Raw genomic sequence first — 143365 nt, 5'->3', positions numbered from 1 at the left:
CTTTCAAATAAATAAATCTTTAAAATAGAAAATAAAAAATAAAAATAAAACCTACAATATCTAGGCTCTAGAGAAAATCAACAGACTGCATATCCTTCAAATCCTCATCAATCAATCAACTGGACTTCTGATAAAAGCTGGGTGGCAGAGTTCAAGAGTGTTTTCTGGCAATCACAGGCTTAGATTGGGAATTATGTATTACAAACGGGTTAAAGGAGAAAACCATCTAATGCCCATCAGAAAACCTGGCTAGAGTGAAACACTAAACCAATGTTTGTTGATGGCATCCAATTCCACGACTGCCAAGTAGGTATCAAATATAAAAAAAAAAAAAAGTCGGTCTCTGACCTTCAGGAACTCAATCTATAATATGGTGTCCATAAAGTCTGGAAACATAAGAGGCAAAGGGATTAAAAAAAAAAATCTGGAAACATATAAATATTTTATAGATTAAAAGTGACCTTGATGACATTATGTATACTCGCCTATGTTTTCAGAGTTTATGAATATACTGTAGTATTAGTTCTACAAATCAATTTTGAGGGGTTTCGGTCAATATCAAAATAAACTCGTAATATTATAACCTATCTTCTTTATCTAACTTGCAAAAAATGCACAGGTTTGTTAGTACCACTTAAGACTCATGCTAGTATTCTTTCTACAAAAATCATGCCAAAAAATAACAATTTCAAAAATGAATTCTCAACATGACAAAATTGCACAGAATACTGTATACGTACACACACACATGCATGCAAATCCTGGTAAATTATGAATAAGGTCTGTAGATTGTACCAAAGTCAATTTTCTGGATTCGAGATTGTACTATACTTATGTAGATGATACCACTGGGGCGACGCCTGGGTGGCTCAATCAGTTGGGTGTCTGACTCTGGATCTTGGCTCAGGTCTTGATCTCAGGGTCGTGAGTTCGAGCCCAGCTCTGGGTTCCACAATGGGCATGGAGCCTACTTAAAAAAAAAAAAAAAAAATGATGACGCTACCACTGGGGGAAGCTGGGTGATGGGTACCAGGGACTGCTCTGTACTATTTTTGCAACTTCTTACAGGTCTATGATTAGTTCAAAATTAAATGCTTTTTTAAAATGATGTATACTGGATCAACAAAGATGACACTTCAGACTTGAGCAAAGTTGTCCAGACACCAGCTTTAAGCTGACCTACTTCTGTAAAGCATGAAATTATAAAGGAAGACTCAGAAACGTGAGCTGGATGAGAAATGTGAACTTGAAGAGGTCGTCTTTCTCTTTTCCTTCCAGTTTATAAGGGTTTTGTTTTTGGTAATCGAATGTAATTATCTATCTATATCCAGGCCAGAGGATCTCCATCCTCTTGGTTCGCATGGACAAACATACACAAAGCCAAGAAAGCAGGAATGAAACACATGTACATTTAACCTATATTATTATATATATGATTTCTGGCTTGCTTCCCAATTTCCCCAGGACAGAGCAAAAAGTCCAACTCTCAAAATCTCAGGGACAGGAGGCTTCAAGAGCACCTCATCTACTCACTTTTAATACTGCAGTCCATGCTTTTTAACTTTTAAAAGAGTGAATTCATTTTGCCTTCTAGAGACAGGAATTTCCTATCTTAAAACTGCCGATTCAGAAAAGTAATTCCTGATAACCCAAGGCAGTACAGTGCACGTGGTTGGTGTAACCTGTCATGTCAGAGAAACCTGGGCTCCAGATTCCCCTGCTCCTCTGTCTGGCCCTGCTCAGCTTACTGAGCTCCCAGGAGTCTTCTTTCCCTATTTTACAGATGTGGGTAACAGTACTACTGGCAGGAAGGCCTGCTGTGAAGAGAGAGAAAAAAATAATACAAAGTCTATCAGAGTCCAGGACTTTATAGGTAGGTATATGCAAATAGTTTGTTCTTGGATGCACAATTAGTACAACCAGAGTGAATACACCTTCAGTTCTCATAGTAGACCCATAGGTCTAATACATCTGCCTCCTCCTCCAACGTTTTTCAGCAAAGCTGAATAATTTTGCATAGCCAGAAAAACTTGCTTTCCTCTAATCACACTATTATGACTTCTTAACTCTTCCTTGCAATGGTGTCTCTACAATTTTAGCATTTGTGTACAGAAATGTCCATGTTTATCTGTGATTTTTTTCCTGCTTAGTCACTGATTTCTGTTCATGAATTCTCCAAAATTCAATTTATTTCTGGTTAATTGTAATTCTGTTCTCAGCACATTCTGAAAAAAAAACAATCCCAATTATTTTACTACATACATTTAATAATGTACATGAGACTTCACCTGAACACGTAATATCTTATTTAACAGAAACAGACAAATCTGCATTGAATTTCAGCAAATCCGGACAACCACTTAGATCAACTTTAGGAAGGCACACTAAAAAAATAGTAAATTTGCACCCTGTAAAGCATAAAACTTTATTCTCAATAAGGGTCTATTTAGGAAAAAGAAGATCCTTAAAACAAATGGAGGCTTATATTATTGTTTTTAAGTTTATTAACTTTAAATTTTTATATTTTATCAAGTCTATTTTTTTTCTTAAGAAATATTGGTCTGGGGCACCTGGCTGCTCAGTCAGTAGAGCATGCAACTCTTGATCACAGGGTCATGAGTTCAAGCTCCATGCTGGGCGCAGTGCTTACGTTAAAAAAAACATGTATTTTGGTCTATGGTTTTCTTTTCTTGTGAAGTCTTTGTCTGGTCTTGGTGTTTGAGGAATACTGACCTTACTAAATGGGTTGAGAAGTACTCTCTCTCTTCTATTTTTCAGAAGAGTTTGTGGAAGGATTGGTATTAATTCTTCCCTAGGTTTCTGAATGAATTCACCAATGAAGCCATGTGGTTCTCAGCTTTTATTTGTGGGACTTTGTTTCTTAAAAGAAGTTAGGAAATTTCAACTCTAAGTCCTGTAATCCATCTGAAATTAGAAAGAGGAACAGAAGAAATCCCCAGGAAGGGATTATTTGTCTCTTCATCAGGTTGAGGAAGTTCTTTCTATTCCCAGTTTGTTGAGTATTTTTATCATGAAAGGGAGCTGCATTTTGTCAAATGCTTTTTTCTGTGTCTACTGAGATGTGGTTTTTGTCCTTTATTAATGTAGTGTGTTACATTCATTATTGTATGTTCAACCAACCTTGCATTCCTGGGATAAATCCCAGTTGGCATGGTGTATAGTCCTTTTTATATGGTGCTGGATTCCATTTGCTAGCATTTTGAGGGTTTTTGCACCTATTTTCATCAAAGAGAGAGGTCTACAGTTTTCTTGTGAAGTCTCTGGTTTTGGTATCAGGGTAATATTGGCCTCATAGAATGAGTGGGAAGTGTGCTCTCTTCTATTTTTGGAAGAGTTTGTGAATGACTGATGTTAATTCTTGTTTTAAGTATTTGGTAGATTTAACCAGTAAAGCCATTTGGTTCCTGGCTTTTCTTTGTGGGACTTGTCTCTTAAAAGAAGTTAAGATATTTCAAATAATTCCTTTAATCCATGAGAAATTAGAAAGAGGAAAAGAAGAAATAACCTAGCTAATGTTCTTGGTTGTTAAAAAAAAAAAAAAAAAGTGATTTTTTTTTTTTTTTTTTAAAGGCAGCATATAATAGGAAATGAGGCAGTCTTTCTTTCATGCAGGTTATCCACTCATCTATTAATATACCCTTTTCAAAATGTTGGTCTTATGGAGTTTAAGTATCTTGGGTTGTCTAACTTAATCCTCACAAGAACCCCAGGAGGTTTGATCACCCTCAGCTGACACAGGAGAAAACTAAAGCTAAGAGAAATTACAGAAACTGTCCGAGGTCACAGTTAGACATACAGCGGTACATATGAGCAGGAGCTCAGAAGTCACAATCCCTCCTGGACTATCCAGTAACTTGGCCCACTGAGTGAACTACTAACTTCAGGGCCCTCAGTTTCTTCAGCTCTTAGATGAGAACAACAACACTATATACTTCTTAGGGTCACTGTATAAACAAAATGCACGTGCCTGGCTTACAGGACATACGAGCAACGCTAGCAGTGATTTCTACTATTACTAGTTATTGCCCAGTGATACCATGTAAGTCTTAATGGTTCTAATACTCGAAGTTTTAAGGCAAGTAAGAAATTTTAAGCCTTAGATTGGAAAGGAACCAGTTAAAAGGGATTTGATTCCAGTCACAGATGAACCATTTTACTACTCTTTATACCTTACCTTCTCACTGTATTACACATGCATCTAGTCAAAAAGTAAAAGCATTTAAGAAGGGGGAACTACATAAAACATGTTCTTTATTGGGAATGCTCATCCATTCAAAAATATATCTCTACTACCTTGTTTACAGTTTTGAATTTTGTTTTTCGTTGACTGGAACATAATTGGTTTTTCCATAGCACTTTCTTTTTTCCTATAACCTAAGTAGGTTTAACATGTGAATACTCAGAGTACATTGCTGAAGATCCTCTAAATTCTTAAAAAAAAAAAAAAAAAAATCTCCAAATAGGTTTCACAGCTCACAGTTAAGCTTAATTTAAAAGCACATCTGCTGCAGTCAGGGGCGCCTGGGTGGCTCGGTCGTTAAGCATCTGCCTTTGGCTCAGGTCATGGTCCCAGGGTCCTGGGATCGAGCCCCATGTCAGGCTCCCTGCTCAGTGGAGAGTCTGCTTCTCCCTCTGTCCCCTCATCCCCCGCTCATGCTCTCTCTCGCTATCTCTCTCTCTCTCAAATAAATTAAATCTTTAAAAAGAAAAAAAAATAAAATAAAAAATAAAAGTACATTTGCTGCAGTTAAAAAAGCGCCCAACTAGCAGCTCTTTCCCGATGCAATTCTACAGCGAGCTATATAGGTTACAACTATGTTTGGGCCCTTTTGTTTTCCCCACGAGTTGTTACGGACTGCCAGTTCTGTCTGCACAGTGCAGCACACTATTCAAACTAGTTCCCTGTTCCCCATCTTATTTGTCCCTCCCAGTGGCCCCCGAAAGTTGAGGCAGCCAGGAGACTTCCCATTTCCATTTTAAAGATGGGGAAACCAAGGTGGTTCATAAGCTAGTTAATTACCATGCTGGGCCTGGAATTCAAGACTCTGCGTTCTGCTTACCAACGGTCATTTTGTCCCTGAAGCTATCTCACAGGGCAAAGTGAACTCTCATGAAAGGATGCAAGAGCATGATTGCCAAAACGGCAGCAACAGCTTCTGCCTAAACGTTTACCTCTCATGGTTCTTGGGAGATAATGTGTTAGCTGAACTGTCTGTCTGGTTAATACAGTTAGGTGGAGCGGGATGCTAACACCCATTTTCAGATAGGTCAGAAAGTCTGTCGTTGTAGGACTCGTTCACTCCAATACATAGTTCAATTCACTCTAGCCTCCTCATGATCCAGTTACCAGGTTTGTTGGCTTTGCACTCTGGACGGTGCAAAGAACTCCCACACAGTGCTTTACCTCTGTTCCGAGTCTGCTCTAAGTATAATTACAGCAAGTGTACAACATGGCAGTGGTTCTATTCATGACCCTCGAACAATGCCGGAAAAGCTAAAGCTACAGAATGATTTCAAAACTCAACACCATTCTTCTCTTAAAAACAAAAGAAGTCTACTCGTTAAAAAATTAAACAAAATGTTCCATTTCTTAAATTAGAGGTAAAGAGACTTAACTGTGGCTCACCTTTGTCCTCACAAGCTTTTAATATTCAGCTCAGTTTAACTTCCCTCAACCAGCATTCACGTGTGCCAAGCCCAGCAGTTGACCCACTAGATCCATTTCTCCCTCCCATTACTGTAAATGTAGTTTCAGCCAGAAACCAATATTGCACTGTATGTTAACTAAAATTTGAATTAAAAATAAGTAAGTAAATGTGACTTCAGATACTGGTAAACAGGAGCTGGTTCAAAGCGCAGGATGTGAGTGTAGTGGACCAAGAGCATTTGGATTATAGTAACTTAATGCGATCAATATTTATACAACAGTTACGATGTGTCAGACTTCCCTATCTTATTGTACACCCAATTTAATTCTAACAACAACTCCATCAGGTATTATTATGTCCATTATTTGGGGAGAACTAGGACACAGAGGGTAAGTAAATTGCCTAAGTTCACACAACAACAAATGGGCCATGAAGGGCTTGAACCAGGGCGGTAACCTTATCCCCTACACCAAAACTGCCCTGCCCTCAACTATTATCCCAAACGTGATCGTAAAATTAATGGCATGACCTTGGGCCCGTCATTTCATAGCTCTGGGTCTCAGTTTCCTCCACCATAAAACGCCATGCCCTTAGCGGGCTTTTGGGTGCTATCCTGCTTTTAAAAACGTCCACTGAATTCCCGACTGCATTACTCCCCACCCCCGAATAGGTGTAAATGTTAAGGCTGAAGTTCCTCAACCCAGGCGTGTTCTGGCACATTCTCTACCCTCTTCGGGGTGCTAGGCTTCGGTCTTCGCTTTGCGGTTTTATTTTCCAGTTCTGAACCTGTAATGCTGCTAATCCCAGACACTCGCTCCCGGTCTGGTACCACCTTCTCCCGCTGCTAGGAGTACGGACTAGGCCCTGCCCCACTGCAGACCTTCCCGGTTCACTCCGACCCACCTCGCGGCTTCCCGGGCAGCCAGTAAAAGGCCTCCGAAAGCCCTAGAAGCAAAGCCATAGGAAGAACTTAGCTACCCAGAGGTCAAGGGAGCCTCCAGGGCACCTGCCACGCCTCCCGACCCCGGCGGCGCGGCCTGGGCCTGGCTCCCCACACCAAGCTGCCCGCTTCGGGCCTCGTCCCTCGCGGCCGGCGCGCTGGGGCCTGGGCCCTCAAACCCAGCCCGACCCCCTCGGCCCCGGCCACGCCCGGCCCTGGGGCCGCCGCGCCGCGCACCCAGGCCCCCCGAGGTCCTCACAGGCCCGAGGACACGCGCGGGCCTCCTGCCTCACCTCGAGTTGTACGGGGTCCGCCGGCGGTGCCCGCGCCTCCACCCGCCCGCACACCCGGCCCCGCGCTGCAGTGGAGACAGCGGCAGAGGCGGCCCGACCGTCACGTGCCGCAGAACCAAGAGGCCTCGGCTACCGCTGCTGCCGCGCGAGCGAGCCCCACCGCGCGGAGCCCGGCCCTGCGTCCGCCCCTCGCTCCTGAGTAGCTAGGGCCAGCGCCAAGTCCCGCCCCCTCACGCGAGCTCCGGAATTTGGTTGGCCGGTGTGGCCATCGCTCTCTGCACCTTCCCATACGCCCCCTAGGGCTATTCTTCGTGGAGTGTGGGGATTGGCTGGGAGTGAGGCAGGAAGTCGCTGTTGGTTGGGCGGGAGGGAAGGGGGCGGGCCGCCGCGGAATCGGGAACCGGGGGCGCGCGCGCCCTGGGGCGGGGCTGGCCGGGCAGTTGTTCCGGCGCCCGGTTGCCCTGATGCCTTAGTGGGCCCGCTGCCCGGCGTTTCGTCCCCACCTCTTCGGTGCCTGCGCCGCCGGTGCCTGGAGCTGGTCCCCGGGATGGGCGTCCGGTTCCCTTTGCTCAAGGGGCAAATGGCAGGGGCAGAAGGGGTGGGAGATCCTCTGGGCCACTGGGAAAGGCCTGTTCCCGGAGGCGGCATGTGCGGGGCCCGGAGGAAACCCGGCGCGGGCTCCCCTGGCCCGGCCTGGAGTTGACTGCACAGCGCTGTGTAACCAGGCGCCACCGTTCTTGCAGAGTCATCTCTCTGGGCGCAGCAGCCTGCCGCCTCCTTATCCAACACAGAGTCCAGAATACGATATAACCCAAGGTTATTTCCATTTTCAGTTTGCGATGTTTCCTTAAATAAGATTAAACGTAAGGGCACAGAGACGGACTGACGGCTGGGTTGGGAGAAAGGAATGGGAAGATTTCAGACCCATCACAACTTGTGTAACCCACTTTTAACACATCTTCAGGTTTAATATGCTGAGAACCTCAGAAAATGGAAATGGCCTATGGTTTTTCTAGACGTTTATGGGTCCTGGTCTTGGTCTTCCGTTTGTTTGGAGGCCCAAAGGCTGAATCTTAGGATGGAAAAAACTAGAATCAGCAGGTGTATCGCTTATCCCAGGAACCAGCATTATTCCCTCCTGCCACTTGGAAGGAGAAAAGAGGAGTCAGAGTTTGGTGTTTGCCCGAGTTTAGTATTCTCCAGTCCTTCGACCCCCAGATCTATGTAAGAGAATTTTACTTAGGATATTTCGAAGGCCACATGTTGCAAACAATGAGCTTAAAATGTAGTTATAGGAACGATATGTGAGCAAAAGAGCTACTCCAGTAAAGGTGCTAAAAGGTAAAGAGAAGGGGCGCCTGGGTGGCTCAGTTGGTTAAACGTCTGCCTTCCGCTCAGGTCAGGATCCCGGGGTCCTGGGATGGAGCCCCACCTCAGGCTCCCTGCTCAGCGAAGAGTCTGCTTCTCCCTCTCCTTCGACCCTGCTTGTCCTCTCTCTCAATTATAGATAGATAGATGATAGATAGATAGATAGTAAAGAGAAGGTAATGGAGGGGCGCCTGGGTGGTTCAGTCCCTGGAGCGTCTGCCTTTGGCTCAGGTCATGATCTCAGGGGTCCTGGGATCAGCCCCACATCGGGCTCCCAGCTCAGCAGCGAGTCTGCTTCTCCCTCTCCCTGTGATCTCTCTCTCAAATAAATAAAAATCTTTTTAAAAAGAGAGAGCGAAGGTAATGGAGCTTTGAGTTAGGAGGAACTGCTTTCATCTAGAATGGACAGGGAAAGAGGTAAGACTTGGCTGGACCTAGATACGCAGGACTTCTATAGCTGGAGAGTTGGCGGAGGGTGGAAGGCTTCATTAGCTGAGGGAACAGCATAGGCAAAGACAGGAAAATGGGTAGGGTGTGTTTAGGCTGGAGTGTTTTTAAAGATTTTATTTCTTTGGCTGGAGAAAGGTGTCTAAGAAAGAGTGTTTTGGCCAGAGAAAGGTATCTAAGAAAGTGATGGGAGTCAGTTCCAGGGTTGGGTTAGGGGCAGGCCTTGAAGGCCAAGTCAAGGAGTCTGCAAGGGAGATGGTTTAGATTTTAGATTTGGATTTTAGATCATTTTAGTATTATTCCAGGGAGGTCTGAAAGACAGAGACACTATGAGGCCAGTTAGGAAGTCACTTCTTGGAGGTGATTTAAGGGCAGGGTTAGGGAATGGCCTCATGTATAGAAAAAACACATTAAATGTTGACGCTGAAGAATGGTCCGTTGGACTCAGGAGGCTAGGGAAAGAGAGGAGTCAAAGCCAACACTGGGAGTGTGAGCCTGGGTGACTGGAGGTGAACTGTATAGCCCCCCAAAAAAGAGGGAATTCAAACTTGGCTGATCCTGGGGATCCTGTCTGGGCCCAAGACAGAGCAGGACTCGAGATCCTGCTAAGAGTCCTGTTGGGGATTTTTTTTTCTAAAGCATAATGTTCTTCAGAGGAGGAAGCAAGGGGCACCTGGGTGGCTCAGTCAGTTAAGATCATGATCCCAGGACCCTGGGATAGAGCCCCAAGCAGAGCTCCCTGCTCACTGGGGAGCCTGCTTCTGCCTCTCCCTCTGGCGCTCCCCCTGCTTGTGCTCTCTCTCTCTCTCAAAGAAATAAATAAACTCTTAAAAAAAAAAAAAGGAAGCAAAGGACAAACCCCAAGGAGTATCTTTCTTTCCTCCAATTTAAAAGCAGTCACTGTTGATTAACTGACCAGATTACAAAAATAATCACTGTAGAGACCTCAGGTCATCCTTCTAATAAGCCCACCAATCTGGTCTTCCCTGTGGCCAACATCTCTACCTTCTACAAAATGGGTGGCCTTTTTCTTCATTCCACTCCTGGAAATGATCATCTGAAGGGCCCCAGGAAGTTGTTTGCTTCTCTGAAGTATTTTCCAGCACTTCCAAGTGAAGATCTCATGAATTAGATCCTCCATGCAGATAATGCCATATTTACCAAGAGATGGAGAAACCCAAGTGTTATCTGTCAGGGCAATTGGCTGCTTTTTGATTCGGTCATAACCACACTTGTGGATTTGTTCATTTTCTGACTTAAGTTTCAGGTACCTCCGGGGCAACATACGGTTCCACAAGTGAAAAGTGAAAAGGAGGCTTTTTAATAACGTGCGTATGTTATTTTTTCAATAAAGAATCACCTAAATGGGGGTACCTGGCTGGCTCAGTTGGTAGAGCATGTGACTCTTGATCTCGGGCTTATGAGTTCAAGCCCCACATTGGGAATAGAGCTTACTTAAAATTACGTAAATGTCCACTTTTGTATTTAGCTTTAAAATATGAAATGTTTAAAACTCAACATAGGGGCGCCTGGGAGGCTCAGTCATTAAGCAACTGCCTTCGGCTCAGGTCATGGTCCCAGGGTCCTGGGATCGAGCCCCACATCGGGCTCCCTGCTCCGCGGGAAGCCTGCTTCTCCCTCTCCCACTACCCCTGCTTGTGTTCCCTCTCTCGCCATGTCTCTATCTGTCAAATAAATAAATAAAATCTTTAAAAAATAAATAAAATAAAATAAATAAAACTCACCATAAACAAAACTGTTGACCAATCCGTCCTTCCTATCCAATTGCTGCTTCTAACTTAATTTGCCCCTCCCCCCTTTCTGCAAAGTCGCCCTCACTCTTGCTTATCCCCACCTTCCCTTGCTTGAAAGAGAAAGGGGGGGACACAGCCAGAAGGAGCACCCTACATTCCTATTCAGTTCTTTCTCTCTGGTTAGGCTAGTAACCAGCCTCCAACCTGAAGCTCTCTAGGGACCCACCAGTAATCACCTTATTAGCATAAACTCAGGTATGGCTGAAAGGGGCTCCTTTATGAATAGCAAAAGACACTCCTGGGGCACTTGGGTGGCACAGTTGGTTAAGCGTCTGATTCTTGATGTCGGCTCAGGTCATGATCTCAGGGTCCTGGGATCAAGCCCAGCGTCAGGCTCCGCGTTCGGTGTGGCGTGTACTTGAGATTCTCTCTCTCCCTCTGCCCCTGCCCCTGCTCTCGCTCTCTTCCTCTCTCAAAATAAATAAATAAAATATTTAGAAAAATAAAAAAGACGCTCCTATTGCTCAGGAAATTCCAAGGATTTTAGGAGCTGTGCACCAGGAACCCAGAACAAAGACCGATTTTTATTATACTACCATTCCCTCATAGCGATTCCCAGCCCATCCCTACCACCAGCCTCAGGCAAAAGCTGACTTTATTTCTGTTACTACAGATCTCTATTTTCTAGAGCTTCATATAAATAGAACCATATCGTATATATGTTTTGTGTCTGGCTTCTTTCTCTGAACAAATTTTTCTGAGATCCTCATTTATATGGTAACATTTATCACGAATTTGTTACTTTTACTTGCTGAGTAGTATTCCATTGTATGAGCATGCCAGTTTATCCATTCACCAAGTAACAGTTATCTGGGCTGTTTCCAATTTGGGACTGTATGGTATAAAACTGCTATAGACTCGGGCGCCTGGGTGGCTCAGTTGGTTAAGCGACTGCCTTCAGCTCAGGTCATGATCCTGGAGTCCCGGGATCGAGTCCCGCATCGGGCTCCCTGCTCGGCAGGGAGCCTGCTTCTCCCTCTGACCCTCCCCCCTCTCATGTGCTCTCTGTCTCTCTCATTCTCTCTGTCTCAAATAAATAAATAAAAAATCTTTAAAAAAAAAAAAAAACTGCTATAGACTCTTTGTACAGACATATCTTTTAATGTTCTCTTAATAACCCAACATCCTCCATTTTTCTTGGTTTACTGCCACGGTTGGTAATTTCGTCTTCCTGTTGCTGCCCAAGCTGTGGAATAAGGTTTTGTTGAAATCTTGCACATCAGAAAAATCTCTTGGGGCGCCCGGGTGGCTCAGTCAGTTAAGCGTCTGCCTTCGGCTCAGGTCAGGATCCCGGGGTCCTGGGATCGAGCCCTGCATCGGGCTCCCTGCTCAGTGGGGAGTCTGCTTCTCCCTCTCCCTCTCCCTCTCCCTCTGCTGCTGACCGCACTTGTGCTCACTCACTCTCTCTCAAGTAAATAAATAAACTCTTTTTTAAAAATCTATTTATGGGGCGCCTGGGTGGCTCAGTCAGTGAAGCATCTGCCTTTGGATCGGGTCATGATCCCGGGGTCCTGGGATCAAGCCCCACGTCTGGCTCCTTGCTCGGTGGGGAGCCTGCTTCTCCCTCTCCCCCCTGCTCATGCTCTCTCTCACAAATAAGTAAATAAAATCTATAAAAATAAAAATAATAAATAAATAAATTTAAAAATCTATTTAATCTACCCTCACGTAGGTTTTTTTTTTTTATTTGATTGACATATAATTTACATACCATAAAGTTAGCCCATTGTCAGTAAATGATTCCGTGATTTTGAGCCATTACCACAATCCAAGTTTAGGATATATCAGCCTTTGTACGTATTTGCAGTCAACTCCCAGCCAACCCCAGGTAATCACCGAACAGCTTTCTCCTTTTATTGATCTCCCTTTTCTAGAGAGGTCATATAAATGGAATCATACTGGAGGGGAATGGGGTAACGGTGGTGGGCATTAAGGAGGGCACATGACGTGATGAGCACTGGGTATTATAGGCAACTGATAAATTACTGAACACTACATCTGAAACTAATGATGTATTATATGTTGGCTAATTAAATTTAAATTAAAAAATTAAAATAATAAAAATTTAAAAAAATAAACGGAATCATACAATATGCAGTCTTGGAATCTGACTTCTTTCACAAAGATAATGTTCTTGCAGTTCATTCATGTAGCAGCATGTATAGGAATTCATTCCTGTTCATTGCTGAATAATATTCTATTGCAAGGATATGCCACAATTTATCTATCCATTGAACAGCTGATGGACCTTTCAATTGTTTCCAGTTTGGGGCTATCGTAGGTAATGCTGATAGGAACATCTGTATACGAGTATTTATACAAACCTTTCTATTTCTCTTGGATACTATGTAGGAGTAGGACCACCGGCTTATGTGGTAAATTTATGTTTAGCTTTAGAAGGAATTGCCCAGTTGTTTTCCAAAGTAGTTGTTCTATTTCACAGTCCCACGCTGCAAGGTTTCAGTTCTTCACAGCATCGCCAACACTTGCTATGGTCTGTCTTTTTTGTTGTAGCCATTCTAGCGGGTGTGTAGGAGCATCTGGCTGTGGTTTTTTCCAAATTCAGTGAGCCCCCTCTGGCAGCGAAACTGTTGGATGGTACGGCCTGCCCGGTCGTGGTCGGCTACCCTGCTGCCTAGGCTGGGGGACAGTGAGCAGCCCCAGGCAAGTATGCCACAGACTCTCTGTTCTCACCTAGAGTTCAGTGGTTTTCCATGGATAAATGCTTCTCAATTTCTCCTTTGCTTTTGGTCAATTTCCAGAACCCTAAATGGTTTTTTGGATTTCTTTTTTCCTCCAACTTTATCATCGTTTTCTGGAGAGAGAATTGTTGATCTCCTCACTTCACCAGGCTGCTACCCTCACATACTTTTAGTTGAAGATTTTTTTCCTCTACGTGTCTTCCCTAGACATTGCTTTTTTTTCTGTTTTCTTGCATTGGCCTCTATGTTTCACATTGCATGGGATATTTATTTGCCTTGTCTGCACATTAGAATCACTTGGAAAGCTTTTAAAAATCCTAGTGCCCAAGCTGTACCCCCAGAACATTACATCAGAATCTCTGGGGGGAGAGCACAGCCATTTGAAACTCAAAAGAATAATAAGTCAGTGAAAAATGAAAATGTCAACAAGTTTTTTTTTTTGAAAGATTTTATTTATTTGACAGAGAGAGACACAGTGAGAGAGGGAACACAAGCAGGGGGAGTGGGAGAGGGAGAAGCAGGCTTCCCGCTGAGCAGGGAACCCGATGCGGGGCTCGATCCCAGGACCCTGGGATCATGACCTGAGCCGAAGGCAGACGCTTAACGACTGAGCCACCCAGGCGCCCCTCAACAAGTTTTTAAAAAGAAAAAAATAGAAATTAAAGTGTAAAGAAAAAAGAAAAACTAGGGGCACCTGGCTGGCTCAGCTGGACAGCATGTAACTCTTGATCTCAGGGTCGTGAGTTCAAGTCCCACTTTGGGTGTAGAGATTACCTAAAAACTTAAAAAAACAAAACAAAAAACCAACCTACGCTCCTGTGTTTCCCCTTTACTCACACCAGTACCATACTCATAACCCTTCTGACACCAGATGTGTGGGAGTTTTTCCCACACCAAGCAATTCTATGACACCAGCTGGGTGCCCTACAATTTAACTCAGTCCTGACACCATCTACCTGGAGATAGCTAGCATCAGATCCCACCAGTGAAAGGCTCAGTCTATGAGACTGACCACACTTTAGATGCCAATCACAAGTAGTGGGTCCCCAGGTTACCCACAGTGTCTGTCCAACTTGGCTCCAGATCAGAGGCTCTTGCGACCTCCTCTTGGATTTGATTATTTGCTAGAACAGCTCGCAGAACTTGGGGGAAAAACTTATTTATGTTTACCAACTTATGAAAAGATATGACCAAGGATACAGATGAACAACCAGATAAAAGGATACATCGGGCGAGGTCTAGGAGGGTCCCGAGCAAAGACACTTCCATCCTGTGGTGTTGGGGGTATGTCATCCTTCCTGCACACAGATGTGTTCACCAACCTGGAAGCTCTCTGAACCCCATACTTTGGGGGTTTTTAGGGAGGCTTCATCAGAAAAGGCATGATTGATGGTTAACTCCATTTCCAGCCTGTCCTCCCTCTCGGGAGAATGGGGGGTGGGGCTGAAAGTTCCAAGCTTCTAATCATGGCTTTGTCCTTCTGGTGACCAACCCCCAGCCAGGAGCCCACCAACACCCACCCCGTTAGAACAAAAGACACTGCTATTACCCAGGAAATTGCAAGGGATTTGGAAGGTCTGTATCAAAAATAAGGGTCAAAGACCAAATATGACAGCAAAAGATGCACCTAGTACTGTTACCACTTAGGAAATTAGAAGGGTTTTAGAAGCCCTGTGTCCGGAATTGAGGGGGGGGGGCAGTACAGAGAGTATATAGATTTTCTTTTTTTTTTTTTTTTAAGATTTTATTTGAGAGAGAGACAGGGATAGCGACAGAGAGCACAAGCAGGGAGGAGAGAGAGAAGCAGGCTCCCCCCTGAGCAGGGAGGTGGACGTGGGGCTCGATCCCAGGACCCTGAGATCATGACCTGAGCCGAAGGCAGACACCCAACTGACTGAGCCACCCGGGTGACCCTAGAGTATATAGATTTTCTATTATCTCACGATACTGATAGAGAAGGGAGACCTCTTTTTTTTTAAGTGGTTCTTTTTTTTTTAAGATTTTATTTATTTATTTGGCGCCCCGAGAATGGAGACCTCTTGCTTATAGTAGAATGAGGAGAGCCAACTCACAAATACGAAGTTAGTGCTAGCATTGGAAAAGCACCACTTTGCAAACATGATGGTAAAGATTGGCTCAGGCAAGAATCACCACCAGAAGGGGCGCCTGGGTGGCTCAGTCATTAAGCGTCTGCCTTCGGCTCAGGTCATGATCCCAGGGTCCTGGGATCAAGCCCCGCAATCAGGCTCCCTGCTGGGCGGGAAGCCTGTTTCTCCCTCTCCCACTCCCCCTGCTTGTGTTCCCTCTCTTGCTCTGTCTCTGTCAAATAAATAAAATCTTAAAACAAAAAAAGAAGTAATTTGTAGCGAAATAAACTCATAAGGTTGATAACTGTACTCTGGTCATGTAAGATAATACACACTGAAGTATTTAGGGGCAAAGGGCCATGATATATGTAAATGGCTCAGAAATGATAAAGGAAATAGGGTAAAATGTTGACTGTAGGGGAAACTGGATAAGGGGTATAGAGGTTGGGCATTGGGGAGGGTATGTGCTATGGTGAGCACTGTGAATTGTATAAGACTGATGAATCACAGACCCGTACCTCTGAAACAAATAATACATTATATGTTAATAATAAAAAATAATAAATAAAATAAAGGGTATACAGGTGTTCCATGTACAAGTTTTATTTTATTTTATTTTATTACTTTGAGAGAGAGAGCACGCACGAACAGGGGTGAGGGAGGAAGGGCAGATGGAGAGGGAGAGAGAATCTTAAGCAGGCTCCACACTCAGCGAGGAGCCCAGCCCAGGGCTTGATCTCACAACCCTAAAATCAGGACCCAAGATGAAATCAAGAGTCAGTCGCTTAACTGACTGAGCCCCCCAGGTGCCCCTCCTTGGACAATTTCCAACTTTACAACTTAAAAAAAAAGTCAGGCTTTCACAATCCAACACAATTGTTCAGAGCCTATTTTGGAAGTTGAAAGTCCAGAAAGTTGTTCTGTTTTCTGCAGAAAGCCTCACTTTCATTTAGGTGATAACAGGTACCTGTGTAAAAGAGAACTATTTAGGACAAAAACTAAACAGGGGCTAAAATTCCAACATATTAACCCACCTCACCATCTTGTTCAAACGCCTAGAAACATAAACTTACCATACATTCATTGATTTCCAACTTCTAAATATAAAAGCATAAATTACCTATTAATCAAAAATATTCAAATTCACATTTAAGTAGGATAAAAAAAAATTTTTTTTTTCTGCTGAAAATAAGTGCTGTGTGCCCTGTGACCTGGTCCCAGTGCCCCAAGGCAAATGTGCTGGAGCTCAACTGGCACACACTTGGTCTACTTTCAACTCTTCAGAAGGACTTTGCAATCCTCCCCTCACCAGCGGAGCTTGGCGTTCTCATGCCTGCCTGTGCACCTTCCCCTCTCCTTAGCCTCCACCACTCAAGCCCAGATGTAGACTCTCGGGTTCCGTGGTGCTTCCTGGTTACAAGGTGGTTATCTAGGGCAGAGAGATTATGCATGAACATTTTTTTCCAGATCTTTTTTTATTAAAACAGAGAATTTTTTTTTTTTAATTTTGTTTATTTGACAGAGAGAGACACAGCGAGAGACGAAACACAAGCAGGGGGAGTGGGAGAGGAAGAAGCAGGCTTCCCGCAGAGCAGGGAGCCGGATGTGGGGCTCGATCCCAGGATCCTGTGATCATGACCTGAGCCGAAAGCAGACGCTTAGCGACTGAGCCACCCAGGCGCCCCTAAAACAGAGAATTTAAACATTTTTTTCATAGACTACTTACAGATCCCAAAGAACATGCATGGAACTAATTTTAAAGTACAATGGTTTTGGAGCAGCATGGGGAAGCAGGGCAAGAATCATAGCCACCTCTAGACCGCTACTGGGGCCAACATGCGTGCTGCCCCCCACCCCACCGCTGTCACCGCCAAGCCCAAGAGGAAGGCTGGAGGAGAAGCTAAAGAAGAAAAAAGCCCAAGGGAAGGATGAGCCACAGAGCAGGTGGACATCCTTTCCTGTTTAATTTGAGCTTCGTAAAAAGGCCGAGTGAAGCATGTGATTATTTATAACTATGTTCTATGTGTTCTGTACTATCCGAATGACTTTATTAAAAAAAATATTATTTATTTATTTACTTATTTATTTTAGAGCGAGAGAGCATGGTGGGGAGGGGCAGAGGCAGAGGGAGAGAGAGAATCTCAAGCAGACTCCCCACCCAGTGCGGAGCCCGACGTGGGGCTCAATCCCACGACCCTGAGATCATGACCTGAGCAGAAACCAAGAGTCAGACGCTCAACCGACTGAGCCACCCCAGGCACCCCTGTACTATCTAAATGACTTTTATCAAGTTTTATTATACCAAAGCAGGATTCTTTTTTTTTTTTTTTATTCACTATGTTAGCACAGAGAACGTCTCATTGTTCCAGGGAAGGGCAAATGTCACCAACAGTATCTCAGAAACCAAGTGAAATAGCCTTGGGGCAAAACAAGAGTTCGCTTCCTTGGTTTTGGGAGTATTCTTGGTTGCCAAGAGAAGGGATCCAATCCACTGACATTCACAGTTGCTATGGCATTTGCCTGTGGTGTGAGGAAGTGAAAATTCATTTTTAGGTCCTCTTCTCTTTTCCTCTGTGCCCTTAGAATGAACTTTATGTCCTGAAACTCGGACCTGTTGGTACCTGGTGCTCCTTTACTGAAGGGCTCCAGGTCTAGTCTTTTCAGTGAGGACATCGACACAGAGTTTCTTAATTCCTCAGAATCAAGGTCTGCTTGTGAAAGGAGTTAAGATGTTAATTGTTCATCATCTCTAAACTTTTCCCATTCATATCATCAAATAAAGACTTCCTTGGGTTTTATAGCTTTCTCCTTTTTTGTAAGGAAATAGGGGAAATTGAAAGTTACTGTAGACCATGGCCACCCATGACCTGCCTGAAATATTGAGATTGTTAATGAAAATTAGCTTTAATAACACGGACAAATTTGGAGAGACACAGAGAGAATGAATCACCGGCTCGATTAAAATATTCCTGGGCTCTGATTCCACGTCCATCAGACAACCTTCTGAGGGCTGATCTGAGCTCTCAAGTGTCTTCGTGATAGGAAGAGAGAGATTTGAACAGTGAGCATGAGGGTTTATTTGTGGAAACTGACATTCAAATTCTAAAATTAGGATGGAAATTCAATTATATGGAATTGCAAAGGACCTAGAAAACCAAAGCAATCTTTAAAGAATATTGCTGGAAGATGTACTTTATCAGATAATAAGACTTCTTGTAAGCTACAATAATTAAGAAAATACGATGTGGGGCAAGAATAGATAAAGAGATCAATGGAAAGGAACAGAAAGCCCAGAAACACTCGGGACAGTCACAGGACGAATGACAGGATTGAAACTAGGGAGAAGGCCTAATCTTTTCTATAATTGGTGTTAGGTCAAATTGACATCTATATGAAAAAAAATATTAACTCTCACCTCACACTAAAAACAAAAATTAACTCAGAAAAGGGGCACCTGGGTGGCACAGTCAGTTGAGTCCGACTCTTGGTTTCAGCTCAGGTCATGATCTCAGGGTTGTGAGATCAAGCCCCATGTCAGGCTCTGAGTTCAGTGCAGAGTCTGCTTGAGATTCCCTCTCCCTCTCCCCCTGCCCCTCCCACTTGCACTCTCTCTCTAAAATAAATAAATTAATCTTAAAAAAATTAACTCAAGGGGCGCTGGGGTGGCTCAGTTAGTTAAGTGTCTGCCTTCAGCTCAGGTCATGATCTCAGGGTCCTGGAACTGAGCCCCATGTCAGGTTCCCAGCTCAGCGGGGAGTTTGCCTCTCCTCTCCCTCTGCCCCACCCCTCACCCACTCATGCCCTCTCTCTCAAATAAATAAATAAAATATTTTTAAAAAATTAACTCAAAATGTAGCACAGACCTAAATGTAAAGCTAAAACCATAAAATTTCTAGAAGAAAACAGAGGAGAAAATCTTAGTGACCTTAGGTTTGGCAAAAAGTTCTTGAATATGATACAGAAAGCAGGAACTACGGGAGAGAAAATTGATAAGCTGGACTTTATCAAAATTAAAAACTTTCACTTTGAAAGGCAAAGCCACAGAATGGGAGAAAATATTTGCAAAGCATATCCACCATATCCACATATCCAGTTTTATCTAGCATTACAGAACTCCTTATACTCAGTAAGACAAACAATCCAGTTAAAAAAAAAAGAATGGCAAAAGACCTTAATTTACCAAAGAGGCTAACAAGCACATGAAGACATGGTCGACATCATTAGCCATTACGGAAATGATATTAAAACCACAATTTAGACATACCCACCAGAATGACGAAAATTAAAAAGGTTTACCATACAAGGTGTTGGCAAGTATGTGGAAGAACAGAAACTCTTTCACTGCTGTTGGGGGTGTGGTACAACCATTCTAGAAAAAGTCTGGTAGCTTCATAAAGAGGTAAACGTACACCTACCATATGACCCAGCCATTCCACTCCTAGGTATTTATTCAAGAGAAATGAAAGCATATGGCCACATGAAGACTTATACACACATATTCATAGTAGCTTTATTCGTAAAAGCCCCCAAACTGGAAACAACCCAAATTTCCATCAAATACACGCGAAAACAAACTGTGGTATTTCCATACAATGGGAAATATTCATCAATAAGAAGAAATTGTTGATGGATGCGACCACATGGATGAATCTCAAAATAATTATGCTGCAAGCAGCTAGTGTCCAAAAAGGACATTCTATTCTATTTATATAAAATTCTAGAAAATACAAATGACTATGTAGTAATGAGAGCAAACTTCTGAAGGTAATGGATGTCTTCATTATCTTGATTTGGGTGATGATTTCATACATCAAGTTATAAAAACATATCAAATTGTACATTATAAATATGTTGTTTATTTTTTTTAAGACTTTATTTATTTGACAGAGAGAAAGAGAGCACAAGTAGGCAGAGAGGCAGGCAGAGGGAGAGGGAGAAGCAGGCTCCCCGCTGAGCAGGGAGCCTGACGCGGGGCTCGATCCCAGGACCCTGGGATCATGACCTGAGCTGAAGCAGACACTTAACAACTGAGCCACCCAGGTGCCCCTAAATATGTTGTTTATGGAGCGCCTGGCTGGCTCAGTTGGTACACCCCTGACTCTTGAACTCAAGGTCATGAGTTCAAGCCCCACGTTGGATGAAAAAACTTTTTAAAAAATTTATTTATTTGACAGAGAGAGCACAAGTAGGCAGAGTGACAGGCAGAAGGAGAGGGAGAAGCAGGCTCCCCGCTGAGCAAGGAGCCCGAGACGCAGGGCTCGATACCCGGACCCCGAGATCATGACCTGAGCCGAAGGCAGACACTTAACCCACTGAGCCACCCAGGGGCCCCTTCTATTCATTCTTATTATTTATTCTCTTCCTCCCACCTCTATGCTGTTGGGGCACCACAGAGCCCTTTTCCTGGTGATGCACTCACCCCATATGTGCCTTAAGTGTTGGCTGGCAACTCACAGCTGCCCCTGCCAATAACTGATGGGAAATGAGGGCGTGGGAGAGAAGGGAGAGGGTACAAAAGACTGGCTTTCCTGTGGTAAGGAGGCCTAACTCTGTGGTGCAATTTATGCAGTTACCTTGGGATGGGGCTGAAGCTAGTTTCCACTTGAGGCCACTCTCCTGCTTCCCTTGTTTCCCTGCCCTGTCCTGTTTCTCTCACACCCTCCTCCTGAGAGCACTTCCCCAGTAAATCACTCAAGCAAGAATTCTCATCTCTGGCTCTGCTTCTGGGAACCTGGCCCATACCACCCTCAATAAGCCTCACGGGGACTACCTTGTTCGTTCCCTTACATCAAATCCCTATCTCCGGCTCTGCAGAGCTGTGCCTGGAACGCAGCAAACACTCTATACATGTGTTGCGTGGATACGGGGAGAGCGCAGAGTCTGCTTTATGGCTGGACTGTGGGCACCCCTCCTGTCCTGGGCTAGTCTGGCCTGGCGGCATTGTGAGTCACAGCTGGTGCAGAGCAGCTGAGCGGTTCAGACATGGGCCAGGCCTGGGGCAGCAGCTCAGCACCTCCAGCACGTCCTCCAGGTGAGGCCCAGCCTGCAGGGAGGTTTACTGGGAAAGGGCCTCTGGGCGGATGCAGCCTTGCAGCGGGCCGGCTGCACCCTCTGGGGCCCTCTTTGGGCTTTCAGAGATGGCACCCTCAGTCAGATCTAGGGAATAGTACCATCCCCTCAGCCCAGCCATGTGCAAGAGGAACACGTGTGTATTGGATCGATGCAGGCATGACAGACGGTTCCTTCCCTTTTCACCCTCCATGTGGGAGAAGAGGGAACATATACTCCTTTTCCCATAGACTAGAGTCAGCACTTCCAGGCTTTGGGGGAAGACAGAGAATGAGACTTGTTACCTGTACTTCAGCTTCCTTGAGGATGTAGTCTGCTTGGGAGAAAAGTCCCGTGTAGTCTGCATACCCCCTAAGCAATGGTCCTAGCCCACGGCACGTGCCCCCAGCACGTCACTGAGCATACTGAACTACTGTCATCCACACACACATCTGGGTTCCAAGCTGGACCAGGAGCATCTTGAGGGCGGCCACAGGCTCAGAACCCCTGCCCAGACCAGGTCTGGCCCAGGGCGCATTATGCCACTGGTTAGTTCAGATATCCTACCGAATACTTTTCTGAATCCAGAGCTAGCCCTGGCTTTGTAAACTGCCAGAATGCAGTTTAGGCCCTGGTCCCCCTTCCAGCTTCCTCTTGTATTCCCAGCCGAGTACCATACACCGACCCTACTCCAAGCTCTTCCTCACGTCCGGAACATGCAAGCCGTGCCCGGCTCTTCACTCTGCCTAGGGGCCCTCTCCCTTATCTACCCCCAATTCACCTAGCAAAGCCCTGCTTAACTTTTAAGTTAAACCTGTCTCTACCATTCCCAACTCCCGGGCCCCTAACCCCTTCCAGCAGCCCCGCCGAGGCTCAGAAAGCCAGGGTTGCGGTCCTTCGTCTGCACATACGTCCCCTGCGCCTGACGCAGAGTGGTCTTTGGGGAAGGTAGTTTCAGGAGACTTCTGTCGGCGCCAGTGTGTAGGGACGGGCTCCTCAGCGGCCAGCAGCTGGCTAGCCCCTGCTGCCGGCCTCAGAGCTAAGCTTTGTCCACCGGTGCTCGCGGCCCGACGGGCCAGCCCGTCCAAGCAGGCTGCTCACCCGGACTCTTGCTCCGCAGAGGTGCCCCTGGCTCGCCTTCATCATTCCGGACACCGGGGCTCCGGAGGCAAGGGCGCAGCCCCGGTCGTCCACGTCCTCGAGGCTCGGCACCCGGCACCCGCGCGCCGGACTAGGCCCACTCGGCCCTCACCCTGGAGGCCTTCCGGTGCCCGGCCTCGGGCCACGCCGGCCGCCTGTGGGAGCAGCTCCGGCAGTTCTGGGCCGACCACTTCTCGCGGCGCTTCTCGCCGCGGCGCCCGCCGCTGCGCCGCATCTCCTCCATGTCCACCTTCTACCTGCTGGACCACCGGACGCGCCAGGCCGAGCTGGGCCTCAGCTACGGCGCGCCGCGCACGCGCCTGAACGACGAGGCCTTCGTGTTCCGCGGCGGCCGCTGGACCGCCGAGGGGCTGCCGGTGCGGTCGCGGCCGCCGCTGTCCTCGCCGACCGTCTCGGGCTGGAAGCCGCCGGTGCCGCGGGTCAGGAGCCAGGTGCTCCTGGAGGAGAACAACTACCTGAAGCTGCAGCAGGAACTGCTCATGGACATGCTGACCGAGACCACGGCGCGCATGCACCTGCTGGAGAAGAAGCTCGACAGCCAGGCCAGCCCGGCGGCCGCGGCGCGCGCCTGGCAGAGGAAGATGCGCAAACGCGAGGGCGCGAGCGGCGTGCTCATGATCGAGCCGCGCGCTCTGGAGTCGCGCTGACGCAATAAAGCCCGTGCGGCGCACGCGCACTTCGCTGCTCGCCGCCGGCCGGGGCGCGTTCGTGGGCGGCGAAGCGGGCCTGGCGCGGGCTCCCGACTCGCGGGTAGGGACCGTCACCTAGTGCCCGGTGTGGACGGGTGACTCAGCCAGCAGCCGGTCCCGGGAGGGCGCGATAGGGCTGTGGAGGAAGGTGTGTGTGTGCGGCCCGCTGGGAACGCGCGCGGGACGGGGAGCCGGGCTTGCAGCGGGCAGTGCCCGCGGAGCGGGGCGGGGAGGGGGCGCGAGGACGGCAAAAAGGAGCAGGCAGGGGCATTCTTGGCCCAAGGGACCGAGGACCGAGTCTTGGGGGGCAGCGAAACCTTGGGCGCTCAGTGATGGAGGGTGCGGTGAGGTGGGCAGGCCGACGGGGTCGGGAACCTTGCTCCTGGCTCCCCCCGCCCTGGTTTAGAGGCGCGGAGCGGGCCAGAGGGATTTCAGCCTGGGTCCAGAGTAAGTGTATTTTACTCAGCTTTCTCGAACCTGGGCTCAGCCTCTCCCACCTGGCCGTGTGGCTTTGGGCGAGTCGCTTCGCTATTACAGGCCTCGCTTTTTCTCCTCCGTAGAATAAAGGGTTTGTCTGACCCAGGGTACAAACAGCACTCCGGGGCAAATCCTGTACACAGATAGGATTTGCTCCACCCACGTTGCTTAAAAATTTTGCATTCGTTGCCAACATTTAAGAATTTGGAGATTTCACATTAAAAATCCAGATTTCCTGTGTTCTCATGAAGAAGAGTCTTGGCCACCACCCTGGACCTTCATTCTGTCCAGCCAGCAGTTTCCTTGAGCTGAAGTGTGGCTGTCACCTCCTGGTCGCTTCACTCCTTCCTTGTTGTAGGTGTCTGATTTTGATCTCTTCCTAGATCCCTTCTGGGTCAATGTTCTTTCCCAGGACGTGGGGAGCCCATTTCCCCAACCCCCATACACACAAGGTACTATATAAGATGCTTTGGGGAGTGGACTGTACTTGTGGTGACACTGGTCCTTGCAATCTCTAACCTCTTCCCTGGAATATAGGCCGTGCATTTCTGCATCCACTGAAACTTGAGACTGGGGACACATTTCTCGAGGGCCATATGACAAGAGAGAGAAGTGGGTGTCCTGCCTCAGCCTTTGTTTCAGGCGCAGACTAGGGATTACTAAACATCTGCTTTGTATAAAGATGTGTCCTTATTCATTCAAGCAGCAAAACAATACAAAACAGGTCATTAGACACAAAATTGAAAAACATTTCTTTTGAGCAGTGCTTTTTTGTATTTTAATAATTCTATATTTACATTAACCTAGATTAAACAAAGTATTTAAAATAGTTATGATGGTGAAATGAATTTTCCTTTTAAAATAACTAAGAAACGGGAGGGCCTGGCTGGCTTAGTCGGAAGAGCAAAGTGACTCTTGATCTCAGGGTCGGGAGTTCGAGCCCTGCATTGGGAGTAGAGATTACTTAAAAAAAAAAAAAAAAAATCTTGGGGCACCTGAGTGGCTCAGTCGGTTAAGTGTCTGCCTTTAGCTCAGGTCATGATCTCAGGGTCCTGGGATGGAGCCTCCCCGCCACCCTCAGCAGGGAGTCTGCTTCTCCCTCTCCCTCTCCCCCCCCATGCTATCTCAACTAAATCTTAAAAAGAATAAGTAAAAATAAAAAGATAACTAAGAAAAAAATATATACAGAGAAGGAAATGAGAAGGGAATCAAAATGATACACTAGAAAAAAAATCAAACCCAAAAAAAGGGACTAATGGAGAAACCATACAAGTGAAAGACGCTAGACACAAAGGACCATGTATTTTGGGATTCTGTTTGCTTTTTTTTTTTAAGATTACACGAGCGGGGGTGGAGGGGGGTGGCGGGGAGGGGCAGAGGGAGAAGCAGACTCCCCGCCTAGCAGGGAGCCTGATGCAGGGCTCGATCCCAGGGCCCTGGGATCATGACCTGAGCCAAAGGCAGACGCTCAACCGACTGAGCCACGGCACCCTGACATGATTCTGTTTCTATAAAATATCCATAATAGGCAAATCCATAGAGACAGGAAGCAGATTGGTGGTTACCAAGGACTGGGGGGAGTGGGAAGGAGCGAGGTACTGCTTGGCAGGTGAAGGGTTCCCTTTTAGACTGAATAAAAAGGTTTGGAACTGTTTGGTAATGGTGGCACAACAATGTGAATGTTCTAAAAGCCACCGAATTGTATACACTTTAGTGAGTTTTAGGTTAGGCAAATTTTAGACAATAAAAAAAAATGTAAAGGAAAGTGCTTTATATAAAAACATGGAGTAAAAACTATATGCGGTATGGGAAAATAGCCAAAATCGTAACAGCGATCCAAGAATGCCTAAAGTTTAGGGAATATTGCTTTGGCCAGACTACTTGAAAATAAATAGTTCTTGAGTAAAGTATCTGTCCTGCTAGACCAGCAGCAGGCAGGCAGGGAGCCCCATGTTTAGGGAAAGGCATCCAAGTGGCTGAAGGGCCCAAAATAAATGGAGCAGGATGATATTTTGAGATATCTGACTTTGTTCTTTTTGCTGTGGAATTTCACCCCCTGACGAGGCAGCCAGGCTCATTGCCCCAGGGAAGGATGTGACAGAGCAGAAAGCAGGAACAAAGGACTCTTTGTGGCTTTCACCTCCTACAGCTCAGAACTCTCTGGGTATCTAGAGCTTTGCAAAAAATATTTTGGGGCTTGAAGAGGGAGGTCAAAAAGGTCACAGATTTGTCAACAGCAAGAGGGAAGATGAAGGGAAATGGAAGTAGAGAACCTGGTAGATCTTCCATCTTGGAAAACCTAGCCTTTCTTGACCCCACATGACTTTCCAGCTACTGCCCCATTTCTCTGCTTCCTTTTGTAACTAAACTCCAAAAAGTTGCTTGTATTCACTGTCCTCAATTCTTCCCCTCCCTCTTTGCTCTTAATCCCCCTCGAGTTTGGGTTTCTCACCCCCCACTCTCCCCAGCCTGCTCTCCTCACAGACGCCATCACCCTCCAATGTTATTGACTTTGGCCAATTCTCTGTCTTCGTCTTGGCCCATTAGCCGCATTTCTTGCAGTTGACCCCTCCTGCTCCTCCTGGAAACACTGTCTTCACCTGGCTTCCAAGGCACTACGAGCTCCTGGGCACTATTTCCCTCCTTGCTCCCCATTCCTCCTCCTCAGTATCTGGCTGGTCTTACTTTCACTTCCTTCAGATGTCTGCCTAAATATCACCTTTTCTGCGAGGTTTTCCCTGATGACTGTTTAAAGGAGTCCGTCTTCTTCCCAACCCAACCAAAGTGGGACAACGGATCCTCCTTGCCCGTTTTGTTTTCTAACGTCCATAACCACTTGGCATGCTATTTTACTGTTGGTCTCCTCTGCCCCCCCCCCCCCCACTAGGACATAAGCTCCTCAGGGCTTTTCATTCTGTTCTTTCCTGTATCTCGTTGTAGAAAAGTCCTTAACAACACTTAGTAGGCCCTTTCCACATACTTGTAGAATGCACAAAGGTCTACAGAGGCAGGCACCTGAGTCCCAGGGAGCCGATGGCGTGTGGCCTTTGGTATTGTCCCAGATTTCTGATCCCCGCGAAGGCAAGAAAGGTGTACTAGATGTTCTGGAACTTTTGGTTCCATCCAATCAGCCCACCTCTGACTTCAGCCACAGCAAGGGTAGATGGCTCCGTGGACACTGTCAGTGCCTCATTTCCAGCGTCTCCTGTCGCTTTCTCCTAAGCCTCAGGAGCTCTCTCAACCCCACAGGCCTAGCCTGGGAGTGCAGGTAAGTGAATGCCTTCAGCCCATAAGGGATGGGAGCCAAAATAGACTTTTTTTTTTTTAAAGATTTTATTTATTTATTTGAGAAAGAGAGATCATAAGCAGGGAAGAGGGGTAGAGGGAGAAGCAGACTCCCCGCTGAGCAGGGAGCCTGATGCGGACTCGATCCCAGGACCCCAGGACCATGACCTGAGCTGAAGGCAGACGCTTAACTGACTGAGCCACCCAGGCGCCCCCAAAATAGACTTTGTTGACTTTTCCTTCTGCCCTGTGTCACTCTCCTCACTCCCTCTCTCCCATTTCCTGGATTCATCTACCAAATCAACTGCACCCAAGTTCTAGGCTCAAGCTTTTATGGGGATGCAAGCTAAAACAGTAGGGAGTAGCCCTAGAAGGGACACTGTGGGGATAGGAATCTAGAACTATGGCTCATCCACCATTCAGAAGGCAACAGTGACTTCTCACCACTATTGGTCATTGGGTGGTGCTAACCCCTTGGGTCCTGGAGCATGAGACTCTTACCTTCTGTAGACTGGAGTAAGATAGAAGTGGAGGGGAGAGCTTGGCTTATGGAGTAGCTTTGGCACTTGAAAGATAGGAGGGCATCTGTAGCTACAAGGATTATGGAGGCGGCTAGTTTTTCTAAACCTGCTTTAGAAACTTTGCTGAAAGAACATAAGGCTCAAGTGAAACCCCTTGACAGGGCATGATATGAAAGCCACAAAGTCTCCTGAGGCAACGTAAGGAAATGCTCACTTTTGCAGCCAGGAAGCAGAGCATGCTGGCAGCGAGGCCCACGATGTGATCATAAGGGCTGCAGAGCTGCAGAGGAGACCCGTCATCCTCAGCAATTTTCCTGTGCTATAAAGTCAGGGCATCGAGGGGGGGTGCTGTGGAATGGGATCCTGAGGCCTGGCATGGGGATGTTTGGGTGGATATACCTAAGGATCTTGAGCCCCAGAGCCCCCGAATCCCCCTGGCCAGCAGCTGCTGCTTCCTTCCCCCACTTGATAGAGAAGAATAGCCTCGTTTTGCCCGGAGGCCATGCAGAGATCGCACCTGAGCCGATTGTCTTATGAAATGATGCTCATCACTGTCGAGATCACCTCTGCCCATTGCCTCCAGACCAACAACTAGAACTGGGCTCCGCTTAGCCTCAGCAGTGAAGCACAGTCCCTACTCTAGGAGGAAATAGCTCAATTGCCCAAAAAGTTGCAGGAACGGTCTAACCACAGGACCTAAGGGCAGCACATGCAGGAGTGGATCCTGAGGGTACTAGATGGGGGTGGGATATATAATACTGTGTAACGAGTTGATTGGTAATGGGAGCATTTCCCATGACTCAAGACCTAAAGTCCTGCCAAGAACACCCAGAGCTTATCCTAATGCCTCCAGAAGTTTGGACACATTGGTGGCCTCAGTCAATGAGCTGGAGATGCCAGAGTTGCCTTGAGCCGAGTTTGGAAGAAGGAGCCTGAAGGCTCAGGGCGAGTGGGGATCTTAGAGTGGGTTTATTACATAAAACCAGAAGATTCACCATTTGTTCCTTTTTTTTTTTTTTTACGATTTTAAAAATTTGGGGCACCTGGGTGGCTCAGTCATTAAGCGTCTGCCTTCGGTTCAGGTCATGATCCCAGGGTCCTGGGATCGAGCCCCGCATCAGGCTCCCTGCTTGGTGGGAAGTCTGCTTCTCCCTCTCCCACTCCCCCTGCTTGTGTTCCCTCTCTTGCTATATCTCTCTCTGTCAAATAAATAAATAAAATCTTAAAAAAAAAAGACTTTAAAAATTTATTTGAGAGAGAGAGCATGAGCAGGGGGGAGGGGCAGAGGGAGAAGCAGGCTCCCCGCTGAGCAGGGAGTCCCACGTGGGGCTCATCCCAGGACTCCCGGGATCATGACCTGAGCCAAAGTCAGACAATTAGCCGACTGAGCCACCCAGGCGCCCCTATTTGACTGTTCTTCGGCGGCTGCCCAGAGGATGTCCCTCTGCTGAGGCAGTAGGGGATGAGACAGTGAGGGGGGCATTGAGTCATCTGGAAGCGGTTGGTGGATGACCCCCATGGGCCAGAGTTGACAGCAGTTGATGCTGCCGTGGAGCTGGGTTTCCTAGTGTCATTGGAAATGAGGGGATTCTCGCATGGCATTTAACTGTTCGGATGAGGATGACGTGATACCTAACAGAAGATAGAAGGGCGTTCTTACCATGCCTTGCAGCAAGAAGGGGGGTCTTGCTCCCCAGAGCTCTCTGGCAATGCCATGGTGTCCATAGGGGCAAAATACACGGGCAGCCAAAGGAGGCAGAGAGTGAGCGCTAGATCGGGGTTGGGGAGCAAGGACGAGAGACGCACCTGCAGAGATCTGACTTGCTGTTAAAATGCCTTTGTATCAGGTCAGTATTTAGACGTGTCCTAGGAAAAGCTCCACCGTTGACGTGAAGTTTCTACCACTGCAGGAGAGCGGCAGGTGTGACATACAAAGTAAGTTACACAGAAACATTTTAAAACCACATCCCCTGCACCCCTGAAAATGTGGAGTGAGACGTGTCCTGCCTACAAAGCCTAACAAGGAGCCCGGGCAGTATGAGACGCTGAGAAGTGTGACCGTGACGGACCACCTTTGGCTGTGTCTCAGCTCAGGCTGCTATCAAAATTCCATAGACTGGGTGGCTTTTACTCAACAGAAGTTGGCGGGAATTTCAAGATCAGGGTGCCCCCGTGGCCGGGCGAGGGCTGTCTTGCAGATGACCCACATCCCCTTGTGTCCTCACAGGGGGGAGCAGGGAAGCATGCTCTCTCACCACTCCTAATCCCATCATGGGGGCTCCATGTCACGATCTCCTCGAACCCTGATCTCCGGAGGCCCCACCGCTCAATGCCATCACATGGGGAGGTAGGGTTTTGCCATATGAATTTGGGGGGGTGGGGGAGACACAGTCCCTAACAGGAGGCAAACGCCAGAATCAGAAGCAGGCTCAGCCGGCAGCAGTGAGGGGCCCCAGGACCTGCCGCTCAAGCCGCCCCACCGGCCCCGGGGACCGATGGCAGCTGGGCGGGGACGGGGTCAACAAAAGTGCCCAGTGGTTCTAGCTGAGCCAGGGTATGGATGGTGGCACAACAGTGTCAATGCAGTTACCACCACGTAACTGCACACTGAACAACGGTGGAGACGGTCCATTTCTCGTCCCGGGCATCTTCCCGCGAGAAAAAGGAAGAACACGTGGTTAGCGGCGACTGTGCGGAGCGGGGTCCAGAGTGGAAGCGCAGCACGGCCGCGAGGGGGGGGGCGGACCGTAGCCGAAAACCTGTCTGTGCGGAAGACAGCCTGCAATTGCCAGACAGCCGTGCTTTCGAGAACATGTGTAGCATCACAGGGAGAGGACCAGACGTGACGGCTGGGCGAGCGCAGACGCCGGTCCTGTGTCGGGGGGACTGTGCCTCCCGCTTCCGGAGGGGACCCAGCCGGCCCGGTGTCTGCCACACAACCAGCTGCTTGCCCGCTCTGCCTGGGAGCGAAGCCTCACACCAGCTTTGTCCTTGTCCCGCTTCCACGGGCTCCGTGCCACACAGCCGTCCCGGTCCCTCCACCCTCGCGCCTGCCGCCCCCGTCGTCAGTTCTGACGCAGGCGAGTCTCTGCTGCTCCCGGAGCGCTCCTAGCAGGTGGGCCCCCTCCCCGGAGCAGGCTGGGAGGCCCCCCGCGTGCAGCGCCTGGCCTGCCGCCCGTCCTCGGCGTGTCCAGAATCAGAACGAGCGCGCTCAGAAGCCTGTGCCCAGGATGTCCCATGTGCACCCGCACACACGGGGGACAGGATGCCACAGAAGCCTGTGCAGCCGCAGGGGACTGCGAGGGAGCGAAGGCCCACGGGACTCGCGCCGTGGGCAGGAACAGCACCGCGGGGAGAGAGGAGGCCTCGCGGGGGACTCTGGGGAGCAGGGTGGCCTAGGGCTGCCGCAGGCACCGCTGTCCCTGGAGCCACAGAGCAGGAGCCTTGGCCCCTGCCCCCTTGGGAGCCACCACCAGTGGCCTGTCTGTTGCTTTTGTCCCCTCCTAATATATTTAGCAATACTGTGATATCACCTACTCAGTCCGTTTTCAACTGGTCCGTGTCCTAGTTCTGATCAGCCAGGGCTGAATTGAAGTCAGGGGACGAAGCAACGTCTCGGGGACTCCGTGGGCTCACCGGGGGTGGGCTGGGTGTGGACCCTTGAGACCCATGTCCTGGGGTTATGCCAGCAGGTGCACAGCTCTCCTGGGGAAAGTGCAAGGCCGCTCAGTGGCTTGGGGGTGTGGATGACCGTGGAGGGGGGCCTGTGCAAGTGAAAACAAATGGGACTGGGGGGCATGAACCCTCATGCTGGGCAGGCCTCTGAAGACACACATCAACCGGTCACAACGTATGGGCATTAACTGGCTCCTGATTTTCAAACAAACTAACTGAAACAAACAAAACCACCAATCCCACCCCCCAACATATAAGACAACTGGGGAAAGATGGAAACAGACTATTTAATATTACAGAATTGTTAAATTTTGTAGGCATGATATAGAAGGGTTACATTTTGCGTTTTTAAAATCCTTATCTTTTGGGGCGCCTGGGTGGCTCAGTCGGTTAAATGCCTGCCTTTGGCTCAGGTCATGATTCCAGGGTCCTGGGATCAAGCCCCGCATCCGGCTCCCTGCTCAGTGGGGAGCCTGCCTCTCCCTCTTCCCCTCCCCCTTGCTTGTGCGCTCTCTCAAATGAATAAAATCTTTTAAAAAAAATAATAAAATCATTCTCTTTTGGAGAGAATTAGTAGAATCCTTACAGATGAAATGATAAGGTGTCTGGAATTTGTTTCCAGGTGGTCTAGGATGTGGGCAGGGGAAGTGGGTGGGGGTACAGATGAAAAGATGCGGTTATAAGCTGGTACATGAGGGCTCACTGCACCATCCTCTCTACTTTTGTGTGGTGGATATTTTCCATAATAAAATTTTTTTCAAAAGGAAAAAAGAGGGGGCGCGCCTTGGTGGCTCAGTCATGAAGCGTATGCCTTTGGCTCAGGTCACGGTCCCAGGGTCCTGGGATCGAGCCCCGCGTCGGGCTCCCTACTCGGCAGGAAGCCTGCTTCTCCCTCTGACGCTCCCCCTGCATGTGTCCCTTTCTCGCTGTGTCTCTGTCTGTCGAATAAATAAAATCTTTTAAAAAACAAACAAATGCTGACACTTAAAAAAAAAAAAGGAAAAAAGAGAAGCCTGAATTTTCCCTGGAACCATTAAAGAGATTTAATTAGTCATTACAAATCTCCCCTCAAAGAAAATACCGAGCGCAGCTGGCTTCATAAGGCAGGCTCCACCAAACTGGCAAGGAACGGATCATCTCAATCGGAAAAGAACAAACTCTTCCAGAGAACGGAAAGAGAGAACGTTCGTTCCTCAGCGCATGACCAGCATAGCCGAGAGCAAACCGTGTGCCAAAGAAAGCCACGGGCCATTCTCACCAGGACGATGGAAGCAATTAAATTAGCTAGTAATAAAAAGATGACTGCAAAAATCCCTGCAAAATATTAGCAAATCAATTTCAGCAGCGTATTAAAATGGCGATGTGTCATGATCAAGTTGTGTTTATTCCAGGGATACGGAGATGAATTAATGCTGGAGAATCTATAAACGTACCATACAAACAGATTAAAGAAGGAAAAACCATATAATAGATGCCAAAAAAGTATTTGATAGGTAGTCCACCTGAAAAAAAATTCTTCCTAAAACCTAGAAATAGAAAGGAATTTCCAACTAAATGGAAGATATCGGGACGCCTGGCTGGCTCAGCCATTGGAGCATGTGACTGTCCATCTTAGGGTTGTGAGTTTGAGGCCACGTTGGGTGTAGAGATTACTTAAAAATAAATCTTAAAAAAAAGATATCATCCAAAAACTTACATTCATTGTTTTAAAAATGTTAAGCATCGTTTATTATCCTATTTTGTGAACAACTAACTGCCGATACGCAAAGTGTATAATTTACGGGCGCCTGGGTGGCTCAGTTGGTTGAATGCCTGACTCTTGATTTCGTCTCAGGTCATGATCTCAGGGTCGTGCAATCGAGCCCGGCGTCGGGCTCCACACTCAGCAGGAAGTCTGCCTGAGAATCTCCCTCTCTCTCTCTCCCTCTGCCCTTCCTCCCGCACCTGTGCTCTCTCTAAAAATAAATAAATCTTAAACAAAACAAAAAATCAAAGTGTATAATGTGATGAGTTCCTATGTATCTACATACCCATGAGACCGTCACCACGATCAAGACAATGAACATATTCATCACACCCCAGAGTTTCCTCGTGCCGTAAGGGGCACCCCTGCCCTCCTCCCCCTGCCCCAGGGCACCACTGATCCGCTTTTTATTATTATAGATTAAGTTTCATTTTCCAGAATTTTCTGCAAACGGAATCATACAGTATGTACTTTTGAAAGCCTAATTTCTTTCACTCTGCAAAAGTACTTCAGGATTCATTTATGTTATTCGGCACATCAGCATGCCTTTCTACTGGTGAGTAGTAGTCCATCGTGTGGAAATACCGCAGTGTATCCATTCCTCTGCTGGTGGAAATCTGGGTTGTCCTCAGTTTGGGGTTATTATTTATTTTATTATTGTATTATTTGTTATAAATAAAGCTGCTATGAACATTTGTGTAAGAGCCTTTGTGTGGACATGTGTTTTCATTTCTCTTGGGTATGCTAACCCTGTTTCAATTTCTGAGGAAGCCAGACTATTTTCCGAGGCAGCCACACCATTTACATTACCACTAGCAATGTGTGAGGGTTCCATCTTTTTCATAGCCTCACCAATACTTGTTACGTTCTGGGGGGTTTTTGTTCATTTTGTTTGTTTTTTAATATACTCATCCTGTGGAAGAAATCTCAAAAATCACCAACCCTCTTAGGGGCTCCTGGCTGGCTCAGTAGACATGAAACTCCTGATCTCAGGGGTTGTGAGTTTGAGCCCCACGTTGGGTGTAGAGATTACTTAAAAATAAAATCTTAATGGGGCGCCTGGGTGGCACAGTTGGTTAACCGTCTGACTCTTGGTTTCGGCTCAGGTCATGATCTCACGAGATCTAGCCCTGCATCAGGCTCTGCAATCAGCGTGGAGTCTGCTTGAGATTCTTGCTCCCTCTGCCCCTCCCCCCCTGCACCCTCTCTCTCTCAAATAAATAAATAAATCTTTTAAAAAAAATCACTAGCCCTTCCAAGGCTATGCTTATGGAGATTGCAGAGAAATTAATCCAACAAACTCTATACTAATTAAAGTTTTCAAAAAATTGTGTACGCATTTACACATTTCTGAATGCAGAAGTATGAAACAAGATAGGTATGGAGATGGGGCTCAGTTGGTTAAGCGTCTGCTTTTGGCTCAGGTCATGATCTCAGGGTCCTGGGATCGAGCCCCGCATCAGGCTCCCTGCTCAGCTCCCTCCATCCAGTCTGCTTCTCCCTCTCCCTCTGCCCCTCCCCCCTGCTTGTGCTCTCTCTCTCTCTCTCTCAAATGAATAAATAAAATCTTAAAAAAAAAAAAGAAGGTAAGTATGGAGAGGTCCAGCTGCACCCTTGTCCCTTCTAGCCTGATCCTTACTCCCCGCTAGGTAAATGTTTGTATTGATTTATTTATCCTTCCATTGTTTCTATTTGAAAATATAAGCATCTATATCTGTATTTCCTCCTTTTCTTGGATGCTGTAGCATACTGTGAAATCTGTAAAACCTCTTGCTGTCTTCACTTAGTGACATATTCTGGAGGTCACAGAGATGCCCCTCGTTCTTTTTTTTTTTTTTCAGATTTTTTTTATTTTTGCAAGAGAAAGAGCTTGTGAACAAGCGGGGGTGGGGGGGGCAGGGAGGGACAGAGGGAGAAGCAGACTCCCCACTGAGTAGGGAGCCCTATGTGGGACTTAATCCCAGACCCCAGGATCATGACCTGAGCCGAAGGCAGACGCTTAACCGACTGAGCCACCCAGGTGCCCCTACACCACATTTTGTTTATCCACTTATCTGTCAATGGACATGTGAGTTGCTTCCACCTTTTGGCTGTTGTGAATGGTGTTGATGGGAACATGGGTGTACAATGATCTCTTTGAGACCCTGCTTCCAATTCTTTAGGGTATATACCCAATGGAATTGCTGGATCAGATGGTACTTCCATGTCACACTATTTTAGGAATCCAAACCAAACTTTTCCATAGTGGCGGCATCATTTTACATTCTCATCGACAGTGCACAAGGGTCCCAGTTTCTCTGCATACTTGCCAACACTTGTTATTTTCTGTTTGTTTTTTCTTTTAAGATTTTATTTATTTATTTGAGAGAATTCGAGAGAGAGCACGAGCAGGGGGTAGAGAGAGAAGCAGACTCCCCACTGAGCAGGGAGCCTGATGCAGGACTCGATCCCAGGACCCTGGGATCACGACCCGAGCCGAAGGCAGACGGTTAACCGACTGTGCCACCCAGGTGCCCTGTTTTATTGTTTTTTAACAGCCATTCTGATGGGCGTGAGGTGGTGATATCTCATTGTGCTTTTGTGTTTCCTGTCTTCTGCTCATATAATTAATACTGCAATAAAAAGCCTTGTGTATAAGGTGGGATGCTCAATCTTGCTCATGATAATAGAAATACAAAATAAAAACGCACTAAGATGTCATGTCTCACCTGTCAGATCAGCAAAACCCCAAAGTTTGCAACTTCTCTGCTGGCAAGGCTGTGGGGAAGTAGGCGCTCACTAAGTTGTTGGGAAATGCAAAATGGTACAACTGCTTCATACCAGGATCTTACAACATGTAGCAAAATTGCAGGTGCCTTGACCCTTGAGCCAAGCAATCCCACTTCCCAGAATCCATCTCAGACACACACCCTGGTGTAAACGTCCCTGAGATGAAGAGTTTGGGTAGTTACTGTGGATGACTGACTTCCTTAGGGTCCCCTTGTCCCCTCTGGGTCCCTTTCTCGGGTGGGGTTCTGAGATCACGTGCACCTCTTCAGCCTTCTCATCCTGAGTCGAGCGCCTGCAGGGAGAGCATCCTGAGGAGGCTTTGCACCCGCGCAACTGGACAGAAGCTCCTGCAAGCCTGTGCCGGAGGAGGGGGTCTCGGGAGGCAATGGATAAATCCTTCTCTCCTCCTCGGGAGGATGGTTCTGAGACACAGTCCGTAAAGTGGCCCGCAATGTCCTGGGAGACAGAGCCGGGAAGGACCACCTTGGTAATGCGGAGTGGTGTCAGCCTCTCTCTCCTCTCCTGGCCACACTCCTTACCCTGTCATCTCCTAAAGCCACTCCCCCACAGGCTCTGCCTTCTGGGGAACCCAGGCCAAATCAGCTGTAGAACATGCACTCTCAATCAAATTAATACAAGCTTGCAAATGCGTCCAGCAGTATGTTTAGTGTTTACAGAGCTGGGTTTAAAACGAAAAGCAAAAGTCCTTACCCCGCCCCAGTGCAATTCCGCAGAGGGAACCGGTGAAAATAGTTTCCAAGCACTTTTTCAACGCACAAGCCAGCAGAGGACCTCGGGCTGAATCACCTCCCCAGGCGGAATCACCTCCTCAGGCGCGGCCCGCCAGCCCGCGTTCTCCGGGTTTCGGGGGGGATCGGGCGCCCCCTGCTGGTCACGCGAAGCCGGAGCCGGTGGTGCCTCCCAGAAAGGCCGACACCTTCCTTGGCGAGGCCGGGGCGCGGGCGTGCTTCGCACGTTTCCCGCTCGCGAGGCTGCCTTGAGGTTCTCGGCAGCCCGCTCCCTGGAGTGGCTCACCAGCCAGGAGCCCAAGCCCTCTCCCCCAGGGGCGCCCGGCCCTGAAGTACGCCTTCCACCGCCGTCCCAGCAGCTTGCAACGTTAGCGTTCCGTTTGGCCAGGTGCCCTTGGCTCCCCGACCCGCTGGAGCGCTGGAAGCACTTGGCGCTGGATTTGGACGTGGCCCAGAGTCCAGTTCCGCTCTGCCCACTTGCTGGATCTCTGTGCATCTCTCTGCGCCTGTTCCTTGGAGATTTGGGACCCAGCGGGCAGAGATGGTGAAGCCCCCAGCAAGGGGAGGAAGGGGGGCTGACTCGGAAACCGTCCTTGAACCCGAGCTGCCTGAACTTGTGTGCGCTCCCCATTCTCCTCCCGGAACCCAGGCCCCCAGCTCCTGACCGTCTCTCCCCACTGTGGTTCTTTCTAATCAGCTGGAAAGTTCCCCCGCCGCCCTCCCTCCCACAGAGAGAGACTGTCCTGCCCTTGGTCTTGACCATGGCCCGCGTTTTATCTTCCCTACTAACCCAGGGCCACAGCGATGTCTTACGTTACTCAGACTCATTTGCTCAGTAATCACGCAACTCTGCAATAATTATCTGTCAAATGCTGGGACCCAACAACTACCTTTTTTTTTTTTTTTTTTTTGAGAGCAGTTGGGGGGAGGAGGGGCAGAGGGAGAGGGAGAAGCAGACTCCCCACTGAGCGTGGAGCACGGGGCTCCAACCCGGGACCCTGAGATCATGACCTGAGCTGAAATCAGGTGCTTAACAGACTGAGCCACCCAGGCGCCCCACCAACAAGGATGTCTTATCAGTTGGCAGAGTCAGCCCTGACTGGGGAAAACCCAGAGGAAGGGTGTGGAAGGCGAGAAGGAAAGGGCTTTGGTGCAGAGTAGGCATTGCCAATGGGGCCAGTCTTTCTGGGGCTGCTGCTGCCAGTCCCCTGGCTGACTGATTGATTGATTGATTGGGCAGGTCCTGACAGAGGTGAAGCCTTCAAAGGCTAAGTGGAAGGTAGCGATGCATCGGAGAGGCATTTCCTCTCGGATGTGTGTATATAAACACAAGACCCCTCCCCCCCAATCTAGGGTGGTCATTCCTATCGTTCATGGAAATTTCCAGTTCTTTTTCCAGGACGTTGGGAAAGTTTCATTTCCTGGCCTCTTGAAGAAAGGTTTCATTTCCTGGCCTCTTGACTTAACTTGGTGGATGAGCTATGTGGTCTGAGCAGTGAGAAATCAACTTTGTTAAACCCCTGAGATGTGGGGTTGTTACTGTAGCATCACCTAGCCCATCCTCACTAATGGCATCCTAACTCCTTTCTGGAACAAAACAGAATACCGGCAAACTAGCAAACAGGCGGGCAGGTTATTTCCTTTGAGACCATGAGCCCTGAGAATCTAGAATTTAGTCTTGAACAACGAATGGCAGGGCAAGGTGTCCTCAAACCGAGGCTGGCCCTCCATACATTCAGACGGAGCTGACCACGGTGTGAGCTTGTCTGCTCTGACCTGGAGGCCGAGGTCACAGGCCTGCAGTTAGGACTGGGCTGTTCATTGTGCACATCTGCTCGGCAGCCCTGGGAGTGGTCAGCTGGAAATGGACTCTCTGAGCCCTCAGGCCATCCCACACCACTCCGAGGAGAGCCTGCTCCTCCCTGATGGAGCCCTCCCTGCCTCCAGCCCCGTTAGTCAAGCCTCTTCCCTATCCTGTATGGTCTTGTCTCCTATTCCCAAGTATGGTCAAGGGTGGTTGCGGCCTTCACGACCACAGCACCATCTGCACCAACATGTGTGTAAGGGGAGAGGGGTGATGGGATGTGGGGTAATATGCACACACTTCATAGGGCTCGAAAGGGAAGAAAGTAACTTGTGTTTTCGACCCCCTGCTCTGAACCCTATTTCTATTTTTTTTTAAAGATTTTATTTATTTGACAGGAGAGAGAGAGCAGCAGAGGCAGAGGGAGAAGCAGACTCCCCACTGAGCAGGGAGCCCGACGCGGGGGGCTCGATCCCAGGACCCTGGATCATGACCTGAGCCGATGAAAGCAGATGCTTAATTGACTGAGCCACCCAGGCGCTCCCGAGCCCTATTTCTACTGATCGCAAATAGCAAACTTGCTCTGTAATAGTGATGATCTCTGGATTTATTTTAGTCTCTTCTGGGTCTTCCATCTTTCAAATGTCCCTCCTTTTCCCCTGCCTCATCCTGCATCATCCCTGTTCCCGGCTTCTCTGCCACGAGAACCCTGAGTGTTTGGGTCCCACCCTTGCAGAGGGAGCCCCTTGCCCAGGTTCAGGGATCAATCCCGACTTGTTTAAGCCAATCCCAGCAGAGCCATCTCCCTGCCCTTGGATGGCTGGGACGGAGCCCGGGACACACATTCTGACCTCCAGTCAGAGGGGCGGATATCTACCTAGCATTGTAGCATGCTGGAAAAAAGAAGCACAGGCAAAGAAACGGAATTTGTCATCCAAACCTTCCCCGAAAGACAAATCCAGGCCTAGACAATGTCTCATACGAACACAGAGAATAGAGGAGAGGGAGGAACACTGCCCGTTCAATTCCTTTTCTGAGGCCAGCATAACCCAGGACAGAAAGCTGGCAAAGAGCTTACAAAAGAAAGTCAGAGACCACTAGGCCAGGTGAATATGGACTTAAACATCCTTCTCAAGTATTATTAGCAAATCAAACCCAATGTTATATGAAAAGATAACACATCGTGACAAAGCAGGATTTAGTCCAGGAATGCAAGCTTGTTTTAATATTTGAAAATTGGCCAGGGCGCCTGGGTGGCTCAGTCGGTTAGGCGACTGCCTTCGGCTCGGGTCATGATCCTGGAGTCCCGGGGTCGGGTCCCGCATCGGGCTCCCTGCTCGGCGGGGAGTCTGCTTCTCCCTCTGACCCTCCTCCCTCTCATGCTCTCTGTCTCTCATTCTCTCTGTCTCAAATAAATAAATACAATCTTTAAAAAAAAAAAAGAAAATTGGCCAATGCATGCTTCTCTCACTCCGCATCTCTGCAGATTACAGAGCTGTAAGCACTTATTCAAAATCCTTACATGTATTTCACAATGCAGTACTTTTTGGATATTAGGAAATTATATGACACCCCCAGCAGGCTCTGAGGCAGCCCCTCCTAATCAAATGCATTAATTAATGCTTTGCAGCAGAATAATAAAAATATTGTCTCAAAAACTAATGATGTTGCTACCCAGAGCAATCTATACCTTCAATACCATCCCGATCAAAATTCCAATGACATTTTTTGAAGTGCTGGAACAAACAATCCTAAAATTTGTATGGAATCAGAAAAGACCCCGAATCGCCAAGGAGATGTTGAAAAAGACAAACAAAGCTGGGGGCATCACGTTGCCCGATTTCAAGCTATATTACAAAGCTGTGATCACCAAGACAGCATGGTACTGGCACAAAAACAGACAAAAAACCAATGGAACAGAATAGAGAACCCAGATATGGACCCTCAACTCTATGGTCAAATAATCTTCGACAAAAGCAGGAAAAAACATGCAATGGAGAAAAGACAGTCTCTTCAATAAATGGTCTTGGGAAAATTGGACAGCCACATGCAGAAGAATGAAACTCGACCATTCTCTAACACCATACACGAAGATAACCTCAAAATGGACGAAAGACCTCAATGTGAGACAGGAATCCATGCAAATCCTAGAGGAGAACGTAGGCAGGAACCTCTTTGACATCAGCCACAGCAACTTCTTTCAAGATACATCTCCAAAGGCTAGTGAAACAAAAGCGAAAATGAACTTCTGGGACCTCCTCAAGATAAAAAGCTTCTGCACAGCAAAGGGAACAGTCAACAAAACAAAGAGGCAACCCACAGAATGGGAGAAGATATTTGCAAACACTACAGATAAAGGGCTGGTATCCAAGATCTATACAGAACTTCTCAAACTCAACACCCAAAAAACAAATAATCAAGTCAACAGGTGGGCAGAAGATATGAAAAGACTTCCCTGAAGAAGACATACAAATGGCTAATAGACACATGAAAAAATGTTCATCATCATTAGCCATCAGGGAAATCCAAATCAAAACCACACTGAGATACCAACTTACACCAGTTAGAATGGCCAAAATGGACAGGGAAAGAAACAACAAATGTTGGAGAGGTTGTGGTGAGAGGGGAACCCTCTTACACTGTTGGTGGGAATGCAAGTTGGTAGAGCCACTTTGGAAAACAGTGTGGAGGTGCCTCAAAAAATTAAAAATAGAGCTACCCTATTAACCGGCAATTGCACTTCTGGGTATTTACCCCAAAGACACAGATGTAGTGAAAAGAAGGGCCATATGCACCCCAATGTTCATAGCAGCAATGTCCGCAATAGCCAAACTGTGGAAAGAGCCGAGATGCCCTTCAACAGATGAATGGATAAAGAAGATGTGGTCCATATGTACAATGGAATATTTCTCATCCATCAGAAAGGATGAATACCCAACTTTTACATCAACATGGCTGGGACTGGAGGAGATTATGCTAAGTGAAATAAGTCAAGCAGAGAAAGTCAATTATCATATGGTTTCACTTATTTGTGGAACATAAGGAATAGCATGGAGGACATTAGGAGAAGGAAGGGGAAAATGGGCGGGGGGGGAATCGGAGGGAGAGATGAACCATGAGAGACTGTGGACTCTGAGAAACAAACAGGGTTTTAGAGGGGAGGTGGGAGGGGGGATTGGTTAGCCCGGTGATGGGTATTAAGGAGGGCACATACAGCATGGAGCACTGGGTGTTACATGAAAACAATGGATCATGGATCACCACATCAAAAACCAAACTAACATAACATAATAAAATTAAAAAAACAACAACTAATGATGTAATGTATGGTGATTAACATAACATAATAATAAAAAAAATTTTGAAAAAAAAAATTCTCACCAAGCAAGATGAGCCAAGACTGCAAATAGCCTCGGGGCACCTGGGTGGCTCAGATGGTTGAGCATCTGCCTCCGGCTCAGGTCATGACCCCAGGTTCCTGGGATCGAGCCCTGCATCGGGCTCCCTCTCCCTCTACTGTTCTGCCTGCTTGTGCTCTCTCGCTTTCTCTGTCAAATAAATAAATAAAATCTTAAAAAAAAAAAAGACTGTAAATAGCCTCATATTAGCTCAGGTTAAAGTCCTGCTGCTGAATGAATTGGCCTCAGACTTAACAAAGCCAAAACATCTTTCTGGTTTTCAAAACTTCGTGAAGTTGGGGTTGAAGATCAGGGATTTTGGATATGAACTGCTCTTTAATTTTAGCCAACCCTTCTACTACTTTAATCTGCATTTCTCTGACTACTTGTGAGAGCTTTGGGCCATTTATGTGTCTTGTTTTCTTCCTGGTCTGTTAAAACTTACATGTTAGGGTTTTTGACTCTTTTTCTTTCACATTTTTTTTTTAAGTAGGCTCCACACCCAGCATGGAGCCCAACATGGGGCTTGAAGTTGTGACCCTGAGATCAAGACCTGAGCTGAAGGGGCACCTGGGTGGCTCAGTCAGTTAAGCATCTTCTTTTGGCTCAGGTCATGATCCCAGGGTCCTGGGATTGAGTCCCACATGGAGCCCCATATGGAACCCCACATTAGGCTCCCTGCTCAGCATGGAGTCCGCTTCTCCCTCTCCCTCTGCCCCTCCCCCTGCTTGTGTGCTGTCTCTCAGATAAATAAATAAAAGCTTTAAAAAAAAATCTTTCTTTTTTGTTCGTCTCTTTTTTTGTTTCTTCATTTGTTTCTTAAATTCCACATATGAGTGAAATCATATGGTGTTTGTCTTCCTCTGTCTGGTTTATTTCACTTGGCATTATGCCCTTTAGGTCCATCCATGTGTTTACAAGTGGCAAGATTTCATCACTTCGTATAGCTGAGTAATATTCCATTATATAGGTATATATCTATATATCATATAGATAGATAAATAGATAGGTAGGTCGGTATATCTATCTCTATATATATCACTCTTCTCTATCCATTTATCTATTGAGAGATGGTTGGGTTGCTTCCATATTTTGGCTATTGCAAATAAAGCTGCACTAAACATAGAGGTGCACATATCTTATTGAACTAGTGTTTTTGTTTTCTTTGGGATAATACCAAGTAGCAGAATTACTGGGTCATATGGCAGTTCTATTTTTAAGTTTTTGAGGCACCTCCATACTCTCTTCCAGAGTGGCTGTGCCAGTTTGCATTGAGGGCTCCTTTGTCTTCACATCCTCACCAACACTTATTTCTTGTCCTTTTTATTCTGATGGGTGTGAGGGGATAGCTCACTGTGGTTTTGATTTGTATTTCCCTGATGATGAGTGATATTGAGTTCATGTGTCTGTTGGCCATTTATATGTCCTCTTTGGAAAAATGTCTATTCAGGTCCTCTGCCCATTTTTTAATTGGATTATTATTATTATTACTGGTGTTGGGTTGTATAAATTCTTTATAAATTTTGGATATGGACCCTTTATTGGATATGTCATTTGCGAATATCTTCTTCCATTCAGTAGGTTGCCTTATCATTTTGTTGATGGTTTCTCTCACTGTGCAGAAGCTTTTTTTTTTAAGATCTTTATTTCTTTATTTTAAGATTTTATTGATTTTTTAAAAAGATTTTATTTATTTATTTGACAGAGAGAGGCAGACACAGAGAGAGCACAAGCAGGGGGAGTGGGAGAGGGAGAGGGAGAAGCAGACTCCCCGCGGAGCAGGGAGCCCGACGTGGGGCTCGATCCCAGGACCCTTAGATCATGACCTGAGCCGAAGGCAGACGCTCAACGACTGAGCCACCCACGCACCCCTATTTTTTTTTAAAGAAAACTCTACACCCAACATGGGGCTTGATCTCACAACCCCGAGATGAAGAGTTGCATGCGCCACCAACTGAGCCACCCAGGCACCCCTGCAAAAGCTTTTTATTTGGGTGTAGTTCCAATAATTTAATTTTGCTTTTGTTTCCCTTGCCTGAGGAGACATATCTAGAAAAATGTTTCTCTGGCCCATGTCAAAGAAATTATTGCCTATGTTTTCTTGTAAGAATTTTATGGTTTCAGGTCGTAATTGCATATTAGGGCTGTTGACTCTTGGTCTTTCACATATTTTATAAATATTTTCTAAGCTTATCATTTGCTTTATATATTTTCTCACATCTTTTTTTAGGAAAATTTAAAATTTGTGTGCAGTCAAATATATCTTTTCCTTTTGGCTTTCTGGTTTCCAGGCTTACTTAGCAGGTTTTTTCCCCACCCTGAAGTTAGGTAAATATTTTTTTTCTTCTAATATATTGTATAATGAAATATTTAATGCATCAGAAAAGTACTTTGGTATTTTGTGTTATTTTAAGAATTTTTATTTATGTATTTATTTTAGAGAGAGAGCACAAGCAGGGGGAGGAGCAGAGGGAGAGAGAGAATCTTAAGCAGACTCTGTGCTGAGCAGGGCTCAACGCGGGGCTCGATCTCACGACCCTGAGATCATGACCTGAGCCGAAATCAAGAGTTGGACGCTCAACTGACTGAGCCACCCAAGTGCCCCAGGTATTTCGTGTTATTTTAGAACAACGATTCCTCGGGCGCCTGGGTGGCTCAGTCGGTTGGGCGACTGCCTTCGGTTCAGGTCATGATCCTGGAGTCCCGGGATCGAGTCCCGCATCGGGCTCCCTGCTCGGCGGGGAGCCTGCTTCTCCCTCTGACCCCCCCGACCCTCCCCCCTCTCATGCTCTCTCTCTCTGTCTCTCTCAAATAAATAAATAAAATCTTTAAAAAAACAAACAAACAAACAAAAAGAACAACGATTCCTCAACCACGGCCCTATCGACATTGAGGGCCAGATAATTCTTTGCTGTGGGGGCTGTCTCGTGCACTGTTGGATGTTTAGGAGCGGTATCTCTGCCTCTACACACTAGAGGCCAATAGTACCAACCGCAGTTGTGACAACCAAAATGTCACCAGATATTGCCAAATGTCCAATGGGAGCAAAATCCCCTAAGTTGAGAACCACTGGGTTGGAGTCCAGCTTTTGGGTTTTTTTCCCCATAAGCATGGGGAATGCTTATGACATTATGGGAATGCCCCATAATGTCAGTACCACCCATCAAATTAATCATCAGGGCACCTGGGTGGCACAGTAGGTTAAGCATCTGAGTCTTGGTTTCGGCTCAGGTCATGATCTTGGGGTCGTGAGATCAAGTCCTGCATCCGGCTCCGAGCTTAGTGTGGAGTCTGCTTGAGTTTTTCTCTCCCTCTCCCTCTGCCCCTCCCACTCGTGCTCTCCCTAAAATAGATAAATCTTTAAAAAGAATTAATCACCTCTTTTTTTTCACTCAACAGATATGCCATCTTAGCCATATATTAATTTCCCATATATATTTGCAAGCTATTTCTGAGTTCTTCTTGTCTGTCTTGTGGCCTGTCCCACTCTACCACAATTCTTCCATTCTGAAAATTCTGGGATGTACTTAGGCATTTGTTCTTCCAGTTGAACTTTAAAATCATTTAAACCAGTTCTAGAGGTGCCTGGCCAGCTCAGACGGCAGAGCACGCAACTCTTGGTCTCAGGGTTGTGAGTTTGAGCCCCACACTGGGTGCAGAGACGACTTTAAAAAAAATCACTTAAGCCAGTTCTAATCCCATTGTCTAGCTACACCTTCCAACACAATCTTAAAGAGGAGTGGGAACTCCTGTCTTGATCTAGATTTCAGTAGAAACAGCTTGGATATATCCATTTAGTTTGCTTTATAATTTTGGGTTCTGGTAAATAGTCTTTATCATATTTAAGTATAGTCTTCTATTCCTTTTTAGCTTAGGACTTTATTAAGAAGAGATAGAGGATTCTATGAAGTGCTTTTCTTTCTTCCTTCCTTCCTTTCTTTCTTTCTTTCTTTCATCAAGTGCCTTTCTGCGTATCCATGGATATAATCACAAGATTTTTCTCCTTGATTTGCAAGAAAATGCATTATCCTTTTTATTTCCTGGAATACCACCCTGTATTGTTTTCCTGTTACTGCTATAACCAAAGCAGTAAAATTACCACACAGTGGCTCAAACCAACACACATTTATTATCTTGTGTTCGAAGGAGAGTGCGCCCTCCCTTACTCTCCTCTGCACCCCGCTCTGCTTTCCACCCCTTCTGCTCCACCTAACCTGCTCTTGCTAAAGGCACCAGTGACTTCCGTGTTGCCAAATTCCAGGGTCTCTGTTTCTCTATCTTCCGAGTCCTCTCAGTAGAATTTGATGCTGCGGACCACACGCTTCCACCTGAAACCCTGTGCTTCCCAGGCTTTGCCCGTCTCTCTGGCCACTCATTTTCAGCCTCCTTTGCTGTCTTCCTTCCTCCTTTCTTTTCCTTCCTCCTTCCTTCCCTCCTTTTTCTTTCTTTTCTTCTCATTGACACAACCTCCCAATCTTTAGCTTGTGCGATGCTGGGTGTTGGAATGGAATACCATTCTCAAGGGTAAGCCCCTTTATTCATGCCTAAGGTTTTAAATATCATCTATATCCAGTGACATCCAGATTTTTATATCCAGCCTAGACTACTCTTGTTGGCTTTAAGCTCCTAAAACTCCGGCTGTTCATATGATATCTCCCCTTGGATACCTTGGAGGCATCTCGAATTGAACGTGTTCAAAATGGAGCTCCTGACAGGCCCCCTCCTTTCTGCCTGCCTCCAGCCCTCCTCATCTCAGCGAATGGTGCCTTCATCCACTCCCGGGCACTGACCTTCACATGACCTTCTCCCTCTTCTCCTTAATCCGTCTCTCCTCCAACACTTACTTGTTGATGTCTATTACGTGCCAGGCACTCTGTCCCAGTGCTAGCGACGGAACCAACATTCTAGTGTGGGAGCTGGTGATGACGGTATCTGGGGGAGAGTGCTCTGGGCAGAGGAATCCCCATTTGCAAAGGCCTGCGATGGAAAAGAGCAGAAAGGAGGTCGGTGTGGCTGGAGGGTAGGGAAGTGGGTGAAGAGGTCATGTGAAGATGGGAGGTACGCAGGAGTCCCATCAAAGAAATGACTTAACTTGAAATGCGTGAGAACCCCTGAAGGATTCAAAGCAGGGGAAGTTATGTGATCTGATTTGCAGTTCTGAAAGATGACTCTGGACTGAAAATGGGTAAGGGGTTCCTTTTCGTGGGTGAGGACAATGTTCTAAACTTAGGTGGTGATGGGGGCAGAACTTTGTGACTACACTAAAAAAATTGTATGGTATGTGAATTATATCTCAGTAAAGCCGTTAGCAGGAAAAAAAAAATCACTCTGTGTTGAGAGTGACCATGCAAAGGACAAGAGGATAGCACAGGAGATCAACTGCCCTAATCAGATGACAGAGGGACGACAGGGACTGGGCCAGAGTGCCTGCCTGTGGGTGCAAGGCAGGATGTGGTGAATGTCGGTGGGGCGGGGGAGGAAGGAGGATTCCTTTATCAAACCATTGGCAGCCCAGCAGCAAGACAGATCTTTGAGGACATAAACTGCATCATGCCTGAGCCTTGAACCACGTCTGGCCTCAGGCCTCCCAGCCTCAAAGCTGCCAAATCACACCGCCCTTAAGCAGGCCCTCTCATCTGTCAAATCCCAATTTAAGTGCCACTCTCTCAGCAACTTTCTCTAACCCCAAATTACGTTGGGGACCCTTGCTGTCCTGCATAGCACATGTCAGAATCTATCATCATGGACTGACTTGTAGACTTATTTTTCGGTTCACCTCTGCCACTCAACTGCAAGCTCCTCCAGGGCAAGGATCTTTTCTCCTGTGATTATGCCTCCAGTGCTCACCCCGGAGCATGGTGTATGGAGTGCACTGGAACGTTTTTTGGGTGAATGCGTGTATGAAATGAATGCATATGTGAGAAGCCAGGGAGCAGTGGGTCAAAGAAACTTCTGAAAAGAGAATGAACTTTCAAAGACTCAAAAATGTAAGGGACTGGGGTGCCCAGGTGGCCCAGTGGTTAAGTGTCTGCCTTCAGTTCAGGTCATGATCTCGGGGTCCTGGGATTGAGCCCATGTCGGGCTCCCTGCTCAGCAGGGAGTCTGCTTCTCCCTCAACCCCTCTGCCCTCCTCACGCTCTCTCTCTCTCAAATAAATAAATAAATAAATAAATAAATAAATAAATAAATAAAATCTTTTTAAAAAAAATGTAAGAGGGGCGCCTGGGTGGCTCAGTTGTTAAGCGTCTGCCTTCGGCTCGGGTCATGGTCCCGGGTTCCTGGGATTGAGCCCCGCATTGGGCTCCCTGCTCTGCAGGAAGCCTGCTTCTCCCTCTCCCTTTGCTTGTGTTCCTGCTCTCGCTCTCTCTCTCTCTGTCAAATAAATAAATAAAATCTTTAAAAACAAACAAACAAACAAAAATGTAAGAGATGGGGGCGCCTGGGTGGCTCAGTTGTTAAGCGTCTGCCTTCAGCTCAGGTCATGATCCGAGGGTCCTGGGATTGAGCCCCGCATTGGGCTCCCTGCTCTGCAGGAAGCCTGCTTCTCCCTCTCCCTCTGCTTGTGTTCCTGCTCTCGCTATCTCTCTCTCTGTCAAATAAATAAATAAAATCTTTAAAAACAAAACAAAACAAAAAATGTAAGAGATGAGGGGCGCCTGGGTGGCTCAGTTGTTAAGTGTCTGCCTTCAGCTCAGGTCGTGATCCGAGGGTCCTGGGATCAAGGCCCACATCAGGCTCCCTGCTCTGCAGGAAGCCTGCTTCTCCCTCTCCCACCCCCCCGCTTATGTCTCTGTCAAATAAATAAATAAAATCTTTTTAAAAAATGTAAGAGAGGGCGCCTGGGTGGCTCAGTTGGTTAAGCGACTGCCTTCGGCTCAGGTCATGATCCTGGAGTCCCTGGATCGAGTCCCGCATCGGGCTCCCTGCTTGGCAGGGAGTCTGCTTCTCCCTCTGACCCTCCCGACCCTCCCCCCTCTCATGCTCTCTCTCTCTCAGTCTCTCTCTCAAATAAATAAATAAAATCTTAAAAAAAAAAGTAAGAGATGATCCACAGAATGAGAGAAAATATTTGCAAATCATATATTTGATAAGGGATTAATACACACAATATATAAAGAACCCCCAAAACTTATTGACCAAAAAAACCCAAAACGAAACAACCAAATTAAAAATGCACAAGGAACTTAGACATTTCTCCAAAGGAGACAGACACATGGCCAATAAGCACATGGAAAGATGCTCAGCACCACTATATATTAGGGAAATGTGAATGGAAACCATCGTGAGATACCACCTCACACTCGAGACAGCCACTGTAAAAACACAAAAACAAACACAAAACCCAGAAAATAACTAGTGGGGAAACTGGGAGTCTTGTGAGTTGCTGGTGGGAACATGAAGTGGCTCAGCCTCTACGGAAAACAGTGGTTCTTCGAAAAGATAAACATAGAGTTACATATGATCCAGCAATTCCACTCCTAGATAGATACCTAACAGAATGGAAAGCTGAGAATCTAACAGATACTTGTAGCGCAAGGTTCAAAGCAACATTATTCACAATAGCTAAAAGCTGGGACCCAACTCCAATGTCCACTTATGGATGAATGAATAAACCAAACGTGGTATATGCATATAACAATATTATTCAGTTTGAAAAAGAAAGGAAACTCTGACAAACGCTACTATGTGGATCCACCTTGAAAACATTGCATTGGGTGAAATGAACCATACACAAAGGACAAATATGCTACCATTCCACTTATATCAGGTACCTAGAATAGGCAAATTCCTAGAGCCAGGTAGAATAGAGGTCACCAGGGACGGAGGAGGGAGAATGGGGAGTCAGTGCTCAAAGGGTAGCCTTTCAGCTTGAGAAGATGAAAGCGTTCTGGAGATGGGTGGTGGTGATAGTTGCACAACACTGTGAATGTGTTTAATCCCACCGAATTGTCCACTTAAAAGTGGTTAACATGGCCACTTTTTTGTTATGTATATTTTACCCCGCTAAAGATTTTTTTTTAAAGATTTTATTTATTCATTTTGAGAGAGGAAGTGGGGGGGTCCGGGAGCAGAGGGAGAGGGACAAGCAGGCTCCTTGCGGAGCCTTTGCAGGGCTGGATCTCACACCCTGAGATCATGCCCTGAGCCGGAACCAAGAGTTGGAAGCTCAAGCCACTGAGCCACCCTGGCGCCCCCACAATAAAACATTTTTAAATGTAAAGAAGGACATTAGCCATCAGTGCATTTTGAACACCTGGCTTAAGGATTCAGCCACAGTGAGTGGCATTCGGCCTTAAAGGAGATGCGCCGAAGGGGGCGTGTTAGGATCCCCTTTCCTAGTCGGCGTCCGCGGGGCGCCCCCACTCCTCCGGGAGAGCCAGGCCCCGCCCCCGGGACGCTCCGCCTCCGCCTTTGTTTCTACGGCACCAAATACCCGAAGGCAGAGCAGCTGGAGAGGTTCCGGAGCCTTCACGGAGCGTGGAGGGGCGATCTCATTGAACACAACCTGATCCCGCGGCTGCGGGGCAGCGCCCGGCGGCGTGGAGCCGGGATGCGCTCGGGAGCCGAGGCCCGGGCTCTAAACATTGGGCCGCCGGGGCGTTCAGTCTCCAGCTCCAGAACGGGGTCCCCGCCCCGGAGCGCGTCCGGGAGGCTGCCGGTGCTGAGGTGCTCCGAGGATGGGGAGAAACTCCTGTCCTGACATTCTGCCTTACACTCAGAGGACTGTGAAGTTTTCCATCCACAGATAAGTGTTGAGCATTAAAACGATAGAAAATACCGAGAAACAAAACAAGACAAGACAATTCACCCATATGCTCGCACCATCTAAAGTCCCTGTGAGCATTTTGGATTATACCTTACACACACATTCTTTTTTTCTTTTTTTAAAGACTTTATTTGACAGAGAGAGACAGCGAAAGAGGGAACACAAGCAGGGGGAGCGGGAGAGGGAGAAGCAGGCTCCCCACGGAGCAGGGAACCCGATGCGGGACTCGATCCCAGGATCCCGGCATCATGACCTGAGCCGAAGGCAAACGTTTAACCGACTGAGCCACCCGGTCGCTCCCACCCACACACATTCTACACATGTGTGTAATTATACATATTTCAGAAAACTGAGCCATACTATTATTGTTTCATGAATTGGTTTTCACTCAACGAATATTGTAAACAGCTTTTCAAAACTATACCCCTAAATCACCATTTTTATTATTTTAAAAGAAGTTTTAAAGATGACGGGGCGCCATTTCATGCTGCGATGAACATTCTTGTAATTTTTTTTTTTTTTAAGGCAAGCTCTATGGGAATGCCTGGGTGACTCAGACGGTTGAGCATCTGCCTTGGGCTCAGGTCATGATCCCTGGGTCCTGGGATCGAGCCTGGAGTTGGGCTCCCTGCTCAGCTGGGAGCCTGCTTCTCCCTCTGCCTGCAGCTCTCACTGCTTGGGCTCTCTCTCGGTCAAATAAATAAATAAAATGCTTTAAAACCAAAACCTAAGATGTCATCAATTTTTAAAAAATATTTATTTATTTGAAAGAGAGCATGAGCAGGGGAGAGGAGCAGGGGGGGAGAACAAGAAGCAGACTCCCCGCTGAGCAGGGAGCCCGAAGTGGGACTTGATCCCAGGACCCCAGGATCATGACTTGAGCTGAAGGCAGACACCCAACCGACAGAGCCACCCAGGCATCCCAAGATGTCATCAATTTTAAGACACATTTAGGTACCATTAAGAAAATAAATGCTGCCGTTTAAACTATATCATGCCACTGGTTTTTAAGACACGTCCCTATTTTAGAGAGGTTAAACTGTGAAGAAATGTTATTTTAGAATTGATGAAAGAGACAGATGATGAATAAATACATTATCTCTGCGTGGGAAACGGCTTTCTAAGCTTAAAGAGAAAAGAAAGTACTTGGGGGAGAAAATGGAGAGTAAGTCAGTGCTTTCGTTATGAACTTTTACACAGTTTGTGTTTGTTCCTTGTTAAGGTCAATAAAGATTATATAATTGTTGGGCGCCTGGGAGGCTCGTGGGTTAAGCGTCCAATTCTTGATTTCAGCTCAGGTCATGATCTCAGATTGTGGGATTGAGCCCCATGTTGGGCTCCTGGCTCATCGTGGGGTCTGCTTGGGATTCTCTCTCTCCCTCTTCCTGTGCCCCTCCCCCAAAATGAATAAAATCTTTTAAAAAAGATTACATAACTGTCATATTAAAAAAAAAGATAAAATAAAAAAGGTAAAGTATCCATGGCTTTGACTTCATCAAAATTAAAAACGTCCTTGTTTCTTTTTTTTTTTTAAGATTTTATTTATTTATTTGAGAGAGAGAGAGAGAGAGAGCATGAGGGGGGGGAGGGTCAGAGGGAGAAGCAGACTCCCCGCTGAGCAGGGAGCTCGGTGCCGTACTTAATCCCGGGACTCCAGGATCATGACCTGAGCCAAAGGCAGTCGCTTAACCAACTGAGCCACCCAGGCGCCCCAAAACGTCCTTGTTTCTAAATATTAAAACAGGGGTGCCTGGGTGGCGCAGTTGGTTAATCCAGCGACTCTTGGTTTCAGCTCAGGTCGTGATCTCAGGATCATGAGATTGAGCCCCGCATCGGCTCTGCTCAGCAGAGTCGGCTTGAGATTTCCTCTCTCTCTCTCTGCCCCTCTTGCTCGTGCCCTATCTCTAGAATAAATAAGTCTTAAAAAAATAAATATTAAAACAAGTAGAAGGTAAGCAAACAAAAATATTTGGGGCAGCTGTGGCCAAGGTTTAACAGCCTTAATAAAGTCCAAAAGATCATTAGAGAAAGAAGTCAAACTGAAACAGGGAGTTGGCTATAAATGTATAAAATTTATTCTACCTCGCTAGTAATCAAACAGATGCACAAATTAGAGATATGGTTTTTCTCAGCATGACATTAGCAAAGATTAGTGGAAAGGAAAATTTTCAGTGCCAGCAAAACAAAGGATATGGAACCCTCACACACCACAGAGAGGGGTGTGAAGTGCGATAACCTTTATTAGTGGCCTTCAAAAGACTCAGATCCTTTTGTTGAATAATTTTACTTCTAGAAATTTATCCTAAGATGATTAGTCTTTCTATGATGATCATACAATTACATTTAGTTTTTTAAGGATTTTATTTATGGGCGCCTGGGTGGCTCAGTTGGTTAAGCGACTGCCTTCGGCTCAGGTCATGATCCCGGAGTCCCTGGAGCGAGTCCCGCATCGGGCTCCCTGCTCAGCAGTGAGTCTGCTTCTCCCTCTACCCTACCCCCTCTTGTGCTCTCTCTCTCTCTGACTCTCTCTCTCAAATAAATAAAATCTTTAAAAAAAAAAAGGATTTTATTTATTTTTTAAAGTTTATTTATTTATTTGAGAGAGAGAGAGAGTGAGAGAGAGAGAGCAAGAGGGGGTAGGGTAGAGGGAGAAGCAGACTCCCTGCCGAGCAGGGAGCCCAATGTGGGACTCGATCCCGGGACTCCGGGATCATGACCTGAGCCACCCAGGCGCCCAAGGATTTTATTTTTGAGTAATCTCTACACCCAATGTGGGGCTAGAACCAACAATCCCAAGATCAACTCTCATGCTCCACCAACTGAGCCAACCAGGTGCCCCCATTGTCATTATGGAAGAAAATCCCAGGAAACTATAGAAAAAAATTAGGAAAAATAAACATCTTAGGAGTGTGGCCATATTGTTAAAAGGTCAAAACATGGGGCGCCTGGGTGGCTCAGTTGGTTAGGCGACTGCCTTCGGCTCAGGTCATGATCCTGGAGTCCCGGGATCGAGTCCCGCATCGGGCTCCCTGCTCGGCAGGGAGTCTGCTTCTCCCTCTGACCCTCCCCCCTCTCATGTGCTCTCTCTCTCATTCTCACTCTCTCAAATAAATAAATAAATCTTTAAAAAAAATTTCTAAAAAAAATAAAAAATAAAAAATAAAAGGTCAAAATATGATTTTTTAATGCACTATCAAGGAGATTAGGGTTTTTTCCTCATCTGATCATAAACCAGTGTTCCTTGGTCATTTAATAAGACCAGAACTCTCAAGTGCTGTAACCTATTAAGAAGACACCTCTGAATGTTAATTATACCTCAATTAAAACAAAAAATTAAGAGAAAAAACCTCTGGGAGGTGTCTTTGTGATATGGTGGAGAGAGCATCCAAGAGCAATAAGTGTTCTCCTTACTTTTCAATCACCCAGAGATAGACCTACTGTCTGGAAGATTTGGGAGTCCCACAACTTGGTGACTCCAGCCAAAATGCCATTTCCTCTAGCTCTGTTTTCACCTGAGGGCAGGCAGCATTATTAACCCTGCCTGTTCCTTTGGTGTCCTTCTCCCTTCCAGCCACTGAATTTTCCTTTACAAAAACAGCTCCTAGTGCTTCCTGTTGAAGACCTGCTACTGTCTTCCCCTTGCACTTGGAGTTAACCGCTTGCACTTGGAATTAAGCTCCTTGCCAAGACCTAAATGGCAGGTCAAGAGCATTTCAAGATCGGGCCCTTCCCTACCTCTGGGATCCTACCTAGGATCACCGTTCCTCTTTACTCCATCGGTGTCTTTCTCTAGTTTTCTCAACCCTGTTTTCGGACTCCAGACCATTGCACCTCGGCGGGGACACGCTGCGCCCGCATCTTTCCGTGGCGGCATTCGGAGAGGCCTTCACTCACCGTCCCACGCTACCTTATTGTGAACGTGTTTATGGCCTGTGTCCGTCAGGCCCGAGCGGGAGAGGACAGGCGCGTCGGTTTTCCGCAGTGCTGGTGGGAATCACGAACCTCACTCATCTTGTGCCATAGGCGCACACGGGGAGACCCGGGGTCATTTTCCCAGTGTCTCCACCCGGGAAATGCATCTAACGGTACCCACTTGGCCTTGGAAGAATTGAGCGGGAACCCGCTCAGACGAGCGGAGTCTGGCGCTCACGAGGCGCAGCGGGACGCGGCGTCCGGCCACCCCTTCTCGTGCGAGCGCCCCGCGGCGTTCAGGGCCCGCCTACCCCGGGGCGCCGCAGCGGGGGGTCGCGGGGGTGCGAGTTCGTTAGGGCAAAAGCGGGGTACAGGACTGAGGGACGGGCACGGGGACCCCGCGCGGCTCCGGGCCCCAGGCCCGACGGTGGCAGGTAAGGGGAGTGGAGGCATACACGCCTCGGACGTGCTCCTGGTGTTGCAGCCCCCAGGAGAGGCCCAGGTGGTCACGGGCTGGCTCTAGGGAGAAAAGGGGTACAGGAGGCGCCAAGGCAGGGAGCGGCTGTCCCTTCAGGTCGGCCCGGGGCGCGGATAATAGGCTAGGGAAGGGGTAGGAACACGGCCACCTCACCACCCACCTCACAGCCCAGAGCGCGGGACTGCCTTACATACGGTCCCTACGGGGAATTGACAGCCGCCATTCCCCTCCCCCACTCTGGCGGGTAAGGCGACGGAACGGTTTGAAGGAAGACGCATGCGCGTGAAACTAAATCGTAAACCAAGTTCAATAATCGCGGGATGGCGCAGGCGCAAAAAAGCCCAGCGGGTTTATAGAGGTGGGAGGGGGATGAGCCCCAAACGCATGCGCATAATAGTGCGCTGGCTAGAGTGGGGGGCCGGCTCATGAAATTACGCATGCGTCTGAGCTCTGTGTGACGCAAGGGGGCGGTGCGGGCACCTAGCTGCGCGTGCGCAGAGCTTGTTCAAAGGGCCTTATTTAGGTTGCGCAGGCGCCTGCTGGCCATTTCTTCTCAGCCACGCCGGAGTCGTGCGTTCAGGTGAGTGTTTGTGGCTCTGTGTTTGGCGCCCAGCGGCCCCCGAGGATGCCATTTTTGGGAGGATTGCTTGCCCCGAGACCTCTGTAGAGCCTGGGGGGCCCTGGCAAGGTGCGGGCTGCCGCGTGGAGCCAGCAAGAGCTCGCCGAGTGGCGGCGGGGCCGCCGAGGCCTGCAGGCCGCGCCGACTCTATTGTGTGAGATGTCGGAGGAGGCGGAGCGGAAGCGGCCGCCGCCATTTCCTTGCCTCCACGCTGGCGCTAGGCCAGGGCCCCCTCGGCTTGGGGCAGTGGCACCTGGTGTCCAGAGCGGCTGCGGGGGCCTGGGCGCAGGCCGAAGGGGTGTCGAGTGTTGGAATCGCCGGGGTTCGGGCGTCCGCACGAGCTCGGCTCTTCCTCGGGCCCCGCAGGCCGGCGGCCGCCTCGAGCCCGGAGGGCAGTTTAATGTGATCATTTTCCCGGTCTGACGCTCGTCCCCCGCCTGCAGTCTGTGTCGACGCCAGGACCCACGAGGAGACGATGATGTTGGGCACCGAAGGCGGAGAGGGATTCGTGGTGAAGGTCCGGGGCTTGCCCTGGTCTTGCTCGGCAGACGAGGTGCAGCGTTTTTTTTCTGGTGAGTTTGAAGCGGAGGCGGGAGTTCGCCGCCGGGGCCGGCCGGCCGGCGGGCGGGCGGGCGGGCGGTCGAGCCGGGAGGCGGGCGTGCCAGGGCGGGGCGGGCCGGGCCCGGGGCGCCCCCTGGTGGGGCGCGGGCGGCAGCCGTTCCCGCTGGGCTGCTCGCGCCTTGCCGGGCGCTGTTACGCAATGGAAATTGCGAAAGCCCCGCCCGCCCTCCGAGCCCTCCGAGCCCTTGGGGCGGGGGGAGGGGGGAGTGCGGCCTCTCTGGAGGATTTTTTTGTCCTTTTCACTTACTCTAAGCACTAGTGTTTCTGCGGTTGTCCTTTCGAAAGGATAAGTGGGATTTCGCTCTCCATCTTGGGAAAATTGTCCAGTTAGCTGGGCAAACAATACATTTTGCAAATCCTTAAAGTATTACAATTTATTTCCACTTTCGGTATGTCCTTGAAGCGGGGCTTTCGACTTCAGAAAGTTAAAATGTCACTTCTTAATTTAGAAAATTTTCCTAATCAAGATTTGGTAATTGTGAAGAGTTTTTGCCCATCTAGTTCTTGACTGGGCTCACTTTACAGTTGAGGACACAACCCCAGGGAAGTTCACTTGCCTATGTAGCTTTTTTCCAGTATGCAGGTTTCCTGAATAATTTCTACCAAAATGTCCTTGTTCTTATTGTTAGTGTGAGTTTAGACTGATACAGATATATTTGGGAGAAATTTGCAGGTTTTGGAAGGACACTTGTAGGATTGACCTACTATCTGAATTTAGCATTGGTAACGGAAAACGACCTGTAAAACGAGAACCAAGTACACTGGAAGCCACCTTGCAGTGAGCAAGACTGGGTTTGGCTTCAGCTGTGCAACTTGGAGCATTTTAGCTTGCTAACGTTGATCCCCTTTTAGGTGAGTATTGGCCCTGCAATTTGGATTCGCAGGAGAAATTGTATGTTGCTGCCAGTAAGGTAAAACCATCAAGTGCCCCAGACCGAAACTTGAAACCAGACTCAGAAAATGGCATAAAATCAGAGTCCAGACTTAGTTTATGAGAGGTTACAAAGGATGTTCAATGGAGAGGACTTGGAGATAACTTTAAGAAATTGCTTTGACTATTGGATTTTCTTGATGCAATGGAAAGGTGTCCAGAGAATAAGAAAGTTTGGGGGAAGATAAGTGCTTAAGTACTGGAAAGTGGCCCTGGGAATTGGTACTATGGGTCATTCTAGGCTTTGTAGAAGCTCTGCTTTGTAGCAGGGGAATAAACAGGCATTTCATCTGTATCACCCAGAGGTGGTTTTTTAGTTTTAAATTCTGTATTAACGGTTGTTTTCTTTCCAGACTGCAAAATTCAAAATGGGGCTCAAGGTATTCGTTTCATCTACACCAGAGAAGGCAGACCGAGTGGCGAGGCTTTTGTTGAACTTGAATCAGAAGATGAAGTCAAATTGGCCCTGAAAAAAGACAGAGAAACTATGGGACACAGATATGTTGAAGGTTTGATTTATGTTGCCCTAGTAACAGTAAATAAAATATTAAACACATAGAGCTCTATCTTACCCCTTCTGAATTTTAGGTATTTGACCGCATGGAAATGGTCATCTAAGGGAGTTTATGGCAGCTCTTCCTAGATTATCTAAAGACCTAGGAAGTCTGAACTTTGTTCTCTAATTTTCCAAAATTGACTAATTCTAAGCACCTCTTTCAGTATTCAAGTCAAACAACGTTGAAATGGATTGGGTGTTGAAGCATACTGGTCCAAATAGTCCTGACACGGCCAATGATGGCTTTGTACGGCTTAGAGGACTCCCCTTTGGATGTAGCAAGGAAGAAATTGTTCAGTTCTTCTCAGGTATGTAGTTGTGTTTGATGCTGAGCAGTGAGTTCTGGCAAGCTTCTGGCAACATGTGATTTAATAGACCTTAAAGTCCAGTAGCTTAGATACTTAAACAGGTGTGAGTATGTGCAGATGAATTAAATGTTTTCTTCTTCCTGGAGACCTTCAAATAATTTAAGCCCATCTTAAAGGTGGAAATTAAGTACTTCCAAAATGCTAAGTTTGCCTATATTTAGTGTTGTAGTTCAGAGTAGATCTTTGAGGATTGTCCTCGACAGCTTAACTACTTTCCTCACAATGCTGTTCAGCAAAGTACCAAGTAAAGGTAAGATTCCTTAATGTTAGATTAGTATCAGTTAGGTTGTTGTAATTTATGGCAAGCGCCTATGTCTTAAGACACGTTGGGTCATGGGCCCAGAAATGTCTCTAATGGTCTAATTCTCTTCATGGGGGGAAAAAAAACCACAACAACTTTTATGGTTCGTTTAGCCAGGGAATTATATAAACTTACTAAAAGTCGGTCTAATGTAGGAGTAGTTTGAATGTAGTCTCAGTATCTGAAATACAGAAAGTGTTTTGAAATTGTTCTGGGCCTAAAGTATTTGAATGTTTTTATGCTGAAGAGCTGATAAAATTGCATGTTTAGCAGAATGTTAGATAACATACTTTAAGTAACTATTTTAATATTCATGATGTAATAAAGTGGAATTAAGAACAAGAAATCCTTTCATGGTTCAGTGTAGTATGTATTAAAATCTTGACTTAGATATGTTATCAAGTCCTAATATTTTGCCAGAATTTTTGAAATCAAGTCTGTTTTTGATTGTTTTTGTCTAAATTGGTGAGAATTGAATGCTATCTGTCAACGTTAAATATGAACATAATTTCATATCTTCTAGGAAAGTGCTTTAAGCCCTTTTTGTAAGCTTGGGAATGTATCCACGGAAAGGATTTTTCATAGACGGAATTTCCAGAAGTGAATCATACTACTGTTAGAGCATAAGAGTGCATGATTGTGCTGTGTAGATCAGTTGTTTGTTGAAAAGTTTAGATTGTATGTTTGTCAATTATATGACTTAAGCAATGTTTCAATTTGTATATAAAATGTTTAAATGTGTAATTTTTTTAAAAAGTTGAAGTTCCACTAACTTAAAACATTGAAATATAAAATGAGGTAAAAGGTGTGTTTTAAGTTTAGTAACTGTTGTATTTAATGCTTGAAACTTTATTAAATTCTTCTGTAATTCTCAACATTAATTTGCATAGATTAGAGTGTTAATTGTTGAATTCTTAATGCATCCTGTGTTCAAGTGTTTTTTGTTTTTATTTTGTTTTTTGTTTTTTTTTCTTTTACATACTATGCCATGGGGTGTGTTAAGAATTGAGTTATACTTTGTAATAATGGAACTTCATATTATTACAATGCATATGTAAAGAGTTACTTGTTGAAAGCATACCGTTCACCTAAAGTTAAAATTCTGGTTTATTTAAAGCTATAAGAAGAATCATTTTTGGGCTTGTGATGTTAATATTGCCCCCCTACTGGGGTTATTTGTCCTTGGGTTGAAGGGTTGGAAATCGTGCCAAATGGGATAACATTGCCGGTGGACTTCCAGGGGAGGAGTACGGGGGAGGCCTTCGTGCAGTTTGCTTCACAGGAAATAGCTGAAAAGGCTCTAAAGAAACACAAGGAAAGAATAGGGCACAGGTGGGGATGGATGGTTGGTTGGATTTGTCACTTTTCTTATGGTAAACAATTAAATCCATATTCTCTCTGCTTAGAAGGAAGAAATCTATTTTCTAGTCCCAATTGATTGACGTTTTGCCACAATTTTCAAATTTCCTGTGTTAAAAGTCCCATAATGCATTGAGATGAAAGTTTAGGTTTTAAAATTGTCCCCAGTTAATTTGATCTCCCTGACAATATTGTAAGATTCCTAATTCTAATCACTAGAGTTGAGAGACTATGGCTTTAAAAAATGTTAATGCAAACCTGGCTTTAGCTGTAATAACACCCACCTAGTAAATTAATATTACCATAAGAAAATGTGATACTTTCTGATCTTGTTTTTAAAGTTGAAATGCAACAAACTTTTTCTTGCTGTATAAATATTCTGCATATGTATTAATAAGCATAGCTTTCAAGAAATTGTCACAAAAGGTTTTATTCTCTTTGCTTGTGACTATTTTTCATTGAAGCATGCGCTTACCTATGCTGATTCCTACTAAAAGCATAGGCCTGGGGTATTATTGGCGAAAGGAAATGTGTAGTGTGGGCTAGACTGTTGGTGGAGGCTGGCTTTTTAGCCCACTTGCTATACATGCTGCCAACGATTTAAGACCTGAAATGTTGAAAGTTGAGTGGAATTCTTTCCCTCCTAAGACATTTATAGTACTCCTCTTTACCCCTAAGGTTGGGCTCTCTGCCTCAGAGGAGTGACTTTTACTCTATAAATTTTACATTAAATCTTACAATTGAGTGAATTTCTGGTCATTGCCTATGCAAATATAAGAAATCTGGCTTTAAATATTAGTCAGTTTCATGGCTATGACTACATTGTTTTCTTGTGTAACTAAGTACCTGTATGAAATGGACTAATGTTTTCTCTCCCCTCCCCACCCCCTTCCCTCATGAACAATGCTTTAGGTATATCGAAATCTTTAAGAGCAGTCGCGCTGAAGTTAGAACTCACTATGATCCACCACGAAAGCTTATGGCCATGCAGCGGCCAGGTCCCTATGACAGGCCTGGAGCTGGCAGAGGGTACAACAGCATTGGCAGGGGGGGCTGGCTTTGAACGGATGAGGCGTGGTGCTTACGGTGGAGGTAGGTGAGGCCGTGCAGGCGTCGTGAGGTCTGTTCCTCCTGTGACTGTGTTCATTTGGCTGATTGTCCTTACTGTCTTCCAGGTTATGGAGGCTATGATGATTATAACGGCTATAATGATGGCTATGGATTTGGGTCGGATAGATTTGGAAGAGGTAAGGTAAGAATTGAGTTTCTCAGCTGAAGGATACTCACACTCTTGTAAATCTAGACCTCAATTACTGTTTTTCAGGAATGTCTGACCACAGATACGGGGATGGTGGCTCTACTTTCCAGAGCACAACAGGACATTGTGTACACATGCGGGGATTGCCTTACAGAGCTACTGAGAATGACATTTATAACGTAAGTGCCGGATAAATTTACGAGGTGTCTGGCTCAGGATAGCAGTAAAAACTTGGTTTTTATTCTAATTAGGTGAAACAGGTTTAAATTGTGCTTTTTTTGGGTAACGGTGGATCTTTGACTTCGTTCTCTGAAATACCTTGTATTTAGTTTTTTTCACCGCTCAATCCTGTGAGAGTACATATTGAAATTGGTCCTGATGGCAGAGTAACTGGTGAAGCGGATGTCGAGTTTGCAACTCACGAAGATGCTGTGGCAGCTATGTCAAAAGACAAAGCAAATATGCGTAAGTGTGGTTTTAAGTATCTTGGGGTCTCTAACAGATGGTTGAATGACCAGTGTTTGTGATAGAGAAATAGTACGGATGCATGAGAAATGTGTTCTCCCATAATGGGTTAGTTCTATGGTGTGTGTGTAAAAAGCATGTGGGTTTTAAAAATTAGTGTGATTGAAAAGGGGTTTGTGGTAACGTGGACTTGAAGTATATCCTTAATTGACAAACTTAGAACAATTTCGATGAACGTTTAAATCAAAAGGCTGGTGGTTGAAACCAGAGTAAGCAGCTAGAATTTTTTTTACCAAAAGTATTTGAAGTTCACAGATCTACTTGTTTAAGAACGTAAAGTGCTTATCTTTTTTCTTTTACCAACAAACACTTTCAAACTTTTTTTTTCTCATTTCAGAACACAGATATGTAGAACTCTTCTTGAATTCTACAGCAGGAGCAAGCGGTGGTGCTTACGGTAGCCAAATGCTAGGAGGCATGGGTTTGTGTAAATATCACTTTAGTGTCTTTTTTTTAAGCTAACCTTGTATGCCTTTTCTCTCATTTCAGAACACAGATATGTAGAACTCTTCTTGAATTCTACAGCAGGAGCAAGCGGTGGTGCTTATGGTAGCCAAATGATGGGAGGCATGGGCTTGTGTAAATATCGTTAGTTTTTTTAAAAACCAAAACATTTATACCTATATAAGTCGATTATGTAAGTTAAGTTATGTTTTAAGGAGTTTAGCATAATTAAGTTAGGCAAAGAGATTGCGATTTGAATTTTGTGTCTGGCTTATTTAAATCATTGTGAGTTAAATAAAATTGTTTAGATAACTAGTTTTTAGTAGTTTTGGGGGAGGGGACTGCAGAAACTAGTTGAATTGTCTTAAGTATGAAGTAGAAGTCTAAAATTAATATCTAGTTAAAAGCACAAGGTCAGTAAAGTTTTGGGCATGGTTAGTTGGGCATAATTAGGTGTTCAGTGATAACCTGTGTATGACATAACCTTACTGTATCAAATTATTGGGGGGAAAACCCCACTAAATCCCCCCAGTTAAGCAATATCCTAAGGTCTTCTCAGAATGCTTCTACTTACGGAATCATGTGGATTTAGTCCTGCTGATGTGCATACTGTTGGCCTTCTAGTTTATAAATGTTTGTCTAGTTCATATGATGGATAGAAAGGTAGTTTGGTTATAGGCGATAGGCAGAAGGAGGCAGAGGGTTATAGAGATACGAGATCAAGACTGGAAAATGATAGATTTAGAATTACAAGCCCGGTACCACCAGGTACCACATTACATACGGAACAAGGTCCTAATGTTCTCTTAACTTAACAGCAAACCAGTCCAGTTATGGCGGCCCAGCCAGTCAGCAGCTGAGTGGTGGTTATGGAGGCGGCTATGGTGGCCAGAGCAGCATGAGTGGATATGGTAAGTGTGCTTTTTTACATACTTGAAATAAGTTTTAGGCAGGTTTCTTTAGATGGGGGAATATGCAGGCTCCTTTTTGGTAAAAGTGGGTTAATAAATGTTTGCTTTTGATCCAAACGTAACTTGTTCTATTATTAATAGCTTAATTTTTGGAACCAATCATTGGGAGGGGGAAGCGTTCTATAAATTAGTCATTGCAACTTGGACTAATGTCGAGCCAGAAAACATCTGCCTCCATTTATTAAACAATTAAACTGTTGATTTTTTTTTTTTTTTTTCTGTCTTTTGGTTAGCATTAAATCCATTTTAGATGGAGGGAGAATTTAAATAGAATGGTGGTTGGGTTTAGGACCGTATTTACTAGTCAGTTTTATCCTAGGATTGTTTTTATTTTTATTTTTTTTTCAATTGGTCTAAAGAATGGTGATTTTGGTATTATAGTCTTACCCTACAAAATCCTTTTGCAGACCAAGTTTTACAGGAAAACTCCAGTGATTTTCAATCAAACATTGCATAGGTAAATATTTTCTCAAAAAATATAATTTAAATTCCCAATAGCAAATACTGATATGTTGTAATAACACTTTCTATAGCAGTCAATGGCTCTGACTTAACTCCATGGAGGCTGCCATTTTGGGCACAGTGAGTTGCCTTAAGTCCCAACTTTCGTCATCTCACTTCTTGCCCACCATGAATAGGAAAAGCAAGAGACTGCCCCCGTCCTCCCTATTCATATATGCCATTCGATGGACACATTGTGAATGTTTTATGGTAAATTTTTTTTTAAAATGCTTTGCTTAGCTTTAAAAACAACATGAAGTAATTTTTGCAATTTTTGAAAAACACTAGTTTTCCTTTAAACTTAATTTTCTATGTTGATCCTGAAGCATCCGATTAAATGGTAGCACAAGAGTCTGGCAAGTTGGTACTGCAGAGAAAAGGGGTTAATTGAGACTTGTTTGGAGTCGGGAGTCCCCTTTCCCAAACATGCTTCTCGCCACTTGGACAGCAGCCATTTGTACTCGTATACTTTTTAAACTTTTTCTTGGAATGCTCTGTTTTGACTGATGATCTGATGATTCTGCTGACTTGTCACATTGCTCTCTCTGCAGGCAGCCAAGGCGCAGTGAACAGCAGCTACTACAGTAGTGGAAGCCGAGCATCTCTGGGCGTGAACGGAATGGGAGGGATGTCTAGCATGTCCAGTATGAGTGGTGGATGGGGAATGTAACTGATCCTGATCACTGACTCTTGGTCAACGTTTTTTTAAAAAAGTTTAACAGTTTTGCAATACAAGCTTGTGATTGATGCTTACTCTAAGTGGAAATCAGGATTGTTTTAAAGACTTAAGGTTCAGTATTTTTGAACACAAACATTCATCTAGGATGTAACAACGGAGTAAACTATAACTGTTAAACAATTTTCAGCTTTTCTCTAGTTCTATTGTAGGATGTACTTAAGCAAGTGTATTTAGGTTAAAGCAGTTGAATTATGTTAAATGTTGCTCTTCTACCACATTACATTGAACACTGTTGGGATGCATGTTGAAAGACATGCTTTTTTGTAAAACTCAATATAGGAGCTGTGTCTACAATTAAAAGTGAACACATTTGGCATGTTTGTTAATTCTAGTTTCATTTAATAACCTCTAAGGCACGTAAGTTGAAGCCTTTTTTTTTTTTTTTTTTTTTTAAGTTAATGGGGGACTTTGAGACGCAACACCATACGTTAGGATTTTGGTCTTGGTGTTTGTATGAAATTCTGAGGCCTTGATTTAAACTTTTCCTTGTATCGTGATTTCCTTTTAGGTGTATTGCGCTAAGTGAAACTTGTCAAATAAATCTTCCTTTTAAAAACTGCACTTTGTCTTGTCTGTGCTTCAGTGTCATGTGGACTGTTTCTTGGTGCTCTCTTCCTGCCTGGGGCGTAGGTGACAGTGGCCCACGTCTCTGGCTGTGGCAGAGAGGCTCAGCAGCCTCCTCTTCCCTCCGGTGCAACTGAAGGTAAACGGAGCTTATGGGGGCCCTTGTGGAAGGGCTGCGTGTTTGGCCTGGCTGCACAGGACTTAACCCCAACTGCCCTTGCTAAGCGCTTGCACAAAACCCAGGGAGAGGTGGCAGTACTGACTGCATGTTCTGCATGTCTCCAGAGGCCTGCGGCAGGCATGGCTGAGAAGGCAGTGCTGGAGGCAAGGGGGGACCCACCAGGAGCTGCCCCTCCCACTCCGGTGGCTTCCCTGAAGTTTTGCTTCCATGGGGCATGGGGGAGGGGGGCTTGTAGAAGGAGCTAGCTTATAAATGGCTTTCAGAGGGAGTCTTTCGGTCTTTGATTCCTAAAGATCAGGTCCACTTAGGGGCAGAATTCATTCCTTATAGTTTTGGAGGTAGAATACCAAATTGCATTTCCGAGCGAAAAGGACTAGTTTAATTCTATAATTGGAATCCACCTGTTTTGGTAGAACTCTTTGACAACTCTGGAGTAGTTGGCATTAAGTACTTTTTAAAGGGATCATCCCCAAAGTCCCTTCAGTAGATCTGATCTGAAGCCATTTTCACTCGCTGTGACAATGCTGAAGACTCTCTCATGTCGGATGAGGTTTGCTTGGAATCCTGTTTCTAAGAGTCTGTAGATGGCAACATTGCACAAATGTGCGTGAAAGGCCCTGCAGGCCCTACCCTGCTCCATGCCCTCCCGTCAGGACTGGGTGCACCCCTGCGGGCTGGTGCTGTCCTACGTGTGCAGTCAGGCTGGCGTACGGAAGTGGTAGACTTGGCATGTACCCTCTAGCTGCTCTTCTGGTTTAGAGAAAATCGTTTTCGGGGGAGGAGGTTCTGAGCATTTGGTCTCCAGCTGTGTTCCAGACCTAGTACTGCCCCCCGGGGTCTTAGCAGAGTCACTCTGTGGAACCGACCCGTGTTGAGAAGGCCCCGGGACGGTTCCTTCCCTGAGTCTTTCAGCTACCTTGTTCTACGGAGGGAACATCTGTGTTGAGAAAAGGCCCGTGGGAAGAAGAGACGAGACTATAACTAGATGTGTGGGGAGGAAGGCTAAGTGAGTGCAGAACCGTTCGGCTTTTACAAAGTGAGGCTTGGGCCATTCTGGTGCTTTGGAACCTGCATGAGAACCACCTGGGCACTTGTTAGCCAGGACCAGAACCTCAGATTGTTGGGAGTGGGCGTTCTAACGGCCCCTGCTGTGTCCCTGGGTAACAGGCCTGGGCGCGTCAGCTTGAGAAGTGCTGCCCTAGGCCATCTGTGGCCCCTGTCGCCAGGGTCAGGAGGGCTGCCAGACCGCAGCCTAAGGGTTCCACGGGTTCAGGGGCATGTCTGATGTGTGAGGAGAAAAGTTCTGTCTCACGCAGCTAAACACTTGCTAACTGGCACAGCGATCCTGTGTGAATAATGCCTGTCGAACATCTGTTGCTTGTGGGTGGAGAAGGGAGGTGGGGGAAAAGAATCCGTTACGATACGGGAAGAGCACTGAGGGCCGCGCGGTGGTGGGAGCTGTCAGAACGGTCTAGGATCAGGTATTCTGCTTCCTTTTGTGTGTGTGCAGATGAGCGCTAAGGCCCAGAGGTGAAATGACCTGCTTCAGGCTCCCCAGCAAGTTGGAGTCCAAATTGGGTGCACTGAAAACAAGGTACAGATCTCTAATGCCAGACCAGTTGCGGGCTGCGCGGCAGCATGTAAGCATCTTTGGAAAAGCTGGACCCAGAGATTAAAAAGCTGCTCAGAGGAAGTGACAGAAGGAGAGGGGGCCTCCTGGCAGCTGCTCTCGCTGCCATGTACTTGCTGGAAGGAACATGGCTTTGGAGCTGGGCCCGCAGATCCTGGGACCTAACCTCGCTGAGCCGCCCAGGTTCCTGTTGGGAAAGGACAGATCTAAGGGCGCGGCAGATGCGGGGTCAGAACCCACGAAGGAAAGGGCCAGGGGACGAGGGGCAGGGGACTGGGCAGTGAGCAAGGGGAGTCCACCGAGGGCTCCTTGGGTGGACGGGCTAGTCTGGACAGTTCCTTCACCTGGGTATTCGAGAGCCCGGACCGGTCGGGTGGGGGTGAGCATGCGCGGAGCCCATTTTCATAGCCGACAAACAGCACCTGTCCTGGCCCTGCTTGGGAAAGTAAGAACTGGTGGCCCGGCAGGTGCTTCCCACAGGTGTGTCCTTCGGAGCGCACTAGATCAAGCTGTCGTCGTCTGTGTCAACTCCGGGGCCTAGGGAACACCTGAGCTCTGGTGATGGGGGTAAGGTCACTTCCTCCATGCCCGTCCTGTCCTTGGCTCCCTGGGCAGGGCCAGCCTGCGCCCTGGGCCTCCCCCCCGCCCCCCAGGTCGGTAGTCCTGGTCCAGACTCGACAGGGGGGTGGCTCTGAGGCCTGCCCCCAAGGCTGTCCCTGTGATGCCGGCAGTTTGTGCACCAGCGTGAAAAATAAAGGCTTTTATTGCAGGTCTAGAGACATATTCACAAGGGTGGGGCACGGCCCATCTCTCGACTCTGACGCAGGGAAGACATGGTGTGGGGGGACGGGAGCGGGGTACTCGCGACAGTAGTACAACCGCGGAAGGGCCGCTTGGTTTTGTGAGTGCGGGCAGGTGACAGGAGCAAAGAGACGAGGCTCCCTTGGAGCCCCAGCCGAGGCGGAAGGCAGGCCGGGCGGTCAGTGGCCGGACGATGAGCAGCGCTGCAGCAGCAGGGTGTGGCAGCTGTCACACACGCGCACGGGCCTGGGGTAGGAGGGCAGGGCCAGCTCGCTGCTGGAGCACGTGCTGCAGAAGATGTGGCCGCAGTGGCGGCAGTGGTGCTGGGGGCACGAGGGGGCGGTCAGGGCGGGCGCGCCTCCGACCCCCCCGCAGGGGTCCTCCGCCAGCGCGAGGGACGCCTTCCGACCCACCCCCCAGCAGCAGGGATCCTCCGCCAGCGCGCTGGACGCCTTCCGACCCCCCCCCCCCCAGGCAGCAGGGGTCCATTCGGGGGCGGGGGGCGGTCTGTGGGCTGGACAGGCTTTCAGTCTTGCTAGGGACCCATGTCCTGCCCCGCTGCTCCACCAAAGCCCCATGAGCCCCGGACCAAAGGCTGGGTGCGGGGACCCCAGTCCTGGAAGCGGAAGGCAGAGTCCCCGGGGCTCGGGCCCTGCCCAGACCGCCGCTCAGCTTCTGGGGCTGTGGATGCCGGTCTGTCCACGGGTTCTCTAGAGATGGTTTCCGCCTAATTTAGCCAGATTTTGGTCCTGTTGCTGACAATGAACTTCGACTGACACACTCACCTAGTGTTCTGTACGCGAGCACCCCAAGTCCCAAAGAAATCTGCCAATCCTTGAAAGGACGGGTGGGGACAAGCCGGGAAGCCGTCTGCGGGGGTCAGCACAGCAGCGAGCGCGGGCGCATGCGGTGGCCCGGGTCCCACGGGAATGGGCCGAAGGGGAGCCCCTGTGGGAGCTGCTGGAGGACCACCCCACGTACCTTCCTCCGGGAGATGGAGAACTCCTTCTCACACTGCTTACAGTGCGTCGCTTCATCATCCTTCAGCCACGTATGGCCCTGAGGGGGCAAGACCACAACAATCCCACTTTGCGGCCGGGCTCCTGAGACCGACCTGTAGCTGTGTTCCGACTGCCCAACATCAGGGCCTTTTGAGGGTCTCCTTTCCAGGGACCGCCTCCCCCCAGACGCGGCCACAGCCGGAGCTCCAGGGCTGCCGACCACCCGCCCTCTAGCCGGCTCGGGCTTCCCGGCCCCTGCAGGTCACCCCTGGCCTCCAGCCAGGTTCCCCGGCTTCCTGTCACCCAGACTCACCCGCCCCTTGTCAATAAATGCCCTTGGGCTGAGGTACCCTGAGCCTGGATCTAGCGCTTGCAAACTGACCCTGGCGGAGACCTGCTCCAGACAGAGAGGGGCCAGCCCTGCCACGGCGGGCCCTGCTGAGGGACAGAAGGCAACGCACCGGGCTGGGGGGAGGGGGCTGGGAGGTCCCTGTCCACGTGCTAAGCCCCCAACCCGCAGCACAATACGGAGAGGCGGGATCTGAGGCTTTAAAGCTGCCTTTCTGGAGATCTTTCTAAAGGAAAACGAGGATGTGCCATTTACGCAGCCAGAGGGACTGAGCGCTCAACGGGGCCAAAGGCCTGAGGAGCTGTTCCGGCTCCTTTGCATCTGGCGGCGACAGAGCCACCTCAGGAGCTGCAGCGTGACGCCCGACAGCTTGTCTGTGTGGTGCTGCTGGCTGTTGCTGGCCGGCACATCCGGGCAGGGCAGGGGTGCCCTTCAAGGAGCTTTCCAGGTACAAGGGAGGGAAGCCAGTGCTGCCAAGTTCACGTCCGGCTGCTGCGACGGCTGGGACAGTTGGCCGCCCCGACCTGCCGGGCGCCAGGGTCTCTGATCTGGTGGAGGGCGGACTTGCCTGTCTCAGCTGGGCCGTCCCTTCCTCTCTCAACTGCCCCCCTCTCCCCCGTCCACGGCCCAGCTGGCCAGCCTGGCGCCCGGACCGGGTCACCCGGTCCCACGCGTCCCCGCCCGCCCTAGGTGGCGGGCATCCTTCGGCCCTCCCCGAGATGCTCCAGAGACGCGGCCTGGCTCGGGGTGGCCTCGGGCCCCTCACTTGCTCCCTATTTAAAAAAATCCCTGGGGGCGCCTGGGTGGCTCAGTCGGTTGAGTGACTGCCTTCGGCTCAGGTCATGATCCCAGGGTCCTGGGATCGAGTCCTACATCGGGCTCCCTGCTCTGCGGGGAGCCTGCTTCTCCCTCTCCCACTCCCCCTGCTTGTGTTCCCTCTCTCGCTGTGTCTCTGTCAAATAAATAAATAAAAATCTTTAAAAAAAATAAAAAATAAAAAATAAAAAAATCCCTGGATCTCTTTCTGCCACTTTTCCCTCCCTTCATTTGGGCTCCTGTGATCTAGGCCTGCTCTTGAACGTCCAGCTGAGGGGCCGGAATCAGGACGGAGGTTGTGGGCTGGGCCCCAGCGCCTGCCAGTGTCACATGTCCCCAGGTCACAGGCCTCTGGGACACATCCCTCACCTGACTTGGGAGAACCTGAGCGCCCAGGGCAGGAGCGTGAGCTAAGCCGGGGGCAGTGATTCTGAGACTAATAACGTTAACAATCCAGTACCTTCAGCGCCTTGTTTACTTCTTTGATGTCTTCCATCTTCAGCTTTGATCTTAAAAAAAATAAAGATGATTTATAGCCGTGTGAGGCTCTCAAACTCAGCAAGCCCACAGCTACTGTCTGACTGGCTTCAGGAGGGTGACGGCTTAGGAGAGAGCAGCCCCATACAGGAGTTGTTCCAGAACACGCTCTCTGCCTTTTATCATCCCAGAGTCACCTCATCATGTTGGCTCATGTCTGCCGCGCTCTAGGAGCCTGTGGAACGAACGTGGTCCCAAAACAGACTGTGGAGCCTGCCAGGTTTAAAAAGACTTTGAAGTAGTTGCAACCATTTAAAAACTGGGAGGGCGCCTGGGTGGCTCAGTCGTTAAGCGTCTGCCTTCGGCTCGGGTCATGATCCCGGGGTCCTGGGATCGAGCCCCGGAGCCCCGCATCGGGCTCCCTGCTCAGTGGGAGGCCTGCTGCTCCCTCCCCTGCTCCCCCTGCTTGTGTTCCCTCTCTCACTGTCAAATAAATAAAATCAAGAACTGGGAATAATTTCCTAGAAGTCAGGTTCCTGGCTTCTCCGGGCAACCATTCCTGCATGGGACATGTGCCTGAATGGGGGTGCGGGGCCCCCCCACAGTAGGCACCCAAATCTGCACGGCTCCTCCGGCCCCTTTCCTGCTGCCTGCTCCTTCTAGAACAGTCCTGCTCCGAGGACAGGTTCACTTGCTCCACCCTTGTTAGGGGAAAAACAGTTCCTTAGTCGTCCACATAGAAGACAGGCCTGAATGTGGTCTACACTGGCAGAATTCAACCAGATAAAACGAAACAGTGTATCTGTAATTGCAGGCTGGGGGGGCGGGGTGGGGAGGTCCTGAGCCTTTTCTGAAAAGCTGACATTAGCCTAAACTGTCACTGGATCAACAGAAGGGTCAAAGTGGCAGGGCTCTGAGACACAGACGAGACTTCCAGGGGAGGACTGGGAAACTGAGCATCGGGGCCTTCAGTCCCGCCCAAGCAGCTCAGAGACAGGCCTGCAGTCTGACAGGACCAGAAGCTGCCCGGGCGGCGGGGGGTAACCGGGGGACCCCAGGTCAGGACGGCAGCCCGAACGTGCAAGCACGTCCCTGGGAAACACAACTTGGGAAGGATCCGGACGTTGCCCAGAGAGAGAAACCGGGCAGCTGTGTCTAGCTGGTGGAGGCTCTGAGGAGAGCCCTGTCCTCTGTCACCTGGTGTCAGCTTGCAGGATGGAGGGAAGAGAGAGGGAGGGAGGAAGCACCAAGGATGTTCCTTGGGGATCCTTGCCCACGTCACACGTCCTTGACACGACAACCCCAGCGCAGCCTAATACACGTGCTACTACGGTGTGTTTCTAGCTGCTTCTCTGTTGGTCCTCATGTCTGGACCTCTGGTCACAGGCTCCCACGGGGCCCCCATCTCTCTGGTCACTGTGCTTGGGGAAGGCGCCAGAACAGGACCTGGTGGGGGCCAGAGCCACCGGTGAGGGAGCAGAAGGACGGCAGACTAGGAGGGAGACACTGATTCCTGATGGCTTTTTTGGCTTGAGACAGTCTGAACTGGGTTTCTGGCTCTCTGCAACCAGGAGTCCTGACTCCTAAGGAGAATAAAGCTCCCCAGCGGCTTTGAAAACACAGTCATCTCACAAATGAACAAATCCTACAGTCTGCAGTGTGACCTATCGGATGGGCCAGAGCAACCTGGCAGGACGGGGACCCCGGGGGGAGGGCTGTCAGGTCAAAGGAGAGAGAGCAGTACCCAGCAGGACAGACAGACGGATGCTGGTAGACGTGAATATCCAGAGAGGGGGGCGGTGGTTGTGCTTAATGCCACAGCGGGTGGAATCCTCAAACCACGGCAGCCCCCCTGGTCTGACTGCGGGCCAGCAAGCACCCCACCCACCGCCCCCCTGGCTTGCTTGGGACCTAGAGGCTGAGCTAGTGAACAGGAGGGCTCACTAGAAGGGATTTCCTAATGCATTAGTTAAACCGGCGCTGTGTCTCCGAGGCCTGACTTCCTGGGGGGTCACCCTGGAACACCCGGCCCTCCCCCTCCCGGACAGCAGAACTTGGTTTGGCGCCTGGTGGGCAGGCTGGTGTGACTCCGGAGAAGGGGGGGCAGGCCCAGTGGCCACGACGCAGGTGGCAGGGGGGGGGGGGGCAGGCTTCTTACTGGCTGAGGTGCAGGCCCATTTCCTGCAGGGCTTGTTCCTGCTCGTTGCAAACCTTCTGCAACTCCGCCTTCTCGTCCTGGAGCTCCCGCAGCTCCTAAAATGGACCAACCAGAGGCCTGACACACTCACGTAATTGCAGTGACAAGCAGGTCAGAATGTTTTTCAAGAGCAAAAAGCAGTTTTGTTGTGTTAATCTCATTTGAGCTGCGGTTATTTCATGGATGACTTCTCACTAGCCTGTTTGTCCAGAACGGGCACCTGCAGTGGGGACAGTGACGTGGGACAGGAAAGCAGCTATGTGCAAATCAGTCACCCACACAGGGCAAGCAAGGCCTTGCCCATCTGAGTTGCTATTAAAAGGCCGTTTAAACACAGAGAACTGCCTCAAAACACGCACAGATGAGCCTTATGCAGGAGCGGGGGATACCTGCACAGTGAAGGCTCATTTGAATAAATAGTTTTTTGGGAAGGGCTGGTCTCAACTTCCCGAAAATGAACGACCAAGGCTGATGGAGGGCAGGATGTGGGATCTCACGCCCAGCCCGAGACCATGTGCGCGTGTGGGGTGAAGCTCACAAACCGATAACCACTGTCCTCCAGGGCTAGGGCCCCTGGAGGACACAGGTTGGCAAGAGCCCTGACAACGACCCAGGACAGTGATTTGGGGTTCAGGGCTGACGGAGAGCAGCAGGGCTTAGGCCTGAGTGGTGGGCATGTCCCTCCCAGCTGCCCCTGGGCCTTCTGCCCCAGAGCCTGGTGACCCCTGCTCTGACGTCAGACATGTTCTGCTTGTGTGTGTACCTAAGTGTGGGTGCGGGGCAAGAGGGTATGCAATTCAAATCTTAGACCAAAGTGGAATCAAGGGGGGGGAAGATGCAGAACCTTCTAGGAGTCATCTTCTGCGCACCATTTCTTCCCGTCCCCTCTTGGAGCCTGAGAGGCTCTTATGGAACCTCTCTCCTCCCCAGTGGTTCCTACCCCTAGCCCAGTGGGCTCCCCCGGGGAGGGGCTCTTAGACACTTTCCACCAGAGACCAGAGAACCTTTGTGGGCTCATTCAGACCGTGCAGCAGTACCCATGATCATGTTCAACACAACGAAATCCCCAAGAATCCTCCGCCAGGGCCGGTGTGTGGCCAGTGTGCCTGAGACGGCCTTAGCCCGCCTCTGCATGGCTGGCCCTCACTCGTCTTTTGAGTCAGCCTCCGGGGCACGCTTCCCGGACTACGGCCGCCACTGCGGGCTGTCCCCCCCGTTTCATTCTCCCCACCGCACTGCTCCCCGAGTGGCCGGTGTGCGCACCAGCCGCGGCTCTGGCTGTACCAGGGGCTCTGCAGCCGGGGCTCCTGGAGACAGCAGCAGCTCCTCCCCTCCCAGGCCGGCTGCCTTACCTTTTTTAATCCTTCCACTTGCTGTAGCTCTGCTCGGAGTAGAGAGGAAGTGTCCTTCTCCTGTTGTAATTCTCGCTGAAGAGCCTGTCTCTGTTCTTTTTCTGATTTCCACTCTTTCTCTAGACTCGAGCTGTTTTCCCAAAATGAACTTGAGTTAGTCTCAGTGAGAGAGATGCATAGAAGATGCACAATCTCTGGCCCAATTCTCCGCAAAGGAAATGGGGAGTTCACAGGAATCAGAAGTGCTGCACCTGCACCTAAACCCATCAGCAGAGCAGGGAACCCAGGCTCCCTCTCCGGCAGGGCCACCTGCCCCTCCAGAGGGAAGACCAGGACCCTGCCGGGGGAAGCAGGCGCATGCACAGGACAGCACGTGAGCGCACAGAAAGGAAAACAGCCCCGAGAGACACTTAGGACCGCACGAGCGGGATCCTCCACCCAGGCGGAGACCTGAGGGGAGAGCCTGCAAAACGTCGTCTGCGTTTTGCAACCCAGAACCAGCTCCCATTGGGGGACATGGGGTGGGGGCGGGAGAAAGCTACCGCACTCCCCCTCTCACCAGCTGAGTGGCCCTGGGACGTTCCCGAACCCCCTGAGCCGGCGCTCTCGCTTGCGAAAGGGGGGACACGGGGCTTGACACACACCCCGATTCCCGCTTCGCGGGTGTAAGTGCAGAAGAGACACCGCCCGCGCCCAGTCGGGAGCTGCCCGGCCCCGCCCCCTGGCGGCTGGCCCCGCCCCAGCCCCGCCTACCACTGCTCGTGCAGCTGGGAGAGCTGCTCCTGCAGCGCGCACGTCCGGCCCCCCAGCTCCTGCTGCAGCTTGTGGCTCCGCTCCTCGGCCCCCTGCCGCGCCCTCTCCGAGACCTGTAACCTGCGCGCAAAGAACCAGGTCTCCGTGGGAAAGGGGCTATCCTCAAGGCTGAGGGCAGCGTCTTTCACAGTCTTGCGGCTGGGGTTTTAAACACACAGTGAAACCGTTCCCAGAGTTCTCAGCACGCGTACAGACTCGTGTAACCACCGCGGCGACCACGAGCTCCATCATCCTGGAAAGCTCCCTACTGCTCCCCTCTGGAGTCACCCCTAAACCTGGCATCCACTGATGTGCTCTGATACCGTGGCTCTGGCTTTTCGAGAACGTCCTACAAATGGAATTGTTCCTCATATAACCTCTTGAAACTGGCTTCCTTCGCTCAGCGCGGTATCTGAGATCATTCCAGGTTCCTTCCGAGGGCCGAGTATTATTTCATGGTATATAGGCTGACAGTTTGTTTTTCCTTCATCAGATGAAAGACCTCAGTTCGCTTCTAGTTTTAATTATATGCACAGACCTGCTATAAACATTTGTGTACAGGTTTCTGTGTGAACATTAGTCTTCACTGCTCTTGGGCACATACCCAGCAGTGGGATTGTGGGGTCATATGATAAGAACATGTTTAGCTTTATTTTAAGAGACCGTTCTCCACAGTGGGGGTACCATTTGGCATCCCCATTGGTAAGGTAGGGGAGTTCTAGTCACTTTGGAGTCTTGTCAGCACTCAGTGCTGTCACTAAAAAGATACTTAGCTGTTCTAATACATGCACAGTGACCCCCACTGTGATTGTAACACGCACGTCCCTGCTGGCTAGGGATACTGAATGTCTTTTTGTGTGCTGGTCCGCCATCCATATGCCCTCTTTGGTCAAGTGTCTGTTCAAGCCTTTTGTCCATTTTTAAATTGGACTGTTTGTTGAGTTTTGAGAGTTCTTTACACATTCTGGATACAAGTACTTTGTCAGCTATGTGATCTGCAGATTTTGTCCCAATCTGTAACATGTCTTTTTATTCTCTTAACCGTGTCTTTCATAGAACAAAGGTTTTACATTTTGATAAAGTCCAATTTATCAAAATGTTCTCCCATGGACCCCAGGCTTTCATGTCACGTCTAAGATCTCTTTGACTAACCCAAAGCCACAAAGATTTTCTCCTATATTTTCTTCTAAAAGTTAGAAATTTTAAGTTTTCCATTTAGACTTATGCTCCATTTCTAGTTAATTTTTGAATAAGGTATGAGGTGTAGATTGAGATTCATTTTTCTGATTGTTCCAACATCATTTATTAAAAAGACTTTCCTCGCTCCACTGAACTGCCTTTGCACCTTTGTAAGAAAATCAGTTGCCAAATTCTTGTGAGTCAGTTTTCAGACTCTCTTGTGATCCACTACTGACTGATGTGGAAATGTGACCGTGACAATGAGCTCACTGTACCCGTCTGACCCCCTGGGAAGACAGTGTGATACAGGAACCCAAAGTTTGATTAAGGGAATATGCACTTAGGGCTGGGAATCGGACCCCTTCAGCAAGACTCAGATCCCAAAGGCCCATCATCCCAAGTTGTCTGTACTTGTGAGAGAAACTCCAGGTCCAGAGAATGTCCCCATCTCCTAAGGAGTATGTGCCAGGGTGGGGGGTGGGGTGATTACCTTTCTTCCATCTGTTTCATGCTGGACATAACTTGGTTGTTTTTTTCTTCAAAGGATGTGATGGCTTCATTCTTCTGCTGTAAACAGCTCTCTGCATTCTGCCAAGGAAAGGAAAAGGGGTCACACTCTGCCACTCCCTCACCGCCAGGCCTGCTCGGGATTAAGAAAGGTTTGATTGCAACCTCTACTTTCACAGCACTTTCAGGAGCATTTTGTTAATTGCTGCTCTTCCCCACAGCCCTGGAAGACACAATGGGTTGAAGCGCTCACTGTTACCAACAGAAAGAAAGGCCCAGAAGGAAGTAAGGAAGTAATGAGCCTTTCCTTCTATGAAAGGTCCATGTTCCTTTTCAGAAAGGAATATCAGAGTGGGATCTGACAACATTACTGAGCTGTTCCCACGTGCCCAGCACACCTGTGAGTTCTCTGGCCCTGGCAGGGGTGGTTAGCCCCCCTTCTCTAGGCAAAGGGAGGCTCAGAGAGAGCGTCGGGGTGGAGACTAGTGTGCATGAGCCAGGACAGCATGCTCACACCCATGACTATGTGACTTCTGAATCCAGGCTCTGAACCAGAGCCCTGGACCGGGCGGGGCGTGGGGGGGGGGTGGCAAAAAGCACCATGTTCCTGTGTGTCTAAAAGAGACGCTTTTAAAATAAAAGGATACAGAAAGGCTAAAGAGAGAAGGAAGTCCTAATAAATTCCCAAGAATAATATACAGACTGTATTCTTGGACCTTAATGTGATACAATTCGACATTAACAACACAAGAATGACTAAAAACGCCTCATATCTTGGAAACAAAACTAAATGGCATTATTACTAAAACTACTGAGCTAAAAATATAAACCAGAGGAAGAATTATGAAATATTCAGAGGTAAAATCTAGTGAAAACACTATGCAATATTGTATAGTACTGAAGATGCACTGAGTGTAAGATGTGTCTTAATTTTACACACCACTAAGAAAGAAAAACCTGCTACTTGGAACACGTCAGGCCACTGACTGTACGATGCATCTAGGTTTCAGAGATGCTAAGATGTGATTTTGTTAAAATTTGAGGGCCACAGCTAAAGCAGCATTTGCGGGTAATTTTTAACTTCAAATAGCATTTTTGTTATTTATTTTTATTTTTTTAAGTAAACTCTGCCCCCCAGTGTGGAGCTTGAACTCATGACCCTGAGATCAGGAGTCACATGCTCTACTGACTGAGTCAGCCAGGCACCCCCAAATGACATTTTTATGGGAAAAAAAAAAAAGATAAAACAGATGAGCTAAGCATGCATTTCAGCAGCTGAAAATGAACTACAGAGAAAACCCAAAGAAATCAGAAAGAATATAACAAAAGTAAGGGTAGATAGAAGTCAATGAAAAACATGGGAACAAAAGACAATGCAGAGTATTAGGGGGGAAAGGTGGTTCTTTGAAAAGATTATTAAAGAAGACACACTTCTGGCAAGAAGGAATACAGAAAATAGAAAATGCAAGTAAGAAAATCCTGGATGAAAGAGATTTAAAAACTTTGTAAAAGAACATTATAAACAACTATGAGTTAAAACATTTGAGAACCTAAACAAGATACATTTTGGAAAAAATATACCAAAATTGTCCTGAGAAGAAATAGAAAGCACAAATAGGTCAGTAGCATTTAATAACTTGAAATGGTCATCAAAGTCACCCTGCTTCCAAAGCCTCGGACCCAGGTAAATCCTACTAACATAGGTGGATTCTCAAAATTTTCAGAATAGACACTTGCTATCTTGTATGAATTATTCCAGAGAAAGAGAGCTTCAAGAGAGCAGGAAAGCATATAGTGCCAACCCAATCTTGATTCTGAAGGCAAATAAGGTCAGTAAGAGGAAAGATCACTAGAGGTCCATCTCAAATATAAACACATATATTTTCTTTCCGTTGATAACACTGGGCGCTTCAACCCATTGTGTCTTCCAGGGCTGTGGGGAAGAGCAGAAATTAACAAAATGCTCCTGCACGCGTGCATCAAGAGTATATATAAATATGTCATAATTAAGTAGGATTCTAAGAATGTTAATCAGCATAAATTACAACACAAATAAAGGAAAAAATAAGATTATCAAAATAGATACAACAGGAGCGCCTGGGTGGCTCAGTCACTTGAGCATCTACCTTTGGTTCAGGTCAGGATCTCAGGGTCCTGGGATCCAGCCCTGCATCGGGCTCCCTGCTTAGAGGGGAGTCTGCTTCTCCCTCTCCCTCTGCCACAACTTGTGCCCTAATAAATAAATAAAATCTTAAAAAAAAAAACCCAACAAAATAGATACAATATAGGGGAAAAAAGCATTTAATAAATTCAATACTCATTCATGATAAAACTAAGCAAACAAGAAACAGAAGTGAACTTCCTTAACTTACTGAGGATCACACAGCAAACATCTAGCAAGATTATAGCTAATGGAGAAACTTTTAGATGCAATTCTTTTAAGAGCAGGACCACAAGTTTGCTCACTGTTTCTGCTGTGTAATATAGTATTGGAAAGCCTGGCCAATGCTCTAAGAAACAAAAATTGAGGGTAAAGAGATTAAACTCTATTTGCCAATGATATGATCACTTACACATAAAGCCAACAGGATCAAGCGAGGAACTGTCTGCCCCTGGCGGTGTGCCAGGCTGCTAACAGGAGATCAGGCCTGCAAACACACGAGCTCTTTTCTATACCAGTAAGACCTAACCAGATGATGCAGCCAAAGTAAGGCATGAGCAACAAGAACTACAATCCAGGAACTCACCTGGAGAAAATGCAAGACTCTTACCCAGTAAAAAGTTTGATAAAAAAAGAGAAAAAAGAATTATCTGACTAAATGAAAATCTACCCCATGCTCTTGGATGAAATGACTTTATACGCTACGGAAGTCAATTTTTTCTCAAGTTAACCTATAAATCCAATGTAATCCCCATTTAGGAAATCCAGTTGTATTTTTTTTTTTTTTAAATAAATTTAGCCTGGGACCTCCAAACTCGATCCTGGCCCCTGCTCCAGTCCTGCCTGCCCCCACTGCTCATACTGCCCCTGCCTGGGGCCCGATCCCAGCTCAGTTCAGCTGGATTTTTATTAAAAAAATTTTTTTTAAAGATTTATTTTAGAGAGAAAGAGCACATGTGTGCAAGTGGGGGAGGGAGTGAGGGAGAGAGAGAATCCCAAGCCAACTCCCCGCCCAGCATGGGGCTCGATCCCACGACCCTGAGATCACAACCTGAGCCGAAACTAAGAGTCAGATGCTCAACCAACTGAGCCACCCAGGCACCCCTCTGCTGGATTTCTAAAAGGGACTTTATAAATTGTTCTAAATTTTTTGTCAAGAATAAAGGTTTACAGGGGCGCCTGGGTGGCTCAGATGGTTGAGCGTCTGCCTTCAGCTCGGGTCATGATCCTGGAGTCCCGGGATCGAGTCCCGCGTCGGGCTCCCTGCTCGGCGGGGAGTCTGCTTCTCCTCCCTCTGACCCTCCTCCCTCTCCTGCTCTCTGTCTCTCGTTCTCTCTCTCTCAAATAAATAAATAAAATCTTTAAAAAAAAAAAAAAAAAAAGAATAAAGGTTTACAAATAGATAAGTCAATCTTAAAAAGGGGAAAAAATTAGGGGGCAAGGAGGGCAGGCTTGACCTCTGTAATGGGTTGAGTTCCATCCCTCCCAAATCCTTATGTGGAAGCCCTGGCCTGAGTACCACACAATGTGACCTTATTTGGGAAGTGGGCCGTTGCAGACATAATTAGTTAAGATGAGGTCAAAGTGGAGTAGGGGGGCCCTTAATCCAGTATCACTTGTGTCCTTATCAAAAGGGGAAATTTGGACATAGTCATGGACATGGGGAGCAGACCAAGTGAAGGTGGCCAGCAACCACCAGGAGCCCTTAGGACACAGGGACGCTACGGTCTTCCTCACAGCCCTCAGAGGAGAGCAACTGTGCGGACTCCCAATCTCAGACTCCTGGCCTCCAGACTGTGAGACAATGAAGCTCTGTCAAGCCACTCTGTGGTACTTTGTTACAGCCAACTTAGACATAAAACATACTACAAAGCTATGGTGATCAGGTAACTCAGATAGACACACAGAACAGAGACCTCAGGGACGGTTCCACCTTATGTACGAACCTGATCTATGATCAGGGTGGCACCACATAGGAGAGTGAGAAAAGACTGGACTAGTTTTGAAGTAGCTAATGATATGGAGAGAACCACACCTGGATCCCTCAGTAAGGCTATAAATGAAAGTCAACTCTAGACATTAAAAACCTGTGTCAGGTTTATAAAACTAGTGTAGAATGCCTTTGACACCTAGGCTTGAGAAAGGGCTTCTTAAAATCCCCAAACTGCAGCCCATAACGTGAAAAATCAGCACATTTGACTACACCAAAAATAAGGACTTAAGGATACCAGAGAAGAGAGTAGAGGACATCTACCACAGGTGAACCAATAAGGGACTAATATTCAGACTACACAGAATGACCGCTAATCAACAAGGACGAGACAAGGGGAGGGTCTAAGATGGTGGTGTAGGAAGACCCTGAACTCTCCTCCTCCAGACACACCAAACCTATACCTACACCTACAGTGATTCTCCCTAAGAACGGAAGGCAGTTTCCACCCCAACAGAGGGACCACACAGAGAAGGGTAGGAGAGGTGGAGACATAGTTAGGACGGGAACCCACCCCTGATGCTGCCCGTGCAGTGGGGTGGGCTAGCAACTGTGGGTGAACTAACCCAGAGTGTCTGCCAGGCGCAGGGGGAGTTGCTGGAATGCTCCCCAGGTGGGGAGGTGCTGGTGAGGACCACTGCTGATGGTCCCCCTCCACCGTGACAGCACAGACAGGAGCGCGGTCTGGCCATTCTAGCCGGCCCGACACCTCAGTGAGCCCCCGTTTCCCCGCTCATCAGCCCCAGGCATCCCCCTGAGGCGGCCCTCCCGTCTGAGCTCACCCAAGCTCCAGCTGTCCCACCAAGGTGGACCGAGTGCAGCACAACTGGGATACCCTGGATGGTGCCCGCTCCAGCTGCAGCTGTCTTGCCAACACGGTATGGGTGCAAAGCACCTTGGGACACCCCAGGCCCACACCAGCTTCAGCTCTACACGACTCGCTAGGACACCCACTGCCCAGAGCACCCTAGGACCTCCCCACCCCGAGTCTGTGCCCACTTCAAGTATCCCATCAGGCCCTCTACCCCATGTGGAACACCTCGGGACCTCCTGGCCTATACCCACGTAAGCTCCGGCCATCCCACCAGGGCCTCTGCTAGGCAGAACATCCTGGGACCCCCTAGTCTGCAGCTACTTCTCCAGCTGTCCTGCCAGGAACCCCCTGCTTCATGGAGTACCTTGGGACCCCCTGGCCCCTGCCCCTGCTCAGCTCCAGACTCCCATGGAGTGCCCTGGGAACTTCAGCACGTGCCTGCTATAGCTCCAGCCAAAGACAACAGGCACATGCAGACCACACAGTCCTATACTCCTTTAAGACTGGGAGATGTAGTTGTTCTGCCCAATACACAGAAACAAGCAGAGAAAGTCAAGCAAAATGAGGAGACAAAAGAATATGCACCAAATGAAAGAACAAGACAAAACATTAGAAAAAGAACTAAAAGAAATGAAGGTACGTGATCCACCCCAGAAAGAGTTCAAAGTAATGGTCATAAAGGTGTTCACCAGACTTGACAGAAGAGTGGATGAACTCAGTAAGAACTTCAACAAAGAGAAATTATAGAAAAGAAACAATAAGAGTTGAGGAACACAAGAACTGAAATGAAAAATACACTAGAGAGAGTCAACAGCAGATTAGAGGATGCAGAAGATCTGGATCAGTGATCTGGAAGACAGATGGAAAATGGAAAGCACCCAAGCGAAATAGCAAAAAGAAAAAAGAATACCAAAAAAAAAAAGAGGCTAGTTTAAGGAACATTTGGGACAGCATTAAACATGCTAACATCTGCACTGTAGGTATCCCAGAGGGAGGAGAGAGAAGGGGGCAGAAAACTTATTTGAAGAACTAATAGCTGAAAACTTCCCTAACCTCACCTGGGGGAATGGAGCACAGAGAGCCTCAAACAAGGTGAAGCAATGGAGGTCCACAACACAACACACGATAATTAAAATGGCAAAGATAAAAGAGAAAGAGAGAATTTTTTTTTTCTAAGATTTTATTTATTTATTTGACAGAGAGAGAGATAGCGAGAGAGGGAACACAAGCAGGGGGAGTGGGAGAGGGAGAAACAGGCTTCCCACTGAGCAGGGAGCCTGATGCAGGGCTCGATCCCAGGACGCCTGGATCATGACCTGAGCCGAAGGCAGACGCTTAACGACTGAGCCACCCAGGTGCCCCAAGAAAGAGAGAATCTTAAAAGCAGCAAGAGAAAGGCAAATAGTTACGTACATGGGAAACCCCATAAGGCCATCAGCAGATTTTTCAGCAGAAACTTTGCAGGCCAGAAGAAGAGTGGTATGATGCATCCAAAGCACTGAAAAGAAGAATCCTATGACCAAGAGTACTCTACCTGGCAGGAGAGATAAGGAGTTTCCCAGACAAACAAAAGTGAAAGGAGTTCATCACCTCTAAACCGGCCTTACAAGAAATATTAAAGGCGGGGGCGCCTGGGTGGCTCAGTTGGTTAAGCGACTGCCTTCGGCTCAGGTCATGATCCTGGAGTCCCAGGATCGAGTCCCGCATCGGGCTCCCCGCTCAGTGGGAAGTCTGCTTCTCCCTCTCCCGCTCCCCCCTCTTGTGCTCTCTCTCTCATTCTCTCTCTCAAATAAATAAAATCTTTAAAAAAAAAAAAAAAAAAAAAGAAATATTAAAGGGGCTTCTTTAGTGAAAAAGAGGAGGCCATAACTACAGTAAGATATTTACGAAAGGGAAAAACTTCACTGGTAAAAGCAAACATAAAATAAAGGTAGGAGATCAATCACTTACAATGCTAGTAAGAAGGGTAAAAGACAAAAACAGTAAAGTCAATTGTATCAAAAAGTAGTTAAGGAATACACAAAATAAAAAGATATAAGATATGACATCAAAAAAAAAAGATATGACATCATATACATAAAAAGGCAGTAAAAACCTAGTGCATTTATTTACTTATTTTTAAATATTTTATTTATTTATTTGACAGAGAGAGAGAGTGAGAGAGAGCACGCAAGCAGGGGGAGCTGTAGGCAGAGGGAGAGGGAGAAGCAGGCTCCCTGCAGAGCAGGGAACCCGATGTGGAGCTCGATTCCAGGACCCTGGGATCATGACCTGAGCCGAAGGCAGATGCTTAACTGACTGAGCCACCCAGGCACCCCAAAATGTAGTGTTTTTAGAATGTGTTCAAACTGGGGCGCCTGGGTGGCTCAGTCGTTAAGCGTCTGCCTTCGGCTCAGGTCATGATCCCAGGGTCCTGGGTTCGAGCCCCGCATCGGGCTCCCTGCTCGGCGGGAAGCCTGCTTCTCCCTCTCCCACTCCCCCGCTTGTGTTCCCTCTCTCGCTGCGTCTCTCTCTGTCAAATAAATAAATAAAATCTTAAAAAAAAAAAAAAAAAAGAATGTGTTCAAACTTAAGAGACCCTCAACTTAATATAAACTGTTATATACTCAGAATGTTATATATGAACCTCATGGTAACCATAAATCAAAAACGTACAACAGATACACAAAAAGTAAAGAGAAAGGAACCTAAGCACAACACTACAGAAAGCCATCAATCACAAGGGAAGAGAACAAGAGAAGGAACAGAGAAGAAGTACAAAAACAACCACACAACAATGACCAAAAAGGCAGTAAGTACATACCTGTCAGTAATAGCTTTATTCTTTATTTTATTTATTTATTTATTTTTAAAAGATTTTATTTATTTGACAGAGAGACAGAGCGAGAGAGGGAACACAAGCAGGGAGAGTGGGTGAGGGAGAAGCAGACTTCCTGCGGAGCAGGGAGCCTGATGTGGGGCTTGATCCCAGGACCCTGGGATCATGACCTGAGCCGAAGGCAGGCGCTTAACGACTGAGCCACCCAGGTGCCCCTTTTGTTTAAGTTTTATTTACTTAATAAATAAATAAAGAGAGCACGCATGCGTGCAAGTGTGCAAGTGAGAGGAAGGGCAGAGGGAGAGAGAAGCAGACTCTGTGCTGAGCAGGGAGAGTGACTTGGGGCTCATTCTCACAACTCTTGAGATCATGACCTGAGCTGCAATCAACAGTCAGACACTTGACCAACTGAGCCACCCAAGCGGCCCATCAGTAGTAACTTTTAAATATTTTACTTATTTGAGAGAGAGAGAACACACGCTTGAGTGTGTGTGTGTGTGTGAGCAGGGGGGAGGAGCAGAGAGGGAGGGAGGGGGAAAGAATCTCATGACCCTGAGATCATGACCTGAGCTGAAACCAAGAGTCGGATGCTCCACTGACTGAACCACCCAGGCGCCCCATCAGTAGTAACTTTAAATGTAAATGGTCTAAATGTTCCAATCAAAAGACACAGAGTGACAGATAAAAAAAAAACAAGACCCATCTATATGCTGCCTCCAAGAGACTCACTTCAGACCTAAAAACATACAGACTGAAAGTGAAGGAAGGGATAGAAAAACATATTGCATGCAAATGGAGGCAAACAAAAAAAACCCCCAAAACTGGGGTAGCAGTACCTACGTCAGACAAAATAGCATTATATAATGATAAAGGGATCAATCCAGCAAGAAGATGTAGCAATTGTAAATATCTGCGCAACTGACACCAGAGCACCTGAATACATAAAGAAGCTATTAACAAACATTAAGATAGAAACTGACAGTAATATAATAGTAGGGGACTTTAACAACCCACTTACATCAATGTGTACATCATCCAAGCAGAAAATCTATAAGGAAACAGAGGCTTTGAGTGATACACTGGAGCAGATGGACATATCCATACAGAACATTCCCTCCTAAAGCAGCAGAATACGCATTCTCTTCATGTGCACATGAGACATTCTCCAGGATCCATCACGGTAGGCCACAAAAGGAATCTCAATAAATTTAAGAAGACTGAAATCGTATTAAGCATCTTTACCCACAATAGTATGTAACTTGAAATCAATTACAGGGAAGAAAAACAACAAAACACAGAAGAAACACAAACATGTGGAAGCTAAACAAGATGCTACTAAACAACAAATTGGTCAAACCAAGAAATCAAAGGAGAAATTTAAAAAAGTACCTGGAGACAAATGAAAATGGAAACACAATGGTCCAAAATCTTTGGAACGCAGCAAAAGCAGTTCTAAGAAGGAAGTTTAAAGTGATACAGGCCTCCCTTCAGAACAAGAAAAATCCCAAAGAAACAATCTAACCTTAAACCTAAAGCAGCTAGAAAAAGAAGAGCAAAAGCCCAAAATCAGTCCTAGGAATGAAATAATAGAGATAAGAGTAGATTAAGTGAAATGGAGACTTAAAAAACAATAGAAAAGATCACATGAAATCAAGAGCTGGTTGTTTGAAAAGATAAACAAAACTGATAAACTTTTACCCAGACTCATCAAGAAAAAGAGAGAGGACTCAAATCAATTCAGAAATGAAAGAGGAAAAGTAATAACTGACACCACAGAAATATGAAGGACTATAAGATACGACTACCAAAAATCATATACCAACACATTGGACAACCTAAAAGAAATGGATAAATTCCTAGAAACCTATGATATTCTAAGACTGAATCAGGAAGAAATAACCAGTTCCTAGTGGTGACACTAAATTTGTAATAAAAAAACTCCCAATGAACAAAAGTCCAGGACCAGATGGCTTCACAGGGGAATTCTACCAAATATTTATTTAAACAGAGTTAATACTTAATCTTCTTAAACTATTCCAAAAAAAACAGAAGAGGAAGGAAAACTTCCATATTCATTCTTTGAGGCCAGCAGTGCCCTGATACCGAAACCAGAACAAAAGCACTACAGAGAAAACTACAGGTGAACATCTCTGATGAAGACGGATGCAAGAATCCTCAATAAAATATTGGTGAACTGAATGCAATCATCCATTAGAAGGATCTTTCACCACAGTCAAATAGGATTTATTCCAGGATGTAGAGCTGGCCCAATATCTGCAAATCAATCAATGTGATACAACATATTAACAAAATGAAGGGTAAAAACCATATGATCATCTTAATAGATGCAGAAAAAATATTTGACAAAATATAACATCCATTCGTGATAAGAACTCTCAACAAACTGGGTTCACAGGGAACATACCTCAACATCATAAAGGCCATATATAATAGACCCACAGCTAGCATCATACTCGATGGGGAAACACTGAGAGCTCTTCCTCTAAGGTCAGGAACAAGACAAGGATGTCCACTCTCCCCACTTTTATTCAACATAGAACTGGACGTCCTAGCCACAGTAATCAGACAACAAAAAGAAATAAAAGGAATTCAAGTTGGTAAGAAAGAAGTAAAACTGTCACTATTTGCAAACACATGATACTCTATACAGAAAACCTGACTCTACCAAAAAAATTTTACAACAGATAAATGAATTCAGTAAGGTTGCAGATACAAAATTAATATACAGAAGTCTGTTGTATTTCTATACACTAATAACAAAGTAGCACAAAGAGAAATTAAGAAAAAAAACCCATTTACAATTGCATCAAAAATAATAAAATATCTAAGAATAAACTTCACCAAGGGGGTAAAAAACCTATACTATGAAGACTATAAGACATGGATTGAAAAAAACTGAAGATGATAGAAAGCCAAACCATGCTCACAGACTGGAAGAATAAATACGATACTTGTACAGAAACAGATACCTACATCGATGGAACAGGACAAGAGAGCCCAGAAGTAAACCCAAGCTCATACTGTCAGTCTACCACAAAGGTGGCAAGAATATACGAATATATGATGTCTTCAACAAATGGTGTTGAGAAAACTGGACAGCTACATAGAAAGGAATGAAACCGGACCGCTTTCATAAACCACACACAAAAATAAACTCAAAATGGATTAAAGACCTAAATGTGAGAACTAAAACCATAAAAATCCAAAAAGAAAGCATAGTGCAATCTCCTGGGACATTGGCCTTAGCAACATTTTTCTGGCAAGGGAAACAAAAGTAAAAATAAACTATTGGGACAACATCAAACCAAAAAGTTTTTGCATACTGAAGGAAACCATCAATAAAATGAAATGATAACCTCCTGAATGGGAGAAGACATTTGTAAAGGAGATGTCTGATAAGGGGTTAATATCCAAAATATACAAAGAACTCCTACAATAAACCACAGCTAAAAATAATCTGATTAAAAATGGACAGAAGACCCATTTACATGTTTTCCTACAGAAGACATCCAGATGGCCAACAGACAAGTGATTGGTGCAGCCACTGTGAAAAGCAGACTGGAGGTTCCTCAAAAAAGTAAAAATAGAAATATTATAGGATCCAGTAATTTCACCGAAGAAAATGAAAATACAAATTCGAAGAGATACCTGCACCATTGTTTACCGCAGCATTATTTCCAAAGGGCCAAGATATGGAAGCAGCCCGTGTCCATCAACGGATGAATGGATAAAGTGTGTGTGTACACACAACGGAGTATTACTCAGCCATCGAAAAGAATGGGATCTTGCCATTTGCAACAACATGGATGGATCTAGAGGGTATCATGCTAAGTGAAGTAAGTCAGAAAGTGAAAGACAAAAACTATATGATTTCACTTATATGTGGAATCCAGAAAACAAACCAGAAAAAGACAAAAAAATACAGAGAACAAACTGGTGGCTTCTAGAAGGGTGGGGCATGGAAGAAATAGGTAAAGGAGATTAAGAGGTAAAATTTCCACTTACAAATTAAATAAGTCATGGGGATGAAAAATATAGCACGGGCAATATAGTCAATAATACTGTAATCATGGGGTGCCTGGGTGGCTCAATTGATTAAGCAACTGCCTTCGGCTTATGATCCTGGAGTCCCAGGATCGAGTCCCGCATCGGACTCCCTGCTCGGCAGGGAGTCTGCTTCTCCCTCTGACCCTCCCTCCTCTCATGCTCTATCTCATTCTCTCTCTCAAATAAATAAAATCTTAAAAAAAAAAAAGGAAGAGCAAAAATTCTCAATGCTTTAGAAAAAAAATAATACTGTAATCATGTTGTACGGTGATAAGATGATGACTTCACTTTTCATGATGAGCTCTGTGTAATTGAACTTGATTCACTGTGTTGTACACCTGCAACTAATGTCAACTAAACTTCAATTTAAAAAAGAAAACAAGGACTGGGGGCCTGGGTGGCTCAGTCGGTTAAGTGTCTGCTTTCAGCTCAGGTCATGATCCCAGGGTCCTGGGATCGAGCCCCGCATCGGGCTCCTTGCTCAGCGGGGAGTCTCCCTCTCCCCTCCTGCTTGTGCTCTCTCTCTCTAATAAATAAAAAAAATAAAAAAAAAAAAGAAAGAAAAGAAAACCAGGACAAAAACCATGAACAGGCAAGAACAGGAAATACGAAAGGCTAAAGAACATACGAAGGGATGCTGCAGACACTCACTAGGCGAACAAACGCATATAAAACAAGCACACTCAGAATACAGATGTCAGCAGACCTCGCTGTAGGGGGGTGCGTGCTGGTGCAGCCCTTCTGGAAAGCAATGCAGCTGGGCTTCCACAAACCAAGGACCCAAAGCATGGGCCAGAGAGACGCGCCCCCGCACCCCTTCAGAGCCCCTGGGGGGGGGGTGGGACGTGTAGACCAGCCGCCATGGGGGTGTTCGTGCTGGCAGAGTGGCAGGAACAGTGTCCACCACTGCGGGGATGGGCAAGCAGCAGTGACCGCATACACCAGGACTAACCCCTTCAAAGCCCAAACCAGGTGCACCCCGGCTGCGTGTAGCTCTGAGGGGGAAAAAGGAAGAGAGCCACGCACAATACCACCCATGTAAATTACAATTCACGTACTCAAGATGATGTGCATTTTAGAATGACAACTATCCATACAAAATAAACACTCTAGAACATAGGCCCAGAGGAACAAGGATGGGAGTGGGCATGAGAAAAGAAAACAAGGGGTGTTTTATGACAGCAGACCCCACACCGAGGGACACTCGCGAAGCCCGAGCCAAGAAACGTACAGTATGCAGCACTGACTCAGCAGACCAGGGCCGGGCGCCGGCAAAGCAGGGGTGACAAGCCGGGGAGCCGGTGACCCTTGTTAATCGTGGCGAACAATGAGCAAAACTACCACTTGCCCCAGCCCGGACGTGGAAGCCATGCCAATCGCGCCAGGGCTCCAGGGGCCGTGGCTGTGAAGAGCCGGGGCGCAGCCACGGGGGCCGTGAACGAGGGGGCTGTGGAGACAGGAGCGGAGTCCAAGGGTAGGGGCCGGATGGGTTAGAAAAGCTACCTGCTTCTGCGCCCTGAAGGAAGTGAGAGAAACTGGCAAGTGAGCCCCGGAGGCCCCACGGCATCCTGCAGCAGGTCAGGGGTGCGGGCCACTGAGGGGAAGGAGGGAGCGAAGGAGGGAGAGACTGAGGCAGGCACGAGAACTGCGCTTAATAAACGGGCCACTAAACTGTGGGCACCGACACACGGACTGAGGGGAAGCACACACACACAATGACCGAGGGGACTGCACTGTCAAAAACCCACAGTCAGGCCCGAAGAACATCTGTGACTGTTTGATCCTTCAGACAACCTCCAGGCCAGCAAACCAATGCCAGGAAGGAGCCGGCCGCAACAGGTGCGTGGCCACCAGGAAGGCCCCGCGCCCCTTGCGAGCCCGCTTCCCGTGGGCCACGGAGACGGTGGACGTCTCAGGGACCACGGCGGTCCGCGGACAAGTTCTTCATGCGACAGAGGGAGGGGAGCCTTCACAGTTCCTGCCCAGAGATGCGGTGAGGGCCGCGGCCGGCCGGGGTCTGCCCTGTGTGTCCCTAGTTTCCCTTGGCATATAGGCATTTGGCAATCGTGTTTTGGCCCCACCATTCTATGCTGGGCAGGATGGGTCAATGTGAAAGACAGCTGGTCTTGTGGTTCAAACACAGGCCTGGTGGGCTCCGTGCAGAGTGCTGCCTGACACCCAGGGGCTGTGGACAGTGAGGACTCTGGGACTGGACGGGACTTCCAGGAGCTCGTGGGGCCGATGGGGGAGAGCGACAACCATGGCTATTAACCCTTGTGCTCCCCTTCATCGGGCTGGCAGCCCAGACACGCCGGCCCCAGGCTCTGCTCGCAGCCATGCCTGGCCATGCTGCCTTGCCCTTTGCTGTGGAATCCAATGGAATGATGTGTGCAACTTCTCTGTCTGGGAGGAAATCCTGCCTCTGGACTTCTGCTTTTCTCTCCCCTTCCGCCAGCAAGCACGGCAGCTGGAGCCTGGGTCCCTGAGGGACCACTGGTCTGGAATGCTATTTTAGGGTCTGCTAAGTTATTATGGCAGGATGGCTTCCCCTAATGTGCATTAAGATTACGTTTACAGACGAACCCAAAGCAGAAAAAAACACGAACAAATTAAAACAGAGCATGTGCAGGAGGGAAAACAGCGAAACTGTTTTCCATTTTCTCCCTATACTTTAATTTCCAACTGCTGCTACTATGATAATGTCAGTTACATAACAGTTTTAAAAAGGCAGAACAAAAGAACACACGTGTGTCTGCCCTCACGCCATCTCTCACACAGATGCATGACAGCTAGAGAAGAGGAAGTGGAACAGTGTGGGCATTAAAAACAGAAAACAGAACTTAAAAAAAAAAAAAAAGTTTTGAGGCCAGAGGATAGTCCTGGGCGCTGCCGTAGCTTCTGAGCAAGAAAGCTTTGTGATTTTATTTTTTATTTTAAAGATTTTTTATTTGAGAGAGAGTGTGAGCAGGGGGAGGGAGCAGAGGAAGAGGGAGATGCAGGCTCCCCGCTGAGCAGGGAGCCCAATGTGGGGCTCGATCCCAGGACCCTGGATCATGACCTGAGCTGAAGGCAGACGCTTAATGCCTGAGCCACCCAGGCGCCCAAGCTTTGCGATTTTAGATGCTAGCTTTCAAACCGTGGCATGATCGACTCTTTCTGGGCTAGGTCCCCTGGACCCCTCCAACACGATAGGAGAGGTGAGCAGCTAGCTGTGCGGCTGGAGACTTGGCAAGATCAGTGTCTCGGCAAAGCTTGAAAAGACCATACTAACTTATATTGCTCCTTACTCCGCTTCTCCATCTTCTGGGGGCAGACAACTAGTCACTGAAGCAGAAGGAGACAGACACTAGGGAGACATGAAGGGAACAACAGGCCGAATGCGGGTCTGGATTCAGAAGACACAGTTGCGCTGTCGGCTCTACTTAGGAGCTGGGCCAGCCCAGGCACGTGATGCAGTCACTGAGTTCTGCCCTGTCACTTACGTTCCTCCACGTTATAAACTTTTCTTGGGGACTAATGGGAGGCCCAAATAAAATAAGCGCAGGAACGTGCAATAGGGCCTAGGGACTGGGCCCACCGCATGCGAGCGCCTCACAGATGTGTCCTCCCTCTCCTGCAGGAAGAGCGGGGACAGACCAAGAGGCAGTGTGCGACAAGCAGCAGGAAGCCAGGCTGTAGGACTGTGGGACGGACACAAAGCCAACTCCCACCTGAACTTTGTGGAACATCTGTAAATTAATCGCTTTGACTTCTTCCAGCTGCTGACGGAGGGCGACCAGGGTGTCCTGCTTCTCGTGCGTGTCCTTTTCTAGCAGCTTCATGGCAATTTCCATTTCCGTCTTCATTCCAATCTGTAACTCCAGTTCTTTTTCTAGTTCCTTAAGAGAGTATTGATAACGAAAGTGTTACTGAAGTAGACACAGAGGTGTGTTTACCTGAGGCTGTATCCTGGGAATTGCCAGAAATAAAAAACCCAAAGTCAGAACAGGTTAGGGAAATTTATGAGAGTCTGTCTGGAGCACTACTAGATTAAGTTTTTCCCTTTTTCTCATTGTATAATGAACTGGCTCTGTATGCAGACAACAGAAAGCTGGTAGGTGGCACTCAGCCTCGAGTTCTAGCAACCATGTTCTTTAAACCTGAAAACTAGAACGCACAGCCTGAAAGAATGTCTGCTCAGCATTGTGACGCTGCCATGTCAGAGTTTTTGGAATGGGCTGCTAGATTAAGGCCAACAAGGGTGCGACCATGCTGAACTAGTTCTGTCCTGGGTAACTCAGGACACACGTCTCCACATCGGTGCAAAGAAGCAAAGAAACAAAGCAGATCCAAGACCTGGGTCTAATAAAAAACACTGGCTGGGGGGCGCCTGGGTAGCTCAGTCATTAAGGGGCTCAGGTCATGAAACCAGGGTCCTGGGACTGAGCCCTGCATCAGGCTCCCTGCTCAGTGGGAAGCCTGTTTCTCCCTCTGCCCCTGCCTGCTACTCCCTCTGCTTGTGTGCTCTGTCAAATAAATAAATAAAAATCTTAAAAAAAACCCAAAAAAACAAAACAAAACAAAACACTGGCTGGGGCGCCTGGCTGGCTCAGTTGGTAGCACCCGCAACTCCTGATCAGGGTTGTGAGTTCAAGCCCCATGATGGGTATGGTGCCTACTAAAATAACACAAAAAACAAAATACTGGTCACTAGCATGGAGGTTAGGTGGAAAGAAACAGACTAGAGGCTATGACTGAGGGAGCTGTACTGGCAAAACCACCATGAATCTGGTCTCACGGTGATCCCTGACAAAGGTTTATAAAATCGGAAAAAACGCAGAACTTAGTGGTAAACTAAGTAACCCCTTAAAAAAAATTTTTTTTTTTTTAAAGGGACAATTTCTGCTTCTCCATGAATATATTTTTTCACACTTTAAAAACTTTATATAGGGCTCCTGGGTGGCTCAGATGGTTAAGCATCTGCTTTTGGCTCAGGTGATGATCCCAGGGTTCTGGGATCGAGTCCCAAATCGGGCTCCCTGCTCAGCGGGAAGCCTGCTTCTTCCTCTCCCTCTGCTGCTCCCCCTGCTTGTGGTTTTTTGCTCTCTCAAGTAAATAAAATCTTTAAAGAAAAACTAAAAAAAACAAAAAAACAAAAACTTTATATGAAAAATTAAAATTTTTTTTAAAAAAAGATTTTATTTGAGAGAACGAGACAAAGGAGAGCATGAGTTGGGGAGAGGCAGAGGGAGAAGCAGACTGCCCTCTGAGCAGGTAGTCCGACTCCGGGCTGGATCCCACCACCCTGAGATCATGATCCCAACCGAGGGCAGATGCTTAACCGACTGAACCACCCAGGTATCCCAAAAACCTCATTTGTTTTTAAAAGCAGATCTAAGCACGTGTGTGAAACGTGCAGACCAAGAACGTGGCGGGCTACCGGGGAATACCTTCTAAAGACACTCAGTCCTGTACACTCACCAAACGGACTTTCTTCTCTTCTTTTAGCTGCTTCCACACATCACTATACATTTCATCCAGACCTTGCCGAGTTTGCTTGTAAGTCTCCAGCTCAACTTTTGTGTCTTGTTTCGTTATCTGTATCAAACAAGAACACCCAGAGAAATGGTTTGCTTAGGGAAGTGAACTAACTACAAAGTGTTTTAAAATACGCCATAGGGATGCCCGGCTGGCTGAGTTGGTAAAGCATGTGACCCTTCGTCTCAGGGTCATGAGTTCAAAGCCCCACCTTGGGCATGGAGCCTATTTAAACTAAGAGAAAAAAAAAAAAATTAAAAAAAAGAATGCCGTAATTTTTAAAGATGTAGGATAATTTCTATTTTTTAAGCATACTAGAGAAAGGTTAAAAGACATTTCAAAAAATTCTTTGAACTTGAAGGATGAAAGCAAGCCAACAGACTTTTGAAAAGTTAGGTTCAGAAAATGATTTGTACTTAGTTTTCGTTAAAGCAGAGCAGTTGTTCTCAGTGGGCAAGGCCCCCACCCGGCCCGGATTCGTTCACCCGGCATGTTGCTCAGCACTGGGCGACTTTCGAGACGCACCAGCTACGGCCTCCCGGTCCTCTGGTCCTCAGGTGAGAGGGCTGCCGGCCAGCAGCCCTGCCGCACAGCAAAGCGGGTCTCCAGCGCCGGGAGGTGCAACGCCTGGGGCAGCAGTGCTGGGGGAGGGCCCACCGACGGGACAGGCGGGCGCCGGGGCGGCCTCACAGAGCCCCCGGTAAAGGGGGCCGAGGCTCCGAGCTCGGGGCCCACAGGTGCGGGAGCAGCGGTCCACGCGGCCCGCAGGCGAAGAGGGCGGAGCAGGGGCACCAAGCATGGCAGCGGCACACTGCGCGCGGCCCTCGTCACCACCGCTCACGGAGCTTCCGGTTGGCCGGGGACGCGCGCGCGCGCAGCCTGCGTCACCACCGCACAGGGAGGTTGCGGTCGGCCCAGGACGCGCGCGCGCGCTGCCTGCGTCACCACCCCGCAGGGAGCTTGAGGTCTGCCGGGGACGCGCGCGTGCGTGCGGCCTGCGCCACCACCCCGCAGGGAGCTTGAGGTCGGCCGGGGACGCGCGCGTGCGTGCCCCCTGCGTCACCACCGCACAGGGAGCTTGAGGTCTGTCGGGGACGCGCGCGTGAATGACGTGCGCGTGCGTGTGGCGCGCCACCCTGCCGTGGGGCCAGCATCTCACCTCCACGCTCTTCTCGCTTCTTTCGCGAATTAACTCGTTTTGTTCTCTTAACTGTTGCTGCTCTTCTTGAAGCGAACAAATCCGGTCTGTTGCAGCTGAAAGCTGATGAAGAAAGATTTTTATGTTTCTTAACGTCAAAATTAATCTTACCGTTCCAAATTTAAAAGCTGACGTCTGGCACCTTCGCAAGTGACAATGGATTTCCACGTATTTGATATTTTGTTTTTTATTTTATTTCTTGGTTTTAAATAGGTAGTATACTGACACAGTTTTAAAAAAACGAGAGCAAACTAGTTAATGTGGGCAAAAATTTACGGACAGAAACTGTGACAGACACTTGAATGTCCAATACTGGAGAAAAGGTTTAACGAATGGCAGTGGGCGCCACTGGGCAGACAAACATGTAGTTATGAGAATGTCTGCAAAGGCTTTTAGTGACTTGAGAACATACTTAGGGTGAAATGTCGATAAGGAAAAAAGGTGGGTTTATAAAGGATGTTCTCATCTCTAAATAAAAAAAAATCACCTAGGTTAAAAATGGGTAGGAAAAGTTGGGGACTATGTAAACACCAATGATAACACTAGCTCTTACTTAGCAAAGGGATTATGGGCTTTTGAAGTGTTTCCAGCCAAGAAGCAAAAGGGTATTTTATCCCTAGCGGGAGAGTGAAAGCCTCTGGGGGAGGAATCACAACCAAACCACTGAAGGCAGGCCCTGGAGAGCATCTTCCTGTCCGTGAGTTACCACAGTTTAGGGCAAAGTGTATACAAACAGGACACCTTCGCAGACCTGCTGAGGGGAGGCTCTCAGGAGAGGCAGGCAGAGGCGTGAGCACACCCACCGACCTCTCCTTATCCAGCCTCCGAACCCAGCCTGGAGAGAGAAGCGCGGGCTGGGGGAGGGGAAAGAAGACCGAAACTGGCTGTGCTCTTGGCGTCACTCACTGAGGGGGGCCCTGAGGCACTGAACTCCTTGCTCCTCGTCGTCAACAGCATCTAAGTCCAAGTGGACTCAGAACCCACGACTAACCATAAGTTGCTGCACCTAAATAAGAAACTTTAAGGCTCTAGGAGGTGCTAGTTGCTACCAGGGAAGAAGCAGGCAGAAGTCGGACGCTAATTCCCATCCGCGCTCTGAAGATGGAGAGAGCACACCCTGAAGAGAGAGACTTTTCTCTAAAGCGTGTTTTCTATTACAATTGTTGACCTTTAAAGAAAAAAATAACCCAGCTGTTTAGCTCCAAAAGCTAAAATTAGACCATCACTGAAAGTATGCCACCTCACCAGGGAGAACAAAGAATCAATCTGTTTGATCTAAAATCAACTAATGTCTCCACACGCCAAGTGTATTAGGCACATTTATATAACACTTACCTAATTTCTACAACAACATTGTGAGGTATGGGTTATCATCTAATCTGGAGATGAGAACATGAGGCCCAAAGACCTGCCTACCTAAACTGAGGCCCAGAGGCCCACCCACCCAAGGGAAAAGGGGTCCTCCAATTCTAAGTGTGGTGAAGCTGCTCCCGGGAAGCCCATCTATGAAGGCCACCTTTGAATCTCCTTCTCCTCGCACAAATCTGAGCTCCTCTCCTTAAAGCTTTTCAGGGCTGGCCCCATGGGAGAGAGCAGTCAGTTTAAAGGATGCCTTAAATTGGGCCCTCCATACAGAGGCATGCTCTGCGTCTCTCCTTTGGCCGTAACCTGCCTCCACACCGAGGTGGGGGTCACGCCCTGGCCCCTGTCACAGCCCTCTTCCTCCCCAGGGAGACCTGGTGGGGAGGCCCGAGTAGCCAGGGACCGCTACCTGTGGAAAGCCTCAGAAAGGCTGAGCAACCCCCCTCCTGCTAACAGGAGACAAGATGTGTCCACCAAGAAGACTGCCGGGCAGCTGGCAGCAAGCTTTCTTCCTCGGCCTCAGCCCTCCTTCTTCCTGTCCTTTCATTCTCTCTCTTCCTAGTGAGAAAGCAGAGAAAGACCACACTGTGGGGAGACTGGTTCCATGCTCCTGAGAGGCCGAAACACAGAAGGGGTGGGCGAGGGTTACTTTTACCTCGTAACAGAGTCTGTGCCTTCTGGGCAGCAGGGGGACAGACTACATCAGAGGAAGGTGGGTAAAGAGGAAGAGAGAAGCACATTCACCACAGGAGCTGGGCTTTCCCAAGGACGCCTGGTTTTCCCCGGGTGCACTGTGAGGTGGTAAAACCTAAGTCCCTTAGAACTGGCTCATGATCAGCTGCACCGGCTCACGGGAAGCCCCAGACAGCGCTGAACACGGACATTCTGAGGATGCAGAACTCTGAGAACACCTGACCCCCCCCCGCCCCGTGCAGTTCAACCCAAACTTAGCAATTCCCATTCCGACCAGCGAGAAGCTCTGCTCGGATACACCAACCATACCGTCTCTTCACCTTGGGCCATTCTGTTCTAAGAACTTCAGTAAGTTACAAACCTCTTCTTGAAGCTTTGAATTCGTCTTTTCCAAGCCATCTATCTTGCTTTGAAGATCCCCAACTGTGCAGCTAGAGAAAACAACACATTAAGTAGCAGTGAGCTTATAAAGGCTGTCTCCCCAGCCTGTGAACGATGAGAACAGATTCCTAGGTTTCCTGTGCGATGGATGGAGAGTCGAGGGTCTCCAACGAACTCAGAGATGAGAATTCTAAATATGTATGTATGTGTGCATGTGTATACATTTACTACAAAGATTTCAATGTCTTTCTCCCAAAATACGCTATCCATTTCTCTTTTAGCCAACTGGAAAAGAAATAGTTTTTTTCCTCCCTAACACGATAGATGGGAACCAAAAGGTGCTGGCGGCCATGTATCTAGATCAATATCTGTAACAAGATATTGGTACTTTGGGGTTGTAGGAGCAAAGGTGGTTTTTTAATTTTTTTTTTTACACTTTGCCTCATTTTTCAAATACTCTTTAATCTGTACTACTTTCCTACCGAAAAACATGTCAAACGAATGTAAATTTGATAAAAAAATATAGCAACATTAACAAGCAGTAACTTCCTTTTTGGATGATGTGCCAGGCCCTGTTTGTTCTAAGCACTTCCAATGCATCAGCTCATGTGACCCTCCCCATGACACTGTGGGCAAATCTTACTGTTTCCTATTTCACAGATGAGAAAACCGTAACTTTACACTGGAAAACTCACTCACGATCATCCCCCTCTGGAGGGGCGCCAGGATCTGAATCCAGGTGGTCCGGCTCCAGAACCTGTACTTTTAGGCAACAGGCCCTACTGCCCCAAACTGGTGCCTTTTGCCAGTGAGGGGAGGACAAAGAAACAAACCTGGCGAGGCTAATGAATCAAGGTTCGAGCATTGAGGGGGGAGAAAAATTAAAACACAGTGACGCAAAATGAGAAAGGGAACACAAAAGATATGGAGGGAATTACAGGGTTTGTTTTTGCTTTTGTTTTTTTAAGTAGGCGCCAAAATCAGGGTGAAGCCCAACGGGGGGCGGCGGGGAGCTTGAAGTTATGACTGAGATCGAGACCTGATCCAAGATCAAGCATCAGATGCTTAACCGACTGAACCACCCAGGCTCCCTGGGAATTACAAATTTTAAAAGTATACAATTTTCAGGTTTTTTTTTTTAAAGATTTTATTTTTTTGACAGAGACAGCGAGAGAGGGAAACAAGCAGGGGGAGTGGGAGAGGGAGCAGGCTTCCTGCTGAGCAGGGAGCCCGATGCGGGGCTCCATCCCAGGATCCTGGGATCATGACCTGAGCTGAAGGCGGACGCTTAACGACTGAGCCACCCAGGTGCCCCACAATTTTCAGTTCTATTCCAACTGTGTAACTTAGAAGATGTCACTAAAATTTATGCTTTTCTTAGAAAATCTAAATGACCAAAAGAGACATATCCTCAGAAGGAAAAAATATAGATAACCAAACTTAGGAAAAACTGAAAAGTTGGCAAAGTACTGCCTCAATAAAGGCTTTGAGCTTCACATTTTCTGTTTTCTTTAAGAAAAAAATTTTTAAAGTAATTTCTACACCCAATATGGGGCTCAAACTCACAACCTTGGGATCAAGAGTCGCATGCTCCACCGGCTAAGCCAACCAGGTGCCCCGAGTTTTGTGTTTTCAAGGAGCAAATAATGCTCACGAACCAGAAACTCTTCCCAATTCATTTTGTGAAGCTGCACAACCCTGACACCATGCCAGAGAAGAAAAACTACAGAATAATTATGTCAGTTTACATATTAAAAAATGATTTTTAAAACTACTCTCAAGGCGTGCCTGGGTGGCTCAGTCGGTTAAGTGTCTGCTTCCAGCTCAGGTCGTGATCCCAGAGTCCTGGGATTGGGCCCTGAGGTAGGCGCCCAGCTCAGAAGGGTGTCTGCTTCACCCTCTCCCTCTGCCTCTCCTCCCACTCATGCTCTCTCTCTCACAAATGAATAAAATCTTTAAAAAATAAAACTACAATCAAGTAGAGTTTATCCCTGTGATACAGAAATGGCTCAGTATGAAGACATCTACTAATCAAACACAGATTAAGGGATAAAAGTCATGATTACCGTAACGATGAGAAAGGGCATTTGCTAAAATCTGACCTCTGTTCCTTATAAAAATGCTCCATAAATGAGGGACCTATCAAGAATCTCTCACAATAGCAGCCAACGTCACACCTAAGGAGACCGTGGAGCAGCTCTCCCATTTTGCAATGACGTGCCAGCTCCCTGAGCTGTCTCTCGGGCGCTTGGGGCAGCCGGGCTGCTCCCGTGGAGCAGGGCTACGGTGCACCGCACACTCTTGGGAGGGGATTCAGAGACACAGCGACAACAGGTCTCCCCACCAATCAGACTGAGCATCTCTGCCCACTCGCCACCAACACCGCCCTCGGCCAGTGCTTCATGAAACAGAACAGCAGCTTTCCAATAAACTGAAAAATCAAGGTACAGACGCCTGCTATTTGCTACTGAACTGTCGTCAAAGGTCTAGCCTGGTGGTTTTCCAACCCTTTTATCATCCTGCCCCAGCACCCCAGAGGGATGCATGCTGATTCCCAGCAGGAACAGTGCTTCCCAACTTCCAACTGGGTGGCTGAGGGGTGGGGGATGGAGACTCAAGGTGTAATCTGTTTGCTTTCTACATTGCCTAACTGCACAAAACAAAGAACCTAAGAATTCCCAAAGCTCCTTATCAAGAAATCATACTTCTCCAGTCTGTACACACAAGCATGATAACCTTCTTTCTTGGATTGGAAAAAAAGTCAGTTATGAATATATATGGCGATTCAAAAATGTTCCATGAAATGATTATCGGGTATTGAGAAGGAACTGTAACACTGGAAAAAGGAGCGAGTCCTACCTTAAGTGCCGGTTAAGTTCTTCCACGTAATTTTTTTGATCAAGGACATCAGTAATTCTTTCGTGCCTTTTAAAAAGAGCATAAAAAGAGAGAAATTCCTTTAATTCGTGGCTAATACTTTGTAACCATCCCCCAATGTGCGGATCACCTTGAGGAAGTACCAGTATCATGACTGGAAGCCTTACCAATGACATAATCAATTAACACGCATTTTGTGTGTTATGTGTATTATATACTCCGATCTTACAATGAAATAAGTTAAAGAAAGTGTTATTAAGAATATCATAAGGTGGAGGGGGGCGCCTGGATGGTGCAGTCAGTTAAGTGGCCGACTCCTGATTTTGGCTTAGGTCTGATCTCAGGTTTGTGAGATCGAACCCCGAGCCAGGCTCCACGCTCAGCGCAGCGTCTGCTTGGGATTCTCTCTCCCTCTCCTTCTGCCCCTCCCTCCCCTTCTCTAAAATAAATAAATCTTAAAAAAAAAAAATCATAAGGAAAACACACTTACAGTGCTGTCCTGTATTTACTGAAAAAGAAAATCTGTGTATAAGTAGACTTGTGCAGTTCGTACCTGTGTTGTTCAGGGGGCAGCTGTATACACTTCTCAGTATCATACTTTCCTCACTCGATAATACCTTGTGGAAATCCCTGTAAGTCTACTATACCCCGTCGGTCAAATTTGTTATGGCTGCATAATATGTCACAGAGTGGAATATTTTGAATGCTCCATAATTTATTCAATTATCTCCTTATTGATAATCAGTTTATTTCCATTTCTTTACATTAACTATATATCAATTTTATTTTAAGTAATCTTTATACCCAACACGGGGCTCAAACTTGCAATCCCAAGATCAAGAGTTGCATGCTCTACCGACCGAGCCTGCCAGGCGCCCCAAGAATACATTTTTGTTTAAGTCTCAAGTGGGTGAATCCTTGTACTCAAGATGCCTGAAGCATTAATGGGGTTCCCACTGCCAGCTAAGGTGTGCTGCTGGGACAGAGACCGTGAGAATCCTTACGGGAACACGTTGCAAAGACAGGTGGCAAAAGAGTCAAACACAGCCCAAGGGTTTACAGTGAAACTCCCCCCCCCCATGCCGGCCCCCGGCCAATTCCTCTCCAGGCAGCCAGTGTGAGCAGGTCCATATGCTCCTCTAGAAGCAGGCCATGCGCGTGGAAGTGCAACATATGCATATGGATGTATATTCTTTATCATAATTCAAATGGTAGCAAGTTATATACACTGTTTGCTTTGTTTACTTCTCTTTTTTCCCAGAATAGCTCCTTTAAAAGAATGCTCTTGGAGGAGAAGAATGAAGGGGGGGAAATCAGAGGGGGACACGAACCATGAGAGACAATGGACTCTGAGAAACAAACTGAGGGTTCTTAGAGGGGAGGCAGGTGGGAGGATGGGTTAGCCTGGTGATGGGTATTAAAGAGGGCACGTTCTGCATGGAGCAGTGGGTGTTATATGCAAACAATGAATCATAGAACACTACATCTAAAACTAATGATGTATGGGGATTAACATAACAATAAAAAACACTGGCATAAAGTAAAAAAAATAAAAATAAAAATAAAAGAATGCTCGTTAGCAGCACGAAGGAGAGCTACACGTGGCATGAAGAGACATCCAAGACACACCAGGATCAAAGGACAAGCCCAAAGGCAACTTATGTCTACATAATAGTACTGTCCCATTCATATTCAAACAAACCATAAGGCAAATTGTACTACCAACAAATATATCCCCGCAAGGCATTTAGAAAAGCCCTGGGAGGAGACACGAGAAGCTTCCTCTGAGGGGACTGAGCTGGAGATGGGGGGACAGTGTGAATGGGGACGTTTCACTTGTCCTCTCTATTCTGCAGAGCTCAATTCCTTGCACATGGGAATATTAATGTATTACTTCTGTAACTAAAAACGCCTAATGAAAATGAAAATGGCCCACAAAGCAAACACAAATGTAGCATTCTTCGCCAGAATTTCATGAAACGTGAAGAGCGCAGCATGCAGGGTGGTACTTACTCTCTGCCACCATCAAGATCCTGCACATCCTTAAGGTAGAGGGAAAAATCAATCACTCCAACCTGATTGACATAAAATGTACAAGTTTAAATAAGAGAAACTTGTCCCGTTTTCCACAAACCTTACATCTTTAAAATTCAGGGTATTTACATTCCTGTCTCTTTCCTACAAACATCTAGTTGTGCTAACTAGCTCTATAAAATAGCAATCAACTGAACAAACAAACCAAAAGGAAAATAACCCCACCACCTTCTAGAAGAAAAACGTATTAAAAATCAGAATTTAGCGGGGAGCGCCTGGGTGGCTCAGTCGGTTAAGCAACCGACTCTTGATTTCGGCTCAGGTCATGATCTCAGGGGCGTGAGATCGAGCCCTGCATCGGGCTCCATGTTCAGCAGGGAGTCTGCTTGAGATTTTCTCTCTCCCTCTGCCCCTCCTGCTCTCTCTCTCTCTCAATAAATACATCTTTAAAAAAAATCAGAATTTAAGGGAATATTCTGAAATTTTACTCCCTTGTCAAGGTTAGTTTTGTGTATTTATTCAACAATCAAGTTGCTGACAAAGATCAACAAAGTTCTTCAGGTACAAAGTAATTAAAAAAAAAAAAAAAAAAGGCCTGGATCGCTAGATCGAGGTGGTAGGTAACCTTAACTGACACTCTGCCTCCTTCCTTCCCTAAATCGTGGGTGAAATAGTCCCATCCCATTTTCCAGGGGACATTCTCTGCTGCTGTGGAGAACGAGGGAGGACCCAAACCTCTCCCATGTGAATGTCAAGGGCTTTGTCCAGAAATAAAGCACTCGGGAGAGAATGAGAGGCTGGTCTGCCACTTGTCTACTCCAGTGTGAGTAAATGAAGCCACTCCTATTTGAAAAAAGGGAAAACTGGGTCGACCAATAGATATTTATCACTCATGTAGCAGACGAATCACAGATCCCTATGCAACTGTAACGAAGAATGCTGTAGATGGATGTATAATGACATGAAGAAAGCTCCAGGAGAAAATGTTAAATCCTAGAGCAATAGGTATCTCATTAACTCTGTATAGTATCACCATTTTTTAAAAAAAAGATTTATTTATTTGAGAGAGAGAGCATGAGCACGGGGGGAAGGAGCAGAGAAAGAAGGAGAGAGAGAAATCTCAAGCCGACTCTGTGCTGAGCATGGAGCCCAAGCAGGGCTCGATCCCACGACCCTGAGATCACGACTGGAGCTGAAACCAAGAGTCGGATGTTCAACCGACTCAGCCACCCAGGTGTCCCTATAGTAACACCATTTATGTTAAAGCCAGAGCCACGTGTGATGGTTTCTGTAACTTCTCTGTCGCACCTCCCACCAATCTACATTCCCGACCCTTGAACCTGGGCAGCCTCAGGGTCTGTCTTGAGTAAAAAGCGGCAGAAATGTTGCTGTGATTTCTGCAGCCATGTTAATGAAGGCAACACAAGCTTCTTCCTGGCTCTCCCTCTAGAGGCATATACCTTTGAAGTTCTGAGCTTCCATGGAGGAATTCTGGCTACCCTGGAGCCATGACCACATGAGGACAGAGGTGCCTGAGAAGCCTCTGCTGTTCCAGTCCCAGCTCACTGAGTCCCTTCTCAGCCCCAAGACAGACAAGCAAGACAGGAAGCCTCAGTGATTGCTGCCCCTGCCAACCTGCCTGCAATCACAGGGCCCTTAGTCAAGAAGTACCTGCCTCTCTCAGCCCAGTCAACCCCCAACCGTGAGATACAGTGATGGCTACCAGTTACCTGGCTGGTGATTCCTTACCCAGAAAAAGGATTTAATCTGAAACAAAACCTATGTATATATAAATGCATAGAAAAAGTAGAACTGGTTCTAGAAAGACTTTCCCCTCAGTTTTTACCATCATCTATGGGGATGAGTGGGATTGACGGGGGAGGGGAGAAGGGGAGTTTTAATTTTACTTTTCACTTGATATGCTTCTGTATAAACTTTTTTCAACAAGGATGAATTTCTTTTGCAATAAATAATAAAAATAAATAAAGGGTGCCTGGCTGGCTCAGTGGGTGGAGCATGAGACTCATGATCTCGAGGTTGTGAGTTCAAGCCCCACACTGGGTGTAGAGATTACTCAAAAATAAGATTAAAAAAAAAAATTAAATAGGGTGCCTGGGTGGCTCAGTTGTTAAATGTCTGCCTTTGGCTCAGGTCATGATCCCGGGGTCCTGGGATCGAGTCCCGCATCAGGCTCTCTGCTCTGCGGGAAGCCTGCTTCTCCCTCTCCCACTCCCTCTGCTTGTGTTCCCTCTCTCACTGTATCTCTCTCTATCAAATAAATAAATAAAATCTGAAAAAAAAAATTAAATAATAAAATTTTAAAAAATTAAGTAAAAAAGAAATACATTTTCAACTGTGAAAAAACCCAACAATAGAAAGAAGGAGAGAGGGACGCCTGTGTGGCTCAGTCGGTGGAGCGTCTGCCTTCAGCTCACTCTCTCTCTCAAATAAATAAAATCTTAAAAAAAAAGACTGTTACTGACATAGGATAAAGAGATTCAGAGACTAGGCTTCTGAGTCCAGAAATAAACCTCATTGGATTATGGATATTTCACACATAAAGGTGTGAAATAAAGGTAAAATTTCAAATTAGTAGGAAAATGTACTTGATACATGATATTGAGAAAACTGGTTTACTGTTTGTAAACGAAACCTAGACTCCCATTTCACACTATGTCAAAAGAAATGACAGGCACTATTTAAATGTAAAAAATACAGTTGACTTAAAAAATCAGGTTAATTTTTAGATGGGAAAGGACTTTCTAAGCACAATTACCTTAGACGGTATAAAGAAAAAGTCCATTAAGTGTGAATGCTGGGGCACCTGGCTGGCTCAGTCAAGAGAGCATGCAACTCTGGATCTCGGGGCTGTGAGTTCGAGCCCCACGGTTGGGGGAAGAGATTATGTAAAAATAGAATCTTTGAAAAAAAATAAAATAAATTTGACTGCAAAAAAACCCCTTTTTTTCCTTGCAAGGAAAACAGCTGTAAGAAACTAGAAAAAAACTGATAACCAAAATTCTGACAGTTAATATCATTAATCTATAATAAAGGAGTGGAAAAGAAATGGAAGACTCAGAAAAATGGGAGGAACTGGAACAGGGAGTCACAAAAGGAACAGGAAGGGGGAATCACGAAAACTGAACCACCAATGGCAAATAACACATATAAAAAATATACTTGACCTCCTGAGTTCTCAAAAATGTAAATTTGCTGGGGTACCTGACTGGCTCAGATGGTAGAGCATGTGACTCTTGATCTCAGGGTTGTGAGTTCAAGCCCCATGTTGGGCATGGAGCCTACTTTAAAAAATAAATAGGGGTGCCTGGGTGGCTCAGTTAGTTAAGTGACTTTTTTTTTTTTTAAGATTTTATTTATTTATTTGAGAGAGAGAGAATGAGAGACAGAGAGCATGAGAGGGAGGAGGGTCAGAGGGAGAAGCAGACTCCCTGCCGAGCAGGGAGCCCGATGTGGGACCCGATCCCGGGACTCCAGGATCATGACCTGAGCCGAAGGCAGTCGCTTAACCAACTGAGCCACCCAGGTGCCCCGTGACTTTTTTTTTTAATTAAAGTTTTATTTATTTATTTATTTAAAGATTTTAATTCTTCATTTGAGACACAGAGATACAGAGAGAGAGAGAGAGCACGATCAGGGAGAGCGGGCAGAGGCAGAGGGAGAAGACGACTCCCCGCTGAGCAGGGAGCCTGATGCAGGGCTGGATCCCAGGACCCTGAGATCATGACCTCAGCCGAAGGCAGACGCTTAACCATCTGAGCCACCAGGGCGCCCTAAAAAAAAATTTTTTTTGAAGATTTTATTTATTTCTCAGAGAGAGAGCAAGAGAGAGAGACAGTGAGAGAGGGAACACGAGCAGGGGGAGTGGGAGAGGGAGAAGCAGGCTTCCCGCGGAGCAGGGAGCCCGATGCGGGGCTCGATCCCAGGACTCTGGGATCATAAACGAGCCGAAGGCAGAGTTGCCCAACGGACTGAGCCACCCAGGCATCCCTAATTAAATTTTTTAAAGAAGATTTTATTTATTTGAGAGAGCGCACGCATGCGCACGCGCGCTCGTATGAACAGGGGGAGGGGCAGAGAAAGGAGAAGCAGACTCCCCACTGAGCGGAGAGACCAACTCAGGGCTCGATCCCAGGACCCTGAGATCATGACCGAAGGGAGACGCTTAACCGACTGAGCTACCCAGGCACCCTTTGACTGACTCCTTGATTTTGGCTCAAGTCATGATCTCAGGGTTGTGATATCAAGTCTTGCCTGGCGGGGGGGGGGGGGGGTCCGCGCTCAGCGGGGAACCTACTTGAGATCCTCTCCCACTCCTCCGGCACGTGCATGCTCTCTCTAAGATAAATCTTTAAAAAAAAAACTAAGCATGCTTTAAAAAAAATGTAAATTTGAGAAGAGCTGTTTTGGTCTATGAGATTGAAAAAGATCAAGAATGCTCATTATGACGTCATAATACTAATGTAGAATGTTTACTTTAACACAGAAATCCCAAAATGTATTCTTTTTTTTTTTTTTTAAAGATTTTATTTATTTATTTGAGACAGAGAGAATGTGAGAGAGAGAGAGCACATGAGAGGGGGTTGGGTCAGAGGGAGAAGCAGGCTCCCTGCCGAGCAGGGAGCCCAATGTGGGACTCCATCCAGGGACTCCAGGATCATGACCTGAGCCGAAGGCAGTCGCTTAACCGACTGAGCCACCCAGGCGCCCCCCAAAATGTATTCTAAGGAAAACAATGGACAACAGTATGAAGAGGTATGAGGATGTTTATAGTACTGTGGTAATACAGAATCAACCTTAGTTAATAAGGTACTGGTTAAATAAATTACAGTATGCTCATAAAATGAATACAGGCATACATCGTTTTATTGCCCTTTGCTTTACTGCACTTCCCAGACTGCATTTTTACAAGCTGAAGGTCTGTGGCAGCTCTGTGTTGGACAGGTCTATCAGCACCGTTTTCCCCACAGCATTTGCTCCCCCCATGTCTCTGTGTCACATTTTGGTAATCACATATTTCAAAATTTTCCTATTTCTACCTTTGTTATGATGATCTGTGATCAGTGATTATGACTCACTGAAAGCTCAGATGATGGTTAGAATTTTTAAGCAAGAAAGAATTTTAAAATTAAGGTATGGGGGCGGTATATAAGGTATATTGACTTTTTATTTAATTTACTCAGCTTAATTTTTATTTTTATTATTTACTTACACATTGATTTTTTTTTAAAAGATATTGTGATAGGCCATAGTATAGTGTAAACATAACTTTCATATGCACCGGGAAACCAAAGAAAGTCATGACTCGCTCTACTGAGATATTCACTTAATTGCAGTGGTCTGGAACCAAATCCGCAGTCTCTCTGAGGTAACGCTTCTCCTGTGCAGCTGTTTAAATGGCTCGTATCTCCACTGACATTGAGAGCCACGTGGGACATAGTGTCAAAAAAACTACAAAACGGTATGTGCCTGGAATAATCATATTTTGGTTTAACAAAAAAAAGTCCAAATACCTCTAAAATATAAAAACACACACACACCCTTATTCATGTGTTGAAAGGATAGATATCAATTGTAACATTAATTAGCTGTCTGAGTAACGGGATTCAGTGTGAGGTTTTGGTTCTTTTCAAAAATACTTCTTTTTTTGAAACATTTTCAACATGCAAAAACAACAAAACTATCGGGGGGAAAAAAGGGAGGAGAGATCATAATCAAAAGAAAAAAGAAAAGAAAAACCGCTGGCTTGGGTACGAAGGGACTAGGGGAAGCTTTAGGTTCCTCGTACCCAACTTGAGGTGGGAAGCCGGCCAGGCAGTCGCTCCGCCAGAGCCACACGTGCGCTGAAGGGGCTGGAGGTGGGGAGGGGTGGGGCTGTCTCTCCCCCTCACTCACTCACTGTCCCCACCACCAGGAGTTTGGGCCTCAGCCCTGGTCAGCTGCTCCCGGGCAGGAAGAAAGGAGGACGGTCCTGCCCCTTAGGGTGCTCTGCTCCTTGCTGCCCGCTTTCATTTCATGCCCCCTGCATCACCTCCCTCCCCCAATCTCTCCCAACTCTTATCTCCAGTCCCCACCCAACCTTTGGGACTTGTCCGCTCCATGTTTTTTTTTTTTTAAAGATTTATTTATTTATTTGAGAGAGAATGAGAGACAGAGAGCACGAGAGGGAGGAGGGTCAGAGGGAGAAGCAGACTCCCTGCCAAGCAGGGAGCCCGATGTGGGACTCGATCCCGGGACTCCAGGATCATGACCTGAGCCGAAGGCAGTCGCTTAACCAACTGAGCCACCCAGGCGCCCCCGCTCCATGTTTCTGCAGTCTCTAGTCTTGGCCGTGTCTAACTCATCACTTGGAGGGTTGCTAGATTGATCTTTCTCAAACCCGGGCCTGATTATGCCAGCACACTGCTTAAAAGCCTCCAGTGGCTTCTCAAAGCTCCCAGGACACAAGCGTGGCCGTTAGCATGGTACGGATGGCCTGCAAACCGAGCCCAGCCTCCACCTTCGTGTGCCTCCATGCCCTGGCCCGGACTTCCCTTCCCCAGCCCAGCTCTGGAGCAGACACCTTCTGTGCCCTGCCCGTAAGAAGGCCCGGCACATGTCCACAGCCCTGTGCAAAATCCCCCGCCCAAAGAAGACGTTCCCCCTCAAGCCAAGATTCCCATCCTACCTGAGAATCCAAGTCTTCTCCTTTTAAGCAGAGATTGGCATCAAGAACATTGAGTCCCACCAGCAGACCGACAATCACCATCCCTTCTTCCTCCATCATTAATGCTTCGGGCTCATAGAATTCACTGGAAGAGATTGACACAGCAGGTGGCCGGCCGCTCAGGAAGGGATGTTCACTACCTTCTCCCCGACGTGCCCTGCCCTTTCACGTCTCAGCGGATGGGCCAGGCTGCCAGCTTCCCCAGATGCCCAGAAACCCCCTGGTGCCAGTTTCCTTCTGCCTTTCATTTCCCGCCCCTTCAAGTGCTGCTGTCTCTTCTCTTCCCGTGGTTGAGGACAGGCTCCTCCTGCCTCCAATCTGAGGCTGACTCCTCCGTCTGGACCCTGGACCCCAGTCCTTCCCGTCTCCTCTTGGCTCCTGTGTTCCCGACCATCAGTCTAGTCTGTCCCTCCTGTCCCCACTGGCGCCTTCTTCCACACTGCTATGCGCTATTTCTACACTCACGCCAACAGGAAGTGGGACCCCATAGCCCCCCACATCCAAGAATAAACCCCCCCTTCCACACTGGCTGCTTTTACTTCCTCACCTCCCAGTCACCTCAGCTATTCACAGGGGGCTCCATCCCATCTACTACAGCTCCTGGTCACCAATGATGTGCTCGTTTACCAACTGCGTTATGTGTGAGTGTGCATGAGACCTCAGTTTCTTAAGAATTAGGTCATGAGGTCATGGGGATGAAAGGTACAGCACAGGGAACATAGTCAATGGTACTGTCGTCACTTTGTATGGTGACAGATGGTAGCTACACTTGTGAACACAACATAATAGTGTATAGACTTGTGGAATCACTCTGTTGCATGCCTGAAACTAATGTAACATTATGTATCAACTATATTTCAATTAAAAAAAGAATTAGTTCATTTCACAAAATGAATTAGTTCATTTCACAAAATTCGCACCTCAAAGTTACTCAGTGTGATTGTACTCAAAACACAAAGTACGTGAAGTATTTGAAGAAGTATTTGAAATCCCTATTTATCATACAAAGATATGGTCAATAATAAGCCATGACTTGAAAACAATGAAAAATTTTGAGTGGCAGGCCATACTATAAAAGATATTTTTGACTCAATCAGACAAATTAACTCTAGAGAGATTCTTCCCTTATAAATTCCCATGTTCTAGAGAAAATTCCTTTTGTGAGGATTATTTTTGCTTATATGTAAGTATCAAAAATGAACCAGTCATAAATTTCAGGGACAGCTAGTTAGTCATTACTGATGCTAAGAAATATAAAATTTTACAAGATGGATATGGAATCCTAAAATAGGCAATATAGGTATGTTCTCTTATAAAAGGCAGGTTTTTATACTTTAAAATTGTCCACTACATCTAGTTTTAAAGTCATTTTTTCCTGTTATCAAGAAATCTAATAAGTACTATTTTGTTGAAGCTTAATCGAGTAGGTTGTCAGTTAATCTTAGGTATTTTTGAAGAATTATCTTTGAAAGGACTTTTCAAAATGAAAATATGAATCTTCATTCATAATGACTTTCAGATACCTGTGCTCGAAAAATGAAATACTCTTTAAAGCTGTGTACATCACACGCTCTTGTTTTAATTCCAAACCATCTCCAGAACGATGTTCGAAGTATTTTAGGAGCAAAAGACAGCAAAGATAGGAGGTAAAATACCTTAAGAGATGTTTATTGTCTATGAGCACTTTCAGATAATCTGCCAGTTTCTTTTGCATGAGTGCAAGATACAGCCAGGCTCTGCCTCTTCCCACAGCCGTCCTGGAATTCAGAGAACCAAACTGTTAAGGCATAACACCAAAAACCCCCAAGCCCCCAATTTAGCTAAAGAGATAAACATCTTCCTGCACGTACGTGCATGCGAACACAGGGAACACCGTAAGAACAGCAGCTTTGGAGCTTGGGTGGGAAGGCCCAGAAAAGCACTCTCTGCAAACCTTTGGGTACTGTTTGAATTTTGTATCGCGGACATGCATTTTTGGTTTGTTTGTTTTGACAAGAGAAAAAAACTCTTAGGGATGCCTGGGTGGCTTAGTCAATGAAATCATCTGCCTTCGCTCAGGTCATAATCCCAGGGTCCTGGGATCGAGTCCCGCATCGGGCTCCTTGCTCTGCTTCTCTCTCTCTCTCTCTAGCTCTCACTCTCTCTCAAATAAAATCTTTAAAACAAACAAACAAAAAAACCTCCTAAGCCACAAAAAAATCTGACTTCTGGAACAAATACTATTAGATAAAACTTTGCATATATTCATAAAATTTCACAGGGGCCAGGAAATATCAGGTTGGGTTTGTATAGTGGATAAACATTTCTTCAAAAGATTAATGTACCTCATGAATAGATCTATTATATATCTAATATATCTATGTATCTCTATTTCTATTAATATATCCAACACGTTTTGAGGCATTAGCTCAAAGGTGCAATTTTATTTTTAACTGTCGCAAAACACACAGAAAATAAAATTTACCTTTTTACGTGTACACTTCGTTAGCGTTCAGTACATTCGTGCGGTTGTGGAACCAATCTCAAAGAGGCAATTTTGAAAAGGCCTGCTCTAAACATCAGAAGAAAACAGAAAGCCTCCCAACTGTAGACCTAACGCTGCTTGAGGAGAAAGATTCTGTTCCAGGCAGAGTGACGGCATTTGTGATTTCTAAGAAAGTAGTCGAGCCGCTCCTGTCATCAGTACCTACACCAAAGGGAGCTGTGGGGGCTGAGCGCTTCCAGGAGCCAGGCCCGTAGGGGTTAATCCAACCCATCAGTACAAAAGGCTTTCAAGCCCCCCCTCCCCTAAACAAAGGAGGTTAAACCAGAGCACAAAGGAAAGGAAATAAAGTAGAAAAAAAAAAGATACTGAATACTGGCATGATGTGGCAAAGGGACACAGACATGTGTGGCCTGTCAGGCACATAAACCCGCACTACACTTCCAGCCAGTGATTTGATCGGGTTATCAAAGCTCTAGGTCTAATAATATGTGGTAAGGAAATAATTTAGGATGCACATAAAAACGTATGTGTGGGGATGGTCTGCCGCACTCTTCGGATAATGAAAAACTGAAGGCAAGCACAAAGTCCAAAGGGGAGTTTTTTTTCTGAATGCTCTGTGGCCATTGCAAAAATGATGTTGTGGGGACACTTGGGTGGGTCAGTCGGTTAAGTGTCTGCCTTCAGCTCAGGTCATGATCTCAGGGTCCTGGGATCGAGTCCTGCATTGGGCTCCCTGCTCAGCAGGGAGTCTGCTTCTCCCGCTCCCTCTGCCTTCCCCCCTCCCCCACAACTGGTGCTCTCTCAAATAAATAAAAATCTTACAACAACAAACAAGCGAACAAAAAAAACCACCAGCGACTTGAAAACAATGAAAAATTTTGGGTGACAGGGTCATACTGCAAAAGGTATTTTCATTTCAATTAGGGAAACTAAACTCGAGACTCCTCAGGATACAAAATGCATCCTGCAAAAGTTTCAAACTACCCTTCCACCCCCCCAAAACAGTAGTCATAAACTTCCAAAATAATGTCAAAATTTTAGAACTTTTATAACAATTTAATGCAATAGTAAAAAAAAAAAAAAGTCCTCTCCCACAAGGCCCCCGGTGAGGCTACTCCTGGAGGCATCAAGAGAAGAGAACTATTGTGTCTTTCCTTTTCAGGAGACGGGAGGATTTCAACAGGCCAAGCCTGTCACTTGTTCACAGCCACAGAGTAAGAAGGGAAGGAGGTGGTGGGTTTAGCGGACAGTGAGCCCTTTGTTAGCACAAGACTTCAAAACTGCCTCCCGTGCATAACTGGAAACAGAGGTCTGAGTGTTGGAGGAGGGACAGCCCTGGTCTGCTCCAATCTAACGCACTGGGCCTCCGTCTCGCGGCTTCCCTCATGAGGGAGTGAGCTGGTTGGAAGGGATGGGCAGCAGGACCACAAAAGGAACTGCTGTGGGGCGCCTCGGTGGCTCAGTTGGTTAAGCGTCTGCCTTTGGCTCAGGTCATGATCTCAGGGTCCTGGGATCGAGTCCCGCATCGGGCTCCCTGCTCGGCAGGGAGTCTGCTTCTCCTTCTGACCTTCCCCCCTCTCATGCTCTCTCTCTCTCAAATACATAAATAAATAAAATCTTAAAAAAAAAAAAAAAAAAAAAGGAACTGCTGAAACAAAGCAGACGTGGGAAGCTCCTGAGAGCTCACCAAATACGTATTTGAAAGTTGTCACGATGCAAAAGGCTTTCACCTTCTGTGGGACAGGCCCAAGGGCTGAACTAGCAACAGGGACCGAGGCTTCAATTTCATCTTGAGAAGACCGCACAGGGCTCCATAGCAATGGACGTGGTGGGACTTAGAGGGTTCTAGAATCCCTTAGGTCTGTGTTCCCTTCCTGGCTGCACCACTCACTTGCTGAGGGCCCTCGGGCAGGTTACTTAGCTGCTCTGTCTCGGTTTCTTACTTATCATGCGGGGATCCCAACAGCTTTCCTGGAGGCTTTGTTGTGGGGAATTAAATGAGATCCTGAAATGTCCTTAGCACAATGCCTGGCACACAGCAGGCCCTTGGTAAATGCTGGCGATTATTATCTGAAAATGGAACAGGCTGGCTCCCCAGAAGTGTGTGAGGCTGGACAGTGGTATCCCCCTGTGGGAGAGGCAGGGTGCTTTTTTGCATGGGCCCAAGGCTCTCTAGGTCCCCTTCTAAATGCAGATTTCATGATGACGCCTTGTTTGTATTCTTTTTTAAAAATATTTTTATTGTTATGTTAATCACCATATATTACATCATTAGTTTTTGATGCCTCGTTCGTATTCTGTCCAGTTTTTTTATTTTGAGCCAATGCACGGGGATCCCAAGGGGCCAACCCAGACATGGTAAATGATATGTCTCACCTTTTCACAAATGTCCCATGTCCTAGATTCTAAAATCTGGCCTGAGCTATATTATTCTGAAAACTGCCCAGATGCATCCAAAGCATGGATTCCAGGAGCATAATGATGACCCCTTTTACTCTTATAACTGCTCCTCAGGTAACAACATCTTTTCTCTCTTTTTTTAAAGTAATCTCTATGCCCAACATGGGGCCGGAACTCACGACCTGAGATCAAGAGTCAAGTGCTCTACCGACTGAGCCAGCCAGGTCCCCACAACACCTTTTCAAACTACATGACCTCATGTGACCTATAGGAATCGCTGTCCCCATCTTAAAGATAAGGAAACTGAGGCTCAGGGAGGGGCAAATCTTGCTCAAGATTTTGAGGATAATGAGCAGCAGAGCTGAGACTAAAGTTCAAGTGGAGTGTGGCTCATGTTACGATTTGTTCTAAATTAGAAAAAGTTTATCAGCAAGGAATTGAGAAATGGGTAAAGACGAGGGAGTTTTTTTTCAAACATTAAATCAGTGTTAGCTACTTCTCACTCACTTTAATTCTGGCAGATTTCTGACACTAGTGGCTATATCTGATGCTTCTGGACAAAGTTTCTCCACCAGCTCCAAAGGACCAAAGAAAGATTTATTTTGGCCAATAAAACTCTTCTTAACTAAAAGGGAAAACAAAAGTGTTATTCATAAGAACAGGTTGCAAAATGTCCTCAGGCGCCCACAGTCTCTCTCCCAAAAGCCAAATGGACAATGCACAGCTCTACTGCTTAATCCTGAATTAGTCTTGGGGACTCAGAGATGTCAGGTAACAAATGAGCTCTCCCTTCCTCTGGTGACAGGGTTTCTGTGATACCCTGACTATGCTCTTACTCCAAATATTTATTGCCCATGAAATAAAACGTGTGTGTGTGTGTGTGTGTATATGTGTGTGTGTGTATGTATATATGTACGTACTTATATATACATGGCTTGTAAAAAGCCTTCCCCTTTCTCCCTCCTACCTGATACCAACATCAATGTCAGATTTCAAATCATCACCACCATCCCTCATCTGATTGCTGCCAATAACATTCTAATGGGTCTCCCTGCTCCTAATATGGCTACCTCCTCACCCCACCCCCCACCCCCACAACCTCTTCACACACATGGAAGTTCTTTTAAAAATGTTAAGTCAGGTCATGTTTTCCCCTTTGCTTAAAATCCTCCAGATACACCTACAATACAATCCAACACCTACAATACAAACAGATGACCTGTAAAGGCCTACCTGATCCAGCCTTCCCCCGCCCCCCCAATCCATTTCCCTGACTTCATCTCCTCCCACTCTACCTCTGAGCCCACTGGCATCTTCCTCAAACCAAGCCTGGTCTCACCCAGGACTTCTGCCCACCTGCTTCTTCCCCCACTAAGGAATGCTCTTGCCTCAAATCTCGGCACAGCTAACTTTTTCTCCTTTAGGTCTCAGCTCACAGTTCACCTCCCCAGCAAGACCTCCCCTCTCATCTAGCTGAAACCCTTAATGCTTCCTTGAATTTGGAGCATTTGTAATTAAGTTTGTTTCTGCATTTATTGTCTGTCTGGTCCCTAGAACTGTGCTGTCCGCTAGAGTCACTGGTTACATGTGCTCCTAAGCACCTGAAGTGCAGCCGGTGCAACTGAGATGTCGTATAAAACACACAGTGGGTCTTTAAGCCTTAGTAGAATGAAGAATGTAAAATATCTCATAAATAAGGCTTTTTAAATACTGATTATGTGTAAAAATCATAATATTTAGGATATACTGGGGTCAATAAAATGTGTTCTTAAAATTAATTTCACGTTTCTTTTTACTTTTTTTTTTTTTAACGTGGCTACCAAAACACTAAAAATTGCACAAGTAGCTTGCCTGGCATTTCCCCTGGACAGTGCTGCTCTTGATGTGGGGCTGGCGTGCAGGGACCGTGTCTGTTTTGTACCCTGCTGTTATCCCAGCACCCAGAACAATGCTCAGCACCGATGAATACATGCTGGGCAGACAGCTGGCCCAAATTCCCGCCCCCGAACGCCCCCTCCAGCTCACCTTTCAGCCCGTGTTTGAGGCAGTGCTCCATCACTACAAAGAACTGCTGCAAGGGGGCATGGTCCGCATCCAGGCTGCGGCCCAGGCTCAGGGCAGACTGGAGCAAGACTTTGACGCTGAGTTTCATCATGTGCATCAAGTTGGCACGCTCCTCCATCATCTGGCACCTGGAAGCTGTTGCGGCAGAAACAGGGACAGCCTCGTTAGTGGACTGAAGGTGGTCGGAAGATCGGCCTGGCGGGGGGTTCCGAGCGCGGACGTGCGTCTGGACGGATAACTGGGCTTCGTAGTCAACCGGCCTCTGATCCCTGGAGGTCACGGCTGCACCTGGGCAGCCTGAACCGCGGGTCAGTCTCAGGAGACCTCTCCCAGGCGGCTCCGCGCGTTGCTAAGGCGACGGCTCTACTAAGACTCGCCGCGATTGGCCTTTCCCACAGCCAGTAATTCCATTTTCGACCAATGGAAGGGGGCAAACTCCAGGAGGCCCCGCCCCAAGCTGGAAGGCGAGCGGGGGGGGGGAAGTGTTCCGCCCCTGGACATTCCGATTGGACGGGCCCAGCCGGAGGCCACGCCCACGAAGCTCAAGGGCGCCATTTTGCATTCTCTGCCAGGGTAGCCCGGCTCTCGGCCTCCCCAGATGGCTCTCTGAGCCTGTTCTTTTGTCCGACGGTGTCAATCCAAGGGCCTTTAGAAAAGTCTCTGCTCGTGAGTTCCAGACTCAAATTCTCGTTGCCCATCTTCAGTCCACAGTTAGTGGGCAGTACGAGTCTTACACTTTTTTTGTATGGAAAACCGCTAGAATCAGAAAAAGCTCCGTTTCCATTTGCAACTCCCATTAATGCTGTCGCTTTTTTTAAGAGTAAAAAAAGTTTGTGGGCCGTCAGTATCAGATACCCATGACAAATGTTTACCAAGTGTCCCCCTCACACCCAGGAAGCTGGCAGCCTAGAAATTAAAAATGCAGACTCCACGCGATTAACCGAGTTCTGGCGGGAAAAATAAGCCCGCGCGCGCCCCTCCGAACCCCCGCCAACGTTTAGTCTGAAACATTTGCCGACCGGACCGTGGTGGTGGTGGTGGGGGGGGGTCGTATGGTTTCAGCTGGCAGCTGTCTGATCACTACGGAGGTCAAGTAGCTTTTCACGTTTATCGTCTCCTAGGATTCTGTGAATAGCATGTTAAATCAACTTCCTTGCCGAATTGTCTATTGATCGGTATATTCTGTATAAATTAATACTGATATTAATCCTTTGTTGATAGCTGTTTGATTTCATGGTCATTAATTAATATGAACATAAAGATAGTTAAAAGAGCGCACACATGGATAGCTAAGTGGAAAATGAACTATGACTGAATTTATAATAAAGGTATTAATATTATTGAGACTTAAGACAGCCTGGGACTAAAAATTCTAAAGTCTCAGACACCCACGAAGACAGCTGCTGGCAAAGAAAAATCGGCCTAAACATTTGACCAGTGAAAAATGGGTTGATTAAATGGGTGGGGTGGTATAATTACTTTTAAATTTCGAGAGAATCCTATATATTACATTTATAATTCGACAGCGTTAATGAGCTGGATGATTGGCAAAGAAAATAAAAGTTGTAAAGCCTCATCAAGAGGAGGGAGAAACCCCGAACAGACCAATGAACACAGAAGCAATCTGGAAAGACTGCTGAAGACCCCGGCCCAGGTCTGTGAACCCCGCTCTTCTCGGGGCAGCGCGGCGCCAGGCAAGCCCAGGTGTTTGCAGATCCGCTTCCAGCCCTCGAGCTGCACAGCTCTACAGGACAGCCCCATGTGAAGGGGCTTCAACCACCTCCATTTTCACCTCAGTCTGGACTTTCCTAATTGATTAAGTTCTTTCCGGCTTATGCGGGCGAGGCATCCCCCGATGGGAACCCAAACTTACAGTAAGGACTGCCCTGAACCAGCAAGACTCCGTGTGACGCGGCCTTTACTGCCCACGCGCCTGTACCCCCAACTGTCCCACGTTTTCCTTACACAAATCGAGGGTATTCTCAGCACTTGTAGACCGCCTTTGAGATGCTACTCCCGTCTCCCCAGTACTGGCCTCACTGCAATAAATTCCCTTCTTGGTTCACACCACTCGTCTCTCTGCCATTGGATCCTATCAGCGGCCAGGGGCTGAACCTGCTCTGTTTGGGAGCCCGGGAGCCAGGTGCTCTTGCCCTCCTGCGGCCCGGTCATAGATTCACTCCCTATCCCACATGTTCCTCTGGATGCACCTGATGAGGGAGCAGAAGGGAAGCTGAGGACAAAGCACAAGCTGACACCCTGCACCCCTCCCCATGGGCTATGTGTGACATTTCTCAGGCACTCCTGGCTGCCCTAAAAGTAAGGAAAGGGAAAAACAAATGGTTAACTGACAAAGATCACAGTCCTGTAGGACAGGAGTCTCCATCAGTTTACGAATGTCCTAGAGATTTACAAGGCAAAAGCATCCTGTTATCAACAGCCTAACTTCCAGAGACCCACAGACTCAATTTCCTGGAGCCTTAACATCACCAGCCCCTCCACAGTGATATGGGAAACAAAGGCAAAAGGGAATGTAAATAAAATTAAATTTCCTTCTATCCTGTAGCCCCACTGACAAATACTTGAGGCAGGCAGAGCGTAACACTCCTCCAGGAAACTCCCAACTGTCTTAACGCTAATGTTTTCCCAGAGGGAAAAGCAACCTTAGTTTGACAATAGCAAGGCCTGCAGTATCCGGAATCTTCTTTAGTGTATGAAAGTCCTTTTGGACACCTCCCTTTGTCCTTACCTCCCCCAACTCCCACGTATATAATCAGCCATTCCTCACAGCCCCAGTGCAGCAGCTCTTTCTGCCCACTGGTCCTATCCCTTTAAACATCACCTTTTTGCACCAAAGACGTCTCAAGAATTCTTTCCTGGCTGTTGGCTCCGGAGCTCACCAACAACGCTACTCAAAACTACATTACACCGACCTGGGGTCCAGAGAGTCCCACACACCAAGTGGAGGTGGAGCCTCCTTTGATGATTCAAGTCACCCAAAACATGAAGAGCTTCCAACCTGTCATTGCTTTATTGTACTTAGTTAAGGAAACCTGGTCTTGGGGGAGGGGGACGGTCTCTAATTCTCTGCCAGCTAGCCTGAATTCAGAAAATTAAACATTTTTTTTCTCCCACAGATATATGTAATTATTCTCAGCCTGTCTCAATACTCCTTCCTAGGATGTACCATTAATTTGAGGAACATATTCCATACATTAGATGGGCCAACACTATAGCTCCATGTTTTTGAAGAAAATGGATTTGAAGTACACATAAACTAAGTCTTTTTGTGTTGGCAAATAATGCTGTGTTGACAAAGGTATAATGAAATAAGCACATTCAGGTGTCCCCAACTGTTCTGAGTGTTCTGGGTTAAGGTAACTATTGAAAGAACTACAGGCATAATTTTCATTTAATAAGTCTGCGTAAAGGCTTTTTTGGGGGAACCTTCCGAGGCTGAGAAATTTAATATGATTGGGTTGCATCCTTTTGCAAGTCAGGTGATTTTCATTTTTATTAAACAAAAACAAAGGAACAAAAAATAAAATTTTGACAAAAGATCAATGTGACTTGGGGCACATAACTTGGAAGGAATTCAAAAGTTTGACATTACTATAACAAAACTGTCCATTTCTATTTCCTGTTTATATGAACCAGGCTTCTGAGGGCTCTCATCTATCAAAAAACCAAAAAATGGGAATAAAATTGATGCTGAGTCCCATCATATATTTTATGAGTAAACCATGTATTTTCATTTATGGATACATGCTAATGAAAAAACCAAACCAGCCCATTAAGAGAAACAATAACAAGAAAAGTTTATAGTAATTATGTATAAAAATTATACCCTTTTGTCAACTTAGCATTTCTTATTTTAATGGTAATTCATTCCACAAGAAAAATATTTTATACTTAGAGCTTTAGTCACAAAAAAAGTTTATTGAATTTTAATTTACTTTTTTTCCCTGAAATGTATGACAGAATGATAAATAAAATTTTTTAAAATAATAAATAATTTTGGGGGCACCTGGGTGGCTCAGATGGTTAAGCGTCTGCCTTCGGCTCAGGTCATGATCCCAGGGTCCTGGGATCGAGCCCCATGTCAGGCTCCCTGCGGGAGCCTGCTTCTCCTTCTCCCACTGCCTGCTGCTCCCCCTCCCTCCGCCTGCCGCTCCCCCTGCTTGTACTCTAATAAAAAATCTTTAAAAAAAATAATTTTTTTAAAATAATAAAAAAATTTAAAACATATGGAAGTGGAATAGAAATTCAAGTTCAAGGAGTAAAAGGGAAAACGTACAGTTTTCAGGGGCGCCTGGTTGGCTCAGTTGGTAGAGCATGCGACTCTTGATCTTGGGGTTGGTTCGAGCTGCACGTTGGGTGTAGAGATTACTCAAAAAGAAATATCTTTAAAAAAATGGTAAAGTCTTCAAATAACTTATTTAAGATGGATGGTAGTGCTTATCAAATCATTTAGGTATTTACATGCCACTTAAAGAATGATGTAACACTTTTATTTTAAAAAGCTAATATTTGGGGCACCTGGGTGGCTCAGTCAGTTGAGCGTCTGCCTTCACCTCAGGTCCTGATCCCAGGGTCCTGGGATCAAGCCCCGCACTGGGCTCCCTGCTCTGCGGGGAGCCTTCTTCTCCCTCTCCCACTCCCCCTGCTTGTGTTCCCTCTCTCGCTGTCTCTCTCTGTCAAATAAATAAAATCTTTAAAAAAAAAAAAAAAAGCTAATATTTACAGTACGCCAGAAAACATGTCAACCTTAAAAGCTGAAGATTTTTTTTAGGGGGTCATGTGAGCAAAACAACATGAAGACTAGTGTTTTAGGTGATCAGAAGTGGGTGGCAGTGGCTTCTGTTGATGTAGGAAAGATGTTGGGGTTCAGAGCCGACAGCCAAGAAAGAATTCCTGATCCGTTTTTGGTGCAAAAAGGAGGTTTTATTAAAGCACGGGACAGGACCCATGGGCACTGATGTCGTGAGGAGTGGCCCATTATATACTTTCAAGTTGGGAGGGGGTCAGGGATAGTGTAAGTCTCTAAGGAATTTGGAAGCAAGGTTTCCAGGACCCTGAGGGGGCTAGCTATTGTTGGGAAAAGGCCATTTATTATCATCTAATAAAACCTTAGTAATGAGACCCTTCAGATGTATATCGGTGGGCCATATGCTTGGGGGATGATTGCCAACATGTATCTTGAGGGGGGAGGTTTAGAGATAAAGGAAGTTTCCAAATGAAGTTTTATATGTTAAAGTAGATTTACAGGACCCGGGGGTTGGGTTAAGATTGCCTTTTGCCCTTAGCAAAGTATCAGCATGGAGACAGCAGAGTTCCTAGAAGAATGTCACTCGGCCTGTTTCAAGGACTTGCCAATGGGCTGCAGGTAGTATGGATATTTAGTTTTTCTTTGGCCTTTGTTTCCCACATCACTATCACCGTTCCTGGGTACAGGGCTGTGTTCCGCAGCCATCCCACCCATCCCTCTGCTCCATGACTCACCTGTTCCCATTCGTGCTCAATTTAGAGCTCTGGAAAATGTGAAGTGGATTTTTAAGCCATTCCATCTCTCAGGTTTACTGGCTTTGTGACTTTGGCCAAGCTATTCACATCTCTAAGCTTCATTAATAAGAGTTCAGCACAGGGCGCCTGGGTGGCTCGTTAAGCATCTGCCTTTGGCTTAGGTCATGATCCCAGGTTCCTGGAATGGAGTCCCACATCGGGCTCCTTGCTCAGCAGGGAGCCCGATGTGGGACTCGATCCAGGGACTCCAGGATCATGACCTGAGCCGAAGGCAGTCGCTTAACCGACTGAGCCACCCAGGCACCCCTAAATAAATAAAATCTTAAAAAAAAAATAATAGTTCAGCACATCAGCAAAACACACAGGATGTCACCAAGTTCTATACTTCCTGAATTGCCAAATAAATGGTCTGTTCAGGGATCTCCATCTTGACTGTTGCGCAGGGGCCAGGCTGGGACAGAAATGAGTGCTGCTATGGGAGGATGAGCTCGAGGGGACCTGGGGCCCCATGGATATCCAGGGAGCAACCCCGCTGAGCACCACCCTCTGGTGGGAAGAATGCTGGTCAACAGGGTCGGGCACCGAGTTTTCAGAAGCTGGACATCTGGATTTTTATGTAAAGCCTGCTCACTGGCTAAAAAAAAAAATTTGCTTTATTTTTTATTTTATTTTTAAAAAATATTTATTTGTCAGAGAGAGAGAGCACAAGTAGGGAGAGCGGCAGGCAGAGGGAGAAGCAGGCTCCATGTGGGACTTGATCCCAGGACCCTGGGATCATGACCTGAGCCAAAAGCAGACGCTTCACTGACTGAGCCACCTAGGTGTCCCAGAATTTTTTTGTTTTAATGCTTTTATACTATGCAGCATATAAAATGCAACTACCAGACACAAAGAGCTCACAGCTTGTTGTCACCTTTGGTATAGAGAGTGAGTACGCAGGATGGGGAGTGGGCTGTATGGGTTTTTTTGTTGTTGTTGGGTTCTCAATTACAGAGGAGTAAGTAGATTCTTGATATATTTGAGTTTTACTTTTGAGTAGCCCTTTGGTGTCTTGAAGGATCTTATAATATAGTACAGTGTTCCCCTCTATTGACAAGGAGGAAAACTTTTAACACTTTCCCAACTGTCAGGAATTTTCACTTAGCATCTCAAGGGCTAACTTGTGTTCAGCAACGTAACTGGGAAAATGTTACTGTGATCCATTGTGAAAGGAGCTGCACCAGCTCCTTTCTGCCTGCTGCTCCCCCTGCTTGTGCTCTCTCTCTCCCTCTCTCTGGCAGAGAGAGACAGTGAGAGAGGGAACACAAGCAGGGGGAGTGGGAGAGGGAGAAGCAGGCTCCCTGCAGAGCAGGGAGCCTGACACGGGGCTCGATTCCAGGACCCCGGGATCATGACCTGAGCGGAAGGCAGATGCCCAACGACTGAGCCACCCAGGCGCCCCAAATAAATAAAATCTTAAAAGAAAGAAAGAAAGAGAAAAGAGAGAAAGAGAAAGAAAGAAAGAATGCCCTCTTTAGTGAGCACCCGTGTGCAAGCCATTGTGCTGAGCACGTTAACTCTTCGGAACACACATGCTTGGTCACCCATCCTTTAGGAGAAGACGTTAACAAGCAAGATGTACAGCCTGCTGTGTGTCCTGTGGTTTGTGTGAAAACTGCGTGGGGAGATGAAAGTATGTATGATGGCTCTCTGAAAGATATGATAGGATTGGGGGCAGTTTCTGCCCAGGAGGACATACTCTACACTGAATGATCTTTTGTACGGTTTGATTTCTTCTCTTTTTTACCACCTGCCTTTATTACTTAAAACAACAACAACAAAACAAGACAGTTAACTATAGAGTACAGGATCACTGTGGCATGCTGTGCTAACAGGGCCCCTGTGGGACAGCATTTTAAAGCAAGTATTCAGGGGCGTGGGGGGCTCAGGGGGTTAAGCATCTGCCTTCGGCTCAGGTCATGGTCCCAAGGTCCTGGCTCAGGCCCCAGTCGGGCTCTCTGCTCAGCAGGGAACCTGCTTCTCCCTCTGCCTGCCACTCCCACTGCTTGTGTTCTCTCTGTCAAATGAATAAATCTTAAAAAACAAAAAAATAACAAAGACAATAAGGATTTAAAGTGTGGGGCACCTCTGAGTACCCGGGTGGCCACAGGGATCACAGCCTGCACTGATGCACACCAGGAAGCCAGGCCTGCTATCACCTGGGGTTATTTTGAGGGTTAAATGAATTAACGTCGGTACGGATCTAACACTAATACCTGGCACCTAGTAAGTAAGCAAATACTTACGATTACTTATCCTGTGCTCAGTGCTACTTTGGGCACTGGCACATGGCATTTATCGGCGAACGGCTAACATTTATTATTTGCTTGCTACATGATCCCAGAGGCCTCCAGAACCCCTCATGTGCCTTGACTTTGGGGACTCACCGCCAATGGCTGGTTTGCAATCAAACACCCCCAGGTGTGTGCAAAGGCTGTGAACAGGCTTCCTCAGTACCGTCTAGTCCCACTTGCCACTGCCAGGATCTCAAAACAAGTCTGCTGGTAAACTTTTCTCTACTCGTTACTCTTTCTTAACCACTGAAATTCTCACAATTCACTCTGCTGGGTCAGCAATGACTTCTAAGCAGCAACTTTACCGGTGGGTAGGAGGGAATCAAGAAACCGCAAAGGCACAGTATGATTCTTAGCACTGCGGTCTTCCATCAACTCTGCCCCGCAACACTTTCTATGAAGACAGAACTGAATTTTTAGTTTTAACACTTAAACCTCACACGTGTGTCGTGGCTACTCTATTGGTGAGCACAGCTCTCAATATCTGGCTTTATAGGGCTTTCCAAGTCACACCCTTCTTATCATCACCATTTAGTATTCCCATTATTCCCTATTCTTCTAACATGCTGAAACTCTATTCCAAATAACAAGGGCTGAAGAGGACTAGGAGAGCTCACTGTGTGAATCAAAAAACCCCTACTGCACAGTCTGGGAAACGCGGTGACTTGCGCGCATCACACAACGGAGTTGGCCGCAGCAGGGCTCGCCTGGAACCACCGCCTCCTGACGTCCACCTCGCAGCTCGCACTCCGGGGTGCGTCGGGACAGCCGAGGCGGGAGCCGGGTTGGCATTTGGGAGATTCGCGGCACAGAGCGGAACCGGATTCAGTTCTTGAGCACTTTCAAGCTTAATAGCGACTATCTAAGCTTGAACTCATACATTTTCTTCAAGTCCGCCACCGGGAGTCAGGATGTTGTCTGGGGCACACAATTAGAAGGGTCTGCTAGGGGAGCCGCCCAATCTTAGGCCGTCCAAACCCGCGCATTTATCTTGGCTTGCACGGCATCAAGAAAAACAGACGAGTGCTTACACGTGCTAACAGCTTGGTTCTGCCCAACTCGTCGGACAGGCTGCGGAGCTTCGACGCCCTCGCCAGCTCGGTTCCCACCTCCCAACGGCCCCCTGTCCCGCGGGCGCGCGCGGGGAGTGCCCGGCCGCAACCTACCTGTGCGCGCCGCGCCGTCCGCGGCGCCGTCCGCGCCGCCCAGCCCCGCGGCCGCGCGCAGCGCGCTCCCGCAGCTCGCCGACAGGTTGCCCGTGGCCTTTCGCGCCAGGGTCAGGATGGGCGCCGACCAGCCCTCCGGCCCGGTCCGGGGCTTGGCCGCGCTCCGCAGTTCGCCAGGGCTAGGCAGCTGGCTCCGGTCCACGATCTCGAACTCTTCTCCCGACTCCGGTCCCGGCTCCCGCCCCGCCGAGCAGCCGTCTTCCCCGTCGGCCATCTTGGCCGCATCACGTGGCCGCGACGGGCGGAGGACTCGGGGTGGGCGGGCGCGCGGGTGGGCGGCGGGCTCGGCTCGGCGCGGGCGGGCAGAGATTTTTTTTTTTCCCCGGTTCGCTAAGTTCTCCTTCCTCCTCACCACCCTCCCTCTCCTTTCTTTAACCTCGAAAAGGTTCAGCAAAGCACAATTCATAACATAAGAAGCACCCATATTCCCACCAGTCGGGAGGACTCGTCCAGAAAATTACTCTTGGGCTTGCCCCCCCCTACCGGGGGTGCCCCCAGCCTAGCTTAGAATACAGCCCCCAGGGCTTCAGTTTCGTCGTGACTCTATTTCCTCTTTCTGATTTTCATTTCATAATTTACTTTTTCTACTTCGCCACTTTTCTGCAGCACTCTTCAGAACCAGCCCCAGAAGGGCGGGTAAGGAAACTGGGACAGGTGAGGCAAGAAATCAGGATTTTTTTATTAAAAAGAAAACCCTACATACGACAGATCTGCAGGACTGGGAATCAGAAGGTCCGGATTCTATTCATTAGTTAAATGGGGGTAATAAGAGAACCTGCCTAACCGAGAAAGCAGATTTTGCAGTGAGGAGCGCGGGCAGACGTTAGCCATGCGAGGACTGTCAGCCCCACCGTGGCTCCCACACGGCGTGATCCCCTCGCCCTGAATCGCTTGGAAGAGAAGGGAGTCTGACTAAACGGAAACTCACGTTGCATCAGCATCCCATACTTTGTTTGCAAAGCGCCACACAGGGGCCTCACCAAACCAGGAGAACGTTTGTATTTGGCTCCCAGAGCGTTTCAATCTTAAGTTAAAAAAAAAAAAAAGGTTGTTGCAGATATTTAGAAATCAAAAGATTTGGCATTAAAATCTAGATTTTGGGGGCGCCTGGGTGGCTCAGTCATTAAGCGTCTGCCTTTGGCTCAGGTCATGATCCCAGGGTCCTGAGATCGAGCCTCGCATCGGGCTCCTTGCTCCGCGGGAACCCTGCTTCTCCCTCTCCCACTCCCCCTGCTTGTGTTCCCTCTCTCACTGTGTCTCCCTCTGTCAAATAAATACATAAAATCTTTAAAAAAAAATCTGGATTTTGGCCCTCTTGAAAGATCAGAAGCTTTGGCAGCTCAGAGTCTATTCCGTGGTGTCAACAAATTGGGAAAATGGGCAATGGCTGTCCCTTTAGAAGCCCCTTGGTTCTCCTGGCATTCTGGTCCAGCTATCTCCATTGGGTGTTTATGCTCTGTCTGGGCCCTGAAGGCCAGCTCTTTTCTATGGGGAGAGTGGGGTGCGGAGGTAGTGGGGAAGCTGTGGGGATGGTGTTTGAGCTGTCACTGTGATGGAGGGGTTTGCTGCTAGTCTTTGCTGGAGTGCGGTGAACAGGGGAGTTAGATGCTCTGCGATTACCAAGCAGTAGACCCAGAGCCTTCATGACTTTTCAATACCAGTGGACATTCATGTAGTTGAAGAGCTTGTTTATAATGCCCAGAGCCTGGACCAAATTCCACTTTGCATAGAAACATAAATTCCTTTTAGAAAAATCATTTTTATTTATTTTTAAGAGTTTATTTATTTGACAGACTGAGAGAGCAGGAGAGAGTGAGCATGAGCAGGGGGAGCAGCAGAGGGAGAGGGAGAAGCAGACTCCCCGCTGAGCCAGGAGCCAGATGCAGGGCTCCATCCCAGGACCCTGGGATCATGACCTGTGCCGAAGGCAGACGCTTAACCGACTGAGCCACCCAGGAGCCCCAAAAATAGTGTTTTTTTCCAAAGATTTTATTAATTTATTTGAGAGAGAGAGAGAGCACAAGCAGGGGGAGCGGCAGAGGGAGAGGGAAAAGCAGGCTCACCACTGAGCAGGTAGCCTGATACGGGACTGGATCCCAGGACCCTGAGATCGTGACCTGAGCCGAAGGCAGATGCTTAACCAACTGAGCCACTCAGGAGTCCCCACTTATATACATTTCATTGGCCAAAGCAAGTATATGCCACCCCTAACTTTAAGGGATTTTGAAAGTTCAATCCTACCAGTGTCTGGGGAAAGGGGAGCAGGGTGAAGAGAATGTGTATGATTATTTTCCGTACAAATAGTAAAATTTAAAAGACACCTTAACATGTTTGTTATTTTCTATAGTTTTTCATATGCTTGAAATGTTCTATAATAATTAGGAAGTCCCACTCCCAAACATGTAGCCCAATCCGCCCTCCCCGTGTTCTCCCCTACTCCCCCACATCCTCCCTGTCCTTTTCTCCAATCTTCTCCCAACCTGTTTTTTCTATGCCTTGAGTTTCACCTGCCTGCTCCCTCCTCCTGAGCATGATTCTACCCTCTGCCCATTGCCTGCCTCATTTTCCTTTCTAATCGTCGGAAGCCTTCTCCCTACATTTCTCAGACTCTGTGTCTGACATCTGGCCCTGCCCTTCTTTGCCCGGTTGGTGCCCCTGCCTGGATGGCCTCTCGCCTTGTTTTGCAGACACTCTCCAGGACAGCTTGTGTCTTGGGACTTTCCTTCTTCCCTTCTGTTCTAGACACCTCAGCCTGAGGACTTCCCAAGACCCAGTGCTGATCCTTTCATCTTCCTGCTTGCAGATCTCTCCTTGCTTCACATTGCAGGACACTTCGTCTTGTCTGCATGCCATGGTTGCAGATGACTCATTTTCTCCTTGATGTGCACTTTAAATTGAGTTAAGCAGCATCCCGGGGTGGGTCTGGTGACCTGCCTGATCCCAAAGTGGTATCCAAATAGGTGGAACCTCAAGGTTTCATGGGTTTTGTGCATTGGCCCATAAGCTGACATGTTTCCCATCACAAGTACACGTTTCCCACTTTGGTTGGCATTTTATAATCTTTAGTATCTGGACATAGTTGGTACTCTGCTGCCAGGAATGGCCAGTTAAAGCCAAATTACTCGAGATGCCTGGGTGGCTCAGTTGGTTAAACATCTGCCTTGGGCTCAGGTCATGATCCCAGAGTACTGGGATTGAGTCCCACATCGGGCTCCTTGCTCAGCGGGGATCCAGCTTCTCCCTCTGCTTGCTGTTCCCCCTACTGGTGTTCTCTCTCTCTCTTTCTCTGACAAATAAATAAAATCTTAAAAAAAAAAAAAAAAAAAAGCCAGATCACTCTCCTGAATGATGCAATGTGAAGCACACAACATTCTCTAAGGTTGCACCTCCTATTTTTTTTTTCTTTAACATCATGACCCGCCTAGAACATGCTAATGTTTGCTGTATAACACAGCATTGTGAATGGACAGAGGTAACACTTGGGGAATCTGGCTTCCTCAGACTTTACTAGGTCACTCCTGGGCCAAGGGCATCGGTATCTCTGCGCAGCTAACAGCCCAGTACCCTCACTAGTCGGGAAGCTCTCCTGTGCTCTAAGGAGATTTGAAGCCTGTCTGCTTCCCAGGGAGGAATATCATGCTAGCCAGAAATACCAATTTCTGCGAAAGACGGCAACAACTAAGTAACAAATATCAATGTTTGGCTCCATCTAGTGGTATAAAGTGGATTTGGGTTTCTAACCATCCAGGATTTGACCATTTCCATCCACCCATCCACCCAGCCTCCCAGCCTCCCATCCATCCACATCCATTCTCTCATCCATGTAGCCATCACAGCCTACAAGGCCCTGTGTGATCTGACCCTTGCCAATCTTTCTGACCCTATTTCGTATCAGTATCTGTAGCTTTCTTCTTTTTTTTTTTTTTAAAGATTTTATTTATTTATTTGACAGAGAGAGAGAGGGAGGGAGGCAGGGAGAGGGAGAAGCAGGCTTCCCACACGAGCAGGGAGCCCTGCACGGGGTTTGATCCCAGGACCCTGAGAACATGACCTGAGCTGAAGGCAAATTGAGAAATTTGCCACCCAGGCAAATTTGTAGATTTGTTAAGCCCCACATGATTTCTTTCTGTTTCTTAAACACACCACACTTATTCTTTGCATATGCTTTCCCATCTTTGCTTGGAATAATTTTCTCCTAGTCTTAGCCTGATCAACTTTTTTTTAGATTTTTATTTATTTATTTATTTGACGGGGGGGGGAGAGAGAGAGAGAGAACAAGCAGGGGGAGTGGCAGAGGGAGAGGGAGAAGCAGACTCCCCACTGAGCAGGAAGCCTGCGGGACTCAATCCCAGGACTCTGGGATCATGACCTGAGCCGAAGGCAGACGCTTCACCAACTGAGCCACCTAGGTGCCCCCTGATGGACTTTTTAATCAACATCTTTCATATTCAAGCTCAGTTCGACTTTCCAGAGACATGGTCCCCAACTGCTCTAAAATACACACCCCTCCCAGCCTCCAGTCCTTCTTGATCACTTCACCCAGTTTAATTTCCTCCATGGTACTTATCAGTTCCTAACGTTTTCCTGTTGCAGTTTTATTTAGTACAGTTGCCTCCCCTCCCTGGAATGGAGCTCAGAGGGAAACTTGTCCCTGTGGGTCACTGCTGTGTTCCCAGGGCTCAGAACCACACCCGCGAGTCAGTGACTTGAAACAACAAAAGTTTATTTCATGATCACACCACATAGCTGCCTTCGTTGCCCGAGTTCCTCCCCGTTCTTCCCACTTAGAGCCTGGGCCGGCACAGCCCCCATCCTGTGGACCTTCTTCATCATCCCAGTAGTTGGAAGGAACGGGTGGGGGGGGGTAGTGATCTCTGCTCCTAAAGGCTTCCTCATAGAGGTCACCCAGGTTCTTCTGCTCACGTTTTGTTGACCAGAGTGGACACGTGGTCATGCCTCACTTCACGGGGAGGGCATGCAATCCCACCATGTGCCTAGGAGAAGAACCAGAACTGCTTTAAGAGCTGATAATTCCAACGGCTGGGTCATTGTGAAGGTGGTGTGTTATTTGTCATTTCTCTTGAAAATTGATCACAGTGGCCTGGTTCTTTGTATATTAAAGAGCCACGAGTCCCGGTCGCTTGGCTAACGTGTTATTCAGTCCTCAAAGCCTTTGGGGTCAGATCCATGCATGTGCATGTTGGCGGTGAGGCCAGGAGTCCGAAGATTTTATTTATTTGTCAGAGAGAGAGAGCACGAGCGGGGAGCGGCCGGCAGAGGGAGAAGCAGGCTCCCAGCTGAGGAAGGAGCCTGAAGCAGGACTTGACCCCAGGACCCTGGGATCATGACCTGAGCCGAAGGCAGACGCTTAACGACTGAGCCACCCAGGTGTCCCCTTTCATGTCCTTTGAAAGAGTGTTGACGTTTTCTCCATAGTGGCCTTGTACAAATGGGTTAATCTATAAATAATTTTTATATTTGCATATATATTTGCTATTGTGTCCAGTATCTTATTTAAATTAATTTTGTGTTGGTTCACGCCAGTGTGCACCAATGTCATTAATTTGGATATTTTCATAGGAAATACATGATGTGTATTTAGATTTCATAAATTTACAATTGAAAAAGTAGATCCTCATCCCCGAGTCATTTCAAACATCTGGAAAAGTTTTCGAATAGATATATCCATAGATTGCACCCTTAGGATTCCGTTTATAACGACATTCTGGAAAAAGAGAAACTATGTGGACAGAGAATAGATTGGTGGTTGATAGGGGTGAGGGGTGGAGGAAAGGTTTTGCTAAAAAGGAGAAGTATGAAGGACAGTTGTGGGGCTAGGGCACTGTTTTGCGTCCCAAGTGTCCCAAGCGTGATGTTGGTTACATGGTCCTATGCATTTCATCAAAACTCACAGAACTGCACACCAAAAGTAGCGAATTATAATTTACTTCATGCAAATTAAAAAAAAATTAAAAGATTTCATGACTGAATAAGTTTAGGAAGTACTGAACTGAACAGCATTAAAAAAGTTTTCCAGGGGCAGCTGGGTGGCTCAGGTCATGGTCCCAGGTCCGGGTTGGGCTCCCTGCTCAGCGGGAAGCCTACTTCTCCCTTTTCCTCTGTCCCTCCCCCTTTCTCGTGCGCTCTTTCTCTCTCTCTGTCAAATAAATAAAATGTTAAAAATTTTTTTCCAGTAGTGGTATTGATTGTTCAGTTAAACTTAAAATTAATGAAGGTGAACTAAAAATAAGCATTTGCTTTCCCAGTCCTTTTGACCACATTTCAAGGGCTGCTAGCTGCTGGGGGCTAGTGGGTGTTGTATTAGATGGTGCAGTTCCAGAGAACAGCTAGTATAAGAGAACTAATTCTTGCTTGTAAGTCTGGAAGGATACACGTGTAAAATAACTGGGCCAGAGCCAGGCTTTTTTCTTTTCATCTAGTTGTGGGTGGGAGGGGGGTATTTGACTACCATTTCAATGAAGACACAATTATTAATCTAGTCAAATTATCTTTCCTTCTTGTGCAGTTTTGGTCTTTTAAGTTTTGTCTGTGAATGTATCCATTTTGTCTAGGTTTAAAAGTTATTAGCATTTTATAATTTATGAGTATCTGTCATCTTTACTAGTCTTTCCTATTATGTTTTTATCTGTAATTCTCTTCATTCTGTTTCCCTTTCTCGTTTCCTTGGATTTGGTCTGTTGTTCTTCCAATTTTTTTTTTTTTGAGTTGAATGCTTATTTCATTTGTTTTTAATATTTCTTGTTTCCCAATAAATGCCTATAGAGATATACATTTTCTTTCAAATACTGTTAGTTGCATCCACAAATTTTGACATCTCTCAGGTTCAGGGTTTTTTTTATTTTAAAGATTTTATTTTTTTATTTGAGAGAGAGAGAATGAGAGAGAGCGAGTACATGAGAGGGGGGAGGTTCAGTTTTAAATATTTCTTAATTTGCTTTCTGCTAAGGGTTATTTAGTAATACATTATTTACTTTCTAAACTTTCATAGTTTTTCCCCTCCCTCTCCTGTTCCTTTTTTTTTTTTTAAAGATTTTATTTATTTGTCAGAGACAGAGAGAGAGTACAAGCAGGGGAAGCAACAGGGGGAGAGGGAGAAGCAGGCTCCCAGCTGAGCAAGGACCCCGAAGCGGGGCTCGATCCCAGGACCCTGGGATCATGACCTGAGCCGAAGACAGATGCTTAACTGACTGAGCCACCCAGGCACCCATCCTTTTTATATTTTCTAACTCACTATCCTTTCCCAATTCCTTCTGGGAGAGGTCCTTCATCTGATATTCCAATTGACCAGTTCTCTCTTTAGTTTTACCTTTCCTATTATTTATGACATCTATTGTGATCTTTATTTCTAGTGTTTTATAAATATGTATATATTTTAGAGAGAGAGAGAAAGAGCGAGAGGGCTGGGGGAGAGGCAGAGAGAGAGAGAGAATCTCAAGCAGGTTGTGCATCCAGAGCGGATCCTGATGCAGGGCTCGATCCCACGACCCTGAGATCATGACCTGAGCTGAAATCACGAGTCGGACACTTTTTTTTTTTTTAATTATGCTCAGTTAAGAAGTAAGACACTTAATCGACTGAGCCACCCAGGGGCCTCTCTACTATTATATTTTTGACACCTAACATTTCCACTTATCTTTAAAAATTGTTGTTCTTATTTCCGGTGTGGCTGTCCACTGTAGGCTGGTGCTGGCAAATTGTGCTTTTCCCCTCTTCATTTCATGGTCCTAGGGAATCCTGCTGAGGCCATGGGGGGATGGCAGCAAAGCAGCATGGGCCGGTCATATAAGATCTGATCCCAGGTCATTTATTTGGGCTTTCTGGACCTGCTCAGGCCCATCTCCTATATACCATCTCCATGTTATAATGGCGAGCTGGGAATTTCCTGATTTGGTGGAGAGGTAGCACCGAGCTCCTAATGCACAGTTTGACGTAGTTAATTCATAAAGCAGGTTACATTTTTATTAGATTTATCATTCACCAGTATTTCCTGTACACTTTGTTTTCCTCCTATCTCGAGGTCATTGTTCTTATTTAATTTTCACGTTGATGAGAATATCCTTGAATAATTTCTTCAGAAAGGGTATTTTTATGGTGGACTTTCTGAGAAATATATTGGAAGTGTGATTTTCTTTGGTGAGGATCTTGTTCTTTCTTTCTGGAAGGCTGTAGGATTTTCTTTTGATCACTGTATTTTTTTTTTTAAGATTTATTTATTTTATTTTATTTTATTTTTTTATTTTTATTTTTTTAAAGATTTATTTATTTATTTATTTGAGATAGAGAGAATGAGATACAGAGAGCATGAGAGGGAGGAGGGTCAGAGGGAGAAGCAGACTCCCTGCCGAGCAGGGAGCCCGATGCGGGACTCGATCCAGGGACTCCAGGACCATGACCTGAGCCGAAGGCAGTCGCTTAACCAACTGAGCCACCCAGGCGCCCTATTTATTTATTTTAGAGAGAGAGAGAGCAAGGGGGAGGCATAGAGGGAGAGACAGAGAGAGAGAATCTCAAGCAGACTCCCCGCCGAGCACGGAGCCCAACGCAGGGCTCAATCTCAGGAACCCGAGATCATGACCTGAGCCAAAATCAAGAGTCGGACACTTAACTGACTGAGCCACCCAGGCGTCCCTGATCACTGTAGTTTAAAAATTCCACAGGAAATGTTTATATTTATGACTTTAAAAATAAACTCTGGGGGTGCCTGGCTGGCTCAGTCAGTAGACCCTGCAACTCTTCATCTTGGGGTTGTGAGTTCGAGCCCCATGTAGGGCGTAGAGATTACTTAAAAAAATAAAATCTTTAAAAAAATAAATAAATAGGGGCGCCTGGGTGACTCAGTCGTTAAGCGTCTGCCTTCGGCTCAGGTCGTGATCCCAGGGTCCTGGGATCGAGCCCCGCATCGGGCTCCCTGCTCCGCAGGAAGCCTGCTTCTCCCTCTCCCACTCCCCCTGCTGTGTTCCCTCTCTTGCTGTCTCTCTCTCTGTCAAATAAATAAATAAAATCTTAAAAAATAAAAATAAAAATGAACTCTTCCTGGTACTTAGCTTGACATTTTCTGTTGGAAAAATAAAATATTTTTTTCAGATAGGGGAAGTTTTCATGGGTTGTATCTTGCATTATTCCTTTTCTTTGCTTATGTCTTTCATTTTGGGGCTACTATTCATTGTCTGTTGTCCAAGTTGCTTTTCTTCTCATGAATGATTTCTTTATCTTTTATGGTGTTTGGGGAGTTCTTTATTTACATATTTATTTGACGAACATGTGAGGACCTCTTCTGTGCCCGAATATAGGCACTTGGGTTATATCAATGAGCGATACAAAGAACCCTACCTTCACGGACCTTATATTTTAGCATGAGGAGACATAATAAATAAAGAAGTAGATTTTTAAATATAAATGAAAGTGATATATATTAAGGAAGAAAAAGACAAGTAGATGGGGCATCTGGGTGGCTCAGTCGGTTGGGCATCTGACTCTTGGTTTTGGCTCAGGTCCTCTTGGGATTGTGGGGTCGAGCCCCGTGTCAGGCTCCTCGCTCAGTGGGAAGTCTGCTGGAGATTCTCTCTCCTTCTTCTTCCCCCTCTGCACCTCCCCTGACATGCTCGCTCACTCTCTCTCAAATAAATAAATAAATCTTAAAAAAGAAATAAAAAATAAAATATTAAGAAAAAAGAAAAAGACAAGTAGAGTAGGGTCAGAAGGATTGGGAGTGTTGAGATGGGAACCTTCTTTAATTTTAAGTAAATGTTCAGGGTAGGCTTCTTGGGAAGGTGAGATTTAAGAAAATAAGGTGAGGGAGTGACATTTTCAGGACCTGAAGGAGGAATGTTCTAGGGAGCAGCTATTACAAAGGTCCTCAGAAAGGAGCGTGCCCTACATGTTGGAGGAAGAGCAAGGAAGCTGGTGTGACTGGCCCAGAGTGGATGTGGGGATTCTGATGGCTAACAGATCTAGACCCAGTAGGGTCTTTTTTTTTTTTTTTAAAGATTTTATTTATTTATTTGAGAGAGAAAGAATGAGACAGAGAGAGCATGAGAGGGGGGAGGGTCAGAGGGAGAAGCAGACTCCCTGCCGAGCAGGGAGCCCGATGTGGGACTCGATGCGGGACTCGATCCAGGGACTCCAGGATCATGACCTGAGCCGAAGGCAGTCGCTTAACCAACTGAGCCACCCAGGCGCCCCTAGAACCTGTAGGGTCTTGCAGTCACAATAAAGACTTTGGATTTACTCTACCTACAATGGGAGGCTGTTATAGGGTTTCGAGAAAGAAGAATGACTTGATTTGACTTAGGTTGTAAAGGCTCTTTCTTACTAAGCTGCTAGGAAGAGATCTTACAGGTATAGAGTGTATAGAAATAGACGTAAAGGTAGAGGCGGGATCCCTCATAGGAGGTGCTATACTAATAGACGGGATCAGGGTGGTAGCAGTGGAGGTTGCTCCCTATGGACTATGGTGGTTGGTAGAGTTGCCACAAGCTGAAATGAGAAATGCTCTGGGGGTAAAATCAAGAATTCGGTTTTGGATCTGTTATGTGTGAGATGTTTCACAACTCAGGTGGAGTGTTGAGTAAGCAGTTGTATATTTGAGTCTGGAATCTAGGAGACAAATTCGGCTGGATCTATAAACCTGTGAATTGTGGGCATATGCATCATATTGAAAACTGTAATACTGGATAAGGTGACTGTATTGGTCAGGATAGGTTAGGGTTCTGCCTCGGTAACAGATAGCCCCCAAATCCCAGTGGCAGGACACACGGAAGCCTATTGCTCAATCGTATGAAGCCTGACGCAGGTCTAAGCTCATTTCCAGGACATCTGTCTTTCATAGAGTGACTCAGCGATCAGGCAGCTTTGGTGTTTCGGTTCCGCACGTCAACATGAAGATTTCTCCAAATAGCTGCAGCAGGAGAAAAGACAGCTGGAGAGTCATGTGGCAGGCTTTGCTGGGAAGTGACCTGTGTCTTCTGCTCACAGCTCATCGGCAAGAGTCAGTCACATATGGTCTTCCACTTGCCGGGAAGGGCTGGGAGGAGCTCTGGATGAGCAGTCACCAAGGGAGCCAGGGGAGGTAGAGGGGAAAAGAAGGTCATGGAGAAGAAGAGTAGCCAGCAAGGTCCCAGAGAAGGAACCTTTAGGTAGGGGAATGAGGACCAGGAGATAGTATGAAACTTCGGAGGAAAATGTTACAAGGAGAAAAGAGTGGCCAAGATGGGGCGGTGCGTGGTGACTGAGGACTGGCCGTGGGATCTAGGTGGAAATGATCTGTAACCTTGAGAAGAGCAATTGGTCAGATCCATGTGCAAAAAGCCTGGCTAAAGTAAGCTAAAGAGAGATGGTGAATGAGGAGGAATGAGAGACAAGTACAGACCAGAAATGGGCAGATACTGGCAGGGGAAGTAGGTGCAAGCCAAGGGTGTTTTCATTTGTTCTTCTTGGCTGGGAGAGATAACAGCCTTTTTATATGCTGTTGAAGAAGATCTTGTAGAGTGAGAACTGATGATGTAGGGGAGAGGGGAGAGAGTTTTCGGAGCCGAACCTTGAAGAGGTGAGGAGGGACCACTCGGGATCTCTGGTAGCAGGTGGGTCTCCTGTAGCAGGTGGGAGGTAGAGAAGGTGGGGCAGATTCTGGGGGAGGGTGGAGGAAGTGTGAAACAGCCTTCTGTACACGGGGTAATGGACAGGAGAGGGAAGCACAGTGTGGCCTGGCAGGAATTGCCTCTCAGGGTTCACAGTCAGGGACAGAAGTGAGGCCCCTCAGGTCCACGTGGCTTGTGACTTTCCCAGCCCCCTTCTGCAGGCGAGTTGGATTTAACCAAGTTGCAGTTTCATCAAGAGAGTTCAAGGAAGCGAGGGGGCAGGAATTTGGGGTTGTGTGCAGGGGGTGATAATAGGGATAATGTTAGCTCTTCTTTTTGACCTTTTGGATCATGAATTATGTTACCAGCAACATCCAATTTATTTTTTTTACCACCTCTACTGAATTTTATTACCTGAATGTATGTTTGTGTATGTAACATATGGATGGGTGTGTATGAAATAAATAACCATAATAAAAATAAATACAAATAGAATATAAATATAAAATATACAGATACATAAAAATGTATAGGTAAATGACAAAGTGAAAATTGTAATAAAAATTTAGGAAGTAATTGTAACGAGAACTTTTTTTTTAAAGATTTTATTTATTTGAGAGAGCGAGCGCGCACAAGCCTGCACATGAACTTGGGGGAGGGGCAGAGGGAGAGGGAGAAACAGACCTCTCCTCCCCTACACTGAGCAGGGAGCCCAGCACTGCAGGGCTCAATCCCCGAGATCATGACCTGAGCCAAAGGCAGATGCTTAACCGACTGAGCCACCCAGGTGCTCCTGTAATGAGAACTCTTAAGGAGAGTCAAGAAGATATTACCAAGAAACAATAAGAAAAAACAAAGATTTGGGAATGTATCTATATCCACATCTATAACTCTATCTAATCTGTCTCTAATCTATATATATATCTAATCTGTGTGCGTATGTCTATGTGTATCTATCCGTCCATATTCATCTATATTGGTACCTCTATCTCGTTCAGGGTTCTCACTACAATTGCTTCTCTCAATGCTATCTTTTCTTTCTTCTCTGAAGTCAGCCCCTCCAGGAGTCTCTGTCCCCTTCCCTCAAGCCACTGGGTCCTTTGCACCAATGTGGTCCTGGGCCAGTGGCAATGGAGTTTTTTGGAAATGCAGATTCTCAGGCTCTGCCCCAGACCTCCTGAACACAGAGTTCTGGGGTCGGGCCCAGGAATGTGCATATACCCTAGCTTCCCAGGGATTCTGTTGAGAACCTCTGCTTATCTCTCCTGTGACCTTTGCTTTCCTATTCATGCCAGGGATGTGGGTCCCTCCAGACCCGCACTGGTCAGGATCCCGGGAGCTGGCATGGGGCATGGAAGAAGTCCTTCCTTCTTTCAGGGCTGGGGGAAGACAAAGGTGAGCAAGCTGGCCAGCAAGGATCTGGCTCCCTGTTTCTTGGGCTCTCCGAATATACATTTTGGGTCATATTGGCATCCAGTTGGTCCCACGCATGTTAATTACCTTCACGGTGGGCCCTGTGGGCTTTCCCAGGGCACTTCCTGGACCCAGCCAAGGGAGGGCACTGAGATCTCAGACCCAGAGAGAATAAAAAGCCAGCAAGTTTCTGAATGGATTTTGGGAACTCACCGCAGAGGGAACATTAGTTTGAAAATCAAGATCTTTTTAACTTGGTTTGACTCTCGAGAGACAAATCCTGAAGGACTCTGTGTAAATGGTTTTTTAAAAAAAGATTTTATCTATTTATTTGAGAGAGAGTATGAGTGGGGGGGGAGGGGCAGAGGGAGAAGCAGACTCTCTGCTCAGCGGGAGTGGGACTCGATCCCAGGACCCTGAGATCATGACCTGAGCTGAAGACAGACGCTTAACGGCCTGAGCCACCAAGGTGTGCCCGTCTAAATGTTTTTCTGCATGAAAAACAGAGTGGGGAGGAGTGGAGGTTGATGTAAGAGCTGGGAGGGGGGTCTGCTGGCTGGAGGAAACCCCGGGGCTGGGCAGTGAATATGTTGAGAAGGGCTCTTGGCCCAGAGAGCAGGCTGGCCACAAGGTTGAAGGACTCCAGGGGCTGAGAAGGGGAGAGCAGTTGCGTGTCCCTGGATCTCTCTCTCTCTCTCTCTCACCTCGGGAGTCCTCAGCATTGACAAAAGCATGCAGAGTGCTTTCCCTTCCAGCAGGTGGCTGTGGCTGGGGTGGGCTGGATTTCAGTGGATGATGGTGGGCACAGTGCAGGAGGATGCTGCGGACTGGGAGCAGGCATCCCTCTCCCGGAAGCCTGGCTCCACCCGAGGAAAAGGGCGAGGACAGGGTAGGATGACTCTGCTCAAAGTGCTGAGTGACCATAGATGGGGCTGAGTGTTCCTGGGAGGGACTAGATTATGCTTACAGAAACTGGAATCCGAAATTAAAATTGAGTGATGAAAAATAGAGTTGCCTTTTGCGCACCTGCCTTTTGAGATTGAGACCGTGTACGTGTTCGGTTTATACTTGAATGTGAAAGTGTCTTGCACAGTGCTGGGCATCTCCTCGGTGCCCCGTGCGTGACAGTTCATGTCTTTCCTAATCTGCACATAGCCTAAGCGTATGCACACACACCAAGTGTAACGGGGCAGAGAGGATGCCAAGGTGATGCTGTCTTATTATTTTTATTCAGGAATTTGTCTGCCTTTTAACACATTGTTTGATCATACCATATTGACGATTTTTCTAACTTAGAGGTCATCCTCAGTACAAGGTGACTGCATGCCACAGTGATCAGAAGACCCGGGTCTGAGTCCTGGACCGACCGCTTCCGAGCTGTGAAACCTTGAGCGAGGTGCTGCACCTCCAAAAGTCTTCCTTGCCGAGGGAGGTTAAGCCCGATGCACGAGGCGGGTGGAGAGGCGTGAGCGCCCCCTGAGGACTTACACCTGCCTGGCCCCGTCCTGGGCCGCGTCACAGATGTTTCACTAACAGTAAAACACTTGGTGCAGGCCAGGCACGTGCGCAGAAGGTGGCGGAGTAATAATTCCATTCTCCTATGTACGAGTCCTGCGCACACGCACACGCACACGCACACGCACACGCACACGCAGACACACCGCGTGCATGCAACGCATGCACGCGCACACAGCACGTGTGTGCATACCCAGCACAGCACACGCACACATGCCACGTACAACGTAGCACACACATGCACACACACGCACCGCACACAGCACCACAACCGGGCGGCACATGCATCGACGACACACCCCACCCCACCCGCAGACACACGGATCACATGTACGCATTACACACCATATTGCACACACACACACACTACATCGCAAGCGTGCACACGCGCGCGCGCACACGTTGGTAGCCACAATTGCAATAATCAGAGGTACCACTAGGGGGCATCGTGACACTTTTATTCAGAAATTTTTATGTGTGTTTTTGCATGGCTGTGATTATACTCTATACTAGCAGTTCTCAAAGTGTGGCCAAAACTATTTTCATAACAACGCGAAGATGTCATTTGCCTTTTTCATTCTTTCTCCCTTGAGCGTGCAGTGGAATTTTCCAGAGACCACATTCCGTGTGATATTGCAGCAGGTTGAAAGCTGGAGCGGATCTGAGAATCCAGCTGTCTCACTAAAGCCCGACATTAAAGAGATTCTCAAGTGTGAGCAGAATGCCACTTTTCTCACTACGATGTTCAAAGATACCATTATTTTTCACAGAAATGTTATTTATGTTAACATGCAGTGGGTTTTAAATTGCCATTTTAAAATAAATAAATATTTGGAAATCGCCTCTGTTTTAATATCTAATACAGTTAAAACTGATAGATATAACTCACATAAACAAAAGTTCTTTAGGGGATTTGCGATCGTTTTTTTAAGAGCATAAGGCAAACGTGTATGTACATGAGTATATGCGTCCAGGATGTATACGTAAATATATGGACAAGAGTATTCGAAGCAAAATCTTTGACCATCATCGTTCTATATGTAATCACATGTCCGCAGATACATTTCAATGTTTTTATTTGTTTATTTATTTTTAAAATTAAGGATTATTTATTTATTTGAGAGAGAGTGCGAGAGCACGAGCAGGGGGAGGGGCAGAGGCAGAGGGAGAAGCAGGCTGAGCTGAGCAGGGAGCCCGGTGCGGGGCTCCATCCTGGGACTGAGGGATCGTGACCTGAGCGGAAGGCAGGTGATTAACCGACTGAGCCCCCCGGGCATCCCACATTTCAATTTTTTTAAATTATAAAGTTATAAAGAACCAAGAGGTGCAGAGAAGGGAAACCTCACTTGTAATCTTACTGCTAAGAGATTAAACACAGTTGCTACAGACATTTTGTCATGTTTTCTCTCAGTTTGTGTTGTTGCACACATTTCTTCGCCCTGGATGCCTTCTGAATATAAGCCTGGAGCCCCAGGTGGCCCCCGCCTGCGGGTCCGAATGCGGTCTTGTGCAGCCCGCACGTGAACTGGGCCGCTCCAAGGTGCCGTGCACGCACCTGCTCACGCTGCAGCCCAAGCTCCTGGGGCGGGGCCCTGTCTCTCCCCATCTCTCCAGGGCTTTCTAGGAGCCTTACCTGAGTAATCACTACCTGAGTAATTTCACTACCTCAGTAATCCCAGTTGCCTCTGGGTTGTTACCTCATGGGCTCTGGCTAAGGTACATCTCCAGGTGCTCCTCCCTGCCGGGCGGCAGCCCTCAGCCCTCCCTCCTTGGTCCCTCCTGGCCTCCGTGGGGTGTGGAGGGCGCCTCTCGTCGGCTGAGAGGTGGCCATGGCCTTGTGGCGCCCTGCCTCTGCTCCCCTGACCTCAGCTCGCCCTGCCCTGCTGGGTCAAGGCCCCAGGCCCCACCTGCCACCCGGCTGACACTATTCTAGACTCCGCGTGGGCCCTCACGGTGTCTACCTCTTTAATACCTGTGGCAAGGCCAGCCCTGTCGCAGTGACCCAAGACCTGCCCATGCATCTGTGTCCTGTGAGAGGGTCCACAGTCAGCTCTCGGAACCCACCCACGTAGCCGCAGAGTTGCATAAGACCCTTGGCGAGTCAAGGTGGGAAGGGGGCCCTTGCGCAGGGCGCCCAGTGTGGGAGTTCTCTGCCTCACCCCCGCAGGGCCCACGGGGCTCCAGGCGGGGCTGCCCAGGGGGTTCAGGCCAGCCTCCTGCCGCTCCAGTTGCCCAGTCGGTGCCTCGTTCCTGCTGCTCACCTGCCTTCCTTGGTCTCCGTGCCCACCATCCAGCAGACAGGGTTGACAGTGATTGTGAGCCCAGCTATAGTTCTTCCGCAGGGTGTGGCTGGGCCCTCAGAAAATCTAGAGATGTGACTAGACCCCACATCCCATGAAAAACATTCCAGACTGTCCATGAGAGCATGGAGCTTGGTCTGCCCAGAGCCCACTGGGTCTTGGGGGTTGTCCAACTCCACAGACCGGCTCACCTGCCCCTCGGCTTAGCAGGATGCTGTATCCAACTCCACTGATATGCATTTAACAATTGGCGTACAGGGGCGCCTGGGTGGCTCAATCTGTTAAGCGTCTGCCTTCGGCTCAGGTCATGATCCCAGGGTCCTGGGATGGAGCCCGCATTGGGCTCCCTGCTCGGCGGGAAGCCTGCTTCTCCCTCTCTCTCTCCCCTTCCTCCCTGCTTCTGCGCTCTCTCTTTAATTCTGTCAAATACATAAATAAAAATCTCTTAGAAATTTTTATTTATGTATTTGACAGAGAGACAGTGAGAGAGGGAACACAAGCAGGGGGAGTGGGAGAGGGAGAAGCAGGCTTCCCGCCGAGCAGAGAGCCCGAAGTGGGACTCAATCCCAGGACCCTGGGATCATGACCTGAGCCGAAGGCAGACGCTTAACCGACTGAGCCACCCAGGCACCCTTACATAAATAAAATCTTAAAAAAAATTGAGGTACAGGGGCGCCTGGGTGGCTCAGTCATTAAGCGTCTGCCTTCAGCTCAGATCGTGATCCCAGGGTCCTGGGATCGAGCCCTGCATCGGGCTCCCTGCTCCGCAGGAAACCTGCTTCTCCCTCTCCCACTCTCCCTGCTTGTGTTCCCTCTCTCGCTGTCTCTCTCTCTGTCAAATAAATAAAAGCTTAAAAAAATTGAGGTACAGTTCAGTGAAATGCACAGATCTTCAGTGCAGGGGTCAATGATTTTTGACAAATATTTATATACCTGTGTAAACCCACACCACAGTCTAGATACAGAACATTGTCATCCCTGCCAGAAAATTCTATCATTTCTCTTTCCATTCTAACTGCTCTCCCTCTCCAAGCAACCACTATGCTGATTTCCATCCCAGAATATTAGGTTTTTGTGTGTCTTTTTTTTCTTTCCGGTTTTCAACTTCATATTAATGTATCATGAACTGCATACTCTTTTGAATCTGGCTTGTTTGGCTAAAAAACACTTTTTGGAGGTTCTTCCTTGGTTTTGCACCTATTGGCAAACGATTCCTTTTTAAATTGTTGAGTGGTGTTCCACTGAGCTAATACATCATGCTTTGTTTATCCCTTTCCTTGTTGAGCATTCCAGTTGTTTCAATTTGCAATCAACGATCGTGTCCAAGGATTTGTGTGGATACATGTTTTCATTTCTCTTGGGTCAATCTCGAGTCATAAGGAATTGCCGAGTCATAAGGAATTGCCGGGTCATAAGGAATGTTTAACATTATGAGAAACTGCCAAAGAATCGTCCACAAGGCTTGCGTCAATTTACCCTCCCACTAACAATGTATGAGTTCCACAGCCTTATTATTTTATTTTATTTTATTTTTAAAAGGTATTATCTATTTATTTGACAGAGAGAGAGAGAGAGAGCACAAGCAGGGGGAGTGGCAGGCAGAAGGAGAGGAAGAAGCAGATTCCCCGCCATGAGGGGGGGTGGGGGAGGGGAGGCCCTTGACCCAGGGACTCCGGGACCATGACCCGAGCCGAAGGCAGATGCTTAACCAACTGAGCCACCCAGGTGCCCCTTGTCAAGTCATTTAAATGTGAGAGTCTTAGTGGGTGTGTAGTAATACCTTGTAGTTTTAATTTGCACATGTGCGTGATTGTATACATATTTATTTTGATTTTACTTATTAATGTATTTCTACTCTGCCTTATTCCGGGGAAAGATTTTAGATGGTTAATTTGTGTTCTACTTTTTTTTTTCTGTATAGCTTTATATCATCATCTATTTTTGAAGCATTTAAAAAATGATTGTGTACTTTATTTTTAAATGGCTGCATAACATTCCAGAATGTGACTGAATCACATATCTTCTTTTGGCCATTT

At 47.0% G+C, this 143365-nt stretch overlaps 4 protein-coding genes and 1 non-coding gene across 7 annotated transcripts in view; 3 read left to right on the top strand and 2 right to left on the bottom strand.

Moving 5' to 3' along the window:
* CANX (calnexin) overlaps positions 1-7062 on the bottom strand; it is a 34246-nt gene extending 27184 nt beyond the window's left edge. The window contains exon 1 of one of the 3 annotated variants that reach the window (XM_044917013.1): positions 6903-7062. The gene's annotated coding sequence lies outside the window, so the exon portion shown is untranslated. Of the gene's footprint in view, positions 1-740; positions 881-6902 lie in introns of those variants that run through there. The other 2 variants (XM_021689935.2, XM_021689936.1) reach the window with 2 other exon arrangements.
* A 14240-nt stretch (positions 7063-21302) lies between these two features.
* Positions 21303-23176, top strand: CBY3 (chibby family member 3). The gene is given in 2 exon segments (XM_044917045.1): positions 21303-21486; positions 22491-23176. Coding segments are annotated over 2 exon segments (870 nt in total).
* Positions 23177-55332: 32156 nt separating this feature from the next.
* On the top strand, positions 55333-63889 carry HNRNPH1 (heterogeneous nuclear ribonucleoprotein H1). Its single transcript, XM_044916730.1, is given in 15 exon segments — positions 55333-55377; positions 55860-55988; positions 57322-57477; positions 57689-57832; positions 59387-59525; positions 60465-60600; positions 60602-60644; positions 60728-60799; positions 60856-60989; positions 61140-61275; positions 61673-61732; positions 61825-61884; positions 62598-62690; positions 63158-63207; positions 63803-63889. Coding segments are annotated over 13 exon segments (1320 nt in total). The 5' UTR covers positions 55333-55377; positions 55860-55891; the 3' UTR covers positions 63803-63889.
* Positions 63890-67127: 3238 nt separating this feature from the next.
* Positions 67128-124718, bottom strand: RUFY1 (RUN and FYVE domain containing 1). The gene is made up of 18 exons (XM_021690917.1): positions 124445-124718; positions 115384-115557; positions 113866-113983; positions 110129-110230; positions 108435-108558; positions 101729-101790; positions 99698-99763; positions 96819-96888; positions 94364-94465; positions 93148-93264; positions 91398-91565; positions 75820-75917; positions 74112-74231; positions 73359-73488; positions 71968-72062; positions 69793-69841; positions 68148-68225; positions 67128-67489 (listed from the first exon to the last, which is right to left on the bottom strand). The coding sequence occupies exons 1-18, from the start codon at positions 124716-124718 to the stop codon at positions 67346-67348; spliced, it is 2091 nt and encodes a 696-aa protein (XP_021546592.1). The 3' UTR covers positions 67128-67345.
* Positions 103741-103813, top strand: TRNAM-CAU. Its single transcript has one exon. It is a non-coding gene; the product is annotated as a tRNA-Met (tRNA).
* Positions 124719-143365: the final 18647 nt, after the last annotated feature.

The sequence above is a fragment of the Neomonachus schauinslandi genome, chromosome 7 (assembly GCF_002201575.2).
Source record: "Neomonachus schauinslandi chromosome 7, ASM220157v2, whole genome shotgun sequence".
NCBI classification, from domain to species: domain Eukaryota; kingdom Metazoa; phylum Chordata; class Mammalia; order Carnivora; family Phocidae; genus Neomonachus; species Neomonachus schauinslandi.
Note: the sequence above shows the minus strand (reverse complement) of the source record. Positions and strands in the feature narration are given on the sequence as shown.

Coding starts and splice junctions, on each gene's coding strand:
- RUFY1 (XM_021690917.1), bottom strand. CDS start 124,718: ATGGCCGACGGGGAAGACGGCTGCTCGGCGGGGCGGGAGCCGGGACCG. Junction 96,889..99,697: donor GAACTTAACCGGCACTTAAG/GTAGGACTCGCT, acceptor TGTTTTCTCTAG/CTGCACAGTTGGGGATCTTC. Junction 73,489..74,111: donor TCCCAGCTGCACGAGCAGTG/GTAGGCGGGGCT, acceptor TTGGGAAAACAG/CTCGAGTCTAGAGAAAGAGT.